Genomic DNA, 144,179 nt, shown 5'->3' with positions numbered 1-144,179 from the left:
AAAAAACGAACCAGAGAAAACAGACCCTGCTTATTCTCCTTCCTGACCTATTCCTCCAGGTTGACAGGATGGCCAGTTTGGAGAGCAGACTAGGTTTACATGAAAGTGGGAATATTGGAATTACTCAGTCACTGAGGCACAAGAAATGTCTCCTCTCTCCCCATTTTTATAGCATTGTTACTCCACTGAGCTGAGTCTGGGAAGAAAGTTGAGCAATCAAGCAATTTACAGGAAGCTCTGTTTAACTGCATGCTTTGGAAAGTAGGCTCATATGATATAATAGATATTCTGTCAAAAAAATCCATTTTACTAAATTGCTACCAGGTTCAGTTCTAAATTGGTAAAGATATAACTCTTATTTAAAGTCATGTTTTAAAGTGACATGAAATAACTTTTGTGTTTAAACATACATCCGAGCTTTAACCTGCAATGGCTCTGGACATTCCTAAGTGAGGTGCTACTTCTGTTTGTCCCATTAGAAAGCCAGAAATACAGTCTTTCCAGAGGTATAAATCACATGTTTTTCTTTCTCAAGTATCACAAATACCAGATCTTAAACCTGTCACTGGTGTTGGAAAGTATATTGGGAATAATGGAGCTCAAGCCAGTGCAATATTAGAGAGGAAATTCTACTTTTTACTGAAAGAAGATAATTCATTCTAGCCTCTTGTTTCTTTGAAACACGGCAGCTCAGGGCTTTGGCATGTTAAAGAAAGCATATGTTAAAGTAATGTCAGGCACCTTCAATTACAAGCCCTGACCCCAGCCCATGAAGGCATTTAATCTCCTAGTTGAACTTAAAGGTGTGCTTTGAGATGGACATCTCATGTTTGAAATTAAGGAATTCCATCTCAGTGGAAGAGTCCTGTTCAGGAATTACCTAAAGTTAAATAAAGGAGAAAGGCTGCATATTCAGCATAAACTAAGTTCCATTTTTAATTCCATTACTCTCTCCAGTAGAGGAAGGACAGAAAACAAGGGAGTGTCCTCCACCCTTTGAATTCTTGTGCACACCGTTGGTATTGCCCCAATGTGGACAACACAGGCTCAGCATTTCTGTAGCATCTCTCAAGAAGCTGATGGGCACCCCTGAGAAGGAAACTGTCCCACTGATCTCGAGATGTAGCGGTCTCCAAAGGTGAGTACTTGATGCACCACAGAGAAAACATCTTCTATTCCCCCTGTGCAAGCTGTAGTTTATTCCTGCAGATAAACAGTAAGGATCCTAGCTAGATCCCCATAGTGGATACAATTCACTGGATGTGTTATTCCCATCTTACAATGGCATTTGAACACATCTCTGATTTTCTCTAAGTCCTCAAATTCTTTGCTGGGTTAAGGTTGAAACAGGTATTATATGCAACAGAATTAATTCTGGTTTATGTATATTTGTGTGTGTGAGAGACACTCTGTTTAGGCCAAGTAAAATAAATGCAAAGAAAAGCATGTTAGCAGCAAAGTGACCCTTTAGAAGTCCTCAAAAATTACTCTTGCAGTCCATAGTCCAACATTTAATAATGCTGAACTTGATAAGGGATCTCAGAACCTGAAAAAGGAGATCTGAAAGGCACCTTTATAGAAAACAATTGATTTGCTTCATTTCATTGAAATGGCTAATGCTTTGATGGTTCATATTTACAATAGCTTGTCCTGTTCTTCAATGGAGTTGATATGTTGGAGTCTTTAACACCATAAACTTGATCAAAACTTCCTGGGTAATAAACAGAGCGGATTTAAGATGTGCCCCCCCCATCATACTACTGCAGCCCATCTGTGTGCCAATTTGTGACTAAAGACATCAAGAAATGTGTTCTTCATGCTCAGATGCCCTTGGTAGTTGAAAATAGTTCTGAGAGCTCAATATGCAAACTGGGTTCAGAGTCTGAAAGACTTCAGAGTGAAAGATTTGACCTTCTGTAGTAAAAGGCTGTATCTGGCTAAATCTGTTACTGAAAGTAGAGATTTTACACACCTCACAATGAAATCTGGGTTTTAAATTTTACCTGCCTTCAAATCAAACCCAAATCTGAAACAAAACCAACCTCCAAATATCTTCCTATCTTTCAGCTAAGCATAACAGTCTTCTCAACATCCCAGAATTTCCATCCACAGGGAAAGTTTCCATGATCATACATAGCCATGTTTGGGGGTGAGGGGTGGGGGGTGGTTGAAGGTTTTGGCAGCAGAAAATGGAAACTTTGACTTCTCACTGTCACACAAGAGAAGCATCACTCCTGCACATTGTCAACTCTGTGTCATCACCACTGTGTCCCAGTGATGGGACAGTTTGGCAGGACTTCTAGGAAGTTCATCTCATCTCATCTCATCTCATCTCATCTCATCTCATCTCATCTCATCTCATCTCATCTCATCTCATCTCATCTCATCTCATCTCATCTCATCTCATCTCAATGTCCCCTCATCCTGTCTGCTCAGTTAAATATTTATTTGTCAAAAAGAGTAAACTAGGGGATAAAATAATAGATAATCCTTTGTCTTGTAATGCTGCAGTAACATTGTGGCAACTGGATTTGAGAACTAGGCAACCACACTAAGAGCAAAGTTACTTATCACACACTTTTATGCTGGCACATATCACTGATCCTGTTTTTTGTCATGCTAAATTACAAGTAACTTTGAATGTTTAAGTGTGTATTAGCAACCTTATTTATGTCTGACTCTTGAAGCTTCCTCCTTGCTTTCCATTGCAAGGGTATTTCAGAGACTTAACAACGACAGACTATTAAGACCAGAGAAATATATTTGTAGTACTTGCTGCTCCCACATTTCACTTTGTCACTTGTTTGCTTGCAAACCACTGGAGGCACATCTCAAAGTCTATTTTCAGCTATGGAGATATGCAGAGAGGTGTCCAGCAGGATTTTCACACAGGCTTGGTGTCCGACTCCCATAAAACCAGTAACTTTATAAAGCTGGCTCAAAATCAGAGCCTCCATCACAGACATTTCAAAAACTACACTTCTTTGCATGACTACAGACTTATTAAATTATTTGAGCAAAGCAATACCTAAAAACAAATACTTCCCTTTATTCTTATCTACTATTGTTGCATTATAAAAAAAAAACTTTAAAAAAATGGGGGAAAGAAAAAAATAAAATTGCAAGCAACTTGTAAATCTCTGTCAACAACAGAGAGGACTTCCCACATTAAGTTCTGCCTGATGTTCTGCTCTGAAGCAGCTATATGGACTAGTGTTCCTAAATAGGAATCATCTTTTCCCTATTTGAGTGAGTCTAGCTGTCCTTATGACACTCTAATACCGTGAATTCTTTCCAAAATATGATTGATTGGCTCCAAATATTATGCTGCTCTTTTTCTTAAAGCAAGTTATCTGCATTGCTGGAGATTAAAACAGGCTTGTTTTCTAGCAAAAGTACGTCCATGTGCCAGGTCTTCAAAAAGACCACACTCTCTCTCTGTTATGTTGCTCAAGAAAACTAAATACATTGAAGTTTAGGAGAGATTTTCATAGAAAAATAAAACATAACTCATAGGAAAAGCATGTATAAATACCAGAAAAATTATAACAGTGAAATCACCGGCAAATTACAGAAAATGTCTAATCCATGTGAGTAGAAAAAAGGGTTAAAAAAATTGCAAGAATTCTAGAAGCTCAGATGACTTTGGAAACACAGATCAAAAACAAAGAGACTGGAAGTATAATTAACTCCATTACTGCTCAGTCAAATGAAAACAGCTGTGACACCCTGTCTTATTTATGACAGCAGCAAATAGCTCTATTCCCTTGCTGGTTATTGCTGTAGGACAGCAGTGGTTCTACAGCAGGTGAAATAGAAACAAGCTGCTAATATTTATGTCACTAGATCAGGCTATGGATACAAGATTTATGCAAAAGTTCCATAAAAATATCCAAGTAGCTTTTTTATCTTCTGCAGCAATCCTTTTCCAATAGCAAACTAAATATCTCTTTATTAAATATGATCCTACTCTCTAAGTTGTACTGAGGCAAAAAGGCAGCTCCCCCACTGCTGAAGATGAGAATGTATTTTCACTGCAAACCCGATTTGCTCACTCTAAAACACAAATAAAAATCTTTTTAGGTCTCAAAACCACTCAGCTATTTGCAAATCCAAGTTAGACTTTGTTCATGGGGAGTGGGATATGTGATAGCTTGGTAAGAGAATTGTTTGCTGTACTTTGAAAAGCCTGTGATTTTAACAATATGGAAAGCAAACAAGAAAAACAGCTTTAAGATAAAACCATTACTTAACTAGAAAATATCATTACCTCCTTTGATATATAAAAAAAAAAATGTTAGTGGGCAGATTTCCTAAAGCAGTTTTTTACCCCACTGCTTTAATCACTGTGCTCACCACACCTAATCGCTCTTCTTACTCCGACTAACTGCCCATTAAATAATGACTGAAAATAAGATTGTCAATAACAGGACAGAAAATAAAGCAAGTAGGATGCTGCATACTTCACTGCTAACCTTTTTACCCTCTCCCCTGCTCATCACCCTCCCTCCTTCCATTCTCCTCTAGTTTTGATGTTGCCTGCGCTCCCCATCTCCACATTGCATTGATACTTGCTCAATATCACAGCCCCTACTTGCATCCCCACGGATCTAAACCCCTTTATTTCTCCACCCCTCTTCCATTATGCACTAGGAATTTGCTCTCTAAGTAGTCCACTTTTGTCCCATGGGGCCAGGTTGTCTCTCAACAGCCCCTGCCTTCCAGGGGCTTTGGGCAACCCTGACATCCCTGAGAGAAGAGGTCATCTCCCCCACTTTTACCCCATGGATCCCAACCCACAGACACAAGTGGCAAACTAGGTCCTGATCCCTCTCCTAATGTGGCCACTATCACATGCCCAAATGCTTCTTCCCACCCCTCCCAACATTATGCTTTTCCCCTTCTTTCTGGTCATTTGACCTAAGGTGTATCATCAGGAACCAGCCTCTGGGGTTTGGCTATGCAGGAACACCTTGAGAGCACTGTGTCACCACCCCCAAGTAACACAGGAATAATGGAACCGATGAATTTGGGAACCAGACTGATGCCATCTGTCTTTGTGTCCCCCACCTACTTCTTGCCTTTTATTTTTTATTTTTTAATATTTCTCCAAAATCCAAAGTATTGATAATGTTCCCTGGGATTTTTTGGGCCTGTCTACAACAAAATGCCATCAAGATGACCATGAGGGTTTCAGAGGTAGGTAGAAGCAAATCTGCTCTTTTTCTACCACACAGCTATGTGGTTCTAAAGAGTTTAAGACTTTCTCCTGTTTCACTTTCACTGAAATTAATGTGCATAAATTGGCTGAATAACTACACATGTGTTTAGGGATTTAGTTATGCATGAGCACAGCATAGAATGTGGTGAGTTTTCCATGTGGGCTGACCATTACACCTTTACTTGGCCTTTTTGCACCTGTCCATAAGAAACCATGGGCATCACCTCTCTTTGTGGTAGCCTTTATCATCTCAACTAGCCTTTAAGATATTTTTTAATCCTTGCTCTTCCAGTGATTCATGGTAGAGAATACAGGAGTGAATCCCTGGATCTGACAAAGCTGTGAGCAAAACTCCAGCTGGCCTCAGCTGTACTAAGGTTAAGCTGCTGGCAGCCCTGTGGGCACATGCACAACACACACATTAAGACTACTTGGCACTTTAACACTAACACTGAGCTACTGTTTCCAACTCTTCCACAACCCAGATGTTGCTTTCCTCAATCTGGCAACAAATTTATCCAAGATTTGAGTAGCAGTGGTAGTAGCTGCAGATTTTAACTCACAAAGGGATGAATTTTGCTTGTGTTTACTTCCTGCAGAATGGAGAAGCAGCTCTAGATACTCGTAGGAAATAAGAATATAGTAAACACACTTTCTAGCCCTTTTCTTATGCAATGAAATTACTCATTCCTGTACAAAGGCTAGTACAAAGGCTCAGCCCCACAAGGTAATTTGGGCAAGCAATGCAAATTATGGAAGTGGTAAAGGCATGCTTGGATTTGGACCACAAATAAAACTCTCCCAAACCTCATTGAGATCCCAAATGATTTCCTTGCTTCCAGGAGAGACCCTGCATTTCTCAGCTTTCAGCCTCCCTGCAGCTGCAGCACCATCACAGCTGTGAAGGCAATGCAGTGGCCAGATGTGCTGGCAGGGCTGTGCTTCCCACAGAGCCATCCCTGTGAACCCTGCTCAGAGAGCTCTTGGACAGATGAGCTGAACATCCCTGGCAGCCACAGCCACCTGGGGCCACTTGCTGCGTGGTGGCACTGAGAAGACTCAAAAGGGGGGTTTTTCATTCCAGCTTGGTGGAGATTCTAAAGCTTGTTATGGAATTCCCTTTTTGCCTCCTCTGGGTGAGTTATTTTGCTGTAGGAAATCTCTGGCAGCTCTAGCGAGCTGTCACTGTGCAGCAGCCCTCTAGCACAGCAAAGCACAGGAGAGCCAGAGCTCAGTGAAAACCAGACCTGGTCAAAAGCAGGGCAGGGTATAAGGGATGCTTCACAGGGCATGCAGCTGGCAAGGCTGGATCCCTTTGAATCTTGGGTCAGGAATGGGTTGTAAGGGACCTGAAGTGCCTGCACAGAGAGGGCTGGTATCCCCCAGGATTTAAGAAGCCTTGCACCCTGTTGGACAAACATGTAGGAGCACAGGACAGCCAAGGTTCCTCAAAGGATGCCACAGACCCAGGTTTGGATTGCTGGATCAAGCTCTGAGAGCTGACAGAGAGTCCTGGACCATTGTACAGGGAAACATCCTCCTCTTGCCTTCTGCAAAGGGCTGTGCTGAACCCAAGAACAGGGCTGACTGGTAATGGGAGTGCTGATACTGGAGACTTCATCTCTGCATCTCTCTTTCTTTTAGTTTGCCAAGAGCATGACTAAAAGCTTTCCTCTATTATAGTAGCAAAATCAGATGATCCTAACATTTACTGATGAGGAAGCATATGAGGCTACACACAACAAAAAATGATTTTGCAGTCTTAATGACAGATTCACTTATTCTGGCATATCTTCCCAAATTTGGTCTATAATTTAAAGACAGGCAATGTTTAAAAATTCAAAACAAGAAGTGCAGGCTTCCCTGGGACAATTCTGCTGATCTTTCAGCAACATAATCAACAGAAGAATGTAGTCTATGAGGTATTCATATTTTTAGAATTAAATAGCCGTTGCCTTAAAAAAAATATGATGCCATTTGATACAATTTATCCAGAGAGTAGATATATATAGTACTCCAAATCAAAACATAAGAGCTAAGAATAAAATTTAAAAAAATACGTTTAAAACATACTGTACTTAGTTAAAATAACAGCTAAATGTCAGTTTATCTTTCTGTATAGGAATATCTTTAACCTGGAAAACACTACAAAGATATTTTTTCTTTTGTATAGGGGACTTCATTAGCTCTACTTTGTGAAGGGAGAAAATAAAAGATTTTTAATTAACAACTGGAAATTGCTAATTAACCTCAAAATAAATTTCTTTATCTGTCCCTAGCCCACATCACTGAGATGGCAATAGTAGTTAAAAAACCAGATAAACTGTTAAAAAGTCCATAGCTTAATGCACACAGGCAACCTGAGTTCTTAAGTGCGGCAATAGAGATATTAAAAACCATCACACTGATAAGATTCTGCTTTAAAGATGAGACCTTATATGCCAACTTTCAACAGAGAGTGATTTCTTAAAGTCAAGCCATAAACCCTAAAACTGGGATTTCATGGCGACACTATAATTTATAATACTTCTGCAGCTTTCAATTATTCAGATGCTCATGGCCCAACAAATTGAATAATGAATGGAATAATGAATTGAAGCCTGACAAGATGATAACAGAAAATATTATGAGTAGTCAATACACAGTGGAAACCACTTATAGAAAGATCCCTCAAAGAAACTACTTGTTTGAAGGACACATTTTCTCTTGAAATCCAAAAGACTTGCGGGAAAATGTGTGCAGGAGTTGCCATTAACAAATAACCACTGAAGGTATAAACCTGCAGAACAATAGTATATTTCTAGTGACCAAACTGTGAATCATAATCATAAATAGACCAGTTATATTTTCTGTGGATGTAGGTTATGCATTTCATTATTGCTTTTTTTTTTTCTTCCTCTAATGCCACAGAGAGAGAAAAAGAATGGCCATATAAATTCTTAAACACTTTAGCTGCGGGCTTAGCCTTGGAAGTGTGATGATATTCCACAGATGCTAAAGCACACAGGTCTTAACAGCATTTAATACATTTGCATCTACACTGCAAGCCAGAAACATAAATAATAAAAATGATAAATATACTGTTCAGAAATGGTGAAGGTAATGCACGTTTGTATCTCCCAGCTACATTTAAAGGAGAAGTGCAGGCAGCCAGCAAATGCCATGTTAAAAAAAAATAAAACTACACAGCTTTTTAAAAAAATCAAATCAAATCAACACAACAAAACCCCCAACTTAAAACCAGATTCAAACAAAGCAATATACTGCATTAGCAAAGAGATAGGTAGTTTATCCCACATAGTGGAATTTTATGAGATATTGAGAGTTTCAAATGAAGGCAAACAACACTGCCTTCCAAAAATTGCCCCCAAACTTCATGCCAAAAATCAAAATAAGCCTTTTATGGAAGACTGGAAAATACTGGACTAACTATAAGAGAAAAAAATACTGGCTCCATTTAGAGTAGGTCTAAACACAAGGCCAGTTATTTGTGGCATGTTTTGCTTGAATCCATGCTTGGTCTTCAGTGCTGGGTCAACACTTTTACTGGGTTCACCCCAAAGGCCCAAATAGCTGTAAACAGTGTAAAGGCTGGAAATAAACTTAACAGCTCCAGACCCTTTGTGACTGTACTTGTGTACTACCTAAGTTGATTCAGCAAAGAAAACTAGAAGGTTTCAAAGCCCTCTGATCTTAGTTGATTTGGCTAAAAAAAAAAAAAAAAGATAAAAAGGAAATTCAGAAGCCTGGATATTTTCTATTTAATTCTCAAATATTATAGTGGGGAAAGAAGTGTGCTTATTTCTGTTAAGTAGTGAAATTGCCTATTTCCAGCATTCTGAAGAAAAACCCCAAAACCCAGGAACAAGTAGCCAGGTGGCAGAGCCCACCTTTCAGTAGCACCTCCAGGCACTCTGCTCCTGCATGGCCACCTCTAATGTGTAATGACAGTTCAACAAAAAGCTGCATCAGCTGGGAAAAACAGATCTGTGCCTCAGTCTCCAACATGGGCAGAGCTCCCAGCACGTGCAGCTGCCAGCTCACAGCCCTTTGAGAAGCTCCCACGCCCTCCCATTTGTGTGAACTCAGCCCAGACCACCTCGGCAGTGGGATAAGGCTGGGTTAGTGTTCACTCAGCCCAGACCACACATGCAAACCCCTCCCTGGTTATCGACTGAAAAGAAGGAGTTAGCTCTCAGCACCTAAAAGATCCTGTCATAGGTCATGGAGAAATTCAGATCTCTGCTGTAATACTGTAAGTCCACAATTAACTACATGGATGGAAGAAATAGGCACGTACAAGTATGTAAACTGTGTGTACATGATTTTTCTTTATTGTTTTCCTCTCATAATAGAGGGAAAATCAGTTATATCTGGAAGTTTGGACTAGTGCTTTCCATTTCCAACTGAAAAGGGAAGCCTGTCTTAAGAATGAATGGGCTTTGAAAATGGGATGCTGTAACAAAATTACTGTAATTACACTTAAAAAAAACACTTCCATTTTTATTTCAGCATTTTCAGCACCCTGCTGATACTAAGTGACCTCCAATCATATTATAAACATTAAATTGCACCCTTTGCCTTTCCATTCTTCTTCAAAATTTGTTTTTTAACAGGTCGCCACTGTTCTTTTTTCATGGGCATTTTTTTTCCTAGTATTTAACTCATCAGCTGTGACAGCTTGCATTGCTTATCAAATCCAATATCCCATTATTGAAATCATTATCCAGCCATAAAAACACATTGATTTGTGTTTACTGTTAATATTTTAGAGCTTAAAGCACAATTTCCTCACCAGAAGCATGATTTGGTGGTCAATTCTGTCATCCTTGCTCATTCTGAGCTGCTGCAATGAAGCCAATGGAATGGGCAAGACTTATTGTAGCACAGGGGTAAGATTCTTAACCAAAGACAGAAATTTTGGAAGAACTTTATTTGAATTACTGCTGTCATTCTTAAGCTCATCTGCTACTGAAGGCAGTGGGAGCTGCTCTGGACAAAGCCTAGTAACTAGTTTTATACAGGCTCAAATTGTGTTGACCTTCTTTCATTTCCCTGCCTCACAAAGCAGCTGTGAACTGGAAATACATGCAGATTTATTGAAAAGGATATGGGAAAGTTCTTTGCAAAAAGTCTGACCTGGAAATAGTCTGTCTCACTTAAAAATGAGCCTCCTGAACAGATGTTCAGCTGTTCTCAAAGGGATGCTTCAGTAAAGACATCTAAATTTCAGCCTGGTACCACCAGTATAATTTTGGTATGGTGGAGCCCTTTCCCCACAAAGTGGGGACTTTAGGGGAAGATTTAAAGTCAGGGATGTAATATTTGGAAAATGTCAGCCAGCTACTAACAGAGAAAAATCACCTAAAATATGTATTTCTAAAGCAATTGCACTGCTAGAATTTCTTTACAGTGGCATTTTCTCCAGCTGGGAGCTCTAAGGTTCTTTAGAATCTTAGGGTTTTTTTAATAGGTTTCTTTTCTTCCATAGAAAAAGCACCTCTATATCTTCATTACTGGTTTGTATTCTCACCCTTTTTCTGGTGCCTTTAAGACATTAATTTCCTTCACAGAAAAAACATCAGTCCTATGTGAAGGGTGAAGAGCCCCAGGCAATGCTTTTGTCTTTATTTACTCTGAGACACTGGAGTACCTCCCCTGCAGAGACAGGCTGAGAAAGTTGGGGCTGTTCAGCCTGGAGAAGAGAAGGTTGTGTGGGAACCTCACAGCAGCCTTCCAGGGTCTGAAGGGGCTGCGGGGAAGCTGGAGAGGGACTCTCAACTATAGACACAGGACAAGAGGGAATGGCTTCAAACAGAGACTGGAAACTTAGTTTAGATATGCAGAGGAAATTCTTTACTGTGAGGGCAGTGAAAATTGAAACAAGTTGCCCAGGGAGGTTGTGGATGCCCCATCCCTGGAAGTGCTCAAGGCCAGGCTGGATGGGACTCTAAGCAACCTGGTCTAGTGGAAGGTGAATACCATGGCAGAGGGCTGGAACTAGATGTTGTTGAAGGTCCCTGCCAACACAAAGCATTCTGTGATTCCATCTGTATAGCCTGTGGTGTCTGGTCTTCCACTAAACAGTTTGGGTTGGAAATGACTCAAAATTTTAATATTTGCTTCTGCCTTAGCCCACACATTAGCAGCAATATGAAAGGGACTAAAACAAGGGTAAGATTTAAATTCTGTTAAAATTTGTACTCCAAGAATCCACAAACTTTTTGGGCTCTCCAGACAAAAGACATCTTATAATTGTAAAATTGCTATTTTTTTAGAGTTCCAGTACAATAAATCTGTACAACAAATCTTCATCACAAAACCTCAGCTCCTCTAGGGCCTAGCACAACTCGCTGCTGGTGTTTCAAGACACATCCTGGAGCAACATCGGAGTGGTTCAGTGGTTCTCACCTCCCTACACACCACAGAGAAACATTTATGCTAGTAGCTTATTCAGATTCTAATATATGGGTTATCAGCACAAATCCAGTGCTCAGTAGGGGAAAAACCTCTAATTCACCTACCAGGTTTCTAGAAGCTCAAAACTGAAACTATTCCTGATATTGCCACCCTATCCAGCAGCTCTGGCTTCTCCAAGACCTAAAACATTAGATGAGCCTGACAAATCAGACAGGGGCAGCACTGCTGCCCAATCCTAGCTATGTGAATTCCATGTTTCTCGCTTAAGAGCATTGCCTGGGTGCCTAATCCAGCTAGTTTAGGCATACATTGCACCTCTCTTCTCAGCTGGCCCCAGGATGCTCCACCATGGAGCTGGGCATGGCTGTGCTGACAAAACAAATACCTCCTTTTCTTTTTTGATCGAGAAGTGCTGTGAAGCAGCAGAAGTAGGTATCATCATGAAATAAAAAGGCTTGTTAAAATCGGATGTTATATTGCACCCCTTCAGTATGCTGATTTTTAAATTTTTTATGAGGAGAGGCAACAACAACTGAGCTGAGAAAGGAGGGCTTTGTGGAAGTACTGAAGAAGGATATGTGTCCTTGCTCAGAGCCAAACACTGAGACAACACCAGCGGTGACTCCAGAGGTGTGCCGGGGGACTCTAAGGAGCTCACTTTCCTTAGCTGAGCTCACCCTTTATTTGATCACTGTTTAATCATCCCTAATAACTATTTTTCTTTTCCTGCAAGAGCTCCTGAAGATAATCCAAAAGGTGTAGGTCATGTTATTCACTGAACACACACACATTGGTACTCACACAAGACAAACAACAAATTCAGTAACAGCAGCAAACTTCTGGTGCAAAACAAATGGAAACAAGGGCTACAATTTGACATGAGGTAAATATTCACTCTTTCTTCTACACATCCACTCTCAGCCCAAGTATGTTCCTTATCCTATGCCTTTCTCTTCCAAGAGTCATCCTCACTTAACTGTGAGTGACAGTTCCTGTAGCCTTCAAAACAACAGTGATTGTGTGCCAAGCCAAATTCACTTATGCAAAAATACTAGGGTTTTGGGGGCTGTTCTGGTTTTGGGGATAGATACAAAAAGACACTTTTTGTAAATACTGAAAGTACCTCTAATTAGATTGTTTTTAGCTGCCTACAGACCTAATATGATTCAGTCCACCAAGCGCCCGCTTCTCAGCCAGACCAGACCTTAGGGTCCTTGCCTGCAGTGGTGAGAAGATATGCCACTGTCCCAAAAGCAGTCTACTCCTCTGGAAGTCCCCTAAACTTCATTCAAGCCTGAATGTCAAATAAATCTGGTACTGGTATTTTGCAAAACTATCAATATCATCAGCATCTAACAACCTGATATATGTAATTTATTACATATACAAATTTTAAACATTTCTGTAGGAACCTCTGCTTTACATTATTGACACATCACTGGTAAAACTTGTTGCTTACATGGTAGAATTAAAAAATTAAAACTACAGAAACAAAAACACAAGCATTATTTAAAACCGCAAAAATTATTATAAATATTGTGTTAATGCCTTTTGAATTGTTAAAGAAAAACGAAATGCTAAACCATGTTTTATTAAACCATAGCTTCTACAATATCTATTTTTCCATAAGATTGTCTCATGCTTCATTTTACTAACTCTGAAAACACTGCTGGAGTTAACTAATAAAATAAAAGCAGTTTGGGCTTCTTAAATCATCCTTCACAGTTAAATTTACTAATCCAGTTAAAACTGCCTCACTTCAAAGCCTAATGTGTAAAACATATTTATCTCACACACTAAGAAAGACCAGGTTGAAGAACACTTTTGACTTACAGTCAAACTTGATCTACTAAACATTCAGCTCCACTCAGTGACAGCCTGGTTTGGAACAGATTTTTTATTTTTGGAAATCTAGTGTCACTGAAAAAATACTTTAAAAGTGTGTACATACCAACTCAAATATGCATATACACTCCTGCTGGACTCAGTGGGATTCAATGTATTTAAACCTCTGCACTATGGAGCATTTTGATGGATGAGAGCTGTACAACAATATCAACATCTGGATTAAAGGATAAACATCCACAAAATTAATATCTAAATCAAAATTTTGGCATGGTTCTAACTGCTTTAAGCCCTTAGATAGCATTATGTACTTGGACAATCATGTATGGGAACACATACCTGGCATTTAGGAGTAAATGTGGTTGGAATCTGCCTGACTGGGAGGGGACATGGATATCTGATGGACAACAAACAATGTTAGTTTTGGAGACAGGAAGCAAAAGGAAATGTGAGTGCCTCCAGCTTCACTGAACACAATGTGCAGAATCTGAACACCATCTGCAGAGTTCTCTTCTCTCTCTGCAATCAGACTATCAACACAAGGAAAACATCCTTACTGGAGTCTGAAGTCTCTCTCCTATAGCTGAAAGCTCTTTGTGACAGAGCAAGTATTTTGCCCTTTGTTCTCTACCTGTCATTTCATACACCTGTGCCCATCCAGACCTTCTCTTGTCATGGAGACAAAGCCCAGAGCCAAAGTATGCCAAGCTGAAGAGGGAAGACCACCATGATTTCTGTGGGACTGGGCTCTGAACACTTAACAGCCTCCCTTGCTGCTCTCCAGGAGGTCAGGCTTCAGGAGAAGTCAACACAAAAACCAGAAGCGTTTGCACACTTGAAAGGTATTTTTGAATACTAAAATAAACAAGGAAGGTGGAGGAAAACAGAGGAAAAGCTTCCTCTCTGATCATTAGTGTAAGCCTACTTCTTGGCACACTATGGGAAATTAGTAGCTTTTAAGAAAGGGCTTTTAATTGCTTAATCTAAGTAATGTGGACAATGGCATACGTGTTTTATTTTAGGGTCTATCTAGCCCACTCAGAAAATGTAATGGACCTAATTTTCATTTAGTATAGGTCTGTGCAGTTCCTAAAACATCTAAATGGCTATTAATTTAATCAGGTAATTTAACTATAGCTCTAGAAAAGGCCACCAGCTAGTTGTCACGCAATGATTATGAGGATGACATTTCTATCCCATGATGCCAGAGGCAGACTTTGATACATCATTTTCTTTTTGAAGGTTAAACTCAGATAACCTGCCTTTGGCATTTAATTAGCTACATATTAAACACTCTTTTAATAATAAAATGATTAAAAATTTTATTGCTTCTCAAATGAGGCCCTTTTAGATAGATTTAATGACTTGGTTAGAGCACTGTAGTTTGTGAACCAAACCTTAGTTAGACCAGTATATAGTATAATGATATGCTTTACAGCTTGCAAAATCTGTATTTTATTCAAATGACTGCCATAATCATTTTGGGTAAAACTTATAATGCATTCTTCTGTATTTTTAAGTCTAACTGTTAAATGTCATTGAAAAGTAACTGACAACCAGCTGATTTCAGGATTTAAAGAAATGATCAAATTCAGGCAGTTACACTAAGCTGCAGCAGGATTAATGTACTGTATTTTATACAGAAATTGTTTATCCTTTTAAAAATCATTTTTTCACAGTTCAGTATCTGTAAAAAAACCCCTCATGTTCACCTAGCAATGACAAAAAAAAGCGTGAAGTGGCTGACAGTCTCCACTCTTTATTTGGTATAAAAATGTAAGCAATTTAATGAAAACTGACACCAAAAAAAGATAATATTTTTCCATTCCTGCATGGTAATAACAGTGTCATGACTGCAAAATAGCTGTAAAGATAATAATTCCATGGGCTGTGCCCACAGAGCAAATAGCACTATAAGGCAAAGCAAGCACATGGCATTTAAGAATATAAATATATATATGTTTTATGTCTGTGTGCATATAGATTTCTCTCTATACTTAAACCAAAAAGGTGTCTTATCTACAGATTAAGGTAATTATTAAAGATCAAATTTTTGTGGCCAGAAGTTTGGCCTGCCAAAATCTCATCACCTTCACAGCCAGAACTAGGTCATCTCCTCACAGGCAGTTAGTTACTGGCAGAGACGCATAATGTAGGAGTCAGCCTACCATCCAGTCCCCTTAAAAGTGGTCCCTCAGGGAAGAAGTACATTGTCAGGACAGCTGGATAAAGAGGGAAGTTCATCTCCAAGTCTGTCAACCTAGCACTTTTCATGGGCATAAAAATGAAGGAGAAAAAACAAGAGCAAACCCAATGAAGAACTGAAAAGTGATATCTTTTAAGCAGTACTGCCTTGTTTCCAAGTCTTTGAAAGATTTCTCTGCTGGAAAAAACAGTCTGTCCTCAACATCTACTCAACCCATTTGTGACAAAGCTGGAGCCTTTTTAAACCTGGCCTTTAGAAGCAGGAAGGACAGAGTATTTCCTTTGCCAAGCTCTATTTGAGAAAGGAAAAGTGGGAGGCCATCAGGATTGTGGTTATGCCCTTTTAATTTTCAAACGCCTTCATTCCTATCCAGATGTAAATTAGGACAACCTACAAGTTACTCTGCTTACAAACTCAGCTGAGATGCCACTGAAGAAGAAATCTGCTTCTCCCTGCTCTTCCCATGTTTCCTGTGCCAGAGCAGGCATGCCTTCTCACCAGTGTCCTTCTCACCACTGACCTCCACACAGTTTAACACCTCGGTTTGACACAAGACACCACAAACAGACCAGGGCAGGTGTTCATGCCAGAGGCAGGAGCACATCAGCAGTGTCCTGAGCAGCTCCCAGGCAGTGGGTACCTGCCTTCTGCCTCGGTGGTACACGGGCCTGCCATGTCCCTGGAATTGGTACCCACCAGCCTGCCTGGGCTCTTGGCTGACCCTGGTTGTTGCTGTTGGACTTGATCTGCTCCTCTTGTTCAGGTACTGTGGGGCTGAGAAATTTCTGCCTGAGCTTTTCTCTCTCTGTTACCATTGCCTCTGGTGTCATCAGCCCTTGGGAAGCAGCCTGCTCCTGCTGCTTCCAGGCTGGTTGCTGGTCAGTGCAGAATGTTGGGCTTTGGTTTTGTGGCTTATTGGGGTTTTCTTGGTAGTTTTTGGTGGTGGGTTTTGTTTTGGTTTATTTTCTTTATGCCTGGCCAGTCTGACTCCTGGAAACTGTTGAGAGTTCCTGTCGATGGTTTCCTGCTGGTGTATGGACACTCACTGCATGCACCCTTAGAGCTTTTGTGGGCCAGACCTCATTTCAATGTTTAAGATGCCTGCATACCTAAGCACATGAAATCTGTAAAAGTGTAAGAGGTGCTCTGCACTCACTTGGCGCTTGCAGCACCTAACCTGTGAGATGAGATAAAACTTTAGAAGTATTGTCCCGATAACCCAAAAGCAGCACCATACACTGCATTTACATTTCATAACCTAGACAAAAGTGCTGCCTCAGAGGACCATCACAGAAATAGTTCTAGTAGAAAGTGTAGTAGATCAAAGAAAAAAGATCAGATTATCTGCTCCTGGGCATCCTTAAAAAGGCAAATGGAGAACATGTAAAATACCACCATTTCACCTCACCCACACCTTCGTAAAATGATGTTAAGCCCCTGGGAAGCAGAGCCATGTACCAAGAAGTGAAGGTTTTAGAAGCAATTTCTTATACATAGCAGCCTTTCTGCTTAAAGAGACAGTTTATCACTGGGGAGAGGACACTCACCTTGTTGCCTTTGCACAACCCTTTTGTGAAGGGTGGGAGAAGAAAATCCCTCAGTTTGTCTTCAAACAGGCACAGATTCCCTCTCCAGAAGAATGATAGAGAGGAAGAAGACAGGCCAAGGATTTTCTGAAGTACTAGATCTACAAGCATGTCAGGACAAAAAAAAAAAAATGTAGTCTTTCTAGTCTTTTTTTTTTTTCCAGTATAATCCATTTTAAGCATGGCTCCCAACACTGCTCCTCTTTCCAAGACGACTTTTTAGTTTTCTTGGATTTTTGTTGTGGAAGTTGAACTTTCTTTTTCAAACTGCCCAACTCTGCAAGCTATGGTTACTTGAAAGCAGAGCAATAAAACAAGCAGCAAATCTGCCTTTAAAATAAAAATTCCTTCTTCCAGTCATGCATGTGCCTGCTCTGGGATCATGCCCACCTTTTGCAAAAATTCTTTGGCATATCAGCTTCCATATTCTCATTTTTCTTTATGAATAATGGCTATCCCTTTTCTTATGTTACACTTCTGTGCCCAGCTATTCAGTTTCTGCTTTTTCACAGGGGAAAAAGATATGATCTTAGCATCATGGGATGATACCCCAGTGTATTATTTTGCTATGCATCTATGCTGCAGGTGAACTAGTGAGTGAGAAGGTTCAGGCAAAACTCTCTCTTTTTACTCCTGTTTTGAAACTATACAGAATTTTCACATTTTAAGTTTAGCAAAAGGACTTTCTAATCTAGTGGATTACATGGCCAAGGACAAAATCTATGCTGAAGTACAAATTTTTAGCCTTTCTGTGCCTTTTGCAGCACCCATCAGGATTAGTCAATGTTAAAACAGGTCAGAAGCTGTCCTCCAGCAATGCCACCAAGCTTGGGAAAAAAGCAAGAGTGCAGGAAACTGCCTCCCTGCAGTGATGGTCATGTTTCACCTAATTTCTTAAAATACATCAGTTACAGCTTTGCCAAAGGATTGCATTAAGGGTGCCATATTAATCATTAAGCCAAGGTAGTCACTTGTAGCAATGAAATAAACCTTTTCACTTTCTCCTGAGCATGTGAACCCACTCTCCCCTACACCCTACAGAGTCTGTCCATAACACCAATAAACATCTAACTTGGCAAGGAGGAAGTTTTCTGATTGCACACTCGGCAGAGCTGGCTCACTCATGGATCTGACAAACCCCAGAGCTGGCCTAAGGGAACAAAACTGTGACTGGGACCAGGATGGTCTCCTTCAACAGCAGTGAGCCTTTTGCTGTCATCAAATTATGTCCTAAATAGGAAATGAAACATAAACACACCTCTCCAGTACTCCTTCAATAGAAAGATAAAACACAGATGTAATTTGTTGAGAAAAGGCAGTGACCCAACTTTGTAAAAACCATAGGGTAAACAACTAACAAGACTGTAGGCATTCCAGCATCATCACATGATTTTTGATGACACAAAGAGATTTAGACCTGCACCTTGCACTTTAACTCCAAGCTACCTGCAAAGTAGTGGCAAATACAAAGTGGATCTGAAAACAAAGTACACTGCACTCAGAAACTGCAAGAATTCCAAATATTCAAAACCACATTTCTAATTATTATTTAAAACCACACACAAAACCAAAATCCAAAGCTCTGCATGTGAAGTTATAAGCTCATCCCATGATGAAGAACTGGCAAGCTAACTATTTGTAAGAGAAAGGACATTAATAGCACTGTGCCAGCAATGATCAGAAGTACAACACTTAAAAAAAGGATGAGGAGATGCTTCCATACAAAATCTTGATGCAAAATATCATGGGGTGAATGAATCTTTCCTTTGACTTCAATGGCCTTTTTGTGAGGAGTGTCTGAATTTTGTGAAGTGTCTGAATTTAAGAGGTAGTTTTTTTTGCTAAGATAATTAGAAACAGAAAATAAAGCTATTAGGATTCCAAGTTTACCTCCAAAAACCATATGAATTTGGAAAAAAAGAAATCTTTGAAATCCCAGGATTGGTACCCCATCATTTGCAGAAGAGTATCTGGTTTCCTATCTCATTTCCTATGGATAGAAATATCTCCCTTCTCTTACAACATTTATCAGATTTATATTTGCTTATGTTTTTTCTTGAGGAAATAGAAGATGATGAAAACCACAATGAACTTTTTATATTTACTTATGAAGAAGAAGTCCAGTGAAACTACACATACAGTTTTATTGAAACTTAAATAAATAGAAAACACACAACTATAAAGAAGATTAGACAATTAAGGTAACTTTTATATCAGAAAGATACATGGTTTGACCAACAAAATTTTGACATAACTCCTTTAAAAATACTTACTGTTTAAAAATTTAAAGTCACACTATTAGTTTAGCATCACTTTTTGTGATTTGAAATACCAGAAATCAAGTAAAAATAGTTCAAATACATTTTTACACTTCAATATTCTTTAGGTCTGAAACTAACAGTGAACTTTAGTGGTTTTCAATCTCTGGGCTTTTTTAGGTACATTTTGGCAAGATGTTATGCAATTTGCATTGCTTTTCTTTTAGAGAATGTTTTTGTGGCCAGAGCTAGAAAGCAGCTGAGCTCAGAAGACAAACACTGGTTTGGAGTTTTACATATTTATAGAATGCTCCTGGCAGAATGAAAACAAATCCAAGAAAGCATAAGGTTGTTAAGTTTTTGTCATGTTTTAACCTCAGCCCTCACTCAAGTCCCACACAGCTGCTTGCTCACTCCTCCACCAGTAGGATCAGGAAGAAAATAAGAAGGGTAAAAGCTGGAAAATCCATGGGTTGAGATAAAGACAGTTTAAGAGGGAAAGCAAAGAAAATGCAAGCAAAGAAAAAGCAAGGAATGAATTCACTGCTTCCCACAGGCAGGCAGCTGTTCAGCCATGTCCATGGAAGCAGGGCACACCCCATCATACTCCAAAATCACCTGAAAAACAGAGCATCCCTTTTATATGAAGTTCTGGTTCAGACCTTGGTGGCCATAAGAGCTTCTGTGAGTTAAAGGATCACCGTGAAAATAGGAATCAGGATGTGCTTTCTTGGCATGACTCTATTTAACCCCAAAATAACTTTTTCTCTTCAAACTGGGTAGATAGATTCTACTGAATACTACTTTATTTCCAAATGAAATAAAACTAGTTGGAAAACTAGTTTATCCATAAGAATTCATATTTAAATTTGTATTACTTTTTTTATTCTGTGTATGAACTCAGAATTATATGTACAATTTTTCCTGAATCTAAAGCCTCATGACCAGAGACAATGGAGCAATTTACTCTTCCACCATATGCTTTGGCCTGTGTCAGAACACACCTGATCCTTTTGTTTTATTCCTGGTTTAGTGTTCAAAATAGTAAAGAAGTGATCACTTGTAAGTGTTTTAAATTATTAGGCATATTTTGATCAGACATTTGTCTCATACAGAAAGATGAAAGACCAAAGCTGACTGCCTTTGTGGTTATAATGACTCAGGAGCATCAAGGAAGTGATTCACTTTCTGCTGATAACCACATTGACCAGTCTCAATATCCCTTTACCTCCAATAGTAACTCCAAAGAGGAAAGCCTTCCATACAGGTTACACATTGCCAGGAGGAGTCGACTGAGCTCAGCTGCTGTGCTCAGCCACACATCAAAGATGCAACACTGCACTTTCTTTACTAAAAATTCTTTGCCTGTTGGAGTCCCTGTTGCAGAAGAAAACTTCTCTGTGCCCAGTGGAAGCAAGCATTTGCTCCACTGAAGAATAAATTACTGATGCAGAAGGCCAAAACAGAAATTGCTGCATTTATGTATATATATGTGTGTAGGTATATATATGTGTGTATGTGTGTATATATATATATGTATGTATATGTGTATATAGACTTCCCACAGACATATGCAACTCTTCCTGTATAGGGTAACATCAAGGATTCTTGCTTTTACAAAACCAAGTCAAATCCAGCTCTGCCTGAAAACTACTACCTCCAAAGCACAGGAGCTTTCCTTTCCTTCTGTGAAGTACATGAAATGCTGCTCCCTGCCCACACAACCCCAAAACCCAAAGCTGTTGTTTCTCTGCACACTTGCTGCTTTGCTGTCTCCCCTCAAGGGCAGAATCTCGGGGGTTTCATGTAATTTGTATGAAAATGTAATGCTTTCCAGCTCGTTCATTTATGTTATGCAAAGTCAGGATTCTCCTCTCCAGAATTTAAAGCATACCCAGTGAAACTTGACAGGTAAGGGAGGGTAGGTGGAGGAAGGTCTTAGAGGTCTGAGAAAGTGAATATAATTTACAATGCCTAAACCCATAAAACCTCATTAAATATGTAGAGGCAGCATACCTAGCAGGAGAGGAAACTGGGTAGGGCTGGCCCCAAGCACAGGGGACGCGCTCCACAGAGACTCCCGGTGACCTTCAGTGGGGAGAGGACTCTGTCAGGGAGCTTTCCTGCACACTTTCCTACTCAAGTCTTGTGGGATGCTCTCCAGCAAGGCAAGCTGCTGGGAAACCTCTCCATTCAACCTCCCCCTGCATCAGCAGTGGATGAAGTGTGGGGTCTGTGTGTATGTCTGTCCATTGTGCCACTCCTTTGCTGGCAGGGATTGCTGGGGTAAATAAGAAATCATTACCCTGTGGCACTACATTTAAAAACCATTTCTGTGATGTGCCCATGATTTTTTTTTTTTTTTTTTGCAGTTTCTGCTACAGATCTAATTATCTAGTGTTTTGAGCATATAGGAAGGGTGTAGGAAATGTAGCTGTCCCATGAACTGTGATCCACCACAGCCCAGGAAAGCCCATCACTGGGCAGAACTTAACCTTGTCTCTCATTAAATTCTTCCCCAAGTCCTCCCAACCATGAGACCATTATTAAAATGCTAAGTCTAGGAAATGTTCCATATTAACAAATAAATTTTTCAGACAAATACTGGTTTGGGACTTTCCCAAGCATGTCACACTCAGTCTGCAGATGTAGCCCATTTCCATGGTCTCAGTAGGAACAAAGGGTTTTTAAAGACCCCACATAGACAGGTACAGAGCCAGATCCTATACTTCATGTGTTAAATATTATGTCCATTGTCAAAAAACAAGAACAATTTCCAAAGATTTTTAAATGCCTAGTGTTCTCTAAAAGGAGGGCTAAACACATAATTTACCATGACACCAACTGAAATCCATCCTTCTCCTTCTAGTTCGTTACCTTCTTTTTTCCCCTCTCTCTCCTTTGTGTTTCAGTGAAAAAAAGAAATATTTCATCTTAAGCATGGCACTCAGCCTCTAAGCTCTACTATGAGTATGAAAAACAAATGCTGAAAAGAAATGTACCTGGCTCTATGCAGATCTCTAAAACACAAAATACAGTGAAAGAGCTGTCACAAATCTTACTGTAAGTATAAAAAAAATTCCGGGGTTTTTCCTTTGCATGCTTCACATCTAATCAATTTACAGCCTGACAGCATTCCTAGAAAACCTTCTTTCTCACTGTATAAAGGCCGGGTATTCAAGCATTTTTGAGTGATAATTCAATAGGATTAAATTACACTCATGTGACAGCTCAACCTCACTAATGAGGTACATTTCAGTAAACTGTTGACAGAACTGTCTGGAAGGCTTCTTTAATTTACCAACATGTAACAACATGGGAAAAGCATTAGTCAACTAGATGAAGATGAATAAGCACTGGGGTCTGGGGGCATTTTGCATTAACACATGACAACCTAAAAGTGTTTTTGTCATTTGCTCTTTTTAGCCCAAGGCAGTCACTGAATAACTGGTACCTGTTAGTGTGATTGACTTACCAAAGCAACAGAAGGGATTATATTTACAAATGTCTGTATGGAAAACAAGCCAGAGAAACGTCTTTCTTTTTTCTTAAAAGATAACAGTTGTTCTGTAGGAAGATGTCTTACAGCTACAGCCAGGCTGAGAGAACATTTAAATCTCCTCAGTCTGCCAGCATGCTACATCCATTATTTTATTTCAAAGGTTCTTTGAAGACTAGAATTTTTTTAAGCTTGTTAAAAATACATCATTCCATAGAGCTGTTGACTAGCAATAGTACATACAACTTTTACTAAGAAAATGCAAAAGGAAGAGTAAAGGATGCAGAGATAAACTCTGTGGCTTCAAGTAAGACAAAATTCTTCATGTGCTCCAGTTTCTGCACACATACTGCTATTACCAGGCTTAAATAGAAGCTGGGGTGTACTTAATGAACTGAAGACATCATTAAACTAAGGAGAGACTTAGGGAGAATAAAATGCAAATGAAAGTGAAGACAAAACAATGCCAGTAATTTTAAATGTGCAGCTTCCTGTAGGTGTAAATCAGTGCAGGCGATTTTAAAGATGTGATGAAAAGTCTCTTGCCGTAACTAATGTATCTGCTGCATTTTTAACACCAGGAAGGTTAAATACTTGCAAATAGCATAAGATCTGAACAAAACAGGTTGCACCATGACTGATGGGGAGTAGTCCAATGAAGGAATAGTCTGCCTTTCTATTTATTCAGGCTGCATATTCAGAGTATGTGTGTGTGTGTGTGTGTGTGTGTGTGTGTGTGTGTGTGTGTGTGTATTTTATTCTGTTCTTCCTTGGTATCACCTGGTGCAATGCTCACAGTTCTGTGAATTTGCATCCTCAACAGGGACTGTTTGTTTCAGAAGAATTAAAACTTTTCTTGATGGCGGGGGGGGAAAGATACCTGAACCAGAACACAAGTTTTCCAGTGTAGTGGAGACAAGCTCAGCATCCTAAAATAAGACTGTGGTAGAGGACAGAGGGGCAGCAGGAGATCTTATAGGCTTACCAAAAGAGAAAAATTCAAAGGCTGAATTCACTTGAACAGGAAGCAGACCACAAAATCACACAGCTGTCTGATTATATTGAATTTGAACAATATGAAAAGAAGAGAAACAAAAGAGGCATAAATGAATCTTGCCATGAGTAAAGTTGATGAGGTTAAATGATAGATAATACTAAGCCTTTTAAAAGATTCATCTTTTCCCATTTGGATTTATGCTAGTCTGAGGGCTACAATAGCCTTAATTTTTTCCATCTGTACTGGCTCTACTACCTGAAGTCACCACTTCTTTCATCTGTTCCTTATTAAAACCAGACTTTATCTCACAAAGGTAACCCTATTGTCTGTGACCACAAAATGAAAAATCACAACTTTTAACACCAGTGAACAGCCCTCCCCAGTCTCTTCAGCATTTCAGACTGGTGAATGTGACTGATGAGAACAAAAGGGGCCATGTGGGTAACACCTGGTGAGCGGCATGACTGCTGTGGCTTCATGCTGAGTGTCCCTGCCACCTCGCTGTCACTGACACCCCTGGCTCTATACAGCAGCAGATACACAGAACAACTCAGGCACAATATTAAGGACAACCTTAAAAGTGTACAGTAACCCACATTTTAATCCCTTCACACAAGTTCATTTCTACAAGAATAAAAATACTGAAGGTCTGGGGCTGGCAGGTGCTTTTGTCCTCCTCTGCAGGCAATCCTCTGCACTCCTTCCCCCGTGACCCCCTCCCTTTCTAGCTGTGTTGCTGGTGTTTTGTATGGGCTGAGCTCTCCTTCACAGGGAGTAGTGGGGAGCCAATAACTTTTGACTGCATTTGCAAAACTGTTTTGAAAATGTATGGAGAAATGTCTCAAATGACAAATATCCAGAAGAAGGAGGAGGAGAGGGGAAAAGTGATTCTCATATATAAAAGAACTCGCTTAAAATTGTTTCTGAAGAACCTTGCACCTTGCAATCCCAGTGATGGCTGATTGAAAGCACTGATGCCACAAAAGTAGAATAGAAAAATAGATGCATGCTGTATTGATAATGTATCTTTTTTAACAGTCTGAGTCTCTGGGGCCAAAAAGGGCTGGTGCGTGACTTTGTCTCTTCCTTTTTTTCCCTCAACTCAGATGCAAGTGTATTTATTATTCAGCAAGCTGAAACCTTTTTGTCACAAAAACTTAACTTTTTTCCATTGAGTTTTACTATTTATTGGGAAGGGGATGTACACTGTTTTCATGACTGCAGTGCCAGAGTAGCTCACGGTCCTGGTACATTCATCATTACAATATTACTTGAAGGTCACTATTACCTGCTGTTGCTGAATGGCACAGAAGCTGGTGTATTCAAACTCAGTGGTTTGCTCAACATTACATAAACTTTTCTGCCACAACGAGGCCCTGAACTTGGGTCAACTGATGTTGTCTACATGGAAAAATCAGAAATTTATAGAGTTTTCTTTTCAGACAAACCAGCTTCTGAAAACACCTAATTCCCTTCTTAATTGCTTCTTAGGTCTACCAAATGTCTACAGCTACCACATGACACCTTGAATAAACCTCAGGATGATATTATCAGGCTTATTAATAAAGTCTATTGATGGCTTTAAGTGTTTTTCCTGCTATGCTATTTTATTATTAATAATTTTTAACTATGGTGCAATCAGTGGGACTGGAAAGGCTGGTGTGTATTGGTGAGCCAGGGAAAGGCTAAGAGCCCTAGCATCCAAAATTACATGAGAAGTAATTATCTAGCTTGTTGAAAACACAGGGATTCTTTTTTTTTTTAAGCACAAAACCTTCCTAGCTAATCACCACTATCCTTAGGAATAATTTCAACTGGTTTCCAGGGGAAACAGGCAGGAATCTCGTAAATTCATTCCTGCCCATGAATACCTGACCCCTTACAGAAACAGAGCTACAATTGTAAGGAGAGGTTCTCTTTCAGAGACTAGAGGTCATAGGTTTCCTCCCTTTTCCCTTCTAGCAAAAACACTTGGAATAAGTAGGACTTTAGAAACTAGTCTGATCCTCTATAATGAAAAGCAGCTTTTTTCAAGTCCATCTCATGCATTGCCAAAAATACAGCAAAAGGAGGGAAAGTTAAAACACTCTCATAACTCACTCTCATTTACTTTTGGATGACAGAAGGCAGCTTCAGAGCATACATGAACCTAAATGACTTCTCTTCCTTGGTGAGGCAGTACCTAGACACATCCATGCGTTATGAACTATGCTGTGTTTTCTCTCACAATCCATGACTTTCTTAGGCACAACAGATGCTTCTAGGAAGTGAGTGTAGCTGAGTGAGCACTAAGATCTAACTCCATGTAGATTCTGTAAGTACAGAGAACCATAGAATATTCTGAGCTGGAAGGGATCCACAAGAATCATGAAGTCTAGCTCTGAAGTGAATGGCCCATACTAGGATCAAACCTACAGCCTCAGCACTATTAGCTCTCAGCAACCACACGCCAGACAACCAGCAGAGGATTCACCCCTGGGTCAAACTGAAACTCCTCTGGCTCGTGAACAGAATGACTAAGTTTGTACTCAATACAGGGGAAGAAACTGGTCAGTGCAGGACTTGAAATAGGACACTGGGGTGCTAGAAAATCAGTTTTTGAGTGCTTCTTCCCTGACAGAACCAACAAGCACACAGCCTGAGCTTGCTGGCACTGCTCAGTCCCTCCAGCACCCTCAGCAAACTCCACAGGGCACACAGAGCAGAGCTCAGCAGCCTCCCCTGCTCCATCCTGGAAGGGAAGGATAGCAAGGCATCTTCCTGACAGTTTTATTGTGCAGCTCCAGAGCTGGATCTTGGGGCTATTTTCTCTCTGTGTTGAAACATCCATGGGTTATTAATGTACTATAAGACCATCACTGATCTGTGGCACTCTTGACTGAACAAAAGAATCAAAACAGTGTCCTTTTTTCAGGACTGTAACACAAGCACTTTACAGGTGGCAATGCCTTTGGGCAGTGACATCTGCAAATCCTGCACTTTCCAGTCCACAGGCAGTGCAGGCAACTGTCAGAAATGGCAGTCAGCTCCATCCTGTCCTCCTTGGCTCCAGTTCCTGGAACACAAGGCCCATTCCTATCTCTGCTGATCAAAAGTAACCTCTGGGGCAGAGGTGATGGGGTGGGCTGGAGATGGAGCACCTGCACGAGTCAGTGGTCCAGGGTGGCTCCTGCCTGCAGGTGTGGGCCTGAACAGCAGTGGAGCAATGACCACAGGTAACACCCAACTGGAGGCATCTCACAGACAACAAAAAACTGAGCAAATAGCTCGGGTCCCACCTTGTCCTTTAAAACATGTCTTTATTCATGTTTGTGCAGCACCACCTAACACAAGGCAGAGAAGAGGTACCATCTCATAAAAATTGTAACTGTTCTAAAAAGTACAGCACCTGTCCCAAAATATCCACATTGCTTGTTTGCAATCCATGGCCTTGAGTTGCCCCAAGAGAGTAGCTGGGTGGGCAGAGCATGGATATCCTGCTCCATCTTTCAGCTCAGGGAGAAAAGCACACTCTGAGCTGCTACCGCTGCTATCACTCTGCTCCTGCAGCTCGGAGAACTGACAATTCCAGGTCTGCTGCCCTTATCTGCTACAAGATCTGTCAGCCAAAAGATGACACACATGTCTTGTTATGACAAATTGCTTAATTACAAGTTTGGCAATATGTAATACTTTGTATTTGCAGCTATCGTTAAAGCTGAAAAAAATGAAAAAAATATCCATTACCCTGAGAAAAAAGTCTACTCTTACCATAAATTTCTGATAAAGAAATGAAGTAGGTTCAAGTTTAATCACACCACCAGTAAATCAAATATCAAATTTAAAACAACGAATTACAAAGAGCCTCCTCACAGTCACTTAGCATTGATAAATTAGTAATGTAATATTAAATTATTCATATCTTTTTTTTTCCTTAGGACTATAATGATATACTGTACACAGCACTGATAATTTACTTAGGCTGAGTCCATTCATTTAATTATGCTGCTAAACTTGGTAGGCCAATTGGTCATCATGAGAGTTTCCAGGCAAGCTAATCACAAATATATAGAACATGTCCCTTATTGTCCCCAGCGGCTAAGTGCTAAAATGCTATTTAGTGCTCAGAAGGTTAATGTCCTGCTTATGTAAATTGTCCAATTTAACATTCAGCAGCAGTATCATAAATTCTGGCTCCAGGATTTCATTAAACGTATGTTCAAACTAGTTGACCTTAAAGGTTAACAAGCACAAGTTAAACAGGACAATTATTTAACTCGCTTCTTATCAAGAGACTGAAGCGCTCTAGCCATTTAATAGTTATGCATACTTCACAATTAGAATTCTTAAAAGGTCTCTGATAAAGCGGCAGGTCATGAATTTTCATAAGGATGTCAGATAATAACTATTTATCTGCACTTGTTTTTCTTTCTTATAAACTTAAACTTTGATCTTAACATTCAATTAGAAATGATTCCGCAGAGAAAGACTAGGTGACTCAAGGAGCTTGTCTTCACATTAATTTGAATCTAAATTAAGCTTTAAAAACATTGCATCCATATTGTCTCCTACAGAAATTAATTCAGAAGTTAGCGACCTATTCTTCATGCAAAAACCACTTCAAGCCTTTCAGCGTTAGGCGATCGAAAACCACTGAATGCCAAATTATGACATCAGGTTAACAACCGCATTTTAATGCAAATCATAGGAAGAAAACTCTCCCTATACATCATGAAATAATTTGTATCATACACAATTAACTTGCCTCGTACTATGTTAACCAAAGATGAAGACAGATTAGCGGAGATCATTCCTTTTTTACGCTGCCTATTTCTCACACAGCCTCTTTTCCGGAGGCTTTGGTGAAATATGAACAGCAGCAGCCCTGGAAGTGGCTGCCACAGCCACTGCTACCTATGGCAGCGGTGATGCATTGAGAGCAGCTCCTCTGCTGACATTTCAAATCCCAAACACAACTTCTAAATGCAAAGGATCAAGTCATAGCTTCAGGGATACATTAAAACAGTAAACATACACGAGAAATCTCTGGAGCTGACATTAACTATATTCCAAGGAAGTCATAAGAAACCTTTTTTATTTTTTTCCAAGCTCAAAGGTACAAGGTGATTTCACTTTCAGATAAAATAGAAACTACAGTGTTATATTTATAAATCACGCAGTTGCCACAGTATTTTAGAAAGAAAGGAAATGCAAGAGAAATTTAATGGCTATTTGAGAGAGAAAAAGTATTTTCCTTTTTCAACATGATTATGCTTTCACCTAGCTCATGAGGATCTTTTGAGAACAAAATTTTGTTCCTGAGGGTGTCTGCTGAAAATAGGATCACAGGACATTTTAGAGCTAGGGCCTAAATTTTTTCAGTAATATATATTAAAAAATGCAGGCCAGTAGGAGTAAGTCCATGAAGATGGGAAGTTGGCTACCCATTTTCCAGTATTCAGTTTAAAAAAGTTTTCTATCCTAAAAGAGATCAGAAAGCTACACACTTTGGCAGTCAGGATAAATAGTCAAGAATAAAGTTACGTCATCTAAGCCTTGAGGGGAAAGGACTAAGGCTCTGAGAGAGCTGCTACCTGCAGTACATTTAAAAGCCCAAGGAAGTGTGATATATTCTAATTTTGTGAAATTAGCAGATTACTTTGGCTTGCTTTGCCAGAGTTTTGTTTCCTAAAAGCACTGTAATTTAATGATGGCAAAGCAGTACAGGAGCAATACTCATTTGTCTTTCTAAAGGTTATTGAAAACCTTGCAGAAAGAAAAGAATTTTCTAGCATCCTGAAAGTGACAGCTTTTTATGACCTCATGTGTGGCTCCTTTTCCAAACTTCATCTTTTGCATTCTGGCTTCAAATTCTTCCTGAAAGAGGACATAAATAAAAATGAATGGCTAATGGACTAAAAACACTTATGATCAGGTTTTCATAACGAACATTATTAATGGCTTCCTTTGCACATGCACTGACATATAGTGCAATACTCATTTCTAAAGTAAGATTTAGAGCCCTATTTGCAATAAAAAGCTAACAGATGCAAATAAAAAATGAGAGATTCCATTACATAGCTACACACAATGGATTTCTATTAAAGATAAACAGAAACATTTTCTTCTAAAGGCAGAAAGAGCTTCATTAGAAACTCACACATGTATGTAGGATTCACATTTGTCTTCTCAGACATGAGTATGTTTCTTTTATTGTTTTCAAAAGTACCAAAACCTTGGGTCTGGTTTTGAATAGCAATGGACACACACATCCTATTTTGGCTCTTCCTAGAGTTGTGAATCTTCACATCTGAAAAATCTGGTTGACAGAATGCAGATCATCTCCAAACAATGCAAAAATCCCACCAAACCCAGGAAAAAAAACCCCAAACCAACCCGCTCTCCCCCCCTCCCAAAAAAAACCCCCACAAAAACAAGTTAAAATAAGTGTATATCCTTCTGCCTATCCTTCTAGTCTTTCTCCCGCATCACACCACCACCACCTATTTCCTTTTAAAGGGCAACAACGAGACAGAAATGTAATCCAGAAAAGAAGACGGACAACTTGAAGAGTTATTATTACATAAAACTCATCAGTCTGTCCAATTATTAGCTAAGATCACTACAAATCCTCTGCTCTGGCTCTTCACAAATCCAAGATTTAGGTAAATATTTTTGTCCCTGTTTAGAAAAGCAAGTCATTTTTCCTGCTGCCACCATGAGACTCCAGGCAACCCTATTTCTGCAGAACAAATGAAGATCCTGCCAGCATGGGGAGGTTCACTCAGGCAAGGAGGTTTAACAGCCTCATGAGCCTGACTTACTCCACAGGACTTAATCTCAAAACAAACCAAAGAACATTTACAGAACTCACTGCTTTTGAATTTAAAAGTAAAGCACATTTCTCTGACTCCAAGTTCTTTCAATAATTTCCATAAACCCATTCCAAACGTCCAAACTCATTGCATCAAAAGAAATTCAGGGATTTCACTTGCAGTAATTGCTTCTGTTGGAGCTGCAACTAAAAAAAAAAAAAAAAAAGCCATTTGAGTTTAGTCAGCACTCAGATGAAATCTGAAAGAGCACTTCTATAACAGGTTTGTCCATTAGCAATTCCATCATTAAGGTACATCTCTAGAAGTGTATAGGCAAGATAATGAACGCAGCAAACAATGACTAGTAATTATGGTTTTGCAACAAAAATGTTGTATGTAATTTTATTTTGCCTGGACATAGTGAGGGATCTGCTACTGAATTTGGGGAGCCAGGAATGCACTTGTCTTTTACTAAAGATGAAAGACTTCTAAGACTTCACTTTGAAAAAGAATCCCAATGTCAATTGGGAGGGTGGCCATTGTTAGAACACAGGAAAACTTGATGAAGACAATTGAAGACTGGATGATGAATCTCTCCATAAAGTGTCTTCACAGAATGGGCTTCTGGTTTGACAGAACAACTTCTTCCTTTAACTTTATTTCAGCATGTCTAAACACTCATTCACTGAAGAGTTTAGGTCCCTCTAAATATGCCCCAGGCCTGGTAAGACTCTTGATAGATTTCACCTCATTTAAATGAGTCTTAACTACTTTTCTTGGCCAAGTTCTCATTCAGCTGAAGGAGTAATAACTGAATTCACCGATTTGTAGATGATTTTCACTTTGAGGAGAAGGGAGTGGAGAAGGGGGAGGAATTGATTTTTAGAAATAAATTACTTTGCAGTAATACATCTGAATGCAAAGTTTAGTTTTGTATGTTTAAAGTGTTCTTGTGACCTTACTTCTAGGAAAGTTCAGGTTCCTAAAAGCATACCATTACTTGAAAATCTGAGTGTATGACAGGAGACCAGTTGTAAACCAATTCCCATTGTGCTTCAGTTGTCAGGAGGAAAAAAAAATTAATCATTGCACAGTAGAACATTTGCTGATATGAGAATTATGGCTTTTCATCAGCAATTGGGTGCAAGTAGAGCACCCCAGTAACAGCTCTTTGCCTGCAACCTCATGTATTCAGGCTTCATCAAGGTAATTACACATCGGCTTAGCGAGCATGTTTTAAGAACTCATGGAAAGATTTTATATGCTGAAAGGTCACAGTTATAGAAGTCTTGCTGAAGAAGGACTTGGAAGCTTTTTGAAGCTCAATTTTATTTGGTTGTTTGGGGTTTTTTTTACTGATTGGTGTAGGATCACTTATGTGTCAGGTGGTATTGAAGGGAGGTGTATCAAAATCTGACATTAAATGAAGTGCAAGGATCCTGCACTTGCTGATCTTGGGCAAACAAGTTTGAAGTAAAGGTCAAGTCCAGGTAAACCCCCGACTTTTCCTATCTTAGGGTTTAAAAAAATATATCATGAAAATTTTAAGCTAGTTTAACATGATTTTTCTTTGGTTCTTACACCATTGTATGAGGGTATTATCTCATCCTCCTCAATTATCCCAGTACAGATTTTGATTTGTAGTTACAATACTGTTTTTGGCTAACTCTTCTGCATCTCTATTTTATAATGATTTTTATGGCCAATATGAAATCACTGCAGTGAGGCTTCAAGTGGTTTTGTGAAGACTGTTATTATAATAAACAAAGTAGATCTGGAAAATTTTGCTATTTGAGGTAATAATTAAATTAATTTACAAATATTTAGGTGACAAATATATAAACCTTTCAACTGAAAATAGATATAAACTTCCCTGAGATTATTCTGTAGTAGGAAATCACTCATAATTAGTCACCTTACAGAATTATCTTTCTCTGCATTTTCTTGCTTTATAACTTGTGTCCCTGCACAACCCTCAGTGCATGCAAACTAAGTCACTTTTCGGGCACCCTTGTCCCACTTGGAGGTTTAATTACAACTTGGGCATTAGGCATTTGGATTTTCTTCTACTACAGACAGGCTCAAGCCACAATCTCTTCTGCGATTCCCAGGGAGCAGGAGACAACTTTCTGTGCTTACCTAAGTTTTCTGATTTCTCATACATGCAGGATTGCTCTTCTCTTTACTAATGATTACTGAGAAATCTTAAAAATTATCAGCTGTGATGAACATAGCGGACAATAACTCAAATGTAATAAAACCTACCCCTAAAGCTTTAAAGATGTGGATAAACATTCATTGACCATCTAGTTCTCCCACCTGCCCTCCTTGACAAGTCCTTAAACATTTAAAATCTACTCAGGACACATTTCTGGAGACAAGCTCTTTTTCTCAGTTGCTCATTGCGGCTCAAGCCAACTCCTGTGATGCAGGTATTGATAAAATGGAAAAAATCTGACATGTGTGGTCTTGTTCACAGGGGTTCCAGGATGAGGGAAGAGACGAGAAAGTTGACTCCATGTATCAGAAGCTTGATTTATTATTATATGATAGATAATATATTAAAACTATACTAAAGGAATAGAGGAAAGGATTTCACTAGAAGGCTAAGCTAAGAATAGAAAAGGAATGAATAACAAAGGTCTTCTCTCAGACCGAGACCGGCCAGACAGGTGAACTGTGATTGGCCCTTAATTGGAAACAGTCTGACGAGGCCAATCACAGATTCCCCCTGTTGCATTCCACAGCAGCAGATAAGAATTGTTTACAGTTTGTTCCTGAGGCCTCTCAGTATCTCAGGAGGGGAAAAATCCTAAGGAAAGGATTTTTCATAAAACATATCAGTGACAGACATGAATTCCTAAAATTACAGTCAGTTCATGTTTTGAACTTGATTATTTCAGGTAATACAACACTACCTTAATCCATTCCTGGGAAATATAGGAACAAGAATGATTATTGAGGGTGAATAAATGAATGAATGGAGTTAGGGAAGAACAAACACAGAAAAGTTTAAGATTTAGGTATACATTAGATAAATTAAGTCCTTTCATCTCTTTTTCATTTTCTTATATTGATTGGACAGAAAATAATTACTGCTCCTCAACATGACACATAAACTTACATATCTCTCAAACCAGGAAGCTGCAGTATGGGTTGAAAGCTGATATAAAATAATTAACAATCACACACAGAAGAAATTGTGTCAAATAATAGGGATAATTTCAAATTCAAGCACTTTACATTCAGAAAACACAGATTTAAGATTATCCAGCATCAGTTCATGCATGCACAGGGCACAAACCTGTTGCATTCAGTGGGCAAGATTTCACAATTTATTTTTAGAATGATTTCTTAGTCCATGATTCTGAGCTTGGGGTTTTTTAATGTACACAAGAGGTCTTGTCTTTTCTGTTTTTCATTTCATTTCATTTTCATTTCAACAGTTGCACAAGTACTCAGCTAAGTCCACAGACATGTTTATGTTTAAAACTACAGGCATAAGGGTTTACAAAAGTTGTTTTTACCACTCTGTGTCTCCCTCCTAAAAACATTAAGATTTACTGCACTGGTGTTTGTGAGGCTCAGGGATCAAATTAATTCACATGGAAAGAAACAGAAAGTTTCCACCTGACCTTGCTGGGCTAGAACTCAAACTTTCAAGAGGTAAAACATTTGCAGAGGGCCAGGTAGTACTTTATTATGATTTATTAAATGTCAGTTTATATGAGTTTTATTGAATATGAGATTAGAGCAGTAGTTATTATATGACAGCACAGTGTTCTGTGATTTACTCATGAACTGCTCTTTTTTTCTTCATCTGCAAATACCCTGCAGAGCTGAGGGGAAAACATGGCATCAGCTAAACCAAAGAAATGGAAATGAGAATAAACATGTTTAAATCTTGAGGCACTGGAGAGTTTTATCATGCTTAGCTACTATCTGGTGTTATTGATCTCTCTTAGTGCATGAATCAGTCTATGAATATGACCTACAAATGTGGCAAAGAATTTTAACTTTATTATACTGGCTTGGAATTCAGTCTTTATTGGAACAGAAAGGGCAATTATCTGGAGGGTGTGTGTGAGTCAAGGCAACTAGTTCAGAAAGGGAAGAGGAAGAGAGTGGTAGCATCCATAGAGGAAAGCTGGAAAAGAAAAAACAGCTTGAAAGATCTGAAACACTTAGTGTTCAGCTGGGATAATATGTGCTCCGATCTTGGGAAGCTGAGGATAATGGCACATGAATATATGAAGGTTGCTACAATTCTCCATTTTCACAGATGCCAGTAACAATTTCTAGCACAGAACAGGGAGCTGCATTTGTAATTATCACTTTTTGGTTTTTTCTATTGTACTGAAATCAAAGCATGAAGAACTTGATCCAAAGACTGGAGGCAGCAGGTATCTGCATTTACTTCCAGACCCATCCAATAAAGCCAAAACTGGAGCCCTACCTTAAAGGCTTTTGGTGGCCTGCACCCAGGGTATGGAGAGGCTCCACTCTGGGATGGTCACAGCTGAGAACTACAGCCTGACTGAACTTTTTTAGGAAGGTTAATCCTGTCTGCCTAGGCAGGAGTTCCTTTGCACAGAACAAGACAAGTCTCTGGAGACTTTCCCACAAGAACTAATGGTAGTGCAAAACTTTTACTGCCTTGCTTAAGCACAAGGTATGTTACTCTGTCCTTGTTCTCCTTTATACAAACCCACTGCACATTTCCCTTTGAGTCTGTGCCTATGTGTTGAAGAACATCATACAAACTTCTTTCCCAGAGACAGACTGACAACAGACTGATGCAGATATTGGTCACTTTGTTGCTGGGATCCACAAATTCATTGTAACTCCAGAACACACCAGGACACAGGAATTGTACAACTCCAAAGAGAAACAAAATGGAAGTTTTGTCTTTATTTGTTTTCTGTTAAAAAGACAGAACAAGAGAGTGGGGTTATTCAGCCTGCCAAAGAGAAGGCTCTGGGGAGACCTCTCAGTACCTAAAAAGGCTTAGAAGAAAGCTGGAGAGGGACTTTTCATAAGGCTGTGTGGTGATAGAACAAGGGAGAGTGGCTTCAATCTGACACAGAGCAGGTTTAGACAAGATATTAGGAAGACATTCTCTACTGTGAGGATAGTGAGGCACTAGCACAGGTTACCCATAGAAATTGTGGATGCCCCATCCCTGGAAGTGTTCAAGGCCAGTTGGATGGAGCTCTCAGCAACCTGGTGGAAGGTCTAGTGGAAGGTGTCCCTGCCCATGGCAGGGATCTGGAACTGGATGACCTGTAATGTCCCTTCTGAACCAAACCATTCTAAGATTCTAAGAATTTGCTGCTGCTATTTCTGTAATGAGAAATACAAAGTAACTGCTTTAACTGAGCTTTATCCCAGTATTGTTAATATTTAAACTTTCAGCCAAAAAAAACCCCCAAAAATTAACATATTTAAAATCTTAGCAAAAATAAGTTAGGATATTGCAAATTCTTGAACCATCCCTTTTACACTTCTGGGTTGGATTTTTTCCGGATGTTTGTCGCGGTGCACGCATAAATAAAAGTTTTGTGCTTTGTTTCATTAGCCAAGGTTTAAATACAGACCCGTACACACAGAATGTGGCTGCTCTTCAGCCACAGTTCTTCAGGATAAACTGGGATGTAACTGCTGCTTTGTCTGGTTTGGAAAGATTCTGTAGTCTGGTTACATCTCCAGCATTCCTCAGACCACAATTTCAACACAGAAAACATTCAGACTAGAGTGATGGGAGACAATGACAGTCATTTGAAATGAGGTTTGGCAACAGATTTTCTGACAAATGCTCTGGGATAATGCTTGTGGAGAGAATTGTGCTCCCGGAGACGTGACTTGTTAATTCAGTCTGAGGGAAGAAGATTCAGAGCCGTCATTTATTGGAACCTATTACAGGACTTAATCTGAAGATTTTGACATACTTCCAAGACAAATAGGCTACCACGAGTGAGACATGTTCAATAAGGTATGTATTGTAGGAAATGAGGGCTGTAATTGCCATGCTGAGAGAGCTAGTTGTCTATGCAGTTTAACGACCTTCCCCTGGCAGTGTCCCTTCTGACACAATGTGATTCAGAGATGAATCATGGAAAAGGTCTTTATCATCACACAGCACACTTGACCGAGTGGTTACTGCTTATTACTGGTGGGCACTGAAGGATTTGAGCCCCACAGAGCAAAACATTAGGAATTACATCTCCTATAATGCTTGGGCCTCTTCATTAAACATCATGGGCGTGTTTGTAGTTTCGTTGTTACTCTGCACATCACAGCAGTGGCCCAAGATTTTCAGCACAAGTTTTCTCTTTGCTTCTTACAGGGAGTTAGACTGAAATTTGTACCAGATAGCTCCACTCAGCAGCACAGATTATGACAGAAACAAGAAGTCCAGTCCTGTTTGATCTTTAGCGCTTAGCCAAGACATAGTTACTTAAGTTTTTTTAATCTTTCCTTGTGAAACAGTTTCCCCAGTCACGTCAGAACATCTGTCAACATTTTCTGATCTCTCTCCAACTTCTAATTTTCCCACCTGATACTGAGGCAGGAAATTTGCTATCTTGGCAGCAATCCACAACATTGAGGAAAAAAGGTGGAATGACCGATGTGCAAAGACATAGATCACTTATTGTTCAGGGCTGCAACAATAAAAGAAATACAAAAATATAGGGTGTAGAAATTAAATAACATTTTTAAAACCTGAAAAATACTGAAGACTACATTGCATCTAACAATTTCCCCTGTATTCATCTATGCACTTGTGGTTATTTCTATGGCGCTACTTTGGGGCTCCAAGGAATGCTGGAGCTTCTGTCCCCCAGCACATTTTATTGCTACAAGAACAGCAGGTCTTGATAACTGATTTTCATTTCTTTTGTTTAGAGCACTTTTATGTAAAAAGTTGCCTAAGATTTGCTTCTTTTACAGTTCTGGCATTCTAGGTGGTGCTGTTTTCAGGATGTGCTTCTTACAGATGCATCAAATTGAGGCATTGGATGGCTGGCAGAGTTGGAATCTGGCCTTAAAATCTGAGTGCTGGTTTAGTGGTTGAGAAATGACAGAAATTAAGGTTACTAAGACTTCTCTCACCTAACACAGAATAAATTTTGTTTTCCTACATGTGGTGGATGGTCTGCTCTTCCGACCAGCCAGTGCTAACAACAAATACCACCAAGAGAAAGAATTTCAGTACATCAACCGGAGTTTGGAAGCATTTCCAGCCCCTCCTTTGGGGCTTTAAAGCAATGTTTGAAAGCACAGCTAAGTTTCCTCTGGTTTCTCTAAGTTTTTATGGGGACACCAGCACTGTGGTGGAGCCTTCAAATTCCTCTTCGCACCAGGACTTTTCCCTCTCTCTGTCTCTCTCTATCCATCCACAGCGTCCCCCAGGGTGGAAGCGAACAATGAGCCCGAGCTTTGCCGTGCCGGGGCGGTTCCCAGGGTACTTCCCGTGCTCCAGGTGAGCGCAGCTTTCCCGGCACAGGGAGCCCCGGGAGGGGCGGATCGGGGCCTGCCTGGGGCTGACCCCACGACAGCGCCTGCAAAGGCTGGAACAGCCGCAGGCTCTGCGCAGGGTTGGCCGGAGCAGCAGGCCGGGCCTGGGGGGCAGGAGGGGGGCGGCCAGCCCCGTTCGCTCCATCCACGGGCCCGTTCCTGCCCGCCCGGAGCCTCCGGCCCGCCCCGGAAGCGCCGCTCGCTCGCCCGGAACCTCGGGAGCCGGAACGCAGCTTGGCGGCGCGGGGGTCGGGCCGGAGGGCGGCACTGGGTGGACCGTGGGGAAGATGGCGGCGGCCGTGGCGGGCCCACGTGGGCGCGGGGCCGCGGACGCGGACACAGACACGGACAGTGGTAACGGCAGCGGGAACGGGATTGGGCCCCTATCTTCTTCTGGAGCATCGCCGGCCGCCGCTGTGGGCCGTTTCTGACCTTGAAGGCCTTTCCTCTCTGCCCCGTCCGAGCCCGCCGGTGGGTCCGTGGCCCTTCATGCCCCCCGCTCCGGACCCTGGGCCGAGGCCGGCGCCGGTCGGGTGAGGGGAACGGGAGCTCAGGCCCCGGCCCGGCCCCCTGCTGAGGCCGCTTCCCAGCGGCGTGTCCCGTGGCTGCCATTCCCGCGGGGCCTGGTGGCTGCTCCTGCCCCCCTTGCGCTGGCCATTGGGCTTTTCCCGCTCAGCCCAGGGATTACTGCCAACAGCTCCTTAATTCCCTAGGCCCACCAAAACAGCTTTCGCTGCCCTCTTTCTTGGGAGAGAGAGGAACGACTGTGCACGAGTTCCGTGTCTCTGCCAGCCGGGATCTGCTTCTCCCCGAAGGAAACTCCTGGGACGCTCTCGTTCCCGTGATTAACCCTTAGCGCACGGGTCTGCACTCGTTCTCGCCTCCTTGCGTGTTGTGAGAGTGTACCTAACCAGCTGTGATCACTTCTTCATTCCATCCTGTGACTGGATTTCTTTTTTTCTTTATCCTGGGAGGAGTCAGGGTTGTGGCCATTTGGAGCTGTGGCTCCAGCATTGGTTCTGTTTGGTTTGATGGTCAAAATTGAACCCAAAGGGAAGCATTGCGAGGGGGCTTCTGTCTCAGCTCGTTGCTGAGTGTTCGCTGTTTTAACTGTGTGTGTACACCTTAATCACTGAGCGAGTTTGAAAGAGTGAGATAGAGAGATGTGTATGTGTATTTCACAACAACACACACAGAAACAATTAAAACTTTTTATATTAATCATATGCTAGATATGAGTTTCCTATTCAGAACAGGGCCCCAGGTCCTACTTCTGATTGAATTTATCTGGTTTAAATTATTTTGAAATACCTCTTCTTTATCTCATGCTGTTGACTAATACTCTGATGTTTAAAGAATAAATTATGGTAGGTAGTGGAAACCTTTTTAATTTTTCTGTAATTGTTGAAAGCAAAATGTTGTTGGTATTATTCTGTTATTTTATTGGCAGAGGATGGTATGTCAAGGAAATGATATGTGTTTTTGCAAATTTCCTTTTTATAAGTCTGATCTGTTTTTTTATGGCTAACTGCAAAAGTTGGTCCTAAGCAGTGTGGAGGATTCAGGTTTGGACTTCTGGTAGTTGTTTGCTTTTGAGTGTGTAAAAAAAGTCACAAAGAGGGGCTGATGCCTTGTGTAAAAGCTAAAGAGCAGCATAGACAAGGCCCAGGGGTGAAAACTTGATGTTGTTTTACGTGTAGGAACCAGGATATGGTTCCTACGTGTAAGGCGTCATGTGGTGCTGCAGTTACTTCTCTGCAGGCAATGCTTTCAACTTATTTTTTATTAGAAACTCACAATATGGATGCAAATATCTAGAAGGATATTAAAGGATAAGAAGGATGCCTTTAAGTAGTTACTGAATGTATTAAGAAAATTTGCCACTTCTAAATTTCCGATTTATAGTAAGGACTATAGTTGGAAAACACTCCCATAATTTATTTTGAGTGGAGCATGACATACCACTTGGTGGTAATAAAAGTCATACTGATAGAGATAATGGCCAAGTCATTATTTCTCTTCCACATTTGTTTTGTAACCACAGACTCTCATTTCTTTCCATCAGGATAACTAAATGTTCCACAAGCCTCTAAACAGGCCTGGGCAGTAGAGGTTTTGTTTTAAATTGGTCACTGCCACTGTTTGCTGCTATGTTGTTTGTTAGGTTTGTTCTGGTTTCAACAGGCACATGGAGAAGGCAGAATAATGAATTAGTGTGGCAACAGAGTGTATGTTTATGGTTGCTTAGTAATGAAATAGACAGTTGATTAATGGGGAATATCGTTAATAGCTGCCTGCATGGTTTTATGGATCTTGTGAAGCACTCCTGGCTTCATTCTCTTAATGGTTTGGTTGTTAAAGGTGCTTCATGGGATATAGGAGTGCTTACCAAGTGAAGCACTTGGCTCAGTAGTATGGTGGTTTAAATTTTTCTTTTTTCTTTTTTTAAGGAGTTTGAAAGTGGTAGATGGATAAAAGTGAGTCGCTTGAGGAATCTTGGACTGGGTGGCATCAGAAATGAGCTTCCTTCTGTTCAGCATTTGATTTTGCAGTCTTGAAAGTTGTATGTAGGATAATTAATTTAAAATTAAATGTGGCAAAAATATTACTGGAATAGTAGTTAATGGTGGCAGGACCTTGTGTATACTCTGCTCTTGATTGCGTGGTGAAGTGAAATAACCCAGCATATTTTAGCATACCCTAAACCTGCAGCCCATTTCATTCCAGTTAATCACCTGCACTGTTAATGACTTCTATTTTTGCAGTTTGAGCCACTGAACAGAGTAATGAGGACTCTTCACGTATTTCTTGTGCTATCAGTTTGGCTGTTTTCAGCTGTCTTAATTCCAAACTTTGGTATTGTAACTTCAGTTCCTCCTTTTGTTTTGAAGAGCTCACAGGGGTAAGGAAGTTTGACTTTGGGGGTGTTTTATTTGTGTAACTTGAGCAGTTACTCACCCAGAAAAACTCGGTTCCTGTGGTTTCTTTTGAGCTGCCTGTCTTGATTCTGTATTCCACAGAGGAGTCTCCCTTGCGTTCGTTATGCTTAGGTAATTGTATTTTTGCTGGCAGTGTTGTCTCTGAGCAGGTTTTGCTGTCACATAAGAAATGCCCCCTGGTTTCACTTTAATTCCTGTGGCTGTTTGCAGTCAAACACCAGATGTCACTGTTGCAGTTTCTCTGTCAGTGTGTATATGCATATGCACACATACTTGTGTGGATAGGCATTTATAAGTTACACTTTTGAAACTGGAAAATAGACAGGTTTTCCCCCCCACAATTTCCAGCCCTAAACATAAAAATTTTCAATAATCTAATAATAAATGTCCAAAGCTGCCCTCTCCCTTTTGCCCAGCCTCTTTCAATCACTTTAAATCATGACTGAGGTGAGCAGGTGAGCAAGCACTTGTGCTGCATAGTTTCTAATAAATTCAGTATAATGGTGTGTGCCTGCTTGAGGAATTAATTGTAACAGCACATTTACAGTAATACCTTGCTCTGAACTTGGATAGCATTTGCATGTGGAGCAAATGGCACTAGTGAAGGTTTCTTACTAGAAGCAATTCCTGATACTTTTTTTGCCTTCTTTTTTTTTTTTTTTTTTTTTTTTTTTTTTTTTTTTTTTTTTTTTAAATCCCTAGGTTCTGAGTTAAGCTCAGAACTTCCAGAAGACAGCTACTCTTCAGGAGGTGAAGCCCTGGATGGTGATGATGAAGATGAAGCAGCAGCCCCTGGCAATGTGGCTGAAGAGGCAACAAGCTCCAAAGATGGCCCAAGTTCAGGATGGGCAGATGCCATGGCAAAAGTGCTCAACAAAAAGATTCCACAGAATAAGTCCATCATCTTGGCCAAGAATAAAAGCCTGGAGAAGGAAAGAGAGAAAAAAAAACAAGAGAGGCAAGAAAAGAAGATGAGGGTAAGAAAAAGATGCAGTATTCCATGTGCAGTGACTGTCAGATGGGCTACATGCAGGATAGTCTCAGAGCACTGTCCCAAATCTCTGCTGAGGCTGTCTTGGTTTTGGAGTCTCTCCTTCACAGTGATCTTGAGTACTTGTTTTTTACTTTCCAGTCATGCTGTGTAAGGTTTTTTCTCTTACTGCTTCTTCTGGGTCATCAGACAGGCTAAACATTGGCAGCAGGAGTGTTCCAGTCTGTCAGCTTAAGGTGTTTTTTTTTTTTTTGAGGGGCTGAAAGCAGCTACTTTAAGCTTGATTTTCTAATTGGTGTTGTTAATTTGGGGTGAAATTCACTTTGTTGGCATTACAAATTGAAATAGTTGTCTACCATAGAAAGTGGGAGGGAGAAAGAGAAGAAAACTGCTTCCATTTTAATTGTGCTGTGACTTCCAAAATCAAGGCCTCTAGGTTGAGACTGCAGTAATCATTGATGTTGTTGTGCATTGTTGTTTGCTCCCCTTAGTCATGAACAGAAAATATTCTTCTCCATAGAAAACTCCTGATTGGAGTTTTCTGTTACCATGTCTATGCCCTAAATTGCTTCTGGTTCTGAAACTGGTATGAAGAAACCAAACCATGTTGGCAAGTAAGTAATTTGTTTGTGCCTTCAGTGGAACTTTTAATTCCAGGCTCTGATTGATTTACCTTCAGGCTAGAAATACATTAATAGTTCTAATGTCTCATCCTACCAGTTCTGTTTCTGTGGGATAACCAGGTTATTCACCTGACAGTTTGGGACATGCTCCAGTTGGGCCATGGCTTGCCTTTTAAAGTCAGCATCTGCACAGTTATGGTTGTCCTAAATACCTGCTCTCATCCAGTAAATAAGTGAGAATACTGCAAAACAGAGATGGGCCACAGGTCCCCAAAGTGACTTGTTTGCTTTAGAAAAACTTGAAAGCAATTTGCCTTTCATTGATTTCTTGCTGATGAAAGGTAGGATAGGCAGTTCTTTTGATCAAAGGCCAAAACATGGTCATAAACTCAGAAATTCATAGTAGTCTGCCTGTAATTATAAAGATAAGGACTCTGAAATTCCATTAGAGACTTCTTGCATAAAACAGATTTAATGGAACATCACCAGGCCTAAAACACTGTTAAATTGTTCAGAGGGGAAGAAAAACTTACTCCTAAAGCAGAGGTCATGAAATACAGTGGTCTCCTATTGCAGCAGAAACAAAGCTGATGGTTTTGTGTCTGCTGGTAGGAAAACGGGATCAATTTGGTTTTGAAATTGAGAGCCTCCAAAAAAATAGACAAAAACCAGTACTGTACACATGACTTGTTCTCTGGTGGACACTTGGTACTCTTCCTGTGTTAGAGTTCTACCCGTTGCACTCTTTGCTGAGTGTCACTTTGGTCACAAAGCCATACTGGGAACAGTTCTGTAGAGGGAAGTCAAATTCTCAAGGCTCAAAATGTGACATGCCAGTCTTGACAGACCCAGGATTTTACTATGTATAAAGTTCTCTGTGATCAGCTTGTGAAGTCTGGGATTTGAAGGCTGTCTTTGAAGAATTTCCTTGCTCAAGGCAGTCGGTGTGAAAGCATCTTTTTCCTAGGCCTTTGTTACTGGAAGCAGATGATTCTCTGAGATCTGAGTGTGGCCCCTGTTGTGTCAATGCAAGAGACTTGTCCAGCCCTGTATTGGAGTTCCTGTTACTTTCAACTGGACTGAACTTTGCAGATACTGTTTTTCCTCCTGCTGCATGCTCTATCAGGTCATGCTGCGTTCTCAAATGTCCATGTTGTTTCACATAACAATATTTATAATACAGCTCGATAAAAAGCGGGAATGGGAAATGATGTGCCGAGTGAAGCCAGATGTTGTCAGAGACCGAGAGAAGGAAAGAAATCTTCAGAGAATTGCCACAAGGTAAAAGTTTTTCTGAATGCTTTCCTTAAATGTATGTATATCAAAAAGAGGAGGAAAAGGCCTGTGCAGGTAATCTGTTTCCAATCAGATTGAACTCTTAAGAAGTGACTAGCAGGAGCCGAGAGATTTATAGACAGGTCTGAATTGTACAGTATCAAGTTCAACAAAAGATTTCAGAAGCTTTATGAAAGAGTAAAAATTTAGATGGGAATCTAATGTTTGCTTAGCAGAAGTGCTTTGTTGGATCCCCTCATTTTGTTAATTTAATGCCTTAAAAATGCAGAACAGTTGTTTCTACTATTCTGGTTTTCTGCTTCTCCACAGAGGATTCACCACATCCACAGTTGTGAAGTTCAGCTGCCTGTTCACATTGTGGTAGTTTGGTGTCATAGAACTAGTTGAACATTTTGCTGTGCTGCCTGTATGTCCTTACTCATTCCTCTGCCCTATCCCCCCAGCTTCAACTGCCATTAAGAAACTTGCCTGAGTAATTTAATAATTGATTTTAGGACAAATAACATGCTCCCAGAGATGAAACATGCTCAAGGATAAAACTGATCTCGGTGCCATGTTACCAGGCTTCAGAGTCTGAGTAGTAGATTTGTTTGTTACTGGTTCCTAGCAATAAGTATGAAGGAGGAGTAAAAATTGAAAGTCTTTTATCTTGTAGTAAATGTTACTTCTTAACCAAATTGAGGTTCCAGGTAACCATTTTGGGGAGTTAGAAGCCATCCAGCATCTGCACTGATTGGCTTTAGAAGGGGGTTCATTTCTGTAAAAGGAACTTGAGTTAAAAGATTTGCTTTGTTGTCTTTTTCCCTATCCCAGAGGCGTTGTACAATTATTCAACGCTGTGAGGACGCACCAGAAGAAAATGGAAGAGGAGGTGAAGAAAGCAGGGGGCTCTGAGAGGAAGCGTGCTAAACTGATGTCTTCTGTTTCAAAGAGAGATTTCATTGATGTTCTAAGAAACATGGAGGGAGCTAAAGGAGCCAAGAGTCCTGCTGGAAAGGCCACTAAAAGTAAACAGGTAGGGTTCATCTGTGAGGAAAACAAATGCTTACAAGGTACCTTCTCAATGTAATGACTCTGTTAATGAGCTTGCTCTTCATAAATCTCTGACCCAAATGGCTGTGATGTTTTGAGACTCATGGAAGGGAACAAGTAGCCTATTTTCCCTTTCTTTTGACTATCAAAGTACAAAACACTGGAAGCTCTTATGATAAGACATGGAGCCTTTTATGCAAATGACTTTGTTTAGCTGTGTTTAAAAAAAGATTATGAAACACTAGTTTTTTTCTTGGTTTTTATACCAGGCAGTTACTTTTATGGAACAAACTGCTAGATTCTGGTGGGTTGTGACATTTGGAATTTGGCCAATAATAGTTAGCTCCTTGAAATTGTTAAAGACCTGGAGGCTGTTCATCTTACACGGTGTATTAGACTGTACTACTTGTGTGTCCCCACAGTTTGGTCATGTCAAACTCACTTCCTTTGGGTGATTATGGTGTCTGAAACAGAAGGATTTGCCATACAAAGTGAATACCACAAAAGAAACACAGATGTATTAAACCTTATATGTAGGCTTTTCTTTCCTTGATTCTCTGTGTGCGTTGGGCTGGTGTGGCTTCCTTACTCTTGTGATGTTTTGGAAAGAAATACATTCCACTTTTTCCAAATGTGCTTGAGACACAGTGTAGTTGGACTCGTCCAACTCTTCATCAGTTCTTTCAGCTCACCAAGTAGCTCAGGGTTGAAAACAAGTTGCCCAGACAACTCTTTCTCGTATTTCAGAAGCTGCACGTTTTTGAAGCGTATTTGTGCTCAGGTTTGAACTCTGTGCTTGGTGGTGGGTGGAACACTGCAGTTGGCACAGACACACTGCAGTTAACTAAGTGCTTTTCTGTGCCAGGAAGAAATACTTTAATCAGTTGGGAGACAACATTTTGTCATATGTTTTTTGTTTGTGTGCGCTTGGGGAACATGCTGAAACACTGCCTGGCATGGATGCTCATAGAATTTTCATGCAAGTGCAATATTAAAGTATTTTTAAAATTCTTTGGATAATGAGAACAATTTAGTTTGGTGCTGACACTTTATTTCTCCTTAAATAATTCCAGCTTGCTTGTTTGGGTGGGAGGGCATGTGTATGTGTGTGGTTCTCTTTTTTTGGTTCATTTGTTTGTTTCTCCTCCCTTGGAATAGCAAAATCTTGGAAGAATGGCAGTGCCCACTACTATTGTAGTCAGCATTAAATCAATATCAGAGCAAGAACTAGGACCTTTGTTTTGTGTCACATTGTAGCAGTGCAATTTTTTTAATTACTAGGTCAGAAAACACAGATTGCAAATGTTTCTATGCTAAAAAAAAGTTTTATTTTGGCAGCATCAGTGATAGCATGTTTCCATTCAAGACCTCTGGAGATACTTTAGATGCTGGCTGGTTAGTCTTGGGTTTGAGTATTAATGTAGGTGCTGCTTTCACATTGCTTGTGCACAAATGCTGGGGTGGGCATTGGGATTTTTGGTTGGGTTTTTTAATTGCATGTCTGCCTAGACAGACCACCCCCCTTCCTCTCTCCCTTGTTTCAGTGACTCTTCAGCCTTTGCTTCAGTGACTCTCCATTCAATTTAATACTGAACCAAACTCTTCAATAACTCCTTTTCAAGCTGTTCCTAATCTGCCTTATTTTCTCTTGAGAACATATCTTACTCATTTAGCAAGCTCCCCTTCTGGTAGTTGTTGAGGCTTGAGGTTGAGGCCAAAATCTGCTCTTCATTCTCTTTCTCAGAATTACACAGATATTTAGCCACTGAACAGTTCTGCTGGCCTCCACTGTCACATCTCTGCTTCTTGGTCTTTGGGAGTGTTTCAGAGGGTAGGAAGCCTGCATGTGGCTTTTTGGTAGTAAATTCCTTGAAGCAGGGTTTCAGCAGATTGCTTGTGCTATCTGAAAGCTTTTGTTTGTTTGTTTTGTGGGTTTGTTTTTAGCAGTTGAGAGTATAGAGGGTATTCATTTTTAAAAGGGGGGGGAGGAGATACATTTATTTATCTCAGCAAAAACAATGGAAGAGATGCCAATCCCAAAATCCAGGCACTCTGCCATCAATTAAAAGGCAATCCAGAACAATAAAAACATTACCCCACCCACATAAAACAAGCAATCAGCAGGAAAAATAGCAGAAAAAAGTTTTACCAGTGAAAGCAAACGTTTTTTGACTCAAGCCTTGTGCTGTGACATGAGACTTTGACTGTATTTTGAGAATGGGTGAAAACATTTCTTGCTCTGCAGGAGTTTTTGAATGTAAAATTTGCTTTGTATTTTTAAAAGTTTGGCAATTTCTTTCAAGTGTCAGCGGTTGTTGAAGAAACCCCTTATAAAGCTCTGTTGATTAACTATTTAGCTAAGTGTATTTATGTATGAAAAAAAGAAATTAAATGCTCTGTAAAGGCCCATCTGCAGAAGTATAATTTCAAAGCAGCATGACCACGTTTTAAATTTTGTTCTCTATTTCCAACAGCTTTATCCGTGCCTGGGCAGGGCAGGTAACCTGTGCCCCACTAGAACATTGTTCATAGTCTTGTTTACTTTTAGTCATTGGCCTAAATGTTACTTGGCATATACCTACCAACATAACTATGAAGGAAAGACTGTAAGGCTGTGTAAGTTCTCCTGTGCCCTTCTTGTGAAATTGTAGCCCTTCTTGGAGTTCTGTGTGCCCAGCTGGGAGTAATTATTTTTCTGAGCTGGAGCCAAAAGCTTTGCCTTTCATATCATTTGCTGTTTATCAAAGTATTTCTTAATCCTTGCTGAGCCAGCTGACTTGTGTAATATTTTTTCCTGCTTTTTTTTTCCAAGTTACTGTGCATGATGCTTGCCTCTGGGTAAGATCATCTAATTTCTCTCCCCTCACCACCTTGTCTGAAGCTTTGCAATGTGGGAGAAAAATGTAGTCATTAAAAAAAAAAAAATTAAAATCCTGCTTGTTTATGTTCGGATGGGCTTTTATTTTAAGTTTTGGGTTGGGCTTTTCTATGAATCTTTTAATTGGCAGATATGAGAGCTTTCAATTTGTTCAACATAATCCTTACACACTAGCTTTTTATTTCAGAATGTGTTGGTCATATCTTCTTGTAAGACACTGCAAGAAACTTTATTAAACTATAGGTTTAGAAAGAGTACGTGTCAAAAGTGCTGTTTTTTCAGGCTAGGAGACTGAAGTTATTTTTATGTCTATAGAATGAATACAGAAGTAGGTGGTGGCAGTAAAGGATTCCTTGTAGGAGCCTTTTGTTTTCTTTAGGTCCTTAACGCAGAGTGCTCTTAGGAAGTACCCTTGCTTCCAGGGTCAGGTGAAGTTCCTGTTCTCCTAGAGTTGCACAGATATGTTGGCTAATGGAGTGAACTACATGAAGTCTTGAAATCTTAATTGTAAGAAAACAAGGAAATTCAGAGTTATTCTCCACTCTAGCTGTGTATTAGTGATAATTTCATCTTGACTTTTGTCATTTGTGCTGGTCCCTGTTAAGCATTTTACTGTGTGGTAAAACATTTTTTAGTGACACATAAACAACTGGCATGTAAGTTACAGATGCTCTTTATGACAAGCATAACCTGCACTCATTGACCTTTCATTTTTATTAGGATTTTGTAGCATGGTTTTACTTCAACTTGTAAGATTTCTTAAACCAGATCTGTTGCAGAGCATTTCAGTAGTGAAAGTAAGAGCAGGACTTCCTGGTCTACTTCAGTAACCATGATCCAAATTCTGCAAGGTAGTCTTTCTGTAAGCTAGGCTGACTACATGACCCGGAGATACAATTTGCTTCCTGTGTTGGGATGGCATCTGGAAAAAATTGGTGTGTTACTCTCAAAATAGCACCTATTCTAAAATAAATTATTGATGGGAAGAAAGATGAGTGGAGAAGAATACAAGTGCTATTTCATAGCAGCAATTGCTCATATGGGACTTGAAGTGCTTTTCCAGAAAAGTTACTTCTACCTCAAGCATATTTTATAAATGCTCCAAGTATCTGGTAAGTAATTTGTAAGGACAGTGCTTAGAGTCAGACTTACTACAGATTTTTCTTCTGTTCATGAGACTTTCTTTTAAGCCATAATTCAGAGATTGTTTAAGGGCAGGAGGAACGCTATGCTTCCAACTTTGACCACTGTTCTTGCTGGGATACAAGGAGAGGCATGGGGGCTTTCATTTTTTAAGCTAAATGGGGGTATAAATTGTGCTTTCCAGCTTAAAAGTCGCATCAGTTTAAAAATTGAGAGTGACTGCCTTCTTTTCCTTGCAGCTTCTTGAGTACTGACCATCAGCTCGGTCTGTTTCTTTCCACTGCTTTCACAGTGTAGAAATGGGGAGGGTGGAAAAAAACCCCAACTGTTCTTATTCATATACCTCTTTGGAGTAACAGTAGTCTGAACAGTTACTTCAACTGCATTACAAAATTGTTTCTGAAGTGTGGATGAAGGCAGAGATGATTTCTGGAAATTTGGTAAGGTGTATCAACACCTCTTTTAATCTTATCAGGAAACTTCCTTGAGGTGATAATGGCATTGCAGAGTAGCAGAAGTTTATTACTACAGCTGTTGTGTGCTGGTTTTACAGACCTAATTGAAGGAGTAACCAGGCATGTATCTATTCCAGCAGATTTGAGGGGGCAGCCAAGTATTAATTTAGTTCAGCTGTAGCCAGAGTAGATGTGTTCTCCCAGTTTTAATAAATGTCTTCCCATCACATGCACAAAAACTTTTAATTTGGATTCCTTTGGATCCTGCATTTTTATCTGTTTTTCCTGACTGTGTGTACATTCTCTTGAAGGTCACCCCATAAATGTTTGGAGCTGATACTTTTAATGAAGTTCTTTGGTTTTGTACCAGAAAGTTGCTGACAATCAATTGTATGTTGTATTCTTAGGAATATCCTCAGGGATAAATGCAGTGCAGCCTGCCACCAGTTTGCTATATCCTATATTCCTTATGTTCTTTAAGGTAAAGGATTGCTGTGCAGTATTAGAGGTTGTTTGATTTTGACATTTTTACATTAAATTTGTTTAGAAGTTGTATTAACTTAGAGAGTTTGGGTCATCAACAGGATTGGGTTTTTAAGATGTGCAAGCTCAGTTCCCTGATTGTTGTCATAGCAGGTAATGCACATCTGTGTTAACATGGGAATGTAGACTTTTTAAAATGTTTAAATGTCAATTTAAATTTGTCAGTGTTTCAATGTTTAAATTTTATTGATTCAATGTCAAGAAGTTGACACTGTAAATTCAACTCCACATAAGGCAATTAAGGGTCATGTGAAGGGCATTATTTTACTAGGTTTACCTTTTTTTCGTGTGGTATTATACTCAGATATTCCTTTCTGTCCTCTTTATCAGAAATCAGGAAGGGAAAAGGCTGTGATTTTGCACTTTGTTCCCATCTACCTCTTTTTTTTATCCTTTTCCTGTTCTGTATTCCTGACAGGTTATTTCCCCCTGTACCTGAGGGCCAAGCAAGTATCCTGTGCCTGATGCAGGAGCAGCCCTGACAGCTGTTTCCACAGAAAGGCCAGTTCCCTGTGTGTCATCATGAGTCACTCTCAGTTCAGCTGAATGCTGCCTGCTAAGATGCAGATAGTGTGTGATCAGTGAGGACAGATATCTTAAGAGAATTTGGATGCTAAATGCCTGTTGCATTTACTGAGGTGATGACCTGAGGTTTGGGGAGGGCCATCTTCCAGATGTTTATAACTTGTCCCAATCCAGGCAAATGTTCATGGAGACAGCAAAAGATATGTTGCCAGCTCCAAAACACATCCTTAACTGATTTTTAAGTTTAAAAAGAATGAATGATGCAAGGTTTTAATAGGTTCCTGTAGAAAATGTCTCTTTCTTCCTTAGAGCTGAAGAAAGTTTGTCTTTCTGTGAAAAGGAATGAAGTGGTTATATTTGAAACATTGCAAAATCCTTCAGCATGAAGCAGTTGAAGTTTGGCAAATTTCTAAGTGAATATAAACAGGGAGTTGTGATTGAAATGTCAGGCAGTGCTGAGACAGCTCCATCTGTCATATTTGAGAGTAACTTGCCTTGCTATTTGTTTATTAGTGCACAGGATACTATGATGTTTTGTTTTCCCAGAAGAAGTTGCGAGGGTTTTTCTTTTCAGTAAAAATATGTCTAAAACAACCACATTTGAAAAACTTGTGGCATCCATCTTCTTTTGATCTTCCTGTGAGTATACAAAGCACAAAGAGTCAAATCCTATTAGACTTTTATCTGGTAAATCAAGTTGGAAGCCTTATAAAAGCAGCTCTCCACTCTTGGCTTTGTTCATAACTCTTATAGGCAGGGCAGTGTACTTAGAGAAAAATACATCTAAACATTTCATAAAGTTTTATAGAAAAATGTTCTCTGGAAGTAAGAAGGTTTGGGTGGAGCTTGTCTATCTGAATAAGTTTGTTTCCCCCATCTGAGCATTTGCTGTTGGAAATTATCATGGAAAGTGATTCCTTTACTTTGAAGTTTTATTAAGATATAAAATCATATATAAATCATAAAATGTTATGATTTCCAGAGTGTGTGTGTTATAAATGACCTCTGTGGGTACCTACTCATCTGTTTATCTTGGTCAATAGACTTCAGGAGTAGTGGATCAAACTGCTTCCACCCTGCAATGGTTAGAGGGTTGCTGAGTTCAGTAATTTTTTTTTCAGTACTGTGGGAAGTCCCAGCCAGTTTTTAATGAATGTTTCTGAAATTTACTGAAAGATTAGAAAATATACTTTTAAAAACCCCGTTAGTATTACAAATCATACTAAAACTGCCTCCTGGAAAGGTCTGACCTCTTTTGGGTTTGCTGCTGAACTTTGGACAGTAGTCTGCAGGTGGTCTGTGTCATTTCTTCTCCACCTGCAGCTGTTGGGAAAGCCCATTCAGAAACATAGACAGAGATGCAAAGGTCAGAAATACATAGAAAGGGTAGCCAGATTTTTAAGAAAAGGGATTGGGATCCTGGGTAGTTTACATCTTCCTTCATCAGGTTTAAACTGCTTTTAGAAAGCAGCCTGGGAGTGTTCAGGGGTATGATCTGTTCCTTAATGAGCCCGCCACTCATACATGACAGTATGTGGGGAAATTACAGGAGTATAAGATCGGACAAATTTGGATTTGGAGACTTCTAGGATATGTCACAAAACCATTGAAATAAAAGCAGTGACTGTAGGGAGGTGAAATCAGACAAGCTGCTTAGCAGACCCGAAAACGTCATTATTTCACATGTAATAATAAAATTGCATAAAGCTTAGTTCCTTGTAGACTCTGTTTGGTGTTTTTTATTCCTCACCCTCCTACCTCAAAGTTTTTTGGATCCTTACACTTCTTCTGGGACTCAAAAGTGGAAATCCTGAGTCAGGAAGAGCCTTTTTACTTGCCCCACTTCCTTCTCATCTGCTGGTCTGTGAGATGATTTCTCAAGTGCTGGAAGGGGCAGGCATGGTCATTACTGTAGTCCTTATTGTTTGAGACAACCTTTTGGGACTCACTCCATTATGCCTCTTGCTAAATCATAATGAGACAGTGGATGATTTTAGCATCATTTGTTGGAAATAATTTGAGTGATATTCATATTATTTAAAAATTTGCAAGCTGCTAATTTATTGAAAAAAAAAATCAGGGATACTCCAAACAGCTGCAGGTCTGCATGTTTCCTTACTGGGCCAGCAGGCAAGCTTTTATAACAAGTTGCAGAAAATTTTAGGTACCCAGCTGAGATAGTGCATAAGTGTCTTTCATAAATGGGTGACATCTGAGAAAAATCTGTTGTGACTGGAACATGTTTGTCTAAAGTAAACTGTTGAAAGACATGAGGATGTCGCTTGTGAGGAATAGCACAGTGGAGCCTTAATCTGGACTGCATACTATTTTACTAGGCAATCTGTGTATTTTCCAGGTACAGCTTGGTGGTTCAGGAACTGTGCTCCTGGTGTAGCATGCCCTTGCTGTACACCATGCTCATTAAAACATGGGAAGGGAGTCTTGATGCCAGTATGGCCAAACAGGTCATGCAACAACATGTGGTGGAATTCCTTGTGCAGCACAGGGGTTTCTGAGATGGCTGCTGTCGATGGCTGGAGTACAACACAGGCTGAGGAGTTCCAGAACGTTCTGTGTGCAGAAGGCCCTGTGTTAAGCTTCAATTCTTAAAATATTTTGGCTTTTCCTGACAGAAATAATAATTTATGAGGTTTCTTTAACCAAGCCTGAGGAAATCTGTTCTCTCATAAGCTTTTTCTAAGATTCTTCTTTGCAACTGAGCATTTAATAACAACGCTTCTGAATTTTCTTCGTTGCTTAGGCCCATGTTTATGCTTGTTTTTAGAAATTCAGTAATTGAGTTCTGACCCCTCCAAAGCTGGACCATGTTTAAGCCTCTGTGTGCCAACCCAAAGCATTCCTACTCATTCACACATCCCCAGTTGTAGTAAACCCTAGAGGAGGATGTGAGGATGGGGAGATTCCTCGTGCAGGTCATTACGCTCTGGGTGGTCTTCTGGCTGTGCTCAAAAGGAAAATCACTATTTGTTGTGCTTGTAGTAATAATTTCAGTGTGTTACTTTCAGAGAAGTTTGAACAGGAACAGCAGGTCTCAAAACACGCTGTAAAAAAATTTCATTCTTAAGATTTATTTACTAGAATTTCCAGAGCAGATTCTGGTATATATGAGAGAGCTTGTGATCTGAGTAAATCCCCTGTCCCACTGTTGATACCCACAGTGTAGTGTCACTTCAAGTAAACCAGGGCAGTTTAGTTCAGTCACTCTAATTTCTCATTCAGAGAGAGAATGCAGATGGGCATTGAATAACTCTCACCCTCAGGAATAAATGATTGTGCAGAATTATACTGCAGCAGAATAGATTTCTGTTGAGCAGCTCACATGTCCTGCAAGTTGAAAATGCTTCCCAGAGTGAGTTGCTGTGAGAATTCAGCTCAGAATTTCAAGATAATAGCGGTGTAGGTTGTATTCTCAGTTTGCAGATTTGTGGGTTTTGGCTGTTTGGGATCAGGCTTACATAGGAACCTTTCTTAGAGTCAAGATCTTGCTGCAATTCAAATCAGATGAAGTTGCCAGCAGCACTAATGATCAAACCCAAGTATCATTTTCCTGTTAAAAATCATCACATTTTGTTTTCTGCTTACATTTCTGCTTTAGATACTTTGGCTGCAGTTTTTTTTCATTTCTTCTCAGCCTGAAGGAAATTTATTTTCTTAGCCTGTGAGCTCGCATATTGCTGAAAATTAACTTAGGAGAAATTATTATGCTGGTGTTCTTGGCTTTTCATTCCCTCCCCCTCTTCTGCCAAGTGGGGGTTTTATTATTATTATTATTGTTATTTTAAATTGAGATTTAACACAGCTCAGTGTAGGCCTGTGCTGCCTGATTGGGGTTTTTTGAGCTCAGTTTACATGGACTTGCTTGGGGATGAGAACCAGAATAGAAGCAGTCATTCAGAGCAAGATGCAGGCTGACAGGGAAGGTAATTGTCAGATGTATGTGAGAATGTGTTCTGGCAGTTACGCTTTTTAACTTCTTCGTCATGACAAAAGCTTCCCTGTGTCTTGAGGTCTTAAATGTTTGTATTGAGCAAAACAGAGGAACCTGGGGAGGCAGTTCAGATTAATTAGACACGTTAGAATTGTTTTCTCAGTGCTTAAAGTTGTTGCTTGAGAGATATTTATGTTAGAAATTCCTTCCCTGACAGGTACAAATAAACATTTATTGTAGGTGATGGTAAAGAGAGATGCCCCTGCAAGCTCTGGCATTTCATCTTACAGAGCAAAGGCGTGGGGATCCAGTGTGCTGATTGTAATCCCTAGGTCTGACAAATGTTCAAATGTTCCTTTTTTAAAACCCTGGAATTCCTGTCTTCTTCTGGACACTATTCTCGGGGAATCTCCATGGTGCTGTAGGTGTGTTTGTTGCTTTGCATATGCAGAAGCTGGAGTTGCTCAAGTGACCCAAGCTAGTGGACAGTGAAGTGAAATGCTGTCTTTTGTCTGATTTCAAGGCATATCTTTAAATGGCATTACTTACCAGTAAGCACTATGAACTTTGGTCTGCTTGAGTGTAAGTTTCTGAAAAGCTTGGGCAGGTATTATCCTGCTTCAGACGGGGCAGAGAGGATTGATCCCACACCTTGGTGTCAGTGCTGTTTGCCACAGCTCAAGTGTTGAGTTTGGCAGCTCTCAGTTGAATATACTGTCTTGTCATTTACTGAGAGCAAATTCTGTAGCTCCAGTTTTTTGTGGTAGTAAAGAAATAAACAAAACCATGGAGGTTCCTAACTTGATCTTATAGCTGCTGCTGCTGCTACCACAAGGCTTTCATAGACCAATTTCTTTAAAAGCATCCAGAAAGACAGTTCCAGCCTGGATCCTGCAAGGGTCAGCTGCTTGTTCTAAGTGACAGACCTAAGCTTAGTTGGAGCTTAGTTTGGACCTCTGTTTGGTGGTTTTATTAGGACTTGGCCAAGATTTTCAGTTCCTCTTGTCCTGGTGCAGATTTTAAGGAGTATATCTTCAAAGCAGAATTAGTTCAGGAAGTATGTCCCCACTACAGAGCCCTACTTGTGAGAGGCTTTAGCTAGTGCTGTGATAGCCTAGCAAGTAGGCAAGGTTTTTTGGTTTTTAAAATTTATATGAACTCTTTTCAACTGGACTATGAGTTCATCAGAGCAAATATCAGCACCAGAGTAACCACAGTGCTTTAGTCTGTCTTATTGCAGCTCATGCTAACAAGTTCATCATCAGCAATTAGTAAAACAACAGTGACTTTGAAGTATTTTACTATTTGCTACCTCTCAGACCTTTTGATATAGGCTGCCAGACCCTTCTGGCAAAAGAGAACCCAATCCCATTGTATAAAATAGGAGAGGAAAAAAAGCAACACAAGAATTTTTCACTCCTTGCCTTACTGAAGGATTCACATTATGTAGCATTACACTCTGTTGTTTATATAGTCTGCTTTGTTTTCATTTGGGGATGTTCAAAGGGGACTTCAGTGTTGTAGTGAGATGTGCATGAACAGCTGACTTTGAGTTCAAAAGCATTTGTGTAGATTGAAAGTTGGTTTATTTTCCACGTGCCAAGAATCAGTTTTGTTTTATTTAGATGAAACTAGATTATGGCATTGAAAACCCAACGGCATTCTTACATAAAGCAAGTTGGGAAGTGATGTTACAGTTCAACTAATTGTTAATAATACAAATATTCTCACTGCATATTTTCTTAAGACTTTGGGAATGTTTTGTGATGCTGTAGATTTGGAGAGTTTTTATTCTGAGGGGAAAATAAGTTGTAAATGAGTTAGGAATGAAGATACTAAATAAGGCATTTTCTTCACTTGGAGGCATGCTTAAAATTGATTAAATATTTGCTTTCAAGCATTAATCCTCATCTTTGAGGCATGAACATGCTACTTCTGTCTTTCTCCTTTGGGCTTGTTGTAAAACTCTATTCAGGTCTTTGTGGTGCCTTACAGAATAGGTAGTGCTATGGAGGATCAGCATCCCTCTTTTGTTAAAGTCCTGCTTTTGTCCTGTTGTTCACTTGACATAGCCAGAAAGAAGGGCTAATGGTTGCTGAATAGTAGCTTGTGATGAATTTGAGGATTGAGCTTTTCAAACCCTGAGCTTGCAACTGTCATTGCTGATAATAATCTACTCCTTCTGTGCTGTTTAAAAACTGAAACAAAATAAGAAATAAAAAAAATCCTGTTTTGCACATCTGGAAGAAAAAAGGAATTCTGTTTGGTTTATTACCGAAAACAAAATGTAGTTTGTTTCATAAGAAATATGGGATGTTTCCTTTTAAGTATTTTAGGTTCAGGTCTTAATTTTCACTGTTCAAATACTGATTTATCAAAGATCTGGGATTAAAAAAGAAAGAATTTGGTGATTTTTGTGATTTTTTTTTTTTTTTACTATGCTCTGCTCTGCAAAAGCAAGCATGTACAACTGCAATACAGTTAAAAAGGAGGAAAACAATAGTTACCCTCTCCTTGCATCCCAGAACAAACTACCTTTGTTTGCACTATCATAACAATACAGATGAATCTCGTGAAAATTTTAAGGTCTGCCTGGGGACCTACCTTTTCTGTAGCTCTTTAATTCCAGGTAATTGTTTGCCCCTTCTGAGATGATTTTAGATTTACTGCGTGTAGCACTTGAAGTAAATTGCTGCAAGAGTGGTGAGTGGTTAGGAGGCACTACCCTTGGAAAAAGGGAAATTGTTGGATGGGAGTAGCCATTAATGAGAGCATCTGTGAAGGCACAAAAGCAAACCCTAAACTGAAACCCAGTGCAAACATCTTGAGGAACAGCTGTAGAGTTTCTCTTTATTTGAGCTGGGCCCTGGGAAATTCCGTTTGGGAAGAAAAGTGTTAAGACTTGTTATCCTCTTTTTGTGGGCAGTATTTGCTAAGGAACTGCAGAAGTCACATGGAGCATTTCTGCTTTGATTACCTATTAAAAACACATACCTTGTTTGGCAGGCATTTTGCACTCAGATAACTTCTGATGGTGTGATAGGACATGTTTATTTACAGTAATGGACTCGCATTCTTCCTTTCTCTTTTCTCCTGAAATCAAATTCTATGTGCTGCTCTATCCCAAATCTTGATTCCCACAGGCTCCAGCTTAAATAGCAGTGGTATCACATTCCTTGATGCATGGCAGAGAAGAGGCGTGAACAGATGTCTACAGTGATCATACATTTACTGCAGGTTTTGCATCCAAGAGTCACATCTCGTCTGCAGAGGATGCTGAGGTCCTTTCTTTGGAGCAGGGGAGTGGGGAAAGCCTCCCTGGAGTGCCAGCGTTAAATTTATTTTCAAAGACCTTGCAGAACTAAATTAGTGTTTTCAGTGCCCCTGATTCCACTTTGGTAGGACAATTTTTTTGCTTTCCTGCTGGACACTGAGCCATGTTGTTCCTCAGAAATTTTTTGCTGCTAAGGCATAAACACTGAAATAAATCCTTCCTCAGTACATTGAGCAGTTTTGGGTATTTTCCTCCGGAAGGGATGCAAGCATAGCTTCCAGCTGTTGTTTGAAAGTGTTGCCACAGGATGGAGCTGTTGCACTGCCCAAATGCGATCTGTCACCTCCGGGAACCGCGACCAAGCGCTGTTTCCAGCGCTAACCTGAACCTCCGCTCCCGGCCCTTCTCTTTATTATTCACCAGTCCATGCAGTGGGCCTCTAGTTTGTCCACTTCCAAGAGGTAGGAAATTTGGAGTAAGGTGTTGTTGGCTTGCTAAGAGTAGATCAACTTTGTTTGTTTTAGAGGCAGCTTCGTACCATATGACAAGCCCAGGTAGTGAGGTAATAATTCACATAAAGGGGATTTGGTTCATGTATCACTGAATATGTAAAATATTAAATTTGGGGGGGGGGTTTAAGCCTTTATTAAATCCATATTTGTGTTTTAGAAATGTGCCAAGAAGTGTTCTAATGAAGCAGCACCTGGGGGTTAATAAATGATATCATGAATCCATTCTGATTGCCAAGAAAGATTTTAATAAAGGAAGCCATGCCCAGGGTTGACTGTTTCATCCATGCAGAATAATTGTTTTGTTTCCGTATTTCTTTTTATTGGTTGGTTAAAACAAGTTTGCATTTTAGCATCAAGCCATTTTTGGTTGTTCTACATGTTTCTGTACCACTTGCACACAGACCTGGCCCTCAGTCTGCTGATTGTAGGAGGTATTATTTTGATTGCATGGGACCTTGTGTCCTTTACTGCCTTTCACATTTATCTCATTCCTCTGTTCTTTCTTGTCTTCCCCTCAAACATTCAGGGTGAAGTGAAGTCTGAAGAGGGGCCAGAATGGAATATACTGCGTGATGACTTCATGATGGGAGCATCTATGAAGGACTGGGACAAGGAGAGCGATGGAGAGGGCAACAGTGAAGAAGGAGGTGGTCTGAAACAAGAAGATGAGAGTGACTGAATGAAACTGAAAACCATTCAAGATAATGTTTTATCTTCTTAAGTTTGTTTGGATAAAAGTCAGCATTCTATGAATGTACAACACTTGGAGGATACCTCTTTAAAAGAAAAAAAAAAAGACTTACACAACCTTGGAGTGTTTTCTCCTCCATGTCAAACTTTTATTTAATATAGCTCCATTTGCTATACTGAAATCCTGAAATATTTTCCAAAACAAGTATAATTTTCAACATATTTCCAAAACATTTTGTACAGTCAAAATAGTGGCACTTGCCCAGTGAAAGATAGATTTTGCCAAGGTCATTAAAAGTTTACACATTAGTCATGGCAATTGATGTATTAGTGTGCCTGCATTTCCAAATCACTGCTGCACTTTGAAAACTTGTTGCAATTTGCAATAGAAATGGCTTACAATAAACACAGAAATGCCGTCACCTTGTAAAGTTATTGGACTCCTATAGAGTCTTTACTACTTGGGCCAGAAAAGGTTCTGTAGATTATAAAGGAAAGTAACCATTTATGTGATAGTTCTGGTCTTGGAGCATTAGTTTGATTGGAGACAACTCTGGAAACAGAATTGTAAAGACAGAGACTTGACCCTACTGATAGGGTTTAGTTTAGTTGATAACCTTACTGATAGGGTTATCAGTATATATATATACCATACCATATATATATATATGTATATATATATGGTATATATATATACCATACCATATATATATATATATATATATATGGTTTTTCCATTGCGAATCTGGAATTGTATAAGCTAAGAGTCTGGTAGGAAAGGACAGTCATTGCTATAGGTTTCATTGGGGACAGAGAGCTTTTCTAGCAATACCACAGAAAATGGTGTTCAGTGTTGCTTCATTTACAGTTGTAGTGTTCTGGCCTTTTTCAGTGAGGAGCCAGAGCTCCAAGATTGATCCTGTGGGTTTAGTCAGCTCTAATGCTAATTCTTCAGGTGTGCGAAGGGTCAAACCAAAGCCCTTCCTCTTAGTGTGGGCCATAACAGTAACAAATTTGGAAGTCATCTGTCAGGATAATACAATTGCCTTTCTTTAAGGTATAGCAATTTCTCCTCAGTAGCTGTTGGTTGCAGAGGTACAGAAGCTAACACACATAATAAGAATATATTTTATGCAAGCGTATGCAGAAAAAATTATCGTGGTGATAAAGGTGTTCTAAATGAGAGGCTGGGGTTGAATTCTGCTGCCTTTGCTCAAAGTTCCAGACTGACTGTCTGTGTCATTTGTTTAACTTTGCAATCACATTTCCCCATTTGCTACATGAAGAAAAAGCCTTGGGGCCCATTAGTTGATAGTTAAAATACACGGTACTGTTCTGTCCATCTCTACAGATGCCTTACAGACAAACCTTTCTTTGTACCTGCTTATAGGCAAGATATGATTAGGAGCAACTTGAAAATTTTCAGATTTCAGCATGGAAATGTGCAGTAGGATTTAGATCTTCTTAACAAAGGCATTGTTTGAACTTTGTGTGTACTACAGGATAAAAACTATGGGTACAAAGTGGCAGAGAAACCCATCCTAACAACTTGCAATCATTGTCTTATCCCTAGCCTATTCATCTGGTAGGTATTGTAGCATAATTCTTCCAGGAGAACTCCAAGCAAACAGCAGAAATGTTTATGTTTTCAAGCTGTTTTGAGTGTTAAACATATTAGATATCTGAGGAGACATTCGTTTGTGGCCTGATATTTATTATCACAAATGAAGGCATACACCCAAAATACCAAGTGGCAAAACCACAGAAGTTTGACATATGGTTATCCCAGCTTCTGAAGGCTCGACATCTGTACAGCTGTGCACTGAGAGTCACCATCTCATTAGTGCAGTGCAGAAATGTGCTGCAATGGGGCTTCAGTCCATGAAGCAGCATAACATTCTAACCTGACACTGCTCTCTCTCTACAGAGTTCAGCTGCTTTCTGTGGAAAAATTACATCAGCACCCTTAAATCTGCAGTTGCTCTCTAGTTTCATATCAGCAGTTTCTTTCCGTAATCAAACTTCTGGAAAATAATCTTAAGTTTTCCTTAGGAACTCTGACATCCTGAGGTGATTATTAAAAATTTCAGAATGCTTTCCAAATACTTTTAGAATACTTGGGTGTTTATTTGTGCATTTTTGGAGTAATGTTTTGATTAAAGCACTGAAGTGAATCTTGTGTGTTTAAGAAAAATGTGGAATCTCTCAATATTGCCAAAAGTATTTTGAGCTTCCATTTCATTTAGAGTGCATAGCCTATATGGGAAGAGCATTTCTTGCCTTTTAAGAAGTATAGTAATCACATTTTTATGTATATTGAGTAGTTATTTAAATTTTATACTGTACCTTGTCTTTGTCTTGTCCTATTTTTGTGCCATATGTCGAGAAGCTCCAAGAGTTGCTAAAAGTGCTAACTACATGTTTTGATTTTAGTCATCTTTGGCCCAGGCACCTTCCAGTCTCTTCTCTGGGCTGCCCTACCCCCTTTTTCAGTAATATTCTTCCTCTTCAGCAGCTACCAAGAAAAACCTTCAGCAGCTTTTCCCAGCAGTCAGAGTGCTCACTCTGTTTTTTCTGCTCCCATGAATATCTCTGCTCAAGCAAAGTTGTGCTGCTGCCCTTCATTCCAGAGAGCATGAATCATCTCAACTTTGTATATTTCTGTACCTATCTATATAAAGCCAATAAGGATGGGGTGGTTCCAGTTTTGTTAGGCTTCAAGCCAACTCTAGAGTATGTAAAGTTTAATATTCTATGGATTGCACGCAAAGCAGGAGTTTTGTTTAATAAGAGAAGGCACAGGGTCAGCTCTTCCCCATGTTTCTTGTCCCCTGGTCTAATTTCTCTTCACATTAATTGTGCTAACTTTTTTTCAGCAAGAAAAGCATGAGTTGGCCTGTGGGAAAAAATAACTGTCTTGTCCTTGCTTTTCTTCAGCCTCCTGTTAGGGAAACACTTTGGGAGTAATATCCTTGTTGTGCCTGATGCCACTGTACCACAGCATCTTCTCTGCTGAAACCTGGAGGGTAGAACTCCCACTTCTGCAGCTGTGAGGCAGGTTCTCCTGGGTTCACAAGCTGAGCAGGACAAAAGAGCTGGAAGCTGCTTCCTAGTGAAGATAGGGGTTTTTTTTTTTGTCTGATTTGTTTTAAAGAGAGAAATTAATTGTTTGGAGGCCATAAAAGTTTTTTGACTATCTGATGCTTCCAGAAGAAGGTGGTCTGAGAGCTGCATCTGTTCAGAGCTGGCTCAGTAGCTGTCTCCAGGGAGGAAGGCAGAAGTCATCTGGCGCAAAACACTCTGCACAACTGAAAATGACAAGCTTCTCATTCTTATGAAATGAGTCCTGGCACAGTTAATATACACACAGAGCAGTCATCAGTGTTGTTCACTTCCAATCCCTGCAAATTGCTCAATGATTTCTTCAAGACTTGCTGAGGTAAGGAGTGAGAGGGCCAGGAGAAGGCTTGAGGTAGTGGAGGCTTAGGATCATGTTACAGAGATTGGGTCCTTGTGCTAAGTAAGTTGTTAAACTCAGGAGTCTAAGATCTTAGATACTGGAGACCGAAGAAGTTCTTGATTAACAGATGGTGGAAGACTGTACATTTCATTTACTGCTGTTCTAAAGCAGTAGCTTCCAACCTCTTGCAGCATGTAAACCTCCAATGTTTCACCTCTGTAAGTGATCTAGCAGATAAGGGCTTTTTCTTAACCATTCTTCAGACTTTTAGCAATGGCTGATCCTTCTTAGACAAAGCATTTGTTTTCAAATGCATCTTTTCAATTGCTTTTCTGTCTTAAGGGACACGTTTAAAATGAAACTGCAGTCAAACTGAATACCTTCAACACAAAAGGTCCTTGTGTTTGTGTAATACTCCATCCCTTGAAATTACTTATTTTTTCTTAAATCCGTGTGTTTAACCTGATACAAAATTGTTAAATAAATTAGGGTACTTTCATCAAGCTTTTGGATGTGAACTCATGAGCTCAAGCAGTTTCCAAGAGGCACTTTGGAGGGTTATTTTAGGAATACTCATAAAAAGCATTATTTCTTCACAATGCCACAGTTGGTTCAATAGCCCATTCTCTCATGCCAGTGCATGAACTTTTAGAGCATCATTTTACAACATTTTCCTTGTGTTTCTTCACTCTGTTTTCAGTAAATGTGGTGGTGTTCATTGTGAACTGCTAACCAGGATCAGACTTGCATTGAGGTTTTCATACCACTAGGATTTCTTACTTGCATAGTGTTTGCAGAAGTAGCTGAATAAATTAATGGAAACAGCTCACCTACAAGATAAGCTGGTTACATTTCTTATCAGAAACTTCATGCCATAATTAAAAAATTGTTAAATATAAAACCTGCTGATGTTATGCTAATGGTTCCTTAAGTCATGTGTTGTAGGCATGTATGATCATAAGTAGAAGGTAACGGGGTCGTTTGCCACAATGTTAAAATCTGAAATATTTGAAGATTCAACTAGCCACTTAGGAGCCCATTACAAAGTGCATTATGAATGTAATCTTGGAGATTGTGACTTAAGGCTCATAGCTATTTAATCACTCTCTTGCTTTGAACTTTGCTTTTCTATCCTGATAAAGGAGGACGTTCTAATCTTGTTCAGAACAGAAAAGTTTAAAAGTGTTGCTTGATTGAAGCAACAAGATAGTGACAGGTTTTCCTGATTATGTGGATTTTGCATTGACTTTCAGGTTGAGTACAGTTTATCTCAAGAGGATTTTCTTTGGTTTTTAAGTGATCCATAAATTGCAAGTTTTGTGGGCAGTGAAGCAGCCTTTAACTTAGGGTACCCTGTGTCCAGGGACAAGAGCTGGCCTGTGTCCATTTCAGAAAGGGTGCCTGAGGTCAGGCAGCTGAATGAAAACTGTCACTGGAGAGCTGAGCCTCTGAGCTGTTGGTAATTGAGCCTTTGCCATACCTGCCCATGGCACCTTCCCAGTCACACCTCACAGGGCTGCTTGGAGGAGAAGGGCAGTCAAACACACATTGTCAGTCTGCACCATGGGCTACTCTGCATCCTCACTCACAACCCCACCGAGTTTCAAAAGAGGTTCACATTGCACAGTAGTGCAATATTGCTGCAATGGTGTAGTTTTGTGCAAAAGGTAACAAGAGTGTGGTTTTGTATATGGTGGATTTTTTAGAGGAGTGAAGTATTTGACAGTACTTGCTGAAATTTGGTATATCTTTATGATTATCCTTAATTAAGAAATGACTTCATGAAAGTCTGAAGTGTCTCTTCATGATTAATAGAAAAAGACTGGAGATTTTTCAGAACTTCAGACAAGATCCTCAATTTAAGGATGCATTACTCAGCCAAAACAATGTATTAGACCCAAGTATAAATATACTTCCAGTGTGAACATTGACAAATTGAGAGGATGATATATTGATATTCTTTCTTGTGGATTGTGTTAGAAGGGGACTGGTCAGGCCTTGCAAGATGCTGAACATCTTTCTGATGTTGTAGCACTGCAACCATCAGGTCAGACCAGGATTACCAGTGCCACTGCTGTTCTCTCCATCTGCTATGTTTTGCCTTTTTTTTTTTTTTTTAATTAACTGCTGGACTGTGATTTTAAATTTTTCTGTCATTTCCTAGAATGAAAGAAGTGGAACACAGGTGAAGAAGATAATCACAGATTTCCCTTCTTACTTCAACTTTCTATGTCAACACTGTGCCTCCCAGACACAGGCTGTTGTCTTTGATTCTCATTCACTTCAGTTGCTGCTGAAGCACATTGCTGGACTATCTGTCTCATGGTGAATTAATTGCTTTTAATTTCACAGGACTGCAGGGATGAGCTTGTGGACTCAGGTCCTTTATGTGAGACACTACTGGGTCTGATGCACATTTGCAGCCAGTTTGTAGGCGTTTTTACATTCTGATTTAATTGTTCATAAGGTGGATGTTCAAGTGACACTGGAATTTGTGAGAGGAGGTATTTCAGCTGTCAGTCAGTATCCATGATGGGGAAGCTTAGAGACTGGTCCTTAGAGCCTAGCAAAAACCAGGGGGAGTAAGCAACTTTAATTGCATTGTCATCTAAAAGATCATTGATTCAGGAGAAGAAAATATTGAACATCTTTGCCACTCCGCAGAGGTGGCCTGTTCAAGATCCAGCTCTAAAATAATCTGGATATGGATCAAAAGTACTAATACAGAAATAGATCTTTCTGTTCTAATTCTAGATGGTCTAAGCTCAAACCATCTGTCTGGAAGTATGTCGTTTGATCAGCCATTCAGGAATACTGCATTCATTCATTTCAGTAGCTAGGCATAGAAATTGGGTTAAAAATGTGTAAGGCTGAGAGGCAAAGACCACTGCACTAATCTGATGAGTGCAGCACAAAAGCTTGGTTTGGTTGTGGGTTTGGTTTTGTTTCATGAGGTAATAAGAAACAATGCATTGCTTTCTGTAAGCTTTCTAGGATGTTCTTGAACACGTGTTGCTTAAAAACCATTAGGGAAAAAACATTTCTGAAGCTGTGTTAGCTTATTAGAGCTTTTCATCTGTGCAGACTGCATAGGCAGCTTGTGAAGAAGTCAAGATGCCAGACCCAGAGCTGTTTGATTTTGTAACTGCAGAATATGATTTAAATATGGCATTACTACTGGCTGGCCCATTATTGAAGTTGTTGCCAACTAATCTTGCTATACACGTAACAAGAGCGCAGTCTGGGTGCACATTCTAACTTGAGTTACATGGTTTTAATTTGTTGAGTAAACTCCAGTGGAGGCTCTGCTAGGAATCCAATATTTACAGATATCATTTGTGTGTTACTTAATGAGGTATAACCCAAATCATCACCATGCACTTCAGAAATAGAAGGCAACAGCTGTAATTCTGAGAAGGAGATGCAGGTCACGAGTTCAAATCTTGAGATTAAAGGGATGACTTTTACCCTACTGTCTTTACTTTGTCATGCTTGCTATAAGTAGATGTCAAGGCCCTCTGGTTTATGAGCCACTGAGCTTATATTTCTCTGTCTTATTTTAATTATTTTTATTTTTAGTTAGTGAATCTGATCATTTGCCTCTGCTGATATTTAAGTCTTACTGACTTAAGTGGAAACAGGATTTCCTGTGGTGATTAAAACCACAGGTGCTAGGATTAAGGAAGGCCTTTTCTTCAGTGGCATATAGACTAAAACTGGAATGCTAGATAGAAGATTAGTGTGGCATCCTCAAGGCTGACAAGCAGTTTTAGGAAAGCACGTGATGGGATCAAACTCTGGGAGGTGTGACCATGGGGAAATTTCTATGGCAAAGTTTTTATGAAGACTTGAATCTGAACTTATTCAACGCTGGAAATCAGCTGTTGGAAGCAGAAGCCTCTTTGGATGCAGCAGTGATGTGTGCAGCCTTTATGGGAAATGTGTGTTTTCAGGATACGGGATTTAGGCTGTTGATGCTTCCCTAGACTCCTAATGCCTGGCTGTACTCTGTGGAGACAGGGTGCAACTTTATTAGAGAGAAGCTATTTTAGGAGTTGAAAAATGTGAAGAATAACATAGCACTGAAATACATACTAATGGTGATGTTCTTTTCTGTTCCCTTTTCTTCTTTTTCATAAGAATTTTTTTCCCATTCAAATTTTAGTCATTCTGGCTTGAGGTGCTGTCTAAAGTTCCAGTATTGTTGTTTTGGGGTTTGTTTGGTGGTCTTTGGTAACAGTTTTTTTAGGGTTAATTGCATTCTAGATTTCTTTTATTAGGCTGCAGTTTTAAACACAGACTGTACACTGCTGTGTGGACATAACAGCTTTGTGTTCTTACTTGATAGTGGAAGATGATGCCATTCCATAAGTTCTCAGAGATGACACCTGAATGGCTTTTTGGATCCTGTTGACTACTCATGACTGTTTCCACTGAAATTATTAAATCTATTTGTAGGAATGAGAACTTCTTTTCTGTATATAGATTTTTATGTATGAATACATATATTTATAAATACACAAAAATGTATATGTGTCTATAAATAAATATTAAAATAAAATGTCATATTCCTGTTTCATATTTGTTCTATATATATATTTAAAAGAAGTTCTGTCTCACACAAATAAATTATCTCTTTATATATATATATCAGAAGCATACCTTTGATTTGCAAGTTGACAAGTAGTTACATGTGTATATATGGGTAGCAGTCTTGCGTGTCAAACAGCATGTTCTATAAAATAGCCTTTATCTTCTGGAACATGAGTGCTGCAGGAATGGGCTGTGGTTGTGTGAAATGCAATCCTGAGCCAGTGGGGCTGCTTGTGTTAGTAAGGTCAGCAGGGTTTGCTCTCAAATTCATCCAGGCGTTACAGCACACACTAATGAAATGTGCAGCACAGAGGTATGGACTTCTACTTCACTAAGGATAATAAACAGTAAAATCTAAAGTTTTATTATAGTATATATTACAATTTTCCATTATTTGTCATCTCTTTGCCTCACCTTTATTAGGTGCCACCTTGGCTCTCCGAGTTGAACATTTATACGTGTATTTTTATAAAAAGGAGAATTCAAAAGTTTTTTTTCCTCTAGCACCCTGCATCAGAATGACTGAGATTCTACACAACCACACTTATGGCTGCAGATTTCTGTGTGTGCCACAAAGAATTAATTGTGCAATCATCCTACACTCGTCATCAGTGCGAGAATTTACAAAAGTCACCTCTTAACTTTTAAAAGTTATTCCTCTTCCAACAATGTTCTTTAGTTTATGAAATGTGACCAGCCACCTTACTTAATGGCCTGGTCGTCAGCAGTCTTAGAAAGATTATTGCCTTTGTATTTTGCACTGCGCATTTGCGTATAACCAAAACAATCTAAAAAGAAACCACAAATTGTAAAATCCCGACCACATAATTTTTAACTTAATAGGAAACATGAAACCTTTACATTTAGTGAAGTAACTTTCCAGGTGTCCCTGTTTTTCTAATAAACAGTCAGTGTTTATTAAAAAAAAAAAGAATATGTAAAAAAGACGGTATTGTATTGAATTAAAAGCACCAAAACAGATAAGTTCTGTTCTTTTCCCATATGCACACTAAGGTCCCATTCCCACTTTTTGACTTACAAAGCTTCCACTGACAGCAGCTCCACAGGACAAGGCCATTTCATAGAGGCACAGGGAAGAGATAAATGTAAGCTGAGTTAACCTTCAGTGTCTGATAATCCCAGCAAATTTTGAAACTAACAGGTAGTCATCAGTAAAAGCTGTTGTGGAATGAATAAAAATGAAGAAGCTTTGCAAGATAAAATACAAAGCCATAACTGGGATAATAGTCACAGAAATTAACAGTAGAATGTTGAAGCAGAATTAACTCTGTAAAAGGTCATGTTGTAGTTGAATTCTGTGATATAAGACTGTGTCCAGCTTTGTTGAGTGCCTGCAGTTTGGTTCTGCCATTTCTGACAATTTTTGATTGCCTCTTCCATGTGTTCACTTTAGCAAGGTAAAAAATGACACCTGTTTGAGTCTAGTTTGCAGGACTTCTGTGGCAAAAAAAAGCCTCCTTAAATATGCAATGGGGAGATTTTAGAACTAAGACCAGATCTATCATGATGTATATGCTCCAGGTATTTTCCATTTAGATTACATAATGGAAAGTCAATGTTTTTGAATGTGGATGTGTATTCAAATGATTTGGCTAGCAGGTAGGTGTCCCTTCCTGGAGTAAACTGGAGCAGCTAAGGCATGTGTGGTGGGCTTCTGCAGCTGCTGGGGATTTAGCCCAAGTGGCCAGGACTTTTGGAATGGAGTATGCATGCCCAGGAAGTTCTGCATGGCAAAAACATCACCATGGGAAGTTTTAGGGAATCCAGCTTTGCTACAGTCATAAGGCAAAATGGAGACATGCACCTGGGTAAGCCTGACACCCTACATCACACTAAAAAGGTCAGAAGAGAAGCAAAGGGTTTTTCTCAGATGAGAACAAACGCAAGATTCATCTTAATTATTTCTTTTTTTTTTTTCCTAGATGGCCTAAAAAACACTGAGGAATCATTGCCAAATCAGAAGGAATCTCAGCAACTTGTAAAATCTAGTCAGACTGGTTTGCTGTCAGCCTGGCTGGATCTCTGGCAGCTTGCAAGGAGGGTTTCTCTGGAGGTTGGACCCCCTGCAACTCTGTGGGCAGTGTGGCCAGCTGGGCACTGAACGCATGGGGGTTGATGGCCTCCAGCAGGGCATCCCTACGGCTTCAGGGCTTGTGACACTGCAAAGTTTGGGTTGGTTGAGTTTTTGGTTTTTTCCTCCACCAATAATAAACTCTCAAGGATCAAAACACTTTGTAATCTGGCGGGCTGTGTCTGCAGGGGGATCCTGAGAGATGGGGGTGAGTTCCCTCCCTGAGGAGGGTGTCCAGCACTGTCCCAACCACTGCTCTGAAGCCCTCGTGGTGAGTGGCACTCAAAGCCAAGTGTTACAGGGCTGCAGTTGCTGTATAAGGAATTCCTTCATGGTTTCAGCTGTAGCTTTTGGAGGAAATAATTTAATAACCCTTTTCTTTAGAAGCATTTGCGGTTGAGGTACCTCATGTAACAGAGCTGATTCCTCAGCTGGCTAGCAGTGGAGCTGTGAGATGTAACAGCTCGAGGAACTGTCCCCCTGGTTTTGTACAGGTGTGCTGCAGAAGTGAAACCAGCTGAGTCTACATGTTGAGCTTGCTTGTTTATTTGAGTAATTTTGGAAACGTTGCCATTCCTGACACTGCAGCTGTGTTTTTGAGGTCAGTAGGAGCAGGACATTGACATGTATGGCAGTAAAAGAGTGATGTTGTGGCAGAGAGGTTTAATCTGGCCTTGCAGGAATTCATGAATTTAAGTGGAAAGCACTATTAACTCTTGCATCATGAGGATACAGTTTTGGTTGCACATAAGGCTGTACATACCCATGTGCTGGTAAAGAATGAAGTTTACTTTTAGAGTCTCTGTGTGTACACATACCTGGCAAAAATATATTTTCGTAGCTCCTCCATCTCTCAGAGAATGTCGTCTCGCTGGTACCCACAGCAGTCTGAGGTTAGCTGGCCGTGTTGGCACAAGATTCCCCTGCAGCAGCACCCTGCATAGGCAAACAGTGTGTGGCAGCTCCGTGCTGCTGGGTGCCTCCATCACCCCAGCACACAGCCACAGGAAGCACTTTTCCTCGCTGGGAAGGAAAAACTCACATTTAATTTGGGGACCGGCATTTGGAAAACATTTGAAATAAGATTGTTCCTGAGGGTAGGTCAGCTGGAGGAAGCCTTTGGTGGTGTTTGGCTGGTTTGTGTCTTGTGTGATTCTCAGTGTGCTTCCAGGTCCCAGTCATGCTGCCTCCTTTCTCCTGTGTGTGTTTACCCTTAATACCACTGGCAATGGCTGAGCTGTTCTTGGGAACACCTATGGCCCTTTGAGTATCTTTTGCACATCTTTCTTCATCTCTGAAAACAGAGATTCTTCAAAAACAGCCTTGCCCCACTTAAGATGATGTTATTGGAAAGTTCTGGCAAGTAAAACCTGTGATAACTTAATTCAGAAGGGAATGTAAAGCTAAAATGGGTGAGAGTAAAGAAAAAGGCTACTTGATCACTTTTTAAAGTTAATGTACAGTGGTGATAAATGAACTGTAAAGGAAAAGCTTTATGGCATTAAGTTGAGGGATGCCTAGCAGACTGTGGAGTGATTTCCCTGGGGCAGAGTAGGGTATCGATGGAGGCTATGATGTTTGCTGGCCAAAAGAGGCAGCGGAAAAATTGAATTACAGGCATAGCCAGAGCATTTGGGGCTTGAGAGTTTCTGTCAAGTGCAGATGAGGATGTATTTGCACACATCTGACAGGAGAGGAGACCTCGGCGAAGGAGCAAATCCTCCTCATCTGTCGTCTCTCCCTCTTTGGCCGGTAGTACAGATTACCAAGGTATCCGGGGAATAGCGAGAATTGCCCAAAACACACTTGGAAGTGAAAGTAAGGGCCAGTGCCGAAGAGCGTTGTGTGACAGAGCAGCGGGCAGAGCTGCCCGCAACCTTGAACAGGAACGCGTCTGAGCGGTGTCCAAGAGGCGTGTTGTTCTTCCTCTAACACCAGAGTGCCATTTGGCCCAATTACTATAATAATAGGTGCAAGAAGCACTAAAGCTTTTATTTTAAAAAGAAGTAAAATAAAAGCCTGGCAGGACGTGCTATTTTTTCTCGGCTCCCAGCTGCCTCGCCTCTCCTTGCCCCGGGCTGAAGCACCTCGGCAGCCGCCGGGCTGCGGCGAGTCCCTCGCCGGTGGCGCGGAGGGGAATAAATAGCCGGGCGGCGGCGCGGAGCCCTCCGCTCCCGCAGCCCCTCCACGTCACTTCGCAGCGAGCCGAGCACGTGGGGCGGGGAGATCGTATAAATCTCCCTCTCCCTGCGCGGCCGTGATGTTATCTGCTGGCACCCGTCCCCTCCGCGCAGGGAGAGCCGAGGGGCCGGGGGCGGCAGGCGGGGGGCGCCGGGCGGAGCGCTAGAGCCGCCGGGGACGGGGCCAGCCCCAGCCCCGCGGGGGAGGCCGGCGGGCGGGGAGAGCGGCGCTGCGCTGCGGCCAGCCCCGGGCGGCCGGCTCCGCGCCTGCGACCCGCGGGAGGCTGCCGGGGCGCGGCGGCGCTGCCTCGCTGACTGCGGCGCGGGTTGGCGTTTCGGAAGGAGGAGGAAGAGGAGGGAGCTGGGAAGAGCTGTGCGGCGCGCAGCGGCCCGGGCGGGGGTGGGTCGGTGCATGCGGCGCGGGGCGCACGCAGCAGCCTGCGGGACGCGGCCGGACGCGGGATCGCCGCTCGCCGCGGGTGCCGGGCGCCGCCGCGGGGCCGGAGCCGCCGCCTGCCGCTGCGCTGCGCGGGGGCCGAGGCTCGGCGCCGCCGGCCGGGCGCACACGTGCGCGGCTCTCGGTGCCCGTCCGCGCCGCCGCGGGGGCTGAGCGCCGCCGGGCGCGGGGCGGTGCCGCTGCCGCTGCCCTCCGGGAGCCGTCGGGCGCCGCGGGCGCACGGCGGGGCTCAGCGCCGCGCCGGCACCCTCTCTCTGCCGGCTGCGGTAGCGCCCTGTGATACCCATCGCTGCGCCTTCTCGTCCTCCTTTTTTTTTTGATTTTTTCCTTCCCCCTTTCTCTCTTCCCCCCCCACCCACCCCCCCCGCCTTCAGATTTTTGTTTTACAGCGCGCTGAGGGCAGCCTCTCTGCCATTTACTTGATTTGCAGGTTTGTTGTATCTATTTGGGGGCTATTTTTTTTTCCTCCTCCTTTTTTGCTGTCCGGCTCATTCCACTCCCGAATTTTTATCTAGTTGTAGCAACTTGCTTTTTCTTTTTGTCTTTTTTTTTTTTTTTTTTTTCTTATTACTGGTGGTTTTTTCACTAGCGCCTCCCGTGCGTTTTCCGATTGCGAGTCGCCCTCGCAGCCGGGTTTTTTAAGAGCATTTTGTCTGCAGATCTCCCCTTTGTTTGCACAGATCCCCTTTTTATTTTTTGAATTTTTTTTCTTCTCGTTCGTTGCTAAAGTCCCCCCCTTTTTTTTTTTTTTTTTTTTTTTTTTTTGTTTGGGGGGGCGCTGTATTTAAACACTTAAAATGCACTGCTATCTCCTGAGCGTGCTCCTCACCGTGGATCTGGCCACCGTGGCTCTCAGCCTGTCGACCTGCAGCACCCTCGACATGGATCAGTTTATGCGCAAGAGGATCGAGGCAATCCGGGGGCAGATCTTGAGCAAACTGAAGCTCACCAGCCCCCCGGACGAGTACCCCGAGCCCGAGGAGGTGCCCCCGGAGGTCATCTCCATCTACAACAGCACCAGGGACCTGCTGCAAGAAAAAGCCAACCACAGAGCCGCCACTTGCGAGAGAGAGAGGAGCGACGAGGAGTATTATGCCAAAGAAGTTTACAAAATAGACATGCAGCCTTTTTACCCCGAAAGTAAGTCCTCTGTGTTTGTGCATGTGTGCGTACTTTCGCCCCCGAGGCTTAGCGGTGCTCAGCACCTTTAAATAGCACCCCCAAGCATCGTACTCTGCCTTCTTTGCTCGGCTCGCTTGTCATCCTCAACATTGCTTAGGTGGAGGCTTCTGGGGTTTAATTTAGGTGACGGGGTGCACATGACTGGGTAGTTATGTTGTGGGGGGATCACCTGTTGCCCCAGACTCGCGAGGTTTCCAGATCCCTCTGAAGTCACCCAGGGATTCCTCAGGGTGCCTCTGCTGCCACCACCACGTACCTGAGCAGAGCTCCCCCCTCCCGGGATCCCACTCCCTCCCCAGCACCGGGTGTAGCTCCCCGGCAGCCCCGTTTACAGCCTCCAGAAAGAGCCAATATCTTTCCACTGCTCTTGTTTCCCTTGGAGTGTCTGGAACGGGCAGTTTTCCATCTCTCCATAACTGAAAAGAAAAGGAGGTCTTAAAAAAAAAAAAAAAAAAGTTGCTAGCTCGTCTTGTCTGTGTCCCTTTAGAACATTGTCCCGTAGACTGCTGTTGGCATAGATGCTCTGAGTGGACAGAGACGTCCTCCCTCCTCTTCCCACTTTAACTAGCCTTCCCTTTCGGTTCGTGGGCACTTTTCATTTCAGGTACAGAAAAACTTTTCCCTTCTGGGTAGCTTCGGTTTTTGGAACCTGTCTCAGCCCGTCTACCTTTTGCTGTTTTTAACGACCTTCTGGTGATCCATGCCACGTTTTGCACCAAAAAAAAAAAAAAAAAAAAAAAAAAAAAAAGGTAGAAATGCTCTGTGCTGACCAAATCCACTTAGAGTGATTAATAATCATAATGACGTGCCTTTTTGTTTTGGTAGTGAAGCTTAAGTGCATAGGAAAAAAAAGAAAGAAAAAGCACCGCACTGCCCTAAAAGAATCTAGATCGTCATCATACCGAGGAAAGTGAAATACCAGAAGCAGAAAATAACTTCACCGTTCACATAACCAAACCCTAGTCCCTAGTAATTTTATTTAACTCTCTTCCCTCCCCCACCACTTGATGCCCTATATACTTGCTGTCTGTTTCTCAAAAGCACATAGCTCTTGCTTAAATAGATAATTCAGCCATCTTGGTAACTTTATCCTAGAGTTTCTAATTGCATTTTCCCCTTATTTATTTTTAGTTTAGCAAGTTGTAGCTTTGGGGCTTGCTGTGTCTTGCATGGGATAGTCCTAGGATGCCAGCCAAGGTATCTGAGCCCCATGTTCCGTGCAGCTGCCTCCCTTTCTTCCTTTAGTCTTAAATGACAACATCAGGTACAGGACATCCTGGCAGTCAGAGCCATTTTATTATTGTAATTATGGCACCATCCTTAATAGCCATGATAAATACACTCCACCCTTGTTACCCTTGGGGAAGAAATACTTTATTTTTTTTAAAAACCCCTCATGTTTGGAGCCAAGTGTGTGTGAGCAGAGCAGTTCAGTACAATTCATAGCCATAGCAAGAACACAGAAGTCATGCTTGTTTTCCACATTGATGTATTGTATTATTTTGCTGGTGGTTTTGGTAGAAGTCAGCACTTCTTTTTGAGACCTGTTAGATCATACCCAGGGCAGAGGAGCACCTATGGGCAAAGGTTGGGAAGACCTGCAGCAGTGCCTTGGTTTGGGGAGTTGGCCCCGTAGCAGAGAGCCTCTGAGAACTGTAAAGTGCATCTGTCCTGAGCACATCTGTCCTCTCTCCTTGCTTAAGCAGACTGCAGAGAACCAATAGTCCAAAATGCAACTGCATCTTCCCAGAAAATTCAGATATCTGTGGCATGTGACTTGAATGGTATTGGCAAAACGGGATCTATTTTTACAATGTTGTCAGGGGCCAGATTTAGTCTGAAGTATCGATAGAGGCTTTGGAAGAGCGAAGGAGATTGCAGGTATCTACCAACAGAGTGCATCAGACGTTTGGGATCCGAGGGCCAGCTCGCAGCACATCCAGCACTACTGTGCGAGGGCTGTCGCTAACATCAGAGTAAGTAGGTTAACTGTTTTTCCACTGCTCTCTAGTTATGCTGGATGGAGCGAACCTTTCCAAAAAAGACAGTAAGGAAGAAATCACTCCACCATATTTTAAAGGAAGAAATTGAAAGTGCAGCTCTGCCGGCCACAGGCACTTTCTCCTAGGCATTTCAGAGTGGATTTTTTTTAACTCTACAGCGTCTGCTGTGTTGGAGAGTGGTAGGAGGGAGAAGGGTATCAGTGTGAATGCACTGGAGGTCAAAAGCTGCTGGAAGGCAGGCATGGGAAAGATCAGTGGTTCAGTTTTTACCACAAGTTGTTAATGTTCAGAAACTGACTACAACCCAAGTATTACAAATATGCTCTAATTATACTCATAGTCAGCAATATATCACTACAGATCCCTGATAGGTCTTCGTGGGGCATTTTGTAAAGTTCAGACTAAATATTTTTAGCAATGAAGAGATTTAAAAGGAAAACTATAAGAGATACTGTATATACCCTAAGGCATATTTTGTCTTAAATATTATCCTTGGCCAACTGTACTGTATAAATACAGTAAATATGAATAGAACTGGCAAGATGCCAATCTCCTGGGATGAATTTTAGTCAAGAAGGTATTTATGGGATATAAATAATACTGTGTCAACATTTAAAGAAGGGATCTGATTAGTTTTGAAATTATTCATATTAATCTTTTCACATGCTGTTAATTTAAGGCTCAAACTAAAGTTGTGCTAAGGTTTACTGATAGTTTGCACTGAGGAATTAAGGGGGTATCTGGCTTGAGAGTCCATTTGAGGTTAAGGACACATGGAGATATAGGTGGAAATTCAGTGAGTCAGGGACTGTGTGACCAAAAAGCAACAGATGCGAAGGAAGTGTCAGAAAAAATACTACAAAGACATTTGGAAAAAAACAGAAAGCTTTTGTCTGAAAAGCATGCCTTGTGCTCAGGACAGTATGCATCTGTATGAGTCTGAATCTCTCCTAAGTGCAGAATTTGAGGTTTTTTCAGAGGAGTTTCAAGAGGAAGGTTGGATTGGATGTTCTCTGAGCACAACATCACAGAAGTCTTGGGAAATTTGTGCCTAGGCAAAGTTACCTGAGTAAATGCTTAAAACTGGTTACTGTAAACACTGGATCACATTTGAAGCTTATTACTTACCAGTTGTTCACTGAGTATCAAGGGCCTGATACTTCAGCTAGGTGATGGTTGCCATTGCACTGAGAGTAAACAGAAATTACATGCCAACACAATTAAGGATTGTGAATTGTAATGCTAATGAACAGCAGGCATACTTGAGAGAACAGGCAACATTCATATTTGGAGGCCAAGGCCATTCTATCATCTTCATTCAAAGCAGCTTTTACTACAGTCAGTGAACTGGTTTGCAGTGATAGCTTCAGGCCAGTGCAGGTAAATTGTAAGTTTTCTGAGTTCTTGTAGAAAGGTTTGTAAGTACTCATTAGCCTAAGAAAACACAGTTCTTCTGGGTTTGGGCCTGGTTTTCATGAGTTTTAAGCTGCGTTAGTGTGAAGGAGCCTCCATTGGTTCCATCCTGCGCTGGTGGTTAGGATTAGTCTTCTCAGGAGCTCTGTCCCATGAATATTGCTTCACATAGGCCATCCTTCTGCTGAATATTTTCCCCATGAAAGACAACATTATAAGCTGGCAGGGCACAATGACATGCTTCTACTTTATCAACAAGGGCTCAATTTACCAGCAATTACACATATGTGGGTTCCTTGTCTTCAGGGTACCAGAACAGCTCCTGCAGACGGCTCCCAGTGCTGACTGCATCATTACCACAATGTTAACAGCTCACCTGTGTTTGCATTTGGTACAACACAGAGTCTAACCTGACAAGCTTTCCCGTGTTATTAATTATATGGAAACAGACTCAGAAGGAGCAGCTTATTTTAAAACTTTCTAGGTATGCTGGACCTATGGTTGTGCTCTGGAGCTCCTCTTGGAGGAGGAGGTGTTTGCCAGGCATACTCTCTGCATTACAGATAGCACTTGAAGCAGTGTGAAGGCTTTCTCAAAGTGGGATTGGGGGGGGGGAAACGGTTCCTTATTCCATAAGGAATGACACTTAATGCAGTCGTCATAGGTGGAAAACCCCAGGAAATTGCAAATGGCTTTAGAAAGGCACAGGGTAATTTTCTAGACAGTAGTCCTCTACATACTGAGAGGGATAATAAAATAATATGCTCTGGTGCACTAATGAAGGGCAGCACCACATGTGCTTCCTGCCTGGCTTCTGAATCACCAGCCACTTTTACTGTAAGCAGGGTGCCAAGCTGGGAAGCAGGGGGGAAGGTCCAAGAGGCAGTGTGGAATGATGCATGGTCCTTGCGTTCCTTCCAGAGGATGAAGCCTACAAAAAAGCTAAATACCCATGACCCCCCCCTCTTTAATACTGCATGGTCAGATGAGCTACAGGACAGGGCTATATTCCCAAGTCCTCTCCATAACCCTGCTGGAATATCTCTCTCATGTCTGTTTGAAAGAGGCACTTTTCACTGTAATTTGGTGAGTGAGAAGATTTGACAGAATCGTGGAATAATTTAGTTTGTAGAAGACTTTTTATGTCATCTGAGTACAAGTGTTAACCTATCACTCTGAAGTTCACCACTAAGCCTTGTCCCTATGTGCCACAGCTATACTTTTAAATACCTCCAGGGATGGTGACTCAAACATTTTTCTGAGCAGCCTGTTCCCATTCTTAAAAGCCCTTTTGGTGAATATGCAGCAGTGCCCCTGCTGCTCACCACCCTCCAGCCATTGACAGTGTGAATGTTTTATAGTCCCAGACACCTTTCTGGAAATGTGCCCTTGTCTTCTTCTTGTGGCTTGTGGAGATGTGCAGGGATTGCCCAGAGCTTGTGCTACTCTTGCTGGCTGTACTTGCAGGACTAGTGTGAGTAGGTGATTGAGTGAGGAAAGCAGAGCATCATCTTCATTAGATGCTGGTTTTAGCCTTGCTCCTCTTTGATACTCTGCATGAGAACTGTAGTGGCCATCAGGATGGCTGTGCTACTTTGAAGTTACTACTTCCAGCATTTTGCTGTCAGCTTGAGATTCCTGTCTGCACGAGCACCGAGGAAAAGGATGAATGAGAGAACTGGCTGTCATTCTCAGTGAGCTTCAGCACAGCCCTGAAACACGCACAGAGCTTCACACACATGAACAGGCTCATTAGCATTAAGGCTCTGTGTATGCCTAATTAGCTTTCTGAGTTGGGGCCCAATTTATGGTGCACTTGCAGGGATGAACAATGCCAGACAGTTCAAATCCCTCTCACTCTGTTGAAGTCTGCCGTTGGGTCATGGGAGCCCTGTGAGAAGGAAATGCTTTACAGCTTGTTTTAGAGGGGAAGGAAGAAATTCTTCAGTGATCCTGAAGAAGGCTGGCCCTGTTGGGCAGCTGCTTCCTTTGCACTGATGTGCCAGACTGCTCCTGTATTAAAGAGAGGAACCCCAGGGTATGGTGACAAAACGAGTCATGAGTGAAGATACACAAGCGTTTTTGTTCCTGTTGTGAAACCACATGCAGCAGGTTTTCAAGCAGGCGGCTTTTAGCTTGAGGATGATTTGCTCCCCAGGTATTATTTAATGTAATAATGTGTTACGGATGTTTCTGCTGGTTTGTTTAGATGAAAAGGATTGGCTTGGTCATTTGTTTAGGGAAAGCTCGCACCCTGCCTTCCACCACAGGCTGCGGCTTGCTTCCCCTTCAGTCTGTGCTGTGGATAGTCAATGCCTAACTGCTGCATCACTCTCAGTTGGCTTCCTGTAGTAGTCAATCTGAAGCAGCAATGTTTCTTCTTAAAACATCTCCCCCGTGCTTGTCCTTGCTGTCTGTGCCGTGTTAAGTGATTGCAGCTGGGCACCCGACTGTACAAAACATACAGCTGCAAGGTATAGAGGAGAAACTGAAAGATTTGTCTGTAACAGGACAATAAAATGCTGGGGGAAAAAACCCTTAGTGTCAAGGGTTGTGTTTTATCTCCTTCCAGTGTGACCAGTGGTGTTTGGATTTATGAATTACTCATGAAGCTGTTCACTGCTGTGGTTCTCTTAGCTTGAATGGCACAGGACTGGCTTTGCAGAAATGAAGTGCTAGACCTGGCTTTGTTAGACCTGTCTGGTCTTTTCAGTTTTTTACGTGTTTTTGGTGCTATGCAAGTCGGTCCACAGTATAGAAGTTGCTTCTTGGGATAAAAGAGCATTCTTTCAAACAACCAGGTTTTCCAAAGAGAACATGGCAGTTCATGCCACTGGGAAAGCTTCTGTCTCCTTGTGTTGCAGGCTTTGTTGGATGAGTTAAGGCAACTGTGCAGAGAGACTGCTCGCTCACTGTGAACAGACAGGCTCTGCTGAAATATATCTTGTGGTGTTTGGGCTCTCTGGCATCCATATTTGGCTTCCAGGAGATGCTGGACCTCACCAGGCACCCCTGCAGCAGATTTGTGGCAGAGAGTGTGGAGAGGATCTTCAGAACATCTCTCCCTTGTTCATGTTTTAATTTGGACAGTGACTGAGAAGTGCTTTCTCATTTTAGGTGTGATGCTCATTGACATATTCAGGCTCTTCATAGTAGAGCTGAGCTTTTCCCCTCTGAATCCCCCTTAGGGAGGGAGCCTCTTTTTGTTGTTATATAATGCTTAGTACAGTGTGGTGCTGACTTCAGGTTATTAAAAATAACTGTATAAATTATAAAACATAAGTTGACCTCTTAGCTGACCCTGCTTTGAGCTGGAGGTTGGACTTCCAACATGAATTAACCTGTAATCCTTGTAATACTACATTTTAATACGAGGAAAACAATGCATTGTATTTCAGCTTCCACAGGGTGGTCTTGATTCAAGTGTCACCACATTTCTAAAGAGACGTTGTTTTCTGCCAGTCTTGGATTTGTCCCTCTGCTGTAGCTTTCTTGCATCAAAATGTTCCCGTTCTTCTCTCCCTCTGCACACAGTTTTATTTTGCTTTTCTTGCTTGAATGCTGCTTTTCAAATAAGCATGGTAAGTTGCATAAAAATAAACTACTGTATTGGACTTCAGCAAAAGCTGTGGCATAGTTTTAGGCGAACTGAGGAGGGGCGGGGAAGGAAAATGTTGTGATACTGACCTTTCACTTTGCTTGTTTGGCTCCTTCCCATCATATCTAACCCACACTGCACTGACAAATGCCGCATCTGTCTTGACAGGCAAGTTCACAAATAGCCATTCATTCATAACTTGGAGCTGCTGTAAGACTCCTTATGGATTGCTTAATCTGACAGTTGTGCATTTGAGCAGAGACTTTGAAGCAGAGAGTTTGCAGCATGCCCGTGAGTTCAGTCTGACTTTGTGAAAGCTGAGAGGGAGGTCTCGCGTGAAAGAGGATACTGTACTCGGGGCTGCGTTGTGTCTGTGCATGCGTGCGCACACGCGCGTGCATACATCTTACAGTATTAAAACGTCTGGTGTTGCCAAAGCCCAAATTGGAATGTTCTGGGAAAGATAATTTAATTTTTAGCTTCTGGATTCATTTCAGTGATGGTAATTTCAACACTTCCTGGGGAGAGTCTATCGGTGGTTATGTGCATCAAATGCAGCAGTAAATCTGTCATTCTTTCCATTTCAGTTTTTCAGGCTTACAGCTTCGTTATTTTTCCCTGTTTGGCTGGTGTTAGTATCCAATGTTTTCCCTGGCTTCATCTCTTTTAAACCCCTGCTTTGAATTTTAAAAGGCCTGCTGAAGTTCCTTCTCTTACTTGTTTTTGTTTACTTACAGCATTTGCAATTCAGCAGCTAGCTCAGCTGAAATAGTGATGGTAATATATCTTTACCATAGTGATGATTGAAAGATAGGAATCAGAACATGTTGGTTTTCATTCCTTGGGGTGGAAAAAAAAAGCAATCCACAAAATCCCCCAACCCTGTGGGTGAACTATGTAATCACAAGGCTGAAAAACTAATAGGTGTAAGCAGCACTGACTCTTTTGAAGTGGTCAGAAAGCACCTCACAGTCACTTATTTGATGAAGGCTTCTGCAAAATAATAATTATTAATCCTGAGCCTGCAGTTGTTGTTTACAGCTGATCTCCAGTACCCCAGATTGAGAGAGCAATCCTTGCTTATTTGTGTGGGCATTGTCCAGTATGTATAAAATTAATTCTTTTGGGCTTTGGGCAAACAGTCATAAAGATCTCTTGGGCTGCCAAGAGGTACACTTGAAAGAACACCTGCAAAACTTTACATCTTCCAAACAGCATGTAAAAACAGTGCTGCACATTTGGCCTATTCTGAAGCAGCAGTGGGTTGAAACAATGTCACAAGTGGTGATCAGAGCCAGGTGTTCCCCAGAGCCTGGGGCTGGCTGCTGCTCCTTGTCCCATCTCTGCCTGGTCTTATGGGTGGCCTGGACTAGCAAAGCTGAGAGACATCTCTGCTCTCCTGGGCTGTGGAGAGGAAGCTCTGCCCTTTGCATCATAGTTCCTGGCCTTTGTGCTTTGAGGCTTTGGTGCAGGAATTGATCCAGCTTACTGGAGAATAGTTAAGCAGAGCACTTAATGAATGCCTAGTAAGCAAGATTTATGGATGCCAATGTTCAGGTCTACTGGCAGTTCATTTCTGCCTTCAAATGCCTACAAGGGATATTTGCCTTCAGGGAAGGATAAATGATATATTGTACTCTCCAACATGATAGGACATTGTAAACAGTCTGGAGATGTGTTGGATCTTTGCAGATCATTGATGGTCTCATTCTCGCCCAATCTCCAAGAGATCCAACCCAGTTTTCTTGGCTGTTGCAGTTGGCTCTGGGCCTCTCTGGCAGAGCAAGGCTTGCATGTCTTGTGCCAGTCACTGCTTTATGCTCAGATTTTTCTTGATGCACGCTTTGGAAGTGAAGTAGCCACATTTCAACACTGAGGTTTGCTGAAAGATGTCTGTAGGTTTCGCTTGTCGTGCTCGTTGCGTGTTTGTGCAGCCCACGATGGCAGGCTGTTGCAGCAGACACACATCTCTAGGTCTGTGAGCATGTTCCAGCTTTCTTGAAAATCAGTCTGCTGTTCTGATCTGGTGGTGTGATAGGAACTGAGAGGCTCTGTGCCAGGATATACAGTGTGCAAAGCAAGGGAGCTAAGTGAGCAGCTTTGGCCCAGTTTGGAAGGGCTCAGAACAGATTGTTGGGGGCTGACCTTTCCCTCCCTCTTTGAATCTGGATTCCCCTGTTCCAGCTTGCATTTTCTCCCTGATGCTAGGAGCCGTGTATTTGGAAATTTAGCATTCCCCTTGCTAATCACAGAAGAAAAGAGCCCCAAAAGAATCTAGTAAAAGAGATATTTGTGAAGGTGGCCATAGTCTGAGTTACAACAATATCATGTGTCTGAAGGAACTTGCCTCCTTCCAAGCTGCAGTCCCATTATTTACCACACTGTATTGGGAAACCTAATTTTCTCTGGCTGGAAGTGTATTTGTTGAGGTGGAGTCTGGAAAGGAATCTGCTTCATGCACACTTACCAGCACTGGGCCAGCTATACATGATACAGTCAAACCTTTCCATTTCTCTGCCGTTTGAGAGTATGTTCCCCAGATTAAGGGCCCTGGTCCAAAGCCTGCTGGAAGTCTTTCCACTGGCTGCAGAAGTCTTTGGTCGGGTATTAAGTGTCATTCCTTTGTTTCAGGGAGTGGCCACATCTCCAGTATATATTGATGTGTATTACTGTAATATGGTGCTTTCCCCGTTATTGAGTTCCTCTGGAGACATTATTCTGCATAAGGCCCTGAAAAACAAAGACCACGTTTGAAAATAGCCACCTTAGTTAGCCTTATTGATGGACTACATTTGTTGGCAGATGTCATCTGGGATCAGCATATGGTGGCAATATGGCAAAAACTGCAGAATGCAGAGAAGGAGGAATGAGTTAAAGTCCTGTATTTCTTAGGTGTTCCACATCTTCCCCAGTCTAAAATAAATGACCATCTGATTGCAAAGGTCTTGGCAAATAAACATGCCATAATATATCTTTATCATCCTCCCTACAGCGAGTTTTTGTCTAGAAGTTCATCACTCCACATCCAGAGGCTTCTTAGAAACATGTGCAAAATCAGACTTCAGCGCCTGGAGCAGGGGAGAATCTAAAGGCTTTGACTAAGAATGTGGCAAATCTCTGTGCAGTGGACTGTAGAGAAAGGTCAGGGCTGAGCCAACAAGATGTTTTTGTGTTATCAGTAAAATCTTAGAAGTCAGTTCTGCATAGAGCGGGAGCCAGGAGGACCATTTCTGAAAGTCGCTTTGCTACATGATATATTCTGAGCTTACAAGCTGGAAAGCCAAGGAGTTTGGAAGCAGGAGCTGTGCTTATAGCATGGAGGTGCATGTGGTTTTTCATAAAGCCTCTCTGACTTGATGTGTCTCTAAGCTCACAAAATAATGAGTTAACTTCTGAGATACTTTTTTTTGCTTGGATGAAGAGCTGGAGCAATTTAATTTGAGTCAGTAAAGTCACTCCAGATTTTTTCCTGTGATGTTGAAACTGGAGTCTGTGCAGGGATTGTTTAGGCAAGAAGAACAGTCATTGTGGCCAGGGCTTTAAGCAGCACCGAAAGGAGTGGTTTCTTTGTAGCCTTTGAGAATACCAGCCTTTTGTTCAGATGAAGACTGAGGCAGTTAAATCTGCCTTGCTGATAAGAAATGTCCTGATTGCAGTTTTGTATCATATTTATACTACTACTGTACACTTCTCAAAGCCTGAAAGGACTCCATGTCCAGCACAGGTTGTTGGGGTTTTGTGTGTTTCCTTTTTTGAAAAAAGCAAAGCAAAAAGCTTAGTTTGTATTCTATCTGTGTTGTACTTCCTGTGTCCTGGTGGGATGAGATTTCATTTGATTCAGGATATGAAACCAAGTATTTCGGCTCTTGTTTAATATAAGACAATATTTTAATGTCACAGGATATAAAATGCCTTAATTTAAGTACAGTGAGACCTGCAGGCAGCTTTCTAATTGAGCCTGTATAACTGAAGGAGATGCTCATCTCAGCAAGAATGGGATGTTCTTCTCAGGGTGTAATGTTTTCAGGTCGTTTCACACTCCTTGCTAATCAACAGTTGGTATCGTACTTTAGAAAGGATGAGGCTGATATTGCTCTAGGAAGCTTTGAGTTATGATAGAATGGACAAGTTAAAAAAGCTGGAGGCCCTCATTGTGGTCTTCTGATCTCTCTACCTACATATTCCAGGCCATTGAGTTTTGAATTAATTTCTTTTTGAAAGGGAGTTCACAGCACACTTGGCAAATTATTCCAGTGATTAATTACAGGGACTAAAAATGGATATTTTTGTGGTTTGGGTTGTTTAGCTTCAAGTTCTAGAATTTGAATCTGGTTTACACCTTCACTTGCTGTTTTGAAGACCCATTGTCAGATCTGTGGGCTTTCTGTAGGTACCCACAGGAAATGGAAGTTCTGGAGACGGGAACAGATCTGGCTGAGAGTAAGCAGGCGTGGCTGCTGGAAGACCCTGCAGTAGCAGCCAGGTGCTTGGCACGGGCTGCTTTATCCAGTTTCAGGTGTTTTTCAGATCTGTAGACTGTGATCAAGCCACATCTCTTTAAGTTGAGTGTGCTGAATGTAATCTGTGAGATATTCCTAGCCTTTTCAGTTATTCACATGGCTCCCCTCTAAAACTCCTCTGCTTTGTTCATGTTCTGCAGAGACTGTGGACACAGTATTTCATGAGTGGCTGTGACACTATCAAGTCACATGCATGTTGCAAACTCCTTTAATTCAATACTACACAGTTTATGCAGCTACCTTTGGCAGTAACTTTGACAGGAGCTCTATAAGAAGAAGTTAAAATACATGCTTGGGTAGTTATCAACCAGGATCTCTCCCAAGTTCTTTTCAGAGGTGCTGACTATCAGATGCAGTCTCCTACTTTGTAAGTATGGTCCAGTTTCTCTGTCCTACAGCTATATTCCCATACTGAAAAACATGGACATCTTGATAATTCAGGATTCCAGTCACTCTATTTTTAGAGCATCTTCTTCATTGTTTGACACATCCATATCATCATTGAATCTGCAGTTGATTAGTAATGGTTTGGTTTCCTTCCTGATGATGGATAAAAATATTAGATAGTAGAGTACAGTAAAATGGATCTTTGTAGATGCTTTCCTCTCATTAATGATCTGCTGTCTACCATTGTATTTGAAGTCTCGTAAAAACACAAGGCTTCGATTAATTTACTGCCTGGCCCTGTTTGTGTCCCGTTGTTCCTGTTTCCTAATGAAGCCATCATGTAGCACCAGCTTCAATGTCTTGCAGCTACCCAAGTACAATATGTTAAAACAGTTGTCTTTCCTACCTATGTCACTCACTAAGGTACAGATCAGTGGGATCTCTTTTCCTGAGCTGCTGTGGATTATACTCCCTTAGTTCCTCTGAGCTCATTCTCATTCCCACACTTCACATATTTTTTCTGGGATCAGTGTAAGGCTGACTGTGTAAGTGTGATATCACATATTGCCTGTTTAGGATTGTGTATGAACAATTATGTTCTGATTTAAATCTTTAAGGTAGTTTTTGGTGTTAAGGATTTATTGAAAGCTAGTTTTAATAATTTCCATTGTTCCCTGGACAGCTCTTTAAAAAGTACTTATGCAGGTTATCCAGTCTTACTTGTTTTAGTGTTGTTTTGAGAACTTCTGAGTTGCTGCTGAAATTTAAAAAAAAATCTGTTCACCTTGCCTAGCTTTTGTATCTACAGAAATATATTTCGTATTTCTGTACTTCAACAGTTTTTATGTAATGGAGGAATATCACTGTTAAGCTTCCTTAGTACTAAAGTAAATTTCATGTCTTAAGTTTTTTGGCCATGGAGCTGGTCTTCTCATTTGTTTTTTCTCATCATGCAGTTGTCTGCAGTTCTTGTTTTCTGATGTTATAGTAGTTCTCAGTAGCTATTAGTTTTAGTTTTAGGTTTTTTGGTAAGATATAGTTGCATTTTTTAATTTTATCTTCTTAGGGTGGCATTCTTGTGGTTTCATTATGGTTCACAGACAGTTTTCTAGCGTGGGTGGTCTTTGTTGATTGTGTTTCATTTCTACTTGTCCAACAAGCTAAGTGTCAGTCCATTTTCCTGTTCTGCTTTTGCTGTAGACACTTCTGTCCACTTGATTCAGTTCATCATTGTATCATCTTTGTATGACTGTCTCCTTCATAATACTAAACCCGTATGTTCAGTTCTTCCAAAATCAGGGACTTCCTGATTTTGTGCAGAACACAAGGTACTGTCTTCTACCTGAGCTTTGAGTCTTGCCTGTCAAGCACCTAACTTCATCTTAAAAATAAATCAGTACTTATGTCTGGCTCTTTGAAGCTGCTTAGTTGTTGAAGCACCAGCAACCTAAAATCAGAGTTCTCTAGAAACCAGCTCATCAGAAAGTCACCATATTCCCTCAGGAACCAGGTGTAAAGATGTGGTGTGGCAGAGTTTGGTGGCCCTGGCGCTGGCGAAAGCAGGAGGAGAGGTGCCACCAGACGGCAGAGCGGGTGGGGATGGGTTATCTGGGGCTTGCACCGTTGGCAGCTCTTCTCTCTGGGAAGCAAGGGGCCAGACACTCCAGCTGTGAGGTTAGTTCTCTTGCCAGAAACCATAATTTTGAAGGCAAATAATATTTTTGGGTTTCTTTTCCATGTTCAATAGCACAAGACATGGGAGACCTCCAAGTCACTGACTCAGTTGGTGACTCCATGTGCAAAGTAGCTAGTGGATGTGTTCTTCCTACCCCACCCAGAGGTCTGAGCCCTTAACCTATAAAGAAATTTCACTTGTACTAAAAATAGTGTAGAGGGCATAAGGGATCATAAGTCATCCTAGTAATTGCTACTTAGTAAAAGGACCTTGGCATTTGGGTTTTCTGTACTTAAATAATAGGAGTTGATATGCTCATTAGCACTAAATTGGAGCTAACTGTAGCAAGTACCTTCATGGAGCAATCTGGGTTGTTTCTTTTTTTTACAAGCTACTGTGTCAAAGAGAGTGACCAGTTACACTGCATTAATCCTCTTTGAGTTAGCCATGATTCATGCCATGGTAGCAGGATTTGTGGCTAGCTGAACATGAAGCTCTGCAGATGTGTTGCTCCAAGTTTTGTTGTACTGTTCAGACCCGTCTGTGCTGCAACTCCTAATCCTTCCATGTCCATCCCTATAGCCGTTTCTGGGCTCAGTGAGCACACACATTTCCCATGGAGTAAATGACACCTTTTAGGCGTCTTCAGAAGTGGCCTGGGAGCTTCCTGGGCCAGCTGCAGTGAAGAAGCAGAGGAAGAAGTTGAAAGCTGAGCACCTTTGCATGGGCGGACAGGTGTGTGTTCCCTGCTTGCAGGCAGCCAGTGGCACTTCTAGTGTCTGCAGAGATTTCCTGAGAGAGGCTTAAAATCTCTGTGCTTTTCTGTTCCTGATTTGTACTGTAGAAGGGTGTAAATCATTTTAATTGTAATTACTGTTACAAAGCAGGAAGGATTGAACAATTTTAATGTGGTTTAAAACTTTCACTTCCCTCTGTCTCTAGCATTCATCTGTTGTCTGCTGTCTTTATCTTAATCATTTAAAGATGTGTTGCCTGTGCTTTGAGTCTGTGAATCTTGACTTCTCTGCAATGAAAAAAAAACCCAATGTAATCTTCCTGTGCTTTTCCTTCTTCATGATACTTTTACTTCTTTTAAGTAAAAATAATTCTTTTTTCTTTTTTTTTTTTTTTTTTCCTCTGCAGAGTAAAAGGGTTGGGCAATCCAATCTGCTTTTCTTGAAAATAACTTGCTTTCATTTCCTCCTGCAGCCAGGGAATAGTTTGGAAAGGCTGTTCTCTGGACCCTTGGCCGAGCAGGAGAAGGCAGCCAGCTGTGCTGCTTGCCAGGGGAACGGAAGCGCTTCCTGGCAGAGGTGGGGCGAGAGGAACGGAGCCTGTGCCGTGGGACTTGCTTTCATCTCCTCCACTCTCTGCAAGGCAGTCCTGAAATTTCCTGACCACTCTTAAATCTTCCAGTTAGAGTAGCTAACTAGTGAGGCCCACTTGTATAGAAAAGAAGCTATAAAGGGAGAAAATGCAGCTTGCTCTTATAAACAGCAATAGATTAAAAATACTAAGGGAAGATGGGTGCTCCCACTTGTCTGGTCACCATCACTGTTCACCTGGTGTGAGTGTCCTTTTTTTATAATCATCCACTATATTTCTTCTGTTAAAAATAAGCATGGTTTATCCTTTTCCATTTTATTTAGCATAGTTAGGTTTGGATGTGCTGGAATGTTCTGATTCCTTTTTTTTTTCCTTTTCCAAATTTCTTGGTATGTTTGGATTTGTGGGTTTGCTTTTGGGGGCACTGAGTGCTTCAGAGTACCACAGCCCTGTAGCTGAGGTGAAGTCTTGGGCAGGAGGAGTGCATTGCATTCTGGCTTTGGACTCCTGCAGACAAGTTGCTGTCAGCACCACTGCAAATGCTTTACTTGCCGGGGTGTTCTCTGAAGTGAAATGTTGCAGGTTTCCTGGTAAAATCTAATTAAACTTAATTCCTTGGTCTTCATTGCTGGGGCCTTTATCAGAAATACGCAAGCAAGAAGGCTTCTCTTTTAAGCCTCTGGGAAAAAGTTTGGAAGTATCTATCCCCTTTTATGGTTTCATCACAGACATGTTTCAGAAGAGGTCCCAGTGTGAAAATGACTTCCATGGAGAAGCCTTTCTTTTATTTGCCTCCAAGTCTGACTTGCCTAAATCTGTAACCACTTGCTTGCCTTCTTCCTAAGGCACTTCAGTGATAGCTGGAGATGCCATGGACTCTCATGCCACTTTTTAAAGTGATACATTCCTCTATATCTGTGCTGGTTCAGCTTTCGCTATGAACCTTAAGTGAAGTTAGCAAATGGTGAGAGATTCGTGGCTTGGCTTGAAGTCGCAACTGACCTGCCAGTGGTGACAAAGCTCCTCACCTGAGGAGTTGATTCTGTACTTCCACCAAAAGTGGTTCAAAATCTTTAAGCTGTATGAAACCTCAGTGTCATGGGGAAACTTTGCTCATGCTCCCATGTGTTTTCAAAGGTGGAAGAAACAATTTGTTTGAGGCTTTGTTTTATCTGCTTTTGTGAAAGTCTGGTTATGGCGAGGTGAGCTTTACAACTTCCAGTTTGGATTGTTGCAATTCACGATCCTGCAGTTGGACGCAGAAACTGCTGGAGGCTGACTTGACCAAAAGCAGCCAGTGCCACCAAGGGCAAATACATCTTGTGTGCTGTGCAAATGGCATTTGCTCCACCAAAATCTTTCTGTTCCAAATTTGTGTCCCTGACTGGAATTTGGAAATCCCATGAGAGCTTAGGATCCTTCTGTCTTAGAGATTTTGTTACAAATACAAAAGTACCATCTTACTTTTAGCATTCTGAAGCAGTGGTTGTGTTTTTGGGTATTGACAGCTAAGCAGGTGGGCATGAGCACTCTTAGTTCAGGGGCATTGGCAGGTACTCTGTGTTGTTTGTAACCTTTTCATTGCTTTTGACAAGGAGCTTTAAACTTTTATTAATGCCACCAAAAGGAAGAAATCTACGTGAAAGCAGTCTTGTTCTATGCCGGAAAAAGTGAAAAATAGAGAAAGAAGTTCACTATGGATGTTACTTTTTTTTCCCCTTTGGTGTTATTGAGAGGTGCTAAGTAAAACATCTATGGGTAGGAACGGTGCAGCTGGGGAGGCTGTAACTGCCCATGTTTAGTGAGTCAGGGCTCTCCACAGCTCCTGTAACAGAGATCCTTTTCTTTGCTTCCATTCTGGTCCTCCTAGTGCATCAGCCAACTTTCACCCCATATTGCAGCTGCTGACAGAGAGGTTTTCTGATGTGTGGAGCCAAGGGCCAACCACAATTTGTCCATGTATTTGCAGGGATCATTGCACTCCTCTAGAAGCGCGGCCAAGTATTTCTTGATAGAAACATGCTGCATCCATCTAACAACACTATCCAATTGAGGCAAAGTGGAGAATGCTGTAATACTTGTATTACAGTAGTTCCTGAAGTCCCAGAGAGAGATCAGGGCCCTGGTGTGTGAGGCACTGTTGATCTCACAGTCCTTTTCCCAGCCCTACAGACCTTCCCATTTAAGCTGACAAGTCAGATAATGATGCTCTGTGGTATTATCAGTTACGCTGCAAAAGGCACGCGTGCTTGAAACCAGAGATTTTCATGTGATCTTAAATATTTCTTCATGTGAGAGTGCTCATTATCTCATCCAGATTGCTTATCTAGGAAGTGATCGCACATGAGAAATGGAGAACTTCATGTGTTCATTCACTGCTACTGGTCATTTTTTTGTTTTGGTTTGGAGTTGGTTTTTTTTCCGAGAGCCAGACATTAATCTTGGCCTTACAGCCCCAATAACTATTATTTCTCATCAGCAGCATGGTGAGTCTGAAAAGAGAAATTAGAGTCATGAGGATATTTTCCCAGAAGATTACAGCAGTTATAATGGAGGTCAAACTTTTGGCTTCAGCTATTGGACTGTTTCACTTTAAACTTGAAATGCACATCAATGAAAGGAGCAAGTTTAAAGTTTAGCATGAAATGATGCCAAAGACTAGGGAGAAAAAAAAGGATATCATAGTAATTTTACAAAAATTCTCCATCACTCTTCACACTGAAGTTTTCAAGGAATATTACAAGGAATCACAAGATAATGAATCACCAGTGGAGGAAAGTGTCTTGCAGCATAGCGTCCTAGTTTGGGGACTTGACAATCAGGGAATAGAGCATCAGTTATAATTGTTTACTGTGTTGTTTTAAGCACAAACTTGGTTTTAATACCAGAGAGAATTTACTCATTATACTTGCATTATTATATATGTCAAGTATCCTGGTATAAATTCCTCTAACACAAGGCTTATCTCTTTAACTTAAGGAGCTGTTATGATTTATTAGTTAGTTCTAGGATAGTTGTAGCAGGCTTCCAAGCGCATTAGCCAGGAAACAGAATGCTTTGAAGAAACATTGTTAAATTTTTAAGTTAGCTGGTCTGTATGTGTGTAATTGGTATCCTGTAAAAATCATTCCCACGGGAAGGGTTTTAGAAGCCTGCCATGACTCTGGATGCAGTGGGAGCTTTCTGTGCGTGGCCTTTCTTGTCTAAAGGTTTTCATGATGCCTAGAGCTAACCTTCTGTGCTGCAGCTCAGACTTACTCGGGATTTGTCTCTCAGGAACATGGAAAATGGATCACCCCCCTGCTTTCAGTGGCATCTGAAAGCAGGGGGGTAGCTGGGGGCTGTTTTTTTGTAACACACGTAGTAGTCTCTTTTTGGTTGAGCAGCCTAACTCGTTAGTCTGTGTTTGATAGCTCAGTAGTAATCTCATTCCTGTGCAGTACCCAGGTGGGTAGAGCTTCTATTTTAACTAGGAACCCACTGATAACTGCTAGCTCAGGGCAGTTTCCCAGTCCTGCAGCCTGCCTACTGTCTGGTTGTGTCTAGACCCCATTTCCCTCTTTTGCTAACAGGCTTGTCGGTGTCCAAACTTACTGAAGTCAAGATAAATGCCATCTGTGGTTTCTCCTCTAGATGTAAAGTTGTTATCCAGTCCTGAAGGCACTTCAGGTTGTTTGGGCACTAATTACTTCTGACAAGGCCATGTGAGCAGTTATTCAACTCCTTGTTTTCTTCCAGGTGCTAACAAATTGTTTGTTTGAATATTTTTCCACACCCATTCTGTCTTTAATTTCTCACAACCCCTTAATTCCCTCACCTCCCCTTTTATTTTATTTTATTTAGTTTAATAGATAGCATAGATTGCTCTATTCCAATCTTCTGGTGCTTGCCACTGTGTTTAAGTTATCTTTTCCTAATGGTAAGAGTAGTGTGGCAGGTATTTTCAGAAGGTTAGGTAACTGTAGAAAAATGCGCAGGTGTCCATAGTCCCTTGCACGCAAGGCTGTGCACTAGGGCTGCACTGCTTGTATAAGAAAGGTAGAAAAAAGAGGGTTTGAATGTGTGCATCAGAGAGACTGTGCATGGATCTCTGCCTCTGGTCGTGGTCTGTGTCTGGGGTTTTTTTGCACTGTGCTGTGACCCTAGTTCATCAGCTGGTCTTTTAGTTGGTTTGTTGGCTGCTATGTACTTGGAGAAGCAAAACAAAGTTTGGGAATCCTGTTGAAATATATTGTAAACAGCCAACTGAGTTGCTGGTTGTATGTTAAAGTCACTTGTCAAATTTGAGCAGTGTCATGATCATGCCTACTTTTGTTTTCCAAACCAACCTGAGAAATGATGAGTAGTATCTGTAGTATTTACAGTAGTATTCCGTAGTATCTTTTACTGAAGTGCCTACAGGAGGCTATCAGCTGAGAAGAATAGAGCCCAGCTGTGACTCTCCCCATCTCACATTATTATTATTATTTTGATTCCTTTTTTCAGATGGAATTACGATTTGATGCCCTTTCAAAAAAAACGGAATTAGGATTTGATGCCCTTTCAAAAAAATGGAAGCTATGAAAAGAATGGAGAAAACAACTTCTAAGCATTTTCTCTCTGGCCTCTCTTTTAAAATAACTGAATGGATTAAGAAGAAACTTTTTCTTACTCTTTTCAAGAAATCAAAATAAGGCTGTATCATCTTTCTGACTCAGTGTACAATGTTGGCTAGGTTTGCTATCCCAGACACAGAATTGATATTTACAAGAAAAATAATTTTCTACATTCTTTGGGCTTTTGTTCTTTGGATAGGGACTACTCAAGTTTCATGCTAGCACAGTACTCTGTCCTGGTCTCCAGGACAGTGGTATTTCATCTCTTCTAATTAACAGAGATTTTCAAGCATTATTTTTTTCCAGTGGCCTGTATTTGATGCCATGGATTATGTTACTTTGCACATGAGTTTATCCTTTTTTGCATTTCCTCTCTCCTTTTTTGCTTCAAGTCTCAGTGTACCTTTGCTGTGTCCAGGTGCCCTTCCCTCCACCCTTGGGGTAGGCTGGCAAGGAAGAAGGAGGCATTATGTATTTGCAGTGCTTCAGGCAAGTGGTGCCACAGATTAACTGGAGATGTGGTTTATCATACATAGGTGCTATTCACCTAATCCTCAGATTAGCACTTTCATAACTTATTTCCAGAATGAACTATTCAATCTTTGTTTCCTTTCATTACACCCTGAAGCCATTGGATCTCCTTGCTTAGCTCTGACTTCTCTCCATTTTGACTCTATCCTGTTGGAATGAGATGTGCAGTACTGAAAGGAAATGTTTTGTATGTGTGTGTGATCCCAGTTGATTTCTGTAGTAAAAGATCTCACTTTTTCTTGCAGCCTGAGAGCACATTACTTTTGCTGCAGTGATGCACTGAGAGTTTGTTTATCTGCAGTACCTCCCTTGTCTTGCCATGTCCTTTCAGTTGAATAATTTTTAAATTTTTTGGCAGTGATTTTAATATTTATGATTTAATATTTACGTGCATTCTAGTAATACTTTTGTTTATGTAACATAACCTATTGTTGTATAAATTTAAAAATGGCAAAAAAGTTTTCTTTGTTGCTTGACATGACTGTGGAGTGGTTAGCCGGTGTCCCGTACTTCTCATTTGTGTCTGTGTTCCTCAGGTGCTGGTAGTACCTGTGTGTCAAGAGCACAGAGCCAGGACAGAGGTGTCACCTCATTATTGATGTAATCCATGTGCATTTTGAAGAAAAATTCCTTCTCAAGTTTCACCTCTGAAATGTGGAGCTTTTCCTTTTGATAGAGGGTCAGCCTTGGATTGAGGAGGGCTAGAATAGGCCTGAAGCATTCTATGTTTTGTATAGATTGGTGTGATATTTCACTGTCACCTGTTCTTTTGGATCAGTGCTGAGGACAACTCTGCCTCCAGAGTATGCCACCAGTACTTCAGGCAAAACACCCAACTCATCAACAAACTCTTCTGAGAGGTTCCCTGTTTCACAGCTGTTTTCCAGTGCTTGTTCCCTCTGAATATGATCCTCAAACTCAAGTATCGTGTGTAATTTGTGTCAGTGTCATATGTCTGGAGCAGTAAAGACCTACTTCTGGAGCCCTGCTTCTGTGGGCAGAGGTCAGCTGAGCACCTGTGGAGTCCCACCAGTAGGAAGTATGACTAATAATGCATGTAGAGCAGAAAATTTAAAACTTGCATGGTTTTCATGCTCCTTTGAACTAAAGTGTTTTCAAATCATTCTTTAGCTTGTTCCAAGAAGCTGCTGAGGCATTCCTAGTCTGTTTTGATCCTTAAGAAATGCAGACGCTGACCCTGTAGTTGTTACCCGTATTCATTATCGCAGTCATGGTGTTGTATGATGCAATTTGTGGAGCTCTTTCACTGAATGTGATCTCTGTCTGGAGTCTGCGTTAGTTTTGGATTCTTCTGAATCATAAATGGTCAGAACATCTTTTTCTAATATTTAGTTGGATGTCATTTTGTTAGTCTGAAACGTATTCTTTTATATTTTTTGTTTCTTCGTGTGCATATAAGTGTGTCTGTTTGTATGCACGCCTCTTTCTCTTGAGAGTTTTGCCTCAAACATTTATGCGTGCCCAAAAAAGCAGAAACTAAAGTTGCTTGCCAATGTAAAAATTGGGGGGGTATTACAGTAACAATTTAAAAGAAAATAGGTGAAACTTCAGGCGGAGGGGGAGAGTTGCAATTAATTGAGCAAGACCTGTCATTAAAATAGGAGGCAATAAGCAATCTGTGGTTGAGCTGGGGTGTGGTTCTGTTGTCCTGGTGGTACCTGCCAGAGGTGCAGGTGAGTGTCCCTGCCCCTGTCGCTCTGGTACCTCTGGAGCCCAGCTCTCCTGCACCACAGTTCTGTTACCATGGTGTCTCCTCCAGGGTGTGAGAAGGCTCACCAAGGACAAAGGAATCAGGAACTCCTTCGTGGTGATGTCTGTCCAAAAGCCAGTTCTCTGCAGATGGATCTCAGGCAGGTGGCGGCACTCAGAGTGATTGATATTTGTAGTATTTCGGGGAAAGATGTTTACCTTGCCCTTTGGAAAATCCAACTGGATCAGTCTGGCTGTTTTATTTGGACACAGGAAAGCCAGTCTAGCCTTGTAACCTGAACACTCACAGACAAGAATAGCACAGACAAGAGCTGAGTGCCCACTATGATACGAACTTCTGCCATTTCCTTATGTGTTAACCTGTAACAAGGAGCCACACTATAAAATGACATTTTTGTGTCTGTAATGTCATGTGTTACCTTGTGCAATGCAAGAAGAGAGTCCATACTTGCAGCAGCCATTGCAGTGAACCATACTCCTGCCCATTCTCCTTATTCCCAACTTTTCCAATTTTCTTCCATCTCAGATACTAGAAGGTTAAAGTACAAAAACTGCATCTATTGTAACAACAAAAAAAAAACCTAATCCTTTTTCAATCTGTATGTGATTTTACTCCAGACAAGGCAACTTTCCAGATTTACATAAACTAACATTTGAAATGTGATGGTTTTAAGACTCAGAAAACTGTCTAGGACATCTTGCTATGTTAACTTGAAATTATTCAGAAAAAAAAAATCTTTTTTTCATCTCTTTTTTTCCTTCTTTTTTGTTTCCTTTTTTTCCTTGCTTTTCTGGCAATACATTTTTAAAAATTTTTAGATTTTTTAAAAATTGTATCACTGTTCAGGAGTGATATGGGGGGCTCTCATGTGCTCAGAAAGGCCATTGTTTACTCACTCTTCCTGTGCTTGGACCAGTAGACACTGGAGGCCCCAGTTCAGATCAGACTGGAAAGAGGTGGGTTTGCTTAAAAAGTAGAGTGTTGGAATAAAACATTTTTAGTCATAAGTATCTAGTATGTTTCCAGCACTGGATTAAAAAAAAAAAATCAAGTTGGAACAAGAGGGTCTGAGAAGCTATGGTCTTCTTGTGTACACCTTGCTACTAGTCAGAAGTTCTTGCATCAACATCTGTGATGAATATTGGTGTCTTTTCAGATTCAGAGGCATTCTGTTTGTTTCTACTTCAAATTTTGAGAGCATTTTGGTCCAAGGCTTCTGAGAATTAGGTTATCAAGGCATAACCTTCTAAATTAGTCAAGTTACACCATTCAGAGCTTGTACCTGTTGGCTTGGCCAGGCATTGCCTTCCCAGGGGAGAGAAGCTGGGATTGCTGTCTCTTTCTAACTTGTGCTGACACAAAGCCTCTAATACATACAGTTAATTAGTAGAAGGAAATGTTAAATTCAGAAGAGCTCTTCCAGCCTTAGGGGGTCTTGCAGTTCTGAACAGAGCACTTGGAAGTTAGCATTGGTTAAGACTGAGCTTGTATGGACACAGCCCTAAGTCAGAAGGTGAGAAATGCTTAGAGTTTATCCTTGCCAACCTATGCTACATAGTGCCAATCAATAAGGCTTGATTATAAAGAAGATTGTGACTTAGTTGTTGCTTTGTGACTGTTCTTATACCTAAATATCAGCTGGCTCTTAAGTGCTATTCTGTAAACTCAATTACAGAATGACCATGTTGGTCCTTGCTGTTGTGCAGTTCATAATGTGACAGGCATTGTGTCCTGTAGGAAAAAGCATGAGAGCCCAGCCATTGTCTTCTTTCTCTTGACTGTAATTTGTGAAGGATGATAACAAAAATGTAAGTGTATATTCCAGATGGAAAGGTCTATTTGAGATGCTGCTCTTTTCAGGGACTCCAAAAAGGCATGTAGTACTCTTATCTTCTCTTAGTGGCATTTCTTAGAGGGAATTTCTCTTGACTTGGTTTTGGTTTTAAAGAGGTTTGTACAGTCATGGGAATCAATATCTTTATTTTCATTGAGTAAAGCCGGTCAAATACTGTTTGGCATGAGGCAACAAGGTACGTATGAGACTCCAGGAGGAGACTCTGCTGAGCTCTAGATGCTTCACTTTCCAAACCTGTTACCTTGCAAGTGCAATGCAAGTGTACTGAGTTTCATTTCAGCTGGAGAGCAGCAAGCCTGTGAAGGAGAAGGGCATTAGGGGGATTTTAGGCTTGTAGAAGAAAAGCTTGACTGAACTGGTACAGCATGCTAAATTCTCCCTGGGTAATTGACTTACTTGAAGATGTGTAAAAAGCAGTCACTCGTGGGCAGTTTGTCAACATGCACTGCAGTAAAAGGAAAACAAGAAAAAGAAGGAAGGAAAAAAGAAAGGCTTACTCTAGCTGTGAATTAAAAGCACCAAGCTTTGTGTTTCCAAATATGAATGGATTCTTCAAAAGGCACAAGAGTGGTTCCAACACTTCTGCTATTCTGCACGTTTTGATTGATTCCCAGATGACTTTATCAATTCAGAGGACCTCTGAAGAGGGGGTCGTGGTCCATGGTTCAATTGGTGCTTGAAATCTTGTTTAGAACCAGAGTTAGTAAATGAGCAAAGCTGAAAAACTAGAATCATAGACATTTTTAATGGGTGCAAATCATAAAATCCAAAGCCTGAGTATAAGTGAGGAAGCTTTGCAAAATCACTCTGATATTGCATGTTTCAGTCCCACAGGAGTGCTGCTGGAGAATTATTTCAGACTTTTGTCTACCAAGCTAAGTATCAAGGAGAAATTGGATCTAGTTCAGTTGGACTTTATTGGATTATGCCTTCATGGTAAAGTAGCTGAAAAAAAAAGGGCTGTGATTCCAAATATGGTGTGTAACAATGGTGCAAATTCCTTAATCCTGTTTTCCATTAATTTGTGTAGTAATTAAAACCATAAACCTGGAAACTATTTTCACAGGCAGCTTTCATTTGCAGAGACCTATTTGATTTCCTATGGTTTATGGCTGTATATTCAATTTTAGTCTCTTCCTCTTCCAGAAGAGGGTGAAACCTGATGGTGTTACCTTCATTACCAGTCTGTGCCTTGGCTTTTTCTCTTACAAGTTGTTCAGAACATGACAGTGTAATTCTGGGGGGAAAGAGGTTTCTTTTGTTTTGTTCTCCTTAGAGAGCACCACAAAATGCACTAATGAAAGAATAATCATAAGCTTAAAGAGGAAGGAAAGTTTTAAGGGCCTAATTGAAGAGGGAAAATGCCTGAGTGGTTTAAAGGAATGAAATGGTGGGAGAGCTCCAAGTGAGATGAGGCAGCAGAAGTAAAATAGTTACCACCAGCTGTGATGAATGACAGATGTGCACCTAAATACTGTGGTCATGGGGCTGCATAAATATGCAGATAGGAGGAGGAAAAGGAGAGTTCACAGTTTCAAAGGCACATTGCCTTTCATGCAGCCTGCAGCCAGAGGTAACAGGGCTTGGTGCTGCAGACCTTTGGCAAAAGGACACTGCTCTTTCTATGTCCATCATAAAAGGAAAAGTAGCTTAAGACAACTTGGTTTATGGTGTACTCTTTCTGAGTAGTCATCCGTGACTGAGCAAAGACTGCTGCCCTGCTGGGTTCTGTGGGATGCACTGTTTAATTTCACCTCTGTGCAAGGGACCTGCCTTGACCAACTTGTGTCAGTTGACACTGTACTCTCTTCCCATGTTGAAACAAAAAAAATCTGGGGAGACTGGATGACTCTATCTAGCCTGGAATGTAATCCAGGCTGGGGAGGCCTGGAGAGTGTTAGTAGGAGGTGACTGTCCGCAGGCCAGCCTGAGAAGAGTGGAATGAGCAATCTCTGCAGAAGGTGGATGCTCATTTTCACCTCTCTCACAAGGAGTGTGAGCTGCCAAGGTCACCGACAGCAGAGACAGGAAAGCGATTACCTACTCCTGCTCGGGGGAGGCCTTTCAAAACACAGGCTGGGTAGGCTGGGAAAGCAGTAACAAAAGTCACATTCCAAATGTGAGCTGCATGAAGGGTTTGGTCCTGTAGGCTCTCCTCAGTCTGAGGAGCATCATGAGGATTCAACCTGTGCTCCCTCGCTGCTGCGGGCTCTGAGGCGGGAAATCTTTTAAGCACGTGGCTGCATAAAAAGCTCGTGGGGTGACTTTGAGAAGATTCTGTTTAGAAGGAAGCCTGTGCCTGTGCTCTTTCTCTGAAGCAGAGTGGTGGGCTTCTTGCCCCGTTACTGTGCTAAATATTCAAACTAGTTTTGCCACTTAGATCACTTACATTGAATTCCTGCTGATCGAATCGCCCTGCAGGTGCATAAGAAGAGAAATAAAACATTGAAATTGAGATCAAGAGAAGTGATATTTGGATTATTCTGTCCTAAGATAGAGAGGCACATAAACACAGCAGCTTAAACTGAATTGTGAAATAGCCTGAGAATGTCTTTTTGCTGCCATTTCCTTGATTTCAACACTACTGAGTTTGTCATGTATGACGGCTTTGTGGTTGTTGTGACACTGTTGGAGAAAATTGGATTTGGGAAAAGTTTTCTTAGTTCTTTAAATAATTCAGAATGTTTTCCAGTTCTGTTTTTTTCTCTCCAGTGCAGCTTTGTTCTGCAGCAGTACATTTTTTGTAAAGTAGATTTTTGTATAGTTGCATTGCCCTGGCATAATATAATCCTTCGGACATATCCAAGAGATTTCCTGCCATCCCTGTGGATTTCGTAACAAAGCTTGTGATTAGGAGCCCTTCTACGCAGAAGATTAAAATGGAGATGGCATTCACAGGCTTAAAAGGCAGCTCAAGTCATCCAGCACTAAAGGTGCAGGTCAGAGCCTGTGAGGAGCATGTTTGCTGTCAGAGTGCAGCAGCCTGATTTTACAGACAGACAGACAGACAGTGGGTGACCACAGCTCGCCTTAAAGGAGATACTGAGTCCATCTCCTTAGAGAGGTTAGCCTTGTAAACCCTGTGCTTCTGTCCAAGGCTCAGGCTTAAACACAGTCTGCCTCACTGGAGCTGCTTTCAGGGGGTCCCCAAAAGACCACCCTGGTCCCCAGCTCCGGGGGCACCTGACTGGGCTGGCCCTGTAGGACCAGTGTCCCATGGCTCTTGCGAGCAGCCTGACCCTGTGGGCTGGTTGACTTCTCTGCCTTGGGCACTGCTGAGGGAGTGCAGCTTTCTTACCTTACCATGGATGGCAGGTCCCCCAGGGCTGCAGGATGCTGCTGCCTGTGGCCTCATGCCTGTGGAAATCCTGGAGCTGAGAGGAGGGAGAGGTGCAGAGTGTGCAGAGCTGCGTGCAGGCATGCCAGGCTCCCCTCATAGGCTGACAGGGAAGATAGAATTATAACAGAAATAATTTTCTGTGTGAATTTGAGGGATTCAATAAAATTATGTCTGAGCAAAGCATATTTTTAAATATAGTTCATTAGTAAAATGGAACAGTAGTAACATGGTGAAGCTAGTTTGAATCCTGCTGGATAGGCTGTGAGTGCAAGTGAAATTCATCAGAAGGGTGCCAGGAAGAGGAAGGATTTAAAAAAATAATAAACATAAATAGACTTTCTCAAACACACACACATAAATTTAACCTTACACCTAATCTGCCATTGAGAAGGTAAAATGTTTTTCTGAGATAAAAATTATCCAGGATGACTTGGGTTTGGGGTGGAGTTTGGAGCACTGGTTGCTGCTGGGGGATTTCAGGCACTGCAGTCAGCATCCCAATGTCTGTGTAAAGCAGTGGGATACACAGCAGTGCAGCTGGACTTGTGATCACGTCTGCTTCTTCAGCCTGCCAACAGAGAGGTCTCTTGTTACAGAAGGTACCACCTTGGTAGCATGCAAGCAGAAGACACTTGGGAAATGGAAGAGAAGAAAGGTTTCTGTTACAGGGAAGCCTGTTGGTCAGTCCTGTGAGCTGCAGAGGGTTGGTTTGCTCTGTTTTCACTTGCTGAGGTCATTGCAGCCATAAAACCTCAGCTGAACTGTGCCAGCAAGTCAAGTCTTACTCTGCCTGTGAGAACGGTCTGTGTTCCCTGGTGAGCTTTTTCTTTTTGCCCCACCTTTTTTTTTTTTTTTTAAGATGAGATAGGCAATTGTAATTGCAATTCTTCCTTATGATTCCTAGCTGAAAGAGGAGCAGTCTTTCATGGAGAGAGATGAAAGACACTAGGAGTATTTTTCTTACATTCCAGTGTAAGTAGAATAGCGAAGTACATACCTGAGACATTTCCAAACACAACACACATCTATTTACATATTTGATTTCAGTGGTGATACATGATAACCTGGGATTTCATTCAAAGGATCATGATGGGGATTTGAAAGGAGCTCTTCTTCCCTGAATGTTCACAAAATAACTGCTGAAAGCTGAAGGGCCTTTTGTTGGCAGATTAATTCACAGAGAGGCTGGAGACAGTTTCCTTGTGCTGAAAATCTTCTCTGTGCTTGCAGTTGCAGGGGTAAATTCCTGGCTCTTTTGAAAGTGTTGGGAATGTTTGGTCAGTGACTTCACTGGGAGCAAAACTTTACTCAGGTTTTGGAGAGGCTTTGGCATCTTCGTAAGTTGTTCTAATGCCTGTTGACAGACACAGCAGCTTTCCTGTTAGCTTGCCATGCACCTTCCCTGCAGAAAAGGTTCAGCTTCTCCTGGAATGATCATGGGCTTGCTGTGCTGGCACCCAGCATAGGAGTGAGGGACACATCTAAAGATGTGTTTTTCTGTCTCACTATGAAAATTGCAGTGTTGCATACACATCTGTGAGATTAGAGGGGGGTTTATGTGGTGAGAGAGCGAGTGGTTTTGCTGTACCTTTACCCCATATGTTTTAACCTGCCGCAAGATTAAGACTTCTTTGTTGAGAAACAAAGATAGCAGGAGGGTTTGTGTTTACATTCCCTCTCTGGCTGCTTTGCATGAAAGGTGATGTGTAAAGAGGACTTTGAGAAGAGGAGAATTGAGGTCAGACCTTTCAGACTTCCTAAAATGCCTGGAGGTTTATATATGTGAAAGATGGTCTGGAATGGAAAACTCAGCATTTGCTGCTCTCCAAAATAATCCCAAGTAATTAAGTTACCCCAATTAAGCATTGCTCAAATGGCTCAAAATTTAGACCTGAGAACAGTGCTCATGTGATGTTTCAGTGTTGTTCTCATTACCCAGCCCCTGGGTTTCAGCATGGACGAGGGAAAACAAGCCAACAGCCTGGAAAGGTTTCAAGGCAGGCAGAGAGAGGAGAGTCTAGAGAGTTCACATGGTGGAATTTCTCATCAGGAAGTTCCCATTCAAGCAGTCATAAAGGCAGGGGCAGAAAGTGTCGAGCCCTGTGCAGGTGCTCTCATGTGAGGTGCTGGTTACCCGTTCCCATCTACTCTAGCTTTTGCAAATAGGGAAAGGAAATACCAGGCCTGGGACAGTACTATGTGTGCTACATGGTGTCCAGAGGGGTCTGTCCACTAGGAGGGATTCCATGATTCCATGCTCCTTTTTAAGATATAGGAGTGTTTGGGAGTGGTCACACCAAATGTGCCTGGGTTGGAGTTGTGGGTTTGTGTTCCTGAGAGGGACCAGACAGTTCCCCCTTTCATCTTAGCCAGAGGTTTCAGTGATTTCAACAAGTTTTTGATCCTCCTCCACCTTCAGAAGTTTGGATCCAGGCAGTTGATTTGAGAGGCTCAGTGTTTATTCAGATTCTTCTGGAAGTTAATGCTCAGAGAATTTTGTTTTATAGAAGTGGTCTTCTGGGCAGCCTTTGCTTTCTTCACAGTTGGGGAAGTAAAGTGAACTTTCCTAAAGGAATTCGTTCAACAGGACCCACTCTCAGAACAGGAGACTTTGTAAAGGACCAGGATTGTGTCTTGTCGTTGCCTCAGGACTGCTGGTAGAGCAGTTACAAGTTTTTTTGCAAACTCTGTGTTGGTTTACCTTATCATACATCTGAAGATATAAACTCATACCTGCAGTCTCTAGCCCTTAGTTCCAGGTATCTTCCTGTGTGTTGCACAGGTGTCACCTTTTTGCTCCACACATCCCACACAAACAACTGATTTCCTCCAAAGTAAATTGTGTAGCTTGTCTGGTAGGACTTTGTATGTTTTCCTTAAGTATTTTTCTCCCACTGCTGGAACACATTCAGATTTTCTAATCTTCCCTGCAGTGAGCAGTGATGGGGGACAGGTGTTTTTCTGTGGCAGGCTGCACCCACCTGAACTCTCCCTCCCCTTGCAGCAGGAGTGTGTGAGGCAGCAGTACCTCCCTGTCATTCAAGGATTCTGGAGACTTTGTCTGATGCTTTTGGTCATCTCAGATAAAACAGAATGCTCCTGCAGCTTTTCTCTTTGGCATTAAATTTGACTCTCCTTTGCCTTTTGGGGGATGGAATAGCTGGGAACATTTTCCAAAAGGGATCCATCTGGGGCATCTGCTGTGGCCCAGACTCTTGGTGTTGCGCCTCGTAGGAGGTAAACAAATGTGTGTGATGTTGGCCTGGTTCCCTTATGGAACTCATAAGAGAGGGAGGAGAGAACAAGCCATCACTGATCGTTCAGGATAGATATTTTCTCTTCCTTCCTTCTGGCTGGTGTGAGTAGTATGGACTTTTTCATACTAAGTGCTGTTTTGAACTGAGTGTACAAAGACTAGTAGCTTGAAAATAATTGTGAAAGTGTGGCAGAGAGAAAAGGTCCAGTGGAAAAAAGGATCTCAGTGAGGGCTTTCTGGCAGATAAGATTCACTTAAATCAGACAATTCAGTGATATAGCTGAAAATTACAGTTCTTCTTACAGTGGTCTGCATACCCAATTAACAGCCAAAGCAGTCAGTTTCAGCTACAGCATTTAAACACAGTTGAGGTTAAACTTGCAACACTATTTGACCCAGCCCAGGGAAAACAACTACAAACAACAACAAAAAAAAGTGTTGAATTGTTACAGCCTTAAAACAGCAAAACAGCAATTGTAGCTTTTCTAGGCAAGGTTTGTTGCCCAATGTCAGACTCACATCCAGCTCCAATGTGCTAACAGGGATGAAGTGACAGAAATTAAGGGAGCATGTAATAAGATGCCCTTCTCTTTGCATCTTTATGGTGACCCACAAAGCCAGGACTTAAACCTGTTTTGTACAAGAATTCTATCCAGCAGCTTTGCTACCACTAACAATTACTTGAGTTTATTTTGCTTCTTGTCTTTGTGAGAACTTGAAACCTAAACTTAAACTTAATCCTGTGATTCTTCAGGGGATAATTACAATGTCTCAGAATCCTTACTATGCCAGTTGCATTTTGACCCAAAGACAACTGCAGGATGTTTTTCACCATGACGGAATTTAAAGTACAAAAGACAGTTGTGTAAAAGTGTTGTCAGAGTCCATGGAACTCCAGAGCAGTAGGAGAACCTTAAGGGAATGAGTTACTCGGGTAACTGGAAACCTGGCTACCAGATCTGTTTGCTGTTGAAGTCACTGCTTTGGCTCTTCATCTTTTAATTCAGGCTTGGTGAAGCAATGAGGAAGTAGCAGAAGAACCAGAAGGCTCTTGTCAGATTTTAAGTAAGGAGCACATCATTTCATAAATGTGTCCTCCAAAAATTCCCTCTTTGCCTCATTGTGCCTATTTTTCAACCTGGTATGTTCTGGGGTTGTTTACTTTTCATATATTGTCATAGATCTTAAATGTGTTTCAGAAGAGGAATAGCAAGTGGTTCAGCTGTGAAAAATGTGTCACAAATTCTGGTCATTAGGTAGTTACTCTTTCTCAACCTACTGTGTTCCCAGTGGGTTTTTTCTTGACTTTCAGTGCACCGTCCCTCCTCAGTAGCAAATGGTTGATGACAGATAAAGGCAATACCTCAGAGACAACTTGGTAGATAAAAACTGGAATATTGGAGTAAGTCTCTTACACTACTTTTGCGCTGTCTGACTTCCAGGCTCTTGCAGCAAGCGATGCCTGAGGAAAAATGGGACGAGTGTTCCATCCAAGAGTGCTGATCAACTAATGGATGTGCTCATAGCTTAATGTCATAGTGAGACAGAGGCTCAGAGCTAATGGGAAAGTGATGTATGACTGATTTACCCTTGAGGGCCAGTCCCAATTCCTGGATATGATCTGTGGCTTCCATTATTTGGTCCCCTTTGATTGCAGAGAGGCAGTTTCCAGCGGGATTTTGCAGCCATATCAGGGTCAGGACAGGTCAGCAGAGTGATTATTATGGGCTTTGGGAGTCCAGATGCATTAAACAAGCTTCTGATTTCTTGGAGAGATTTTCCCTGGAAAAGAGGAGAGGATTTGTGACTGAAGTGTGCCTGACAGGAAGGATGGGATCCTGCTGGAAAGATGTGCTGTCACAGCTGACAAGATGTTCGTGCTTCCAGCGCATGCTGCTTCACTTACCGTGTCTGCATGTCTTTGGAGGCAGCCTGACCCAGCTCCTGGCAGGGACCCCAAAGCTGAGCAGGGAGAGAAATTCACACAGAGGGAGAGACGATGTCACGTTATGCTGCTTCTTAGGAAAAAAACCCATTGAATTTGCTATCAGTGAGCTGAAATCTAAACAGCCTAAATGGTTCTAATAGTTGGAGAGGTTAGGGAAGCTTGCCAGAGCATGGAAAGCATAACAACTGCATTTAATAACAATCAAGCTACTCTTATAAATATTTGCATGTGCTGCTTCAAAGCCTACTACACGGTCATTCATGTACTGCAGTTAGAAAGATGAGGAGGGGGAGAAAAAGGAGAGTGAGAAGAAAAGGGCACTCCGTGTTTTGTAGCTGCCATAATAAAGAATGGGCAAAGCACCAGAAAGAAAAGAAAAAGGAAAAGAAACCCTCCAAAGTTTAATAAACACAAAAGGGAATAAAAATAAATCTTTGGAGCATTTATTACAAGCCCTTGATGGAAGGATTAGATTGAAGCTCTCAGCCTTTCCAGTGTGGGTGTATGTGTGAAGGCGGCCTGTCTGGCCTCTTCCAACGAGAAAAGTAAAGTTGTTTACATTTCCTGACTTGGGCTGTGCATGTAATTGATTTCTTTCTGTTTCAATAGCAAAAATGAAAATTCAGAGGGGAAAAAAAAGCCTCATTTGGATACAATTGAATTTAGGTCTGTTTCCTCGCCAGAGCGAAAGCTCAGCTCTCAGAAGAGCTGTGTCAAACAGAGTGTTTTGTTTCTCCTGAAATGTCAGGACATGCAGTACTTGTGAGGAAAGCTGTGGAAATGCAGGGCTCAGTTCATCAAACGCAACTGCGCAAGGCAGAAGTGCCATCCTTTTATGCAGGTTATTCCTGGTTTGGGGAATATCTTCAGTGTGAAACAAACTTCCTATCCCTGCTTTCAGTTTCAGGGTGCTTGACTGCACCTTGCTCTCCTCCCAGGTGCTCCTGGGGGCCTGTGTGCTGTGTGGATGGTTGGTCAGAGAATGTGTCCAGTCTCTCCCATTGACAGTGTTCCAGCTTGGAGCAGCCCTGCAGTCTGTGTTGGGATGGGTCTCCTGCACCCCTCCCATCGGTGTTTTTCTGCTTTGTCAGAGCAGGGCTGCTTTTTGTCCAGGCTGCTGGCACAGAAGCCTGGAGGATGCTGGATATTGAACAAAGTCTGAAAGAGGCACAGAAACCACAGTGTCCTTGTGCACTTAATCACTCACATACCAGAGTACATTTTAACCTGGCAGTTCGGACTGTCCCGTGTAAAGCAGCTGATGAAGTTTCAGCTTGTTCAAGAAAAAAAAAAAAAAAAGACAAAAAGAAAAAGAGTAAACGTGTGATGCTCGGTGTTTAGCAGCATAAAGGGAGGAGGAGGATGGATGCTGCCTTCAGCTTCTCCAGCTGTGTTGTGTAACTCATCTCAACTGTGGTGATTGTGATTGTGATTATTACAGCTGGAAGTCTTCAGGTTTTTTTGAGGGTTGATTTAATGACTAATTTAAAAATGATAAAAACGAAACCTTTCATTGCGTTTACTGTTCTCTCTCCCACCAAAACAAAAGACATCTATGTTTACAAGAAATATGTTGATTTAATTCCACTCATTAATAGAATACTTCAGGAGTCTAGTCTGCAGCAGGGTAACTGTGACTGCAGACTAGCTTGGTCAGTCGCCCTGGTGTCTGCTGGAGTCATGGGGCCAAAACCAGAGGGCAGTGCAGAGGTAGTCAACTGGATCTGAACTGAAAAACTGTCAGGTTGAGGTGGAGTCACAAAGAGAGATGAATTGCAGCATCTGAGATCACTTAAAAGCCAATCCAAAAGCCTGTAGACTCCATGGGGTTCTTAGCATCCCTTTAAAGAGAGTTGCAAGTCTCATTTCTTAGTCTTCATGTTGATTAATTTTCACATACACCCCAGTTGTGCAGGCAGCCATACCTTCTTTTTTTCATCTGTCCGTGAATAATGCCTTTTCCTCAGGTGACTTCCTGTGGATACTGTCATGAATGATAAAGAAATCAAATTTCTTATGTGAAGTTTTATATATAAAGATGTAAAACTATCTTACAAGAGAGATGAAATTTCTGTGAGACAAGAATTCCTGCTAACTCACAGACGGTGTCCCATGCCTGCCTTCCAGTGGAAGGTAAATAGTTGTTTGCAATGTATACAAATGCACATATGCCAACAAAACAGGCACACTGATAGAGTATTCATTCTCTGTCTTCCTTATATGTGAAGGAGAGAAAAAAATATAAATGCAGGAATGGCTCAGGAATATCCACTCAGATACATATTCAGAGTTTTGCAATATACAGTATCTAAAACAAAGAAACTGGAAAGAAGGCCTACAAATATAGCACAAGAAGGTTCTAGGAATAAGAGGCTAAATATAAACCAAGCTGACAGTTAAATAGGGCTTTTCAATCTAAAATAAAGTCAAGATGGACAGGGTTTGTCTGTGCCAGGGCAAGTGAATGGCTGCTAGTTTGGCTTGTCCACAGTGAATGAAATGGCAGGTTGATGCCTCTAACAAATGACAGGGAAGGACAACTTACAACTCATCCTGGAAGCATCAATCTTGTATATACATATTATTATGCCAAATTATATTCCTAGTAGGATTAGGTTTGGCTGAAAAGCAAGTAGTAGTCTTGGAGTTTCCTACAGCAGGAAAAATAAACTGAAGATACCATTTCTCTCCTAAAGGAGGATGTAATCTCCGAACCAAGTAGCTTTTATAAGAATTTGCAAAATATATCAAGGTTATAGTGGCATACAGTTAAGTGTTTCTCAGAATCCCTTCCTTTGGTATTTTGAGAGACTCTGGCACTGATGTGTTGCTGATGGGAGAGAGGAGCAGCTTTGGTGTAGGGGTAATTTGCATCTTGAGTTTGCCTTTGAGTTCTCACTGTGAGATTGTGGCAATTTCCTGTCAATGAGCATGGAGCATGGTAGCCAGGAATAGTGATTATGATGCCTGGGGGGTTATTTCCAAGCACTGCAGATGTGAAAATCTAAGAACCTTTTTTTTTTTTTTTTAATTAAATGGAATCATTAGAAAGTCTGGAGTTTCCTCTTCATAGTTGTACCTACCTGTTTGATCATACTGAGGGTCTGCTTTGGGAAGTACTCTTTCAGAGGATTTTTTTGAAGTGCTTTGGGAACTTGTCATCTCTCACTTCTAATGCATCTACAGTTGAGGCTGAGATTATTTCTTTAACATCAAAGATTTTCTCGTAGCTACATTTATTAAATAGTCAGTTTGAACTTCCTTAAAGAGCTACAACAGGTGGGTTATTAAACATGTAACTGTGAGAACACCTGTGCTTCCTCAGCCGAAAATGCCTCCCCAGCCCCCAAATACAATTTTCCTTTTTCTTTGTTTTTCTAATTTATCCACTTCAGTTTTCACACTGTGAAAAAAGAAGAAACTGTTCCCTTCATTTGAACTGAGATTTTTATCAGGCCTTGAAGTAATTCCATCTCTTCTCTGGGGAGTGTGACTTTGTCTCCTTCCACTCTCTTCCCCTGTCTCTTCTCCAGCGAGTTTGGCTGTCAGGCAGGAGTGCTGCAGGCAAACCTCTCCTGGTGCTGCTGCTCTGGACAGTATGAAAGAGCTTCAGATGATGACTTGAACCCCTTAGGGTTACCTGCTTTTGCAAAACTGCCTTGCTGCTTACCCTTAGTCAGGCTTTACCACCGGGAAGGAGAAACACTGTTTTGAAACCTAAACGGAGTCAGTCTGACACTGCTGCTGAAGACTTGAGCCCGTGTTTAGGGGTTTTCTTTCTGCTTTTACCAAATTTATAGTAAGGGGTGTTATGTTTATGGCTTTTACTACTTCCAAGGGGTCAAAATTCATGTAATCCTGTTCATACTGTCTACTTGCCTTTTTCCCTTGTTTTTCCTTCCTCTTTTCTCCCAGCCCTCATCACTATAATTAGAATGGCTATTTTGTTCCAAAAATATCCTTTAATAACTAGGTATGGAATAAAATCTGAAGCTGGCTAATTCATACTCCATATTCTGAGGGGAAGTGGGTTTCAGAAAGCATATAGATCAGATGAGCTGCTGTTATTTGTTGTCTTAGCAGATCCCTGTGAACTCTCTGTAAGCCTGAAGGCATTTACCGTGTACCAACTGCTATGTTTTTTCCTGAGCTCATAAGTATTCAGGATTTTCCACCAGTAGGTTGAAAGAGGGGAGGTTTAAATGCATGACCTGAAGTGGAGTTGAAAGTAGTTGTTAATCTCTGTTAATATGGCAGTCTTATAAAAAACACGTGGGGTAGATTTTCTTAATTTTTAATAAATTGTTAATAGTACTGAATTGACCATTGGAAACTGAACCACACTTGAGGTATTTCCCTGTCTGAGGCTGTCTTGTATTAAAATGTTTGAAGGAGCAGTATATTTGATCAGCAAGAAAAGGAATAAAATCCCACTGCTTTCTTGCAGACGCCATCCCGCCGAGCTATTACAGCCTTTATTTCCGAATCGTCCGGTTCGACGTGTCGGCGATGGAGAAGAACGCCTCCAACCTGGTGAAGGCTGAGTTCAGGGTCTTCCGCCTGCAGAACACCAAGGCCCGTGTCTCGGAGCAGAGGATAGAGCTCTACCAGGTATGGAGGCACCTCCCTCCCGCGCCTCAGCTCTCCGCCTTGCTGCTGCCAGCCCATCCAGCCGGCAGAGCTAACCTGGGACGAGCAGTCGGGTTCCCTCTCTGCAGAGCAGCCACGTACTTCAGTGCCTTCCCTAGGAAGGGCTTCACTTGGAATCATGCAAAGCTGAAATGTGCAAACTTTTTCTAGCAGTTAAGCCTCAGGACTCCAGAGTTTTAAGCCAGCAGTGTGCCCAGGTGCCCAGAGGGCCAGTGACATCTTGGCTTGTATCAGCAATAGTGTGGCCAGCAGGACCAGGACGGTGATTTTCTCTCTCTATTCAGCCCTGGTGAGCTCGCATCTCAAATCCTGTGTCCAGTTTTGGGCCCCCCCACTGCAGGAAAGACATTGAGGTGCTGGAACATGTCCAGAGAAGGGCAACAAAGCTGGGCAAGGGTTTAGAGAGGGAGTCTTATGAGGAGTGGCTGGGGGATCTGCGGGTGTTTAGCCAGGAGAAAAGGAGGCTCAGGGGTGACCTTATCACTCACTCTACAACTCCCTGAAAGGAAGGAGGGTGTAGCCAGGTGGAGATTGGCTTCTCCTGTGCAACCAGCAACAGGACAAGACGAAAAGGTCTTGAGCTGCAGCATGGGAGATTTTGGGTTGGACATCAGGAAGAATTTCTTCGCTGAAAGGGTGGTCAGGTATTGGAACAGGCTGCCCAGGGAGGTGTTGGAGTCACCATCCCTGGAAGAGTTCAAGAAATGACTGGACATGGCATTTAGTGCCATGGTCCAGTTGACATGGTGGTGTTTGGTCAAAGGTTGGACTCCATGATCTTGGAGGTCTCTTCCAACCTTAGTGATTCTGTGTTTCACAGCATATTAAAAAAAGTGAGAGAACAAGACATCAAAAATTATTCCCAGGATCTCTGTCTCCCAACACCTGACCTGAACTGTAGTTTACATAGAGGTCAAATTCCTCTCTCTGGCCCGTGTTCAGGAGAAGCTTTTTAAGACTTCCTTGTAGAAATGGAATTAAAACTGAATTGCAGAGCTAAGGAGTTTCAAACCTGGCTTCTCTAGAGTAGTCTGGGGTTTTAGGCAAGGAGTGGACACTTCAGGGATTGTGGAGTGAGTAAGAAAATGCCCCATGACTCACTCCTGAGTGTTGACAAGATTTATGTCATTTAATCTTTAAGGACTTTGGAGGCTTTAACCTCATTTAAGACAGAGTCTGTGCATTTGTGCAAATACTGTCTAGAGCATATTTCATCTAAAGCATAGGTCTCTTCACTGAGAAACACAGCAACTGAAAGAGGCCCAGCTCCCAGAAGTTTTATACTGCATAAAACTTGCAGTTGTTCCAGCAGCCTGTGACATGTTCTGCTGAAAACCCTGATGGATAGAATACCACCTTGTAAAAGTGTGTGGAGACCTTCTTTAGCTCTGTTCTTGCTGCCTGCATTAGCTGTGCTTGGGCACTGCCCTGGGCTTGCACCTCTGTGGGGTCCAGGTTGGATCCAGTGGGTGCAAATTTGAGTCTTCTCCCTCACTGTGAATGTTCAGCTTTTCCTGCCTGGTCTGGTCAAGTGGAAGCCAAACTTGAAGCAGAGAGAGGGGGCACTTTGGCTTCACAGGCTCGCTGAAGTGATGGTAAAAGCCAGTCATGGAGGTCGACAGCAGGAAAGTACATTGTTCTGTTTAGATGTTGTTTAAATGTAGGAAAATCTTAGTTCCCATTTGAATTCCACAGCTGGTCACTGGCAGCTGCAACCTGACTGCCATCCTTTCCAAGAACAGGATGGCAGAAAAGTTGGGCAGATAATGTGTTATTTGTTAAGAGAGAAAGCTAAGAACCTCTATTGAGAATCACTGGTCGTGCCTGTATAGAACAGCCATCCCAGAGAAATACTCTGTGAGTCCCAGTGAAGCTGCCACAGCAGCCTACTGAAACAATTGTATATTCTCGCTTGACCTCACTGCTCAGACACCCTAAAAGGAGTTGATAGCATCTCTGGGCTTTCTGTTGTTCTACTTTTGAGAGCTGTTAGTCAGCCACCTGAAAAAAAAAAAAAACAGCTGTGGTTGCCTGAGCTCAGTTCATTGCCTTTCTGTGTTTGAGTAACATGGGACACAAAGAGTTCAGCAGAGGTATGGAAGAAAGGGCCTTTGCTTGGCTGGGATTTTGCCTTGTGATGAGAAACAGCTGGGGCTTACTTGAAAGAGCCTGACTCCAGCAAGCCTGTGCCCATGGAAATGACTGACACCTGCATCCAGGGCAGGTACTTGGGTCCCTGGATAAATACATGGCTGGTGAGTAAGGCAGTTTCTTTTTTAGGCTGGGTGGAGCAAACTAAGTGAAGTGTTAGGTGAGTAATGAGTGCAGGTTATTGTAGGATTAGATCTTTTCTCCACCAAGTAACAGGCAAGCCAAAGGCAGCATGCCCTGTGTGTTTGTGCCAGGCATATTTTAGGCATGTTACTTTGTTCCTTTGCTTGCAGAGAGGCAAGCTGTCTCTGGATCATTTCCCTTTGGTCATGTTTGTTTCTTGCAGTCTTGTATGCAGCTCCCCTAAAACCTTCTAAGGTGTTATTACAGCTCTGTGGTGGACAGTCTGAACTGCATGGGGTCCTTGGCAGGAGCTCTTCTGCCAGGAGCATGAGAGTCCCTAAATATTGCTGTAACTGATGCCCATCACAGCACATGAGGTTAGGATGCAGTGTTTAGCAGGAAAAGCAAAACAGGGAGAAATCAGAGACAAGGGACCTAAGATGCTTTTGGGTCCCTTCCAATTTGAGATATTCTGTGATTCTGTGATATATTGTAGAACAGTGCTATAGAAAGCATTCTAAAAGTCACTGTATGAATTCTAGAGATTAGAAAAAAGAACATATTTGCAGATGAAGGTACGGATAGGAGGCATTGGTGCCCCAGTGGTGCTGGAGGAGCTTCAGGGCTGTGTATTAATGTATTAAGAATGCAGATAGAGGTGTCTAGTGGTGAACATAGTACAAGTATGGGAGGTAAAAGGCGAGAGTCAGGAAGATCCTCATTTCCGTGGAAGTGGGAGAGGCAGCTGTCTTCTGTAAGGGCTGAAGACTTAGTAAGATCTCTGACTCCAGCATGCAAAGCCTTGGAGAGGGAGCCTTGCAGGGGAGATTGCCGGTGGAGTTGGCATGAGCAGCTGCCGCTCCTCCTCTGTGCATGAGCTTTGCTTCCTGTCTTGTGACATACATGCTGGGCTTGCCAGGGCTGTTGTGCCCAGAAGGAACAGTGTGGTTTTTCATCTTGCATAAGCAACATTTAATTATTAGGGGTTTTTTTCTCCTCCAACCAAGTTTCAGGTTGCCTAGTGTTTTGCTTTGTTGTGGAGCTCTTCTTGATGAGGGTTTTTGAAATTCCTCTCATACCTGCAGTTTCAAGGAATGGTTGTTCCTTTGTCCCCTTGTCTTTCTCAGGAGGAGAAGGGCAGAAGGCAGAAGCCTTCTGGGGAGAATCAGAGCTCTCTTGTGGTTCACTGAGATAGTCCCTGAAGATGTGCACATCTTCTAACTGCCCTCCAAGAGCTTTCTGATTTAGTCCAGTGGCAGTTTAGTAGTAGTATATATACCACTGATGCAGAAGGGACAATGTTATTCTAAAGGGCTGTTTCAGTAACAGCTAGAGACAGATGTGTAGGGTAAATTGAAAAAATAAGCAAGCAGAATATAAATATTTTGTTTTTCTGCCTGATTCTTTCTTTGTGTGGTCCTCTGACCTTACAGATCTACCCCTTAAAATGAAAGAAGAAACGCAAAACTGCACCTTTTCAGCTAAGCTTCCCTCAGGCTGTACTTGGCTCCCTTTTCCAAACCACATCAGAAAGGGACTTTGTGTTTTCTTACAGCCCTTGTTTGCACTGACTCTGGGAAAGCAGTCTGGGGCTGCTTGGCATGGTGAACCAGGGCTGTGGCCCCTTGTTCCAGGCCCCTGGTGCTGCAGCAGCAGCAGGACCCTGTTCCCGCCTCAGAGCCTGAGGTCGAGCAGAGAGCCCCCCCATCATATTTATGCTGGGAGTGAGTGGTTATCAATCTGCTTGTCAGGTTTTCTGCCATCTGGATTTCTCCAGGCAGTGAATCCTAGAGATTAATTCTCATGGAGGTGCCCTGGATGCATCCACAAAGCCAATGGGCAAGTAGTAATCCCTGTGTGCAGAAAATGTCTGTTTTCACCCAGAATACTTCGCTTGGTATTTAAGGATAAGTCAGTCACATCTGTGTGTTCCTGCACAGATGGGAAGTACAGTGCACATACTAAGAAGTCTTAGGATGGAAAATAATAAAACTCACAGAAGTAGGAATTAAGTTACTTTTAAAAGGCTGGTATGAAAACTTCTGTCTCTTCTTGGCTCTGGTTAAGTGAATCCGCAGAGAATTAAATTCTTTAAAGGCACTACATTTTCTGTTGTTTCTTCTGTCCAAAAGAGAGGCTTAATCTAATGGTTATGCTGCTGATCATCAGCAGAGCACGTTGGAGAGTGGGAAGCCAGAGGGAAGGAAGGAAGCGGCGTGACCTCGGACAAGGCGCGCTTCTCCCGTCCTTCCACAGCGCCATGCTCACTCTGCGCTTCCCAGCGTGCACCAAGACTTCAGAAAATATTAAGAGGATAAAGTGCTTTTGGGGAAGGGAGGAGGAATAATATTAAATAAACAAGTTTTAGCATCCTCCAGTGGCCCTCGCTTTGTTTTTAAAGATTTATGCCAAATGCAGGCTTTATTGGAATTTGATCAGATAAAGCTCGGTTGTTATGGGAATGTCTTTGTTCATCGGTTTTCTTGCCTGCTTTGAAGACTTCATCACATCTTTCTTTTATTAAGGTGCTTCTGTATTTATGAATAAAGTCCCTGCACCCTTCAAAAAAAGCCTTGTCTTTTATGAATATGCATTCCAAAAAACAAATAGGCACCACTGCAAAGCAGAACTAGTGGAAACCCTTACAGGGTAAAAAGACATCCTTCAGAGAGTGCTGTGGTATTGGGTTTAAGGTATTTTTATAATGTACGGGCAGTCAAACAATAACAAGTAGTAATTACTTCCTGTGGATGCGGTGCCATGTTTTGTTAACACATCATAAAGCATCACAAAAAGTGCAGCTGAAGCTCTGTGTTTTATTGTCATCATTATCTGAGGCTGCTGTGGGTGGGATTACCTGAGAGGCTGTGGATGGGAGGGATGTATCCACAGGATGGATCAGAGCAAGGGTTGAGGCAAATGAAGAGTGCCAGGTTAAAGCTGGGGAGACACATCAGATTGCAGTGAAGAATCTGAAGCAAACCAGATCAGACCTTTGGTCTTTCCATTTTGGAGGGCCCAGTCCATGTCAAGAACTTGCTTAGGGTCTAGGAAGAGCTGGCTGTCCTCTAGGGAGTGGTAGCCCCAACTTCCTCCAGGGCCTCTCTCCCTGCTTGGAGGTATGAGGAGGAGGATGCTGTGGAGCATACTACCCCATTATGAGTCAGATTTAAATTTAAATCACAGTTGGTTGTTCAAACACTTTCAATTCAGATAGTGTTTTGTCTTGTTTTTCACTTGGGGAATACATTTAGAATGAGCTACTATAGCTTTGGGCCAAATCTGCACGGTGCAAATCTGAAGCAATTTACACTGACTGCAGCAGAGATCGTTCAGGCTGATCTCTGTATAATCAGGAGCAAAGGGGCCTTGCTCTCTTTTCTTGCTAAAAAGTGTCGTCTCTAATGCCACAGAAGAAAATGCCATGAAGCAGGATTTGTGGCTGTGAGCTGGTGCAGGATGTCTGTATTACAGATATCACCTGGGGCACTTGGTGACAATGGACTGCCATCCCTGTGACCCACATCTAGGGTAGTGCATTTGGATCTCGCCAGCCATGTATTGCTATCCTGAAACCAGACTCTTGCATTCTGAAGGGGTATGAGGTTACATTGAATGGCAAATGTACAGTGTTCTTTGAAGTGCCAAACCCAGTATGAGGCATGGATGTAATAACTTCCTGCTCTACCAAACTCCTTCATTTTCCCCCAGCAACAGCTTAGGACCAGAGTTCATTTGCAGTATATTTCAGTTGAATTGCTGTTTTCTTCTTTTTCCAGAATCTCCTTTTTCTGGTTCCCAATACTGTATGCCCTACAATAAGATGTCAGTACATTGGAGACCACATCTAGAGTACCTTTGGCAAATACTCTGTGAGCGTGAGGGCAAGTATTTATGGCTCCATCATCTTCACTGTAACTTGGGAACGTATGCACCCACCTCTTGTCAGGAACAGAGCAGTTACTGAAGACAACTTGAAGGAATATATATTTCCATCAGCTCCTGGCAAGGGCCAGTGTGTAGTTCCCAGCTGGACGCCGCCGTGTGTAGAAATGCTGGCCACAGATGGCTGTACTGCTGCCTGTGCATTATTGGAGGTGTGGGAATGCAGGCCTTGGGTCTGAAAGCAGCAGCTAGCTTTGGGTTCCTGTTCTTTGGGCTAGGGTTTGTTGGGGTAGCCAAGCCTACATTACACTGGGACACGAGCAAGTTTTAACCAAGCAGCTCAGCGTGGTAGTCTCTGGGCAAAGGAATAAGAAACATCAGGTTGGCTTGATGGCCATGTGCTAGAGAGTCTCTAGGAGGGGGAAGGGGGTGTTCCTGTTCTGGAGAGGTTTAGGAAACAGTGTGAAGCTTTGTTGGAGAGAAGCCTACGTGAAGAAGAATAGGTGATAGGAGAAAATAGAGGAGGATGGTAGTGGTTTGTGTGGAAACCTGTAGGTGGTGGGAAAACTAGAAGAACTGTGAGTTGTAGGGAACAAGGCAGGCAAGAGGAAGGGAAGAAAGTGGAGGGACTTGTGGAAGAAGACAACATCTTGGAGTAAGTACTGTGTCCAAATACTCATTTAGCCAAGAAAGCTGCATGCCAAAATGTTGTAGTAAAATGCACATGAAGATGAGATATGACTGTCAGGGACAGGACCAAGGAAGAGAAAAGGCCTTAGGAGCCCTGTGCATAAAGGGGAGATGAACACAGGAGTACCCTGCAAGATCTGGGAGATTTGGCTAGAAGACAAGAGAACCCACTCTGTTTCTGTTGACTTTGGCTCCTCTTTGTTGATACTTTAATAAAACATAATGTGCCTTTGGCAAGTTAAAGCTAAAGGCTAGATAAGTTTACGGGATTTTTTTGTTTTGCTTCATTTTATATAAAATCTTTCTTTGGAGCTATCTTAAAATCTCCCAAATGGCAGGAAATTGCCCTCAATATTTCAGAATCTTCCAGGAGAAGGACCCCAGACCCTCCGTTCTTGTTTATTGCTTAAACAATGCAGAGTCTTCCTGCCTGCTTAAACATAAATCAGGCTGGACAGCCTCAGGGCTCTGTCCCCAGCTTACACTGCATATGTATCTTCAGTATCAGGAGGAAGGCCCTGCTTGGGGAACAAATGGAGAGGAAATCCCTTCCCAGGATCCATTCTCTTCCCAGAGCTCATCCTCTCACCACAGGGTGATACAAGGAGTCAGTCACAGTGATTCCATGACACGCTTGACTTCCCCTCCCTTTCTGACCTGCTTAAGTGCTCATCTCTTTGCCTGCCTCACACTTCACCTTCTTTTACCTTTAAGTGAACATCAGCCAGCACTGTAAGAGAATCCTTCTGCAGCTGTAGCCCATCCAGATATAAAAGCAGTTGGGTTATGTGTGCAATATGTTCTTTTTATTTGCAAGTTTGCATGAAGAACGTGTCTGGCAAGTTCTGAGCAGATGGATCAGAGACCTATGGGTTTTTTACAAACTTTGGCAAGTACTCCATACCTTTCTTTGTATTTTGGCAGGAACTCTGCATCTCATATAGTAGTCTCTAAAGATTCTGCCCTCAGTTTGAGCCTGATTCAGAGACCATTGCAAGTAATGGAAAGACTTCATTGATAAGCAGGGGACTGTAAAGCCCTTTTAATTCCATAGCACTGAAGGCAGAGTCTGAATTACTCCTTTGCAGGAGTGGCTACAAGAAGAGCTTAAAAACTCTCACTGACATTTTTAAAAAAAGCTGGTCTCTTGCACTTAGAAGCAGCTAAGATTTTGATAGCCAGTAGATTCCCAATTATCTGGCAAAAGGTACTATATGGAAGCTTTGCACTTTACACCATATGTTTTCACACATAATGAGTAATAAACTGGAGAGGTTTGCAGCAAAATGAAGGATTTTCTTTTCCTTATGTCCAAGATAGGGTCAAAGGCCTCAGATTTAACCAGGGAATGAAAAAAGATTGATAATTAGCATGGCCGTTTTATAACTGTAAGTTTCAGAAAGAGCTGGCTAAAGTCCCTGAGAGCTGTCCGAGAAGACCTTTGAAATTTGGAACCAGGCAGTAAGTGAATCTTTCAGTAGGGTGAGTCGTATGTAAGAATTTGGAAACTCCCAGCAGCTGTGTATGCAGACCTCGGGAATCTGGTCATTCCAGTGTAGTCAGGCTGCAGTCCCCTGCAGTTTCTTCTAGTTTAGGAAAGGTCATCCTAAATGGCAGTTTTCAGCCATGGTGTGCATAGCTGAACTTATCTTTGCTCTCATGTTAACCAGCATAAGCACCTCATTTACCACTGGATCTCATTGTTTGGGCTTATTTACTTTAGGGTTACAAGCACATGTCAGGTTATTTCCATTATTTTTAGAAGGGCTGTGAAGTTCCAGTGGAAATCGTGGATAATGACTGATAAGTCAGAGAAAGAGTAGTGAGCCTGCCAAGATGTTGTAATACAAGAACATCACAGGAGTCTGAAAAGACAGAGAAGGGAAGGGAAGGAAGGAAGTTATCAGGGGGCCAACAGCATCTGGAGGGAGGAGATCAGACAGTCCAGAAAGAATGGAGAGGAAAGACAGATTAATAGCAGGTTTGCACAAGATAATGCCATATTTACTTCAGTTCAGTGACTGCAGAACCCACGCTGGTTGATAGCAGTGACCATTTCAAGTTTTAAGGCAACGCAGGAAATAGGATAGATATTTTTAAGTGGCCATATGATCCTTTTGCTATGTTTGGAAAGTTCATCAACTTGTTTTAAGAAACTGTAAGTCACCAAAAATATTTCCAAAGAGCTGGTGACCATAATTCCCAAACCCAGCTATAAATGCTCTTGGTTTTCTTGGCTGCAGCAGATGTATGTCATTGATGCATCAGCCTGTGTATCACCACTGCTGAACCGCATTCAGTTTTTTGTTTGTTTGCTTGCTGAGGAGGTGGTGAATTTATTAGCCAAAACTATTCCACTGTAAATTACACTTAATTGTAATTTTCCCATTCTTCTGCATCTGATTGTGGTGACAGTAGAAGACTAGAAGTAGTTATTGGCCAGAATACCAAATCTGAAATGAACTAAACAAGTTGCTGCTCTGGGGCTCTAGTTATTTGAAAGAACCAGTGTATCTTCATGTCAAATTTTTTCCTTTCAGCTGTGTAATGAGTCACAAAGACAGGCTGTTCTGGCGTCTGCTGTCAGTGGTTATTGTCTAGAATACATACACTAATGTGTTGATTCAGTTATCCCCTGCTTTAGCTGCCTAAATATATGAGCGGGGGAGTAGGCAAAGGAAACTCTGAGCAAAATAATGTTTGTTTTAACAGTTGTGGGCTTAGTAGTTTTTTCGAGTTTGTTTTTGAACCAGTTTAATTACACTGACGCCGAGTGCTGCTGCTCTACTCATGTCAACTTCTGATATGCCCCATTCTTTAAAGAAGTCATGTTTCTGCTAATTTTGCAAGCATTCTGCTTTGTTTGTTATCATGAATTATGTAGTGTTCTCAGTGTACTTTACAGTTTATAAAATACAGACTAAGATAATCCTTATCCTTACTTTTATATGCAGAACTGTGCGATATTTTCCAGAGGGTATAAATGTGTGTGCCTATAAATAAACAGTTTCATCCTCCAGTATTTGAGTGAAGATTTCAGCTACTTGATACTTAAATTTAAAAAAAATGTATCTGTTAATGCTTTCCAGTTAGTCTGAAAAATAAGCATAGCAAGTGACAGAAGTAATTTACAAATCAGTATTTTCTGGAAACTCCTCATGCTTCTGAAACCAAGTTTGTGACAAAACTAAATTTTTTCACTGCTGAATGCCCTGGTCATGGTGATTTGGGATATGCTTTCAAGATAACATCATGGATGAAGAGGAGCACAGACAAGTCCCTGCGAGCCAAACAGAGGTTCTCCCCCAGAAGACTGAGCAGAATTAAAAGTATATTTCAACAGGATTTGTAAAATACCAGAAATCTGGCAGGCCTGATGAGGGTGGCATGTGAGTGTTGTCATCACCAAGATCCCCAGTTGGGCTTCCTAAACATATGGAGCTGTTCAAAAAAGAGCAATGCTTTGTTTGCTTCTGGCTTCTTCATGAGCCATTTCCTGTAATTAACTGCATTATTCATTTATTCATGTGTTTGTTTCACCCTGATCTGCTGGCAGTAGCTCCATGTATGTCTTATCTAGAGACTCCTCATGGGTATTTGTAAGATCATTTTTTCACCAGGTGTTTTCAAGAAGCCTCAGCATTGAAATAAAATGTATGAGAGGTAGGTTAGCAGTGGGCATAGAAAAAGGTAGGTAGAAGGCAGTGTGCAAGACACTGGTCAAGAGAAGATTAAGAAGTGCTTTAGTTGGTGGTTTTCCTGTGAAAGGGAGGAATTACATACAAAAATGGGGTAGAAAAAACCTGAAATTGTTCTTAGAATTTAGGGCATTGCTACTGAATGAAAATTACTCTGTATACTGGTCTAGAAGCCTGGTGGATCACCTTTTGGTAACACTTTTTCCAATTCAGCTCATCCCCACAGCGTGTGATTGTATACGTACGTTCCCTGCGTAATCATTTGTTATAGCAGGCAGTGGAAGCAAGACCAAGTGAGCAGATATCCCTGGACAGACATGTCCGTGTCCACAGCCCATGTTTGTTGGCTTTGAGCTGTCTCTGAGGCATGTTCAGGTGTGCATGCTCTCAGCTGTTCATGCACAGCCCTCCTGCATCACCATGTACCTGTGGGTGTTGGGATGTGTCCCTCCCCAGTGGGGCAGGTGGGGCTGCCTGTGTGGAAACTCTGTCTCCTGCTCATGCAAATGATGGGATCTGTGTCTGCACGCAGTGGGTGATGCACAGGATTCCCCCACTGGAAAACCTTTGCCTTCTGCTTCACTGCCTGTAGTCAGACCAAACTCTTTCCACCTCTTTAAGAGGGAGCGTTTGGTAAGGTGCCAAAAGGAAGTAAGAAAGGATTAAAGGGGAAGTTTAACTCAGTTGACTTTCTCTTCGGTGGATTTTCTTTTTTCCCCTTGCCTTCTGTTAGTACTTTGAGTGCACTGAAAACTTCTGCACAAAGGCTTTTGTTTAGCTCCTGCAGGTACAAGCTGTGCAGCAGCAGTTCTGATAACCGTGTTTGATGTGGTTGTGATGGGCTAAGCATGAAGGTGAGGTGGTGTTTATAGGTAAGGCAAGGCAATGTTTATAGGTGAGGGTAATATCTCTTCTAAGACCAATCAGTGTGGTTGGAAGAGGTAGACAAGCTTTCAAGCACAAAAGCTGCAAGGCTTTTATTCTTTTTTGAAACTAAATTAGTTGATCTAGTCGGAAGAAAGGATTGGAAATGGTGAAAGAGAAGTTTTTCATTGAGGATATAGGCTTGAGTGTGTATTGGAAGAAAAAGGTGTGTTGCTGATGGGGAAAGTTAAAACCAGAAATGTAGGGCAAAGTAAAAAGAAGCAAACCAAAGTAGGGAAATGGCAGAGAGAACCTAAAATGCTTATTTCATGTAGTGATTTCTGGAAGACTCATTTGAAGAATATATTGCAGCTCTAAAAATTTCTTAGAGATTCCTTCAAAAAGGCCCCTTTGTTTACCCCCATATAGAGTGCAATTGCTTCAGTGTGGGTGGAAATAAAAAGCAGTGTAGGAAAAGAAACTTAATCAGATTAATTTGTGGGAGAAAATAGACTCTGAGGATCCAGTCTAGGATTTTATCTTCCATTAGCTTTCCACACTTGCAACAATGTAAGAGAAAAAGAAGAGAAAATTGAAATGCTTAGGTTAGAAGATCATTCTTGCTTACAAGTACTCGGCTTGTTAAGATCATACATCACCTTAACACCATAAAGATACTTAAGCCAAGAGAAGGGGATTTAAGTTAATTTCACTAAGTGTAACACTCTTCTCACTTAACAGGCTTTTGCTTAAGAACTGCCAGTGCCTGTTTAACCCATGGTGTCATTGTGGAAATTATCTCATACTTAGTTTGTAACTTTTTACCTCGTTCTTTGTCATTTTCTTCCTGAACATGCTGCATAAACAACACGGAGAGAAACTTTACTCTCAGACATTGTAGGTACCATAGGATGGATAATATCCAGCTCTTCTAATCCATGGTATCCATCCTGTCCCACAGTGCCCTACAGCTCAGAAGCATTTTCTTGTCATTCAGCTCAACAGTGGGGATGGATTTTCCTTGGATGTGCAGTGATGATTTCTTGTACTTTTACAAATGCCTTTTATTCCAGGTACACACTGACAGCCCTTGACTCGGTCTTTTGGTAGCAATTGGGATAAAGACTGGAATAAATACATTTATTTTTGATACCAAGGCACAGCTGTGTCTTCATAATATGTCTAAGACCAATTATAGTTAACATCAGGAGATTGCTTTTGGCACATTACCTAATTTTAGTCCTTACATCACTGCCAAAACTGAGGTATGCAGTTTCTGGAGTCTTTGGAAAGATATGACTGTGCAGAAAGGAAGAGAAATGAGCCAAGTTCTTGTGTCCCATTTGCTTCACACCCCCCACCTCCCAGCCCCAGCACATCCTTGCAGAATGACAGCTGCATTACATCCTCAGGAACACTTGACCCGATAAAGACCAAAGGGAAGGCAAAGTTATATTTGTACTTCTCTGGGACTTTCCCAGCATTGATTACTGATTCTCTCATCCCTCTGGCACTTCTGAGCAGTGGTAGTCCCCTTGCTGCTGCCAGACTCTCTGTAAACAGTTGTTCAGACGCTTTGTTTGAAGGTTACCTCATAAAAAGGAGTCCCAATGTTCACTGTTGGAGTGCCCTTAGTTTCTGCTGGGGAACTCAGCATCGCCTACCAGGGGTCCTTAGTAATCTTTTGGACTTGAAGCAACATCTTCTCATGGCTTTTTGCTAAATGTGTTGATCAGAAAGAAGACAAAGAGCCTGTCATGTTGCTGTTCTTTTCATAAGACAAATGTTGTTGTAGGAGCCACGGTGTTGGCCTATGAGAGATCCAGCACTGCCTTGCAATAAACAGGGAGACTGCACACACTGACTCCACATGCTGGACAGAATCTGAGCTTTTCAAGCCTGTTTAATTACAAAAAGCCTGATTTTATCACGATGACATAGTTTCACACCTCTTTTGAAATATTTTTCTTTACATGTATTATGTGGTTTCACCATGATTTTATTACAGCAGTGCTTGCTAGATGTCAGGTTGCTCTGGGCTGGGAAAATAGGAGGAAACAATGAGATGTTGTCAGTTACTCATTTGGAGATGGATTTGGGTGCTTAAAGAAAGGAAAAACCCAAAATAAAATATGGACTCGCACGCCAAAAGTTACAAAGTGATGTTATCATGTGGTATCTTGATTGGAGCTGACTAAATGTTGCATGGCATTCCAGCTCCCTGCACCACAAAACTATCAACAGAGTGAAAACCAGAAACCAGCTGTTAACAGCCAGAAGTCCAATTGTTTTTGTCTAAGACTTAAGATAAATAATAGCAGGCTATGCTTGTATATGGGAAGGCACTCACTGAATTGTTTGCGTGGGATAAGGAGCACTGTGGACACTTGGAATTCTGTTCATGCAGGGCCTGGGTCTCTTTTGTTCAGGTATTTTTTATTGCTTGGTCAGTAGAAGCTTTGCTGAAACATTTGACAAAAATACAGATCCAGCCTGTATCAAGTTTGGATGGAGGCAGACTCACCTGTTGGCACAAATCTGTGCATGGCCATCTGTTTCATGTATGATTGGTACCCGAGATCAGAGGGAGGGCTAAAAGCATGAATAAGGCAATACCATAGGTTAGTTATTATAGGGGAGCAATGCAATATCTTCAGTGCACAGACTATGTTGTACAGCCTGGACGTTGGCATCTTATGCTCTAGCCAGTATAAGTCTTACTGAAGAAGGTGAAATAGCTTCTTTTAGTGATTACTGTGATCTATTCAGCACTTGTATTACAGGTTACCTTTTCAGGGCAGTTCTTTCTGTGTGATTTCTCTCACTAAGGAATATGTGGTGGTGTGTTTTGCTTGGGAGCCTAAGCTGATTTCATTAGGGTGTTTTTATATTGTTATCCTTCTCACACACCCAAAGAAGATTCTTTCTGAAAATGTGCACGAATGTTCATCTGCTGCATAGAGGTTTCAACTGTAATAGTTTCTTGTGCTATTTTCTAATGTTAGTGGTCCATTTTAAAAGCAACCAGGTAAATGTTAACCTGTAGGAAATCTTATTTGTTGTTTCTTTCAGGTTTTAAAATCTAAAGAATTATCATCACCAGGACAGCGCTATATTGACAGCAAAGTAGTTAAAACAAGAGCTGAAGGAGAATGGTTGTCTTTTGATGTCACTGAGGCTGTACATGAATGGCTCCATCACAGAGGTGACAAAAAGTGCTCTTTGCCTTCACTCCTGCCCCAGCTGCTCCTCCATTAACTCAAGAGTATTTCAGAGTCATTCCACATGTAAAAACCAACTCCACTCACTTTTATGTTTTGCAGACAGGAATCTTGGATTTAAGATAAGCTTACATTGTCCATGCTGTACCTTTGTACCTTCCAATAATTACATCATCCCAAATAAAAGTGAGGAGCTTGAAGCAAGATTTGCAGGTAATTAAAGAAAAAAAAAGTCTAACTTTTTAAAATGTTGTGGTATGTGCTAATTGAGGAGGGAAATAAAAAGCTGTTTCTGCCTTCTAAATGGCATTCAGCTGATTGAAAACTTGCTCATTTGAGAATCGTGATTCTCAGCTGGTAGGAAATTATACTAAAGTCACAAGGGTAAAACTATGTCACCTGAACAATTTTAAAATCACAAGGCATGAAAAAGCTGTCTCATTCCATGCATGCAGCTTTGATGTCCTTAAACGTCTGTGTTACAGTTTGCAGCATGCTCACAGGATTTACATATGTTTTTGGATGTAGTGAAGACTCTTGCACAGTTTGCCATCCACTGTTGGATAGTAATGAGAAAATTGCTCAATATTTTCAGAATAAACATTTTGCTCTCCTCCTAGTACTGTAATGAGTCAGACTTATTTGAAGAGTTTGGAATGAGTGGGCATTAAAAAGTAAAAAACTGTGTAGTGAGGGTTATGAATATATGTGCTCTTTATGGACAGCAGGAAAGGTGTTATGGAGTAAATATATGAAGGTTGTATAAGCCCTCTTGTGTTTTTAAGACATTAAACTTTCAGTTTCACAACAGAGAAATTATATTTAATTGACTGTACTACAGTTACCATCCACCAGCACACATGAATCTATAGCTATATTAGAACCAATTTTAATCTAAATTCTGTTCCTGAAATTCTCATTTATTGAACTGTATCATGATTTGGTTCACTTGTGATCCAAGTATTTGGCTATATTCCTTGTCAAGTATTAAGTTTTTCTAACCATTGTTTCACTGCATTGGAATTTTTTCCTGTAAGTAAATACATGTACTGTACATATGATTAAAGCCATTGTGTGCATTTAAAAAATGGTTAGTTTGGTGTTTGGTCACTAGAATTGCATATGTTAAGAAAAGAATAGTGTATCTTTTTCTGTTTAGATGGTAGTATCTGGTTGGGGAGGTTAATTTTCTAAAGGATGTTAACAAAAGGCCTGTGAAAGGCCAGTACCTTGAGTCCCTTGTGCTATTGCCATGGTAAGAAGCTAGCAAGGCAGTTAGTATTAAAAGAGAATACAGAATGAGAGGCCATAGATTGCCTTTTCAAGAAGAAATACTTTAATCAGTGTCTTTTCCATGCCCATGTAAAGGAAGAGACTAGAATAATTGACTTTCTGGGGAAAATTAGCAGATTTAAATAAACTGGCAATGAAAGGGAATTTACAAATATCATAAAGGGGTGAATGTGGTGGTGGAAACTAATGGGATAGAAGTAAGAGTGGGAAATGAAGGTGATGTATCCAGAGCATCTTTAAGTGTGTTAAAAGGTTTTAAAAGGTACATACCTGTTAAAAGTTGGGAGTACTGCTCTGACTGAAGCAGCAAGAGAATCACTGCTTGGCGCATTTGAAGCTAAGACAGCAAGATGCAGTGACTGAAGTTACTGCAATGACTTCTCTGTTACTCTTTTAAACGTTTCTAGTAAATGTACTGAAATGCCATTGAACAGATGGGAATGTGGGAGGGTTGATACAATAGCTAACATGAGAACTGTGAGTATCTTAGGCATCTTGGGTTGAAATTTGCCCCCACTTCCCGAGTAAATATGCCCAGCTGACACCATCATGGCCCAGTTTCTGAGATTTTTTTTTAAGAGATGGTTAATGTAATTTGTGAAGAAAAAGCAACACAATGTTTATCACCAAAATGTATTTTTTGAAGGTATTGATGACTACACATATTCCAGTGGTGATGTGAAAGCTTTAAAGTCCAGTAGGAAAAAATACAGTGGGAAGACCCCACATCTTCTGCTAATGTTGTTACCCTCCTACAGACTTGAGTCGCAACAGCCCAGTCGGCGGAAGAAGCGTGCTCTAGATGCTGCCTATTGTTTTAGGTAACTATGCCTGCACATCCAATATTCTTACACAGTGGTGGGAGACTAGAGGTGTCATGCAGTTGTTTATCATGTTTCTTTGCAGTTAGCCTTTATACAGAATGCAGACCCTCATTCTCAGACCCGGGGTCTGTGTGCAGCAGGTCTCTGCCCAGCGGTCACCAGTCCCACAGAGACAGGGGCAGATTGTTGTGACCTTAGACAGTAGAAGCTCAGTTCCATGTGGGATGATTCCCAGATGCATTAGCCCCATAGTTAGAGCAAAATTATCACCTTCACTTTGTTCACCTATTCAGAGTCTCCTCTGTAGGACCTGGAGAAAAACACTTGAGTAGTCCTCCAGGGAAGCCTTAAGCTTTGTTGGTATGAGCAAGTCCTGCCATGTCCAAGCATCCTGCAATAACTGTAATTTCAGTTACAGCATAAGCTACTATTGATCTGATTTAGTTGAGAATGTTTGTGACTCAGACCTGCCTGTCTGTAAAGGATCATTCAGGGAGAAGCAACTGGATTATTTTTATTCCCAGTGTTGTCTGTGTTGACCAATGTGTTTGTATTTTATTTCCCAGGAATGTGCAGGATAATTGCTGTCTGCGTCCACTTTATATTGACTTCAAGAGGGATCTTGGCTGGAAATGGATTCATGAACCTAAAGGATACCATGCTAATTTCTGTGCAGGAGCCTGCCCATATTTATGGAGCTCAGATACTCAGCACAGCAGAGTGAGTAATGGATTTGCTAATTTTCGGCTTCTGTTGGGTAACTGCAGGTTGAGCTATGTTTCTGGGACTGGCATCAGCACCAGTGTCCAGAGTTAGTAACTGAGGATGATGAAATGTGACCCTATAGAGGAACTCACACATGGCCTCAAGTTAGTGTTGAAGCAGGAGAAATGTACTGGCCCAGAGATTTACTTTCTTTTATGTGTTCCTTGATACAAACACATGGTTGGATTGAATACTTCTAGTGAGTATTTAGCCTCTGGAGTGGCTTGGAAAAGGCCTTTCAATATTGACATGAGTGGAAGATGGCACAATGAGTTTGGTCAGCAAAGACACTGAGGGAGGCACTTTCAGAGTGACTAAAGGGCTGGGTTGTACCACCTGGTCATCACCTACTTTTATGACCTGCCATACTGGTACCTGTCCTCCTTTTACTTCAAAAGACATATTCTTTCTTACACTTGGAAAATTTATATGGGAAGGAAGGACTTTGTGTAAGGGATGTTGAAGAACCAAATCATAGTTGTCCAAGATGGGACTTTTTATTTTAGGGATTGGATGTGGTATTTTAGCAAACTGCCTTAGGATGAGTAGTATTCTACTGTGAAGTGCTAATTTCCTCTCAGCTGTCACTAAGGATGTCTAGACAGTAAATGTAAGACACAGACATTTGCATCATAGTTGTCATAAAGTAAGAATTTCACCCTCGGGTCCATACTAAGAATGATGTCTCCCCTTTTTCAAGCCTCCCTTAAAATGACAGATCAGTGTCAGCCAGCAGGGAGAGTTTGCCATGCCCAAGGGACAGCTTGAGTTTCTTTTGGTTGGTAAAACCATGATACCATGTTCTTCCTTTGTAGCTGTCACTGTCTGTGACATTGTACTGTTAGCAATGTCAGCAGGCAGAGGTATAAAAATAAGATGAGTATGTTTCTGTGCTGGTGTGGAGTAATGGTGTACACATTTTGGAACTGCACTTGTTTTTAAAGGAAAGAGGAAGAGTAACTGTCATGGTCACAAATATGTGGTTTGGATAATTGCCTGAGGAGCCAGAAGTTGCCAAATAAAGTAGTTAGTGTTGCTGTCCTGAACAGATCTTCTGTCTCTCTAAGCTGCAAATGTTGTGTGGAAGTTCTAGGAAAAGGTCACTTGGTGTTTGGCTAAGGCATTAATGGCATCCTCAGGAGCACCTATGCATCATCAGTGGCTAACCCTACATACTTCCCATGCAGAGAACCATGCATAGGGATCCAGGGTGACATAGGTGGTAACTCCATGCATCTGGCTCTCAGCAGGAGTAACTGCACCTTGAGTCCTGGAGCTTGCAGGGTGGCAATAATGGGCTTAATTAGCATAGCCAGAGGGTAAAAGAAGAGGGGTGCCTATGCTCTGAACACGTCTCTCTTCTCTGTGGTCACTTGTAAATCCAAAACCTGTAAGCAGCAAATGGCAACCTGAAGAAACAGATAAAAACCGTTCAATTTCCTGTGTACTCATAAATATGGTGTGCCTGCTGATCCAAAGGGCAGCACTTTAGAGGCAGACTCCAGGTACGTGCCTTTTTTGAGACTTAAGACTGTGTGGACAAAACCTGAGGAAATTCAGGCATATTGTGATCACTAGATTGAAGTGGAAAAGCAGAAAAAACCCTAAAATCCAGGAATCTTCATACCATTTTCAGTGGGCATTCTCTCAGGTGCTGTGGGAGGAAGTGATGCAGAAAACAGTTTGCTCATTAGAGGTAGCTGCCTTAATCTCTTCTTTTTGGTTTCTCCTTCTAGGTACTCAGCTTGTATAACACCATAAATCCAGAAGCTTCGGCCTCTCCGTGCTGTGTGTCCCAGGATTTAGAACCCCTCACCATCCTCTACTACATTGGAAAAACACCCAAAATCGAACAGCTTTCCAACATGATTGTCAAGTCTTGCAAGTGCAGCTAAAGGATGTCAGCTGAAACAGCATGACATGTGTTTATAAAAAATAAAGATAACCAAGGGAAAAAAAAAGAAAGAGAGAGTGAAAAGGAAAGAAAGAAAAATAAAAACCTGGGTTCATCAGTGTTAAAAGAAAAAAAAAAGAAGAAAAAAAAAGCGGTACTAGTCTGAACTGTTTGAAAGTTTGTTTTGTTTTTTTTTTTTTAACTGGCATCTGAAGCAAAACATTGAAGGCTTTTTCCTACATTTCACCTACACATAGTGTGAGATAGACAAGAAGCAAAGTTAAAGGAAAAAAGAAACCTTTTAAAAAATAAACACTGGAAGAAATTTGTTAGTGTTACTATGTGAAAGGAAAAAAACAGGAAAATCCCATGAAGTGGAGTTGCTGTATCTGTCCCGTGCCTTACTTGATCTCTCTGTATTGTTACGCAATAGGCATCCTACCCATTCCTCTTAGCTATAGAGTTAACAGTGCATTATTTATTTGTGTATAAAAACTACCAAATGAACATTTCTGTATCACCATTGGGAAAATGAAAACCAGCCAATGTGGACAAGGTGGAGACCAAATAAGCTGCCAGAATTACATATAAAGCCTAAAGGAACACAAGCTCAAAAGAATCAGAAAAGTAATGGTTAGTTTAGTTTGATTAAAATAGAAATCAGTTATTACATTACTGACAAACTCTGCCTTTAAAATACCTTATTTTTCATGCCAGCTGCCTAGAGACTTCTTGTAAGGTCTCAGACCCTTGTTTTAAATACTGAATAATTTACTAATAAAGGACACTCTGTTTCAGTCTCAAAGACAAGTCTATAAGATTTTTTTTTTTACTGTAAATGATTTAAAATGTCAGTTTAGTAAACCAGTGAAATATTTAACATGTACTGGTCTAATCTTCAGACCTTAATATGTTGCTGTATAGCTATGCTATGGGAATTTTTTTGTTCTTTTGGTATATGTAACCATACCTAGAGTATTACAATAGGTGGGTAGTAAAAGCCAGCTTAATTGGAAACATATCTGTAGATCTCTATTTGTAAACTATTAAAAAATTACGTACTTTATGTGTAATGTGTAAATTTTCACCATATTTTTGTACTCTGTAATACTGTCAGCTCTCATGACTTTGAATTTGAATTTGGGGCTCTTTTTGATCACTCAGAATCATGTGTTTCCCTCTAGCTGGCCAGTATGAGTAGAGTCCCTGTATTTTGACTTGCACTACAAATACATGTTTTATAATAATTGCTATACATGTGCTTTGTATATTGTTCATCATTATGACATAAGCTACCTGACTCCATTTGTTTTTCTGTTTTATAAAAAAGGATGGATTAAAGCAATCTCCCCCCCTGCTCCTCCCCTCCTCCTCCAGCTGTCCCCGTTCATAGCGCTTGCATCGCCATGCGGTTCAGATCTCTGGGCCTTCCCATTTTCCCATTTTCTTTCGGCAGTAGACATTCAAGCAGATGGGCAGGGAGCAAGGTGAGGAGAGAAGAGGTGTCCCAGCCTGGCTGAGGCGAGGCAAAGCCTTGCAGAGAGTGACATCCAGCGCTGTGCAGGAGGCCGTGGGGAGCGGCTGCCGCGGCGATGCCCGCGCACGGTATCGGGAGCGGGAGCGGAGCGCACTCGGATGTGTCGGCCTGGCACAGGGAACTCAGTCCTGCAGCTCCTCTGAGGGGCTGCTCCTGCTGCAGGTAACAGAGGTTTGCCTTTGATTTCTGCAGCGGCACAGCAGAGCCCTTAAGGCTGTTGGGGTATGTGTAAGGGTTGGCAGGATCAGACCCTTGATTTTTGCAAGTTTACCAATTTTTTTCTCAATTGGGTTGACGCTAAAGCTTCTTTTAAAAAAATTGAGAAAGGAACATGGGGATTCCTAGGGTTTTGTTGTTTTCATACTGTAGAGGGAGTAAAAAGAAAAAAACCACGTCGTATACTTCATTAAAAAAAAAAAAACCAAACAACCTAAATAAGAATAAAAAGAATACTGAATCATTTCATTTCATGTGATGGATGCTTCTGCAGAGCAAAGCTGGAAGCTTGCAGTGCAAGCATTCTACTTGGATGAGAGGGACATTTTCTGCCGTTGTCCTGAGCAGTGTTGGGAGGACACTCCTGAGCTTGGTGTTGTCAGTTCCATTTTTAAGAATTGCAGTTTCTTTGGCTTCAGCTGAATATTGGTGCAGAACTGAGGTGCCATGGTGGCTTGCACATGCAGCTCCTCAGGACTTCTTTGGAGCCTGTGTTTATTGTCTAGATGGGAACATACCCCAGAGATTATCTAATCCCACCCACTGGCTCAGGAGGAGAAGGTATGTTAGACTTCTGATTTTTTTAGTGAGCTGAGGTGAACAGGTGAAGAATCTGTCCTGCTAACACTTGCTTGAGCCAGACTAACTCCAGTGAGAAGATGCACTGAACTCAGTGAAACTCCTCAGGGTAATACATACTCTGGATTTTGCTGTATAATGACAGCAAAATTAGTTTTATCAGGTTCAGTATGAGAACTGTATTTTGGTTGGACAGGAGAGAAGACAAGGGTGAGCACATTTTACAAAACTTAAAAATGTTTTTGCAGTTCTCTGATACAGGAATGCAGCTTTCAAATCAGTTTTGAAAAAGGGGGATGGGAGATAGCATAGTTTTCCAACTATACTCACTGTGTACTGGATGCAGCTGAAAATTTGAACTTGGATTTGAAGTTTTTCTCTAAGCAGAGAAAAACTATTTCTGTAAGTCATTGCCCCAAAATCGATTTTTAGAAAAATTTCTGGTGTTCCTCAAAATGCACTGATAATGTTTGAAATTCGCTATTTTAAAGCTACAATTTATTTTTTCTTGTTCATTAGGCATGTGTTTCCCTTTAATTACCAAGGGTGTTAGGCCTGATCCTACAATATGCAGAACTCATGGGTGAAATTCCTCTCTGCAGAGTGGGGTAAGGTGAGTCCTTAGCACCTCTCAGGTCTGATGTGAATACCCCTCAAATGATCTTCAGATGGGTCTGCAACAGCTCAAGGACTTTGCTCAGGCAGTGGAAATCACCTTGCCAAAATAAGGCCCTGCAGCACAAAGTCCTGAGAACTGATGGGAAATGTTCAGCATCTGGAAAGATCAGACCCAAGGGGCTGGCTGGGGCTGAGGGGGAATCATAGCACTTAGCTGGGTGGGGTCGGACAGCCCTTCTGATGTGTTCAGCATCAATACAACTGTATGGTTGGCATGGTTTTAAGGCAAAAAAAGAAGGAACCTAAAGGACAGCTGTGTTGTACTTTGGTGATTGATTACTCTGTATTTTAACACATTGTATGTCTGTTTTTGTGGTGCTCTAGTGGTAAATAAATTATTTCAATTATATGCTGGTGTTGCTTTCGTATGGCAGTATTCTTCTGGCACAGGCAATTCCTCTGCCCTGGAATGCTAAATCCCTGCAAAGCCTGATTTGGTGTGGGATTTTGGCTGTGTGACCTTGATGTGGTCCAGGTCACCGCAGGCTGAGGTGAAGAGCATCCATCCAGGGTGAGGGTGGATCATATCTGCTCTGGGGGTTGCTCTCCCCTCAGCCATTGTAGTGGATGTCTTGGTCTGTAGATAGCTGCCTCAGTTACATCAGTTTACCAGGAGTGGCACATGGAAGTGTTTTTTGACATAAAATAGGATTCCCCAGTTTGTTTTCTATTTCCATGCTCTCTGCAATATGCAATTGCATTATCTAAGCAAATAAGAATTGAGGAGCCTGGAATTGCAGCTTTTCTTTATCAGGCTCCAGTCACTTGAATAAATAAAACTGATGGCAGGAAGGACTTCAGGACTGAATCACTGCTTTTAAAGTTGATGAAATTATATGTGAAAATTCTTCCAGACCAGGCACTGCTGAGGAGACCAGGAACTGCTCTCCCTGGTGCCTTCTCTGGCACCTAAGGAGTGCATAGCATTTCTTGGCTTGAATGACAGAGCATGTTTATGCCAGATTGTTTAGGGTTATTGTGATAAATTATATCAAATGGACTCTGTGGTCTGTCAATATGTATGCTCATCAACTTGGGATGAGCATTAAAAACAATATTAGGGGCAATTCCACCACAGTTACGCTCCAGCCTTAATTGATTTCAGTGAGTTTATACAGGCATAAAACTATAGTCCTTCAGAATTTTCCAGATGCCAGTTTTTTATTCTATTTTTAGCTACGCAGCTATGTGCTTTGACATGAATGCAATCTGCCAGCCTTATTCTTACCCAAGGAAGCACTCACACTGCCTTGAGATGAGAATAACTTGCAGCCCTGTCTGCTGTATTTGTGAAGTCAGTGAAGAACAGGAGGGTTTGAGGAGGAATGCTGATTGGAAATTGTAGGTGAGAAAATGGTTATGGTGCCCGTAACTAAGGAGGAACAAAGTGGAGGGAACACAGTGTGCTGAAAGAAATTTTATAGCATGGGGCTGAAAAGATGGAAGATCTGCCATGATAGTGGGATTTATGCAGAGTATTTTGATGCTGGGCTTGTTTTCATTTTGTTAACACAGCCTATCCAGACTGTATCAGTGAAGCCCTTACTGTGCTTGAATCAAATTATGGTTAATAAATGTGGAATATTCAATATAGGAAAAAAAACCCAAACCATGTAAATGTCTTGAAAACTGTTTTTTAGGCCAAAATCTGCCTCTTAGTTCAGACAGAACAGATTCTATGAGGAGCCATGAGTTCTGGAAGAAAATAAACCAAGAGGTTATGTAATTATATGTGCTTATAAAGTAGATGTGAAGTAATGTAGTTGGCTTGTCAGTGGGTATGGGTGTAACAGTAATTTCTTCATCTGTATAAAAATAAAATTAAATGGAACAGAGAGCTGATGAGAACTTCCAATCAAATTTGATATGCTCATTTAATGAAGTAACCTGCTGGAATATAATACAGAACCCCTGGGGTATAAACCTTTCTTCAGCCATATGGTGGTCCAAGAAACAAGTATTTCCTATAAATGGGGTGTTCTGGTGCCAAGCCAAGATGATGGCAGTGATCATTGATCTTTGGGTCTCAGCACTGTTTGCACATACTATAGGCAGTCCTGATTTAATAATTCACAAAATCATTCCAAAAATATTTGCTACAAGAAAGGGAACAAGGAAGATAAAAATGGCAGAGGAGACCAGAGTCTCTTGCTGTTCAATAAAGTACACCATGAGCTCTCACATCTGTTTGGTCCAGCTAATTAGAGATGGATGCAATGGAAATGTTCACATGTGAGTTCACATTTGGTCAAAAATGGAGTGGCTGGCGCTCTGAAGAAGGGTTCAAACCTGAATTACTTTTATGAAATCCCATTAGGTCCAATCTCTGCAACTGGTTTGTAACCAAAACTTAATCACCAAAGCTGTTGCTGGGGTGTGTGAGGCTTTGAGCTCAGTTTGTCTGAAGTTCTTGCACTTGAGCTGCTCTGAGTGTGCCAGATGCAAGTCCTACACAGCTCTATTTTTTTCTCCCAAGAGCAAAGGCACATAAATATAATTGCCACTCATAGGAATGACAGTTGGAAACTGTCAAAATATCCCTGTGCATCAAGGTGTTTCCCAGAGAGCCAGGAGTGTTACAGGTCACCTCATTCTTCAGTGATTTAAAGACCAGCATTGTGGGACTATGAGATGGGGTTTGGCCATCTGATGGAACCCACATGAAATGAATTGATGGCTTCATTCCAGTTCCTAGTGTAAACTTTTTGGTAGTCTCCAAGGATATGCAGACTGATTTCATCCATCAAAAGCAGAAAATATCTTTATCCGGAAAAAAATGTCCTTTTTTCCCCCCTCCTTTGGAAAAATGTAAATACAAGACAAAATATGCAGCAGTTCATGGGCAAGTTATGCATTCCTCTGCAGTGTGTAACCTGTTCTCAAAGAGGTGGTCTGGATCAATTTGTGAACATTTGGGAGGGAAAGCTGCATTTGGAGATACTCTGAAATATATTCTTTCCTCTGCTTCTTCTATGAAACCCTCAGTTACCATAAGGAACACAAAAGGAAAAAAAAAAACCACAAAAAAACCAAACCAGGAGACTATAAATAAGCAAATGAACTGACATTTCTCACCGTGATACCCTGCTATGATGTGTAACACCAAAGGTAAATCACTGCAGATCCTGAGTGTCAGATACAGCCAAGTGATGTACACAAGCTTGGGTCACAGAAAGAGGAGCAGGAGAGATGAACACAACAGAAGGTTTTTGTCAGCATAAGTATAGGCCCTACATAACACCACAGGAAAACTGGACTAGTTTTTGTTGTACTTTTTGATTTGGACTGCTTCCACAGCACAACGGGCCAGTCCCATTTCTCATGCTTTAAGAAAAGGGGTATCTTTAGGGAAGTAGGAGTTTACCTAGGAGTAACTGAAAGTCACTGATACATTTTGAGATCATTAGCAGTCAGGAGACAATTTAAATGAGCTGTTAACAAAACCTTAATTAACTTTTCCTGTAGCTAAGCACCCCTTGCTGTTCTCCTGGCCTCTATCTCTTATTTTAGTGTTAAAAGTTCCTCCACTGCTTTGCGGTAACAGATGGTGTCTATCAAATAGTCAAATCCTCAGCAAGTATCCCAAGGACTGAGGAGGAGATCTCAAGCATTAAACCCCCAGGTTTATCTAGTTCCTGATCCCTTAAAGCAGTGCTGTAACACACCAGATGATCTGCAGGCTGTGCACAAAGCAGGACCTCAAATGCACTCTCAACAGTGGGCTATCCATGTAAATGCAAAAATACTCTGTTTTGATTTCCATAAGATACTCACGGACTCATTCAAACAACTCTTTCACTGATCAGACCTCCTCTCTCACTGTAAGTAAGCACTGTGAGCAATGTAGGAGGAATCCATGATTCTCACCCATGCCAGGGGAAATTTATCCTCAATTAAATATGTATATGCAAAAATATGTGTCATGGCTTGCAGAGAGGAAAACCCCACTGTCCGGTTTTTAGCTCAAGAAAATTTCTTCTCAGTAGCTGTTAAAGTGCTGTGTTTTGGATTCAGAATGAGAATGGTGTTGATAACTCACTGATGCTCTGGGCTTTTTGCTAAGTTGTATTTATCCTAGGGCAAGCACTATTTTTTTCCCCTTGTTTCATGCTCTGCCAGTGAGGAGGTGAGCAAAAGAAACTAGGAGGGATCACAGCTTGGACAGGTGACCTGAACTGACCAAAGGGATATTCCACAGCACAGAACATCATTCCCAGTGTACAAACTGGGGGAGTTACCTGGAAGGGCAGCCAGTCTGGGTTCAGGAAGGGGATCTGGCACTGGTCAGCAGGTGGTGAACAATTGTATTGCCCATGACTTGTTTTTTTGCTTTTATTGCCAGTATTATTTTTTGCCATTAGTATTCTATTTTAATTTATTTTCAACCACTTAAATGTTCTTATCTCAACATACAAGTGTCACTTGGGGATTCTCCTCCCCATTCCACTGGGGTGAGGGGGGTTGAGTGAGCAGTTGTGTGGTGCTTCATCTCCAGCTGGGTTTAAACCCACGACGGACTTGCAAGCAAGAATATACAGTGAAAAAGGAAAGAATCAAGTCATGTTTGAAAATTTCTGTGGATACTAAATTAAAGTGGTGTATATAAATTTAAAGACCTCTCTAAAATTTACATTGGGCTGAAATTCTGTATTCATAAGCCACTCCCTCTATTTGCTAAGTAACTTTGTGCTTTCTGGACAGCTTCACTACATGTATTCTTAGCAGTCTTGCTGTATGGCCCCAGGGAGGAAAAAAGGAAATTTCAGAGACCAGTTCTCTTCTGGGTTACTCCACAATAGCAGTTTGGGTTTGTAACTTGCGTTGAGGATGCAGGAAATTACTTTTGGAGGCAACAGGGTTGAACTGACTGGTCCTATTCCCAGCTCTCTTACTTCAGCTTTACTACAGCACAACTATTTCAACAGGGGACAAACCAGGCTTTAAAGTCATTTGTCTAAGAATAGTCAGGCTCAGTTTAGTATTTTACTAGAGCCTTCACACAAAGCACATGTGTTTGTGAAGTGTTTGAACACTGATGGCCACAGTAGCCTGCAAGAAGGCATTTCTATTGCACATTTGAGCTTATATTTGAAATCTAGAAAGATGATGAACATGGCAGTAATCTGGAGAAGGAAATTGATCTTCTTATCCTTTAGATTGGTCTATTTTGCAAGGTGTTGCTGCCATTTTTCTCTCATCCAGTGGCACTGAAAATAACGTTCTCTAATGCTGGAATCAATTCTTGTGCTGTATTTATTGCATGGGTGTAATATATAACTATACCCTGGGGAAAGCTATCTTTTTCAGTTGCTTATAGTGCTCTCAAATAGTTTTCAGTCTGACCTTTTGATATTGGAATCCAGCCCAGAGATAAATTTGTCTACACAGTTTTATCAGGCTTTGCTGAGATATCTTTGACTTCAGAGAGTAACAGGTAAGTATATTTGCCTTACACTTTTCAATCACACACAGTTCAGCTTGAGAGCAGAATTCAGTCATTTGTGCTCTAGTTTGTCAGGGTCACAGTCAGATGAGTATATCAGCCTTCATTTCAAACATGAAAGCAGATTTTCAGTGTTTCTGACTGTAAAGAAAACCATGAAACCATGAGCTGTGTTGAATTAATGCAGCAGCATCTACTCGAGCCTGCAGAATTACCAAAGCAGACCATGGACTGAAGCTTTGTTCTTTGTAGCTTTTCAATGGAGAATATGCTCTCTTCAGAGGAAAGGCTTTTCCCCCATGCCTCTGGCACACAGCAATAATGTCTTACAAGTAAAACAACTGTCACCTTTTTTCTTTGGAATTTAAGAATGAAAACATCAGGATTTCAGGTTTTTGTTTTGGAAAAAAAAAAAAAGAGGGAAAAGAAATAGCTAGTCATCTAAACTATTTTCAGCCTTGACAATATTCTTCCCAGAAAAAATAAAAAAATGCAGCATGAACTGGTCCACCTGTGTAAGTGTCCTAGTGAGAAGCCTCTCTGGAAAGAGCTCTGCCCCTTCCTATCTGTGTTAAGAGGGCAAACATCTCAGTGCCAATACTCTCCACCAGCCAATGGAAAGGGATGACAGACACCTCTTAAAACTGCTCTTAGCTGCACTTCTCTCTGGCAGTCGGGCCTTTATTCACTGCTGAGCAGTGGCAACTTGACAAGAGAATGAGGCTGTAATGGCCCTTTGAAATAAGGTAGATGCAGAAGACAAACTGTGTTCAGACACGTCTTGGTGTTCAACCACGGTCTGACCTAAGAGAAAATGTCAGCATGAAGGAATCTCATTCAGCAAAAAAGTGACCTCAAAGAACAAGAATTGTACCCTGCATCTCCAGGGACAAACAGGCAGAAGGAGAAGGTTTTTTACCAAAGACCTGCTTAGGAAAGTGCAAGAGCAGTGACTCTCAAGGCACTACAAAGTATGATGACACATCCCTAGGCTGGCCAGGCAGTGTGTGGGAGTAGCTTCATCACAGTCTAGTTTCAGCTTCCTCATGCACTTGGGTTGTTCGGTGGTATGTGTCTGTCTCTGAATCTTGATTTATTCCTTTGAAATCTTTTCAAGGGTAATCTGCCACAGAATGTGTTTGTATAAAGGGATGAAAGCAGCAAATGTCCACATGAAAAATAAAGGTCAATCAGACACTTCTCATGTGAATCATCATTACACCCATACTTCCTGCTGGAACAATTAGGAGATTTGTTTAGAACACTGTGCTTCTTTTGATTTATTCCAAATCTGTTGTAAATTACTGACTAGAGATTACATGCTGAGCATCTTTGTACTAAAATAATTCTTAATCCATACCAAAAATTTTCAATTTGCTTTCAGGGAACTGCTTCCAAAGGCTAAAGGACAAATCTGTTTCTTTTATCTCTTCATTCTACAGCCTGTCTCCTGACTTTCTCTGTATCAATGCCATGAGTTCGTGGTGTTGATTTGCTTGTATCTTATGTTGACATTTCTTGAAAAATTGTATGGCTTTGAAATTTGTCCATCAGTTTGCCACACTGACCATTGATAGCTAGGAGACACACATGACTTTGAGTAAAATGTGTTGGCTTGAAGCTGAGCTCCTAAAAGTGAAAGAAACATCCCAAATTTCTAATCTTGGAGTCCATAGGGTTTTTTGGGTTCCCAGTCACAGTCATCCCTCCTCAAGTCTGCTTTCAGAAACTAAATAGAAGATACCTTTCATGATGAAAACAGAACAGGAAGGCCAGAAAGCTCTTTAGGTCTTTTATAGGCTTGGAAACCTAAATATATTCCTAGGTAAGGAATGTTTACGTGAATACAACTAACCATATGCAATGATCAAGTGCAGACAATTTTTTCTTGTCTCAAAAAAGCAAAGGAGTCTTCTCTGCAGAACACATAGTGAAAAGGGCTGGTTGAAATGGGGATGTTCCTAGAGGTGTCCAAGGCCAGGCTGGATGGGCCCAGGGCAACCTGATCTAATGCCATCCCATGGCAGGGATGTCGAAACTCCAAAATCTTGAAGGTTCCTGCCAAACCAAACCATTTTGTGATTCCATAATTAGCTCCAAATAAATCATTAAATTTACACTGCTGAATAACCACTGGATTTCCAGCATTCAATTGACACTTTATTTGTTTGATTGGTGCAATTTTGGGGGGTTTAAGATAAAACTGGGTACATTCACTCAGCCTTCAAATCCAGCATTATTTAACGGCTTAAATGAGAAATATTGTGCTTTTATGTTACTAGTTAAAGGCAGCAAGCAAACAGAGATCAAAGTGTCTTGAGAACTACACTTAATTATAATCGCCGCCGTAAATGCCAGAGCAAGATGTGGCTCTGTCATAAAAGAAAACACTGTAAAACAATATTATGCAGTTTACAAATTCCATCAAACCACTGTACAAATAAACAATGCTACTGAATCACACAACAAATCATCTTACAATTAGGCCACACAAGACCATCTGGTTTGCAAACCAGCCTACAAGCCAAAGAGGAAAACTTTGAAGATAAATATTGCCATATGTGGAAGCCCAGGAAAAAATATTGCTTACTAGCACGGAGCATCATTTTGAAATGTAATTCTCGGTGGGAGTTGAAGATTTCTTACAGAGGCTAACATGTTTTGCAAGAAACCTCACAAAATGGAAGCATAAGGTATTACAGATAGGCCCAGAGACTGCAAAGGAATGAAAACCCTTTTAAAGCAGCTGGATTTAGCCTGTCTGCTGCTTGAGTACCTAAGTTTAATTGGAAGTTGTAACATTTTGTCTGTCCAGGACGTTTGTCTAGTTGTATAAGGGAAACATCCTGTTCTTTCTCAGTCAAAGTGTACTGATAATGGAAAAAAAAGTAGAATTTGGTCTACATGAGCTTTAAATGGCTAAAGTAGCATTATTTTACCACTCCTTATTATACTGATAATCAAAGATTCTTAGCATTCTGATGAAACAGTTTTGCAAAACTCAAGGTCTTCTAAGGATCAAGATTCACCAAAGCAAACAGATATTTGGAAAGTCTGTCTTCAAGACACACAATGGTTGTGCTGTTCAGGAGACTGGAATTCAGCATTCTTTGAAAACCAAGGCACTGAAAGACACCTAAAAGCAGACACCAGCAATCAGTAAGGATGTCTAAAATCTTTTCTCAAAGATGCTGGCAAAGGAACATGTTTTTTCTGAAGTCAGAGATATGTTTCTCCTTAATGTTGGTGATTCAGGGTCAGGTCCTGAAGCATAGGGGTCAGTAAAAGAGAATATTAAAGAAAGAAGCAAATCACAAAAAAACACAAAATCAACATCAACCTCTTATCTATCTGAACAAATTTTGATTAAAATAAAAAATGCAGAAGTGTTTCATTTGTTTGAGGTTTACAATCTCTGTGCTGTTCTGCTGGTTTGTTCCTAATTTGTTTTGCCTTATACCATGAAAGACCGTGAACATTTGAAAAGGGTTTATCTTTCATGCCTTGAAACAAATAAATGAAAAAAAAAAAGTTTAAATATTAAAAGGGATAGTTTAGAACATTTATAGAATGATAAAATACACTTTCAACTGTATTGGTTTATATGCGTTAGTTAGGGTATAAAATTGCCTGAAAGCTTATAATTGACATCTCTGGCTCATTAAATGTTTTCTTTCTGTCACAGGTATTTCTCATAAAGTTGATCAAAGGTTTGGATTCTCCAGAAAATGGCTCATGTGTTTAGAATAACTCAGAAGTGCTGAAGTCACATTTTTATTCTTGCAGGGTTACTAATGAAATCTGTACTCTTGGTGTAGAGGTTTTAGAGAGATGGGTTTAAGCAAAGTTTTTACAAACCAAGAAAGTATCTTTAAAAAGCGAGCCCCTACTCCCAGTTTTCAGCCTCACTGCAAAAGTAACATCCCTACAGTTATCCTGATTTAAAATTTTTCCCATCTGTGGTGTCCAGTGTATCATCCTTTCAGGAGATATTATAAAACTAATTGGGGTTGTATAGTTGGTTTTCTTTTTACCAGGATATGAAGTTACCCACAACTGTGTCACACCTCAAGCTGTCTGATGCACACTGAGCTGGCTCTCCATTTGCTGCATTAGCTCAGTCCGGTGATTTTGTGGGAGGTCTGATTTATGTCAGCACATGCCTTGATAAAACAGAAAGAGAAGCAAAAGTATTGTTGGCCTGACTTTGAGTGGGTGTAGGTTTGGGGCACCAGAATACTTTATCATGTATTCAATGGATGCTGCATGTCACAGGGAACACTATGTGCTTTATGTATATTAGCAGCTCATGAGAGTATTTTGCTCTCTGAAGTTTCCCCTAAAGATCCTTAGGTGCCTTAGGGTGGAAAAAACATGGCCTGCTCTAATCCAGCTGTAACAATTGAGTCTTTTCCCAGGTTTGCTTGTGGGTGTCTTACACGGTTTGAGATGCAGTCCCTGCATTTTCAGGCTGTTGGGACTACATGGCCAATGCAGAGTGGAAGATCTCCCCTTTGGCATCACAGGACAGCAGTTTTCATGGAGATTCAGAATGTGATATGCAAAGCTCTGCCATTTTAGGTTAAATATTCATCCCAATTTTGTCAGAGTTATGCTGGTGATTAAAATTGTGAGCAAGCAGGCTCTGCAGGTGTCAATTTATGATCTTTGCATTACTTATTGCTTTTTTATTTCAGACAGCAGCAATTGTTTTGCCAGCATTGACAGCAGGTCTAGACCCACACGGAGCAAGAGGAAGACCTGATCCTTGCCCTTTCACTGAGGCATAGATAGCTCAAGCTGTGGACAAAACCAAGCCCAGTCCTACCACTTAAAAGGATTTTCTCCCCAGATGGCTGTGGCCTTAGCTTTGACAGAGCAGCTCCAACTTCTCCTGGTGGATGTGTGCTCATGGCTAGGCATCAGCACTACCCCAGAGATGGTTTAAAACAAGTGTGAGTCACAGAATGAAAGGAGAATTTTGGATGGCAAATTTGGAAAGGATGTGCTGAGTAGGGCAGGGAAAGGCAAGAGGTGCCCATGGCTGGGAAAAAAGGGCGCTTATGTTCACTTTGTCTCTGTGTTTCTTGCTCTGTTGTCTGCCTCTCTCCCAGTATTTCCACCAGGGCTGCGGCCCTTAGCGTGCAAACAAACAGTCAGAAAGAAAAACGCCTCCTCCCAGGTGCCTGGATTTTGTCTGAAATGTGAGCAGGAGATGGAGGAGATGGAATCTCCCTCATCCTTGCTGGGGCCTGTCTCTGCAGCTGATTTTGAACAGCACTGAGTCATGGCAAAAGACATCATGAACTCCCTGAAGCCAAAGAAACCCTTGCCAGCATCCCAAAGGGGATTCCCAGCCACCTCACTCATGTGCAGTGCCTCTGGCATCCAGTGGCTTGCCCAGATTTATTTATTTATTTGTTTTATTCACCTCTGTTTTGTCTGGAAAAGACTTATCTGTTTCTCCTCCCGAGGCTCAGGTCTTTCTTTCAGCTCCTGCCAAATTCAAGGGCCACTGGTTTTGCAAGGTTCTTTGGAGGAGGAGCCATCCCTCTCCCTTGTTCCCTTGACAGGCTGGCCAGCAGCCAGCTCCTGGGAGGTGACCAGGACCTCGAGGAGAGAGATGCAGTGCCACGGCTGGAGGGAGAGACGTCAGGTAGGAGATGTGGTGTTTGGCACCCTGCAAAGGCTGTGGGGCTGAAGTACCACCCTGGGAGATGGCTTCAGCCCTGGTCTGATCTTCCAGCAGGGACACAGCCCCTTCTCACACAGGGGTGATGGGAAAGGCAAATTGGTTGGAGAGAGGAGGAAAAGCAATGCTCAGCAGCACCAGGAAATTTTGCCAGGCTATGAATGTGGCCCTTAGCACCTAGCATGTGTAGGCTTAGCACTGCCACAGAAACCTTCTTTCCCCCTTGCCAACAGTGCCATTCTGGCTGGGACAAGGCTCTCAGCTGCTGCCACAGCCAGGCCACTGTCATCCATGGAAACACACCAGTTTGATTCATCTTGGTATTTTCATCTGTGCCTCACTGGAGAGCTGCCCAACTAGCGTCTCCAAGGACAGGGGCCCCTGGGTAGCTCACCACTGGCAGTCACACTGCACCAGGGGGAAGGAGAGGACCCTTCCTCAATTTTGGGGGTGTCTCAGGTTGGCAAGGGCCCAGTTGTGCTCCCAGCACCAGCTCAGAGCCGGCGGGTGCGGGGGAGAGCATCATCAGCACCGCCGAGATCCAGCGCCCTTCACGGCGGCTGCACACACAGCACTGTCCTGACATTAAATAAATAGTAAAAAAAGAGATGGAGAGAGAGAGTGAAACATACTCCCTCC

At 41.4% G+C, this 144,179-nt stretch overlaps 2 protein-coding genes across 2 annotated transcripts; both read left to right on the top strand.

Moving 5' to 3' along the window:
- The first annotated feature begins 38,535 nt into the window (after positions 1-38,535).
- Positions 38,536-67,233, top strand: RRP15 (ribosomal RNA processing 15 homolog). The gene is made up of 5 exons (XM_030236219.2): positions 38,536-38,698; positions 41,986-42,260; positions 44,081-44,178; positions 45,007-45,208; positions 59,031-67,233. The coding sequence occupies exons 1-5, from the start codon at positions 38,632-38,634 to the stop codon at positions 59,181-59,183; spliced, it is 795 nt and encodes a 264-aa protein (XP_030092079.1). The 5' UTR covers positions 38,536-38,631; the 3' UTR covers positions 59,184-67,233.
- A 4,956-nt stretch (positions 67,234-72,189) lies between these two features.
- TGFB2 (transforming growth factor beta 2) lies at positions 72,190-132,754 on the top strand. Its single transcript, XM_009096394.4, has 7 exons — positions 72,190-73,116; positions 109,785-109,948; positions 124,471-124,603; positions 124,722-124,832; positions 126,559-126,733; positions 127,303-127,456; positions 129,238-132,754. The coding sequence occupies exons 1-7, from the start codon at positions 72,774-72,776 to the stop codon at positions 129,394-129,396; spliced, it is 1,239 nt and encodes a 412-aa protein (XP_009094642.1). The 5' UTR covers positions 72,190-72,773; the 3' UTR covers positions 129,397-132,754.
- Positions 132,755-144,179: the final 11,425 nt, after the last annotated feature.

Source organism: Serinus canaria, chromosome 3 (genome assembly GCF_022539315.1).
Source record: "Serinus canaria isolate serCan28SL12 chromosome 3, serCan2020, whole genome shotgun sequence".
Classification (NCBI taxonomy): domain Eukaryota; kingdom Metazoa; phylum Chordata; class Aves; order Passeriformes; family Fringillidae; genus Serinus; species Serinus canaria.
Note: the sequence above shows the minus strand (reverse complement) of the source record. Positions and strands in the feature narration are given on the sequence as shown.

Excerpts from the sequence above, each read along its gene's own strand:
- RRP15 (XM_030236219.2), top strand. The coding sequence starts at position 38,632 with ATGGCGGCGGCCGTGGCGGGCCCACGTGGGCGCGGGGCCGCGGACGCG. Across the intron at positions 38,699-41,985 it reads GGACACAGACACGGACAGTG|GTTCTGAGTTAAGCTCAGAA; the intron begins GTAACGGCAGCG and ends TTAAATCCCTAG. Across the intron at positions 42,261-44,080 it reads GGCAAGAAAAGAAGATGAGG|CTCGATAAAAAGCGGGAATG; the intron begins GTAAGAAAAAGA and ends TTTATAATACAG.
- TGFB2 (XM_009096394.4), top strand. The coding sequence starts at position 72,774 with ATGCACTGCTATCTCCTGAGCGTGCTCCTCACCGTGGATCTGGCCACC. Across the intron at positions 124,604-124,721 it reads TGAATGGCTCCATCACAGAG|ACAGGAATCTTGGATTTAAG; the intron begins GTGACAAAAAGT and ends TATGTTTTGCAG. Across the intron at positions 127,457-129,237 it reads CAGATACTCAGCACAGCAGA|GTACTCAGCTTGTATAACAC; the intron begins GTGAGTAATGGA and ends TTCTCCTTCTAG.